Source organism: Paralichthys olivaceus, chromosome 20 (assembly GCF_024713975.1).
Source record: "Paralichthys olivaceus isolate ysfri-2021 chromosome 20, ASM2471397v2, whole genome shotgun sequence".
Lineage (NCBI taxonomy): Eukaryota > Metazoa > Chordata > Actinopteri > Pleuronectiformes > Paralichthyidae > Paralichthys > Paralichthys olivaceus.
In genome coordinates this window covers 169,341-291,236 of record NC_091112.1, presented here as the reverse complement: position 1 = coordinate 291,236, position 121,896 = coordinate 169,341, and the positions used below count along the sequence as shown (strand labels likewise).

The window sequence follows — 121,896 nt, the reverse complement described above, 5'->3', positions numbered from 1 at the left end:
AACATGTTAATATAACATGTAAATATAAATAACATGTAAATATAACATGTAAATATAAATAACATGTAAATATCTATAACATGTAAATATAACATGTAAATATAAATAACATGTTAATATCTATAACATTTAAATAAAACATGTAAATATCTATAACATGTAAATATAACATGTAAATATAAATAAGATGTTAATATCTATAACATGTAAATATAACATGTAAATATAAATAACATTTTAATATCTATAACATGTAAATATAACATTATCACCAACAGAATAATCACCAAAATAAATAAACAAATATAACATATAATTTAAGTAAACTTTATTTTCAAAGTATCTGTGAGTTTAACAGGAAGAGAATCATCTACAATAATATCAATAATAACTTTAATTTCAGGACACTTTTCAAAACAGCCAGTACAAAGTGTTTCACAAAGACAAAACTAAAAGTACAACAAATAAAATATTAGATTAAAATCAGACAAGTGAAATATCTTCTGTGACTTTATGGATAAAAACAAGTTGAGTGAAAAGCTCCAGTTCAGTGATTTGAAATGAGAGTAGAACACGACCTGCATGTTTAAATCAAATCAAAGTGTCTAAACTTCATTTCATGTGAAACAACACAACTGGATCTGTGAGGATTAACATGACCCACTTTATTGTAAATTATTCCTGATGATATCCTCCATGTTTTCTGGAAAACTATATATCTGCAGTAACTTTAGAGAAAACAGAAACTTGTATGTTAATGAGCAGAACGTAAAAAAGAGCTGATTTGAAACTTTTATCCTGGAGTTTAAAGTTTCAACAAAAATGACACAAGGATAATGAAACGGTTTATTTTGTATTCACACAACATTTCATTTATTTACATGGAACATTCTTCTGTCAGTTTCAATGACATCAGAGGTAACTGTCCAATCAGAGAGGAGGAGGGAGGGGCCAACACCAGCTAGTTGTTCTGATGTTCAGTCCATATCGTCCTCTGTCAGTATCGTCCTCTGTCAGTATCGTCCTCTGTCAGTATCATCCTCTGTCAGTATCATCCTCTGTCAGTATCGTCCTCTGTCAGTATCGTCCTCTGTCAGTATCGTCCTCTGTCAGTATCATCCTCTGTCAGTTGTCGTCCCCTGTCAGTATCATCCTCTGTCAGTTGTCGTCCCCTGTCAGTTGTCGTCCTCTGTCAGTATTGTCCTCGGTCAGTTGTCGTCCCCTGTCAGTTGTCGTCCTCTGTCAGTGTTGTCCTCTGTCAGTGTTGTCCTCTGTCAGTATCGTCCTCTGTCAGTTGTCGTCCTCTGTCAGTATTGTCCTCGGTCAGTTGTCGCCCCCTGTCAGTTGTCGTCCTCTGTCAGTGTTGTCCTCTGTCAGTATTGTCCTCAGTCAGTTGTCGTCCTCTGTCAGTATTGTACTCTATCAGTATCGTCCTCTGTCAGTATCGTCCTCTCTCAGTATCGTCCTCTGTCAGTATCGTCCTCTCTCAGTATCGTCCTCTGTCAGTATCGTCCTCTCTCAGTAGCCTCCTCTGTCAGTATCGTCCTCTGTCAGTTGTCGTCCTCTGTCAGTATTGTCCTCTATCAGTATCGTCTTCTGTCAGTATCGTCCTCTGTCAGTTGTCGTCCCCTCCCAGCAGCCAGTACGTCCTCATTGGTCCTTTCCCCTTCACCTGGATTTCTCCTCTGAGCTCTAATGTGAAGCAGCTGAATTCCTGCAGAACCTGACGAGTTGCTTCTGACACATGAATCTTCAGAGCTGCGGAGAACAGACATCATGTCAGTGAACCAGTGTGTACTTGTACATATAATACTAATAATAAATATGTACATATGTCTTCGTGAGGATCATTCTAAGCCTACAACTGTGTGAAGGTCAGACTTGGTGTCAGGGTTTGAATTAGGGTTAGGCATTTAGTTTGGAGGGCTAGGCGTGTGTGTGTGCGTGTGTGCGTGTGTGTGTGCGTGTGTGTGTGTGTGTGCATGTGTGTGTTACCCTCTCCATTTGACTCCATGCGTGAAGTTGTGTTGACCGTGTCTCCGAACAGACAATACCTGGGCATCTTCAGTCCGACCACACCGGCACAAACTGGACCTGAACACAACAACAACATAAATCATGTAGTGTAGGAATCACATGACACACACACACACTCTCTCTCACACACACACACACACACACACACACACACACACACCACTGTGTATGCCAATGCGGAGCAGCAGCTGCTGATTCGCTCGATGTCGGATCCTGAAGCTCTTCACAGCGTCCAGCAGGGCGAGAGACATCCGGGCCACCTCCCGAGCGTGGAGTTTACCGTTCCTCACCGGCAGACCAGACACCACCATGTAGGCGTCGCCAATAGTCTCCACCTGGGGGCAGTGTTCACAAATGTTTTGGATTTCCTATTCACAGAGTTTAAGACCACCAGCAGCCAACGTGTAACTGGGATTTTAACCAGGAAGAACCCGAGAGCGGATGTTCCTCACGTGACAAGGGGTCACATGCTAATGTAGCCTAGCACAGACTGAAGCGGTGAAAGTGGTTCTACCTTGTAAACATCGAAGTTATCGATGATGGCGTCAAAGCAGGTGTAGAGGTCGTTCAACAAAGTCACGACCTGCAGGTAGAAAAACAAGAGTGAAACATTAGAACCTCCTGCTGCAGATTCACAGAACGTTTCATCAGAGATGGAGTCTTGTTGTTTCAGTGTTTACTGATGTTTACATGAAAGAACTGAACTACTGAGTTCTACTCAGATTTATTTATGTTATACAACACACGTTATTGTGAAATTTAAACACATAGATATTTAAATCATTTATCATAGCTAACGTTAGAGTTTTAAAAATACAAATAAATAAAAAATAAATAAAACACTCTCCACAGGGAGGGCGGTGCCCTAGCGCCCTCTATTGACCAACCTCCACTGTACAGATGTGTTGTACTGAGTTCTGAGCGGTACCGACCTGCAGCGGCGTGCTCTCAGCAGACAGCGCGGTGAAGCCGACGATGTCGCTGAAGTAAATGGTCACAGAGTTGAAGGCTTCAGCCTGAACTGTCTCACCTCGTTTCAGCTGCTCGGCGACTGAACTGTCAGACAAAACTGACATCATCAGAACATGTAGTATCTAGTAACTGTAGTAGAGTTTGTAGTGGTATCTGATGCAGTATTACTGCAGTATATGTACTGTATAGTATTTGATGCAGTATTACTGTGGTAGTATCTGGTAGAGCAGTGCTTCAGCTTTGCGTTTCTCCTCGTGATACGCCTGCGTTCTCTCCTCCACCAGCTCCTCCAGGTTGTTGGCGTACTGCTCCATCCGAGACAGAAGATTGTCCAGGATGTTTGAACCATAACCTCTACAGACGAGACAGGTGTGTTTGAATACACACACACACAGTCACACTGACACACACACACAGACACACACACACACACACACACAGACATACACTCATACACACACACACAGACATACACACATACACACACACACACAGACATACACTCATACACACACACACACTCCACAAGTAATTACTCTAAATACCAAGTGTTGCTGGCGGCTACAGATGGCCTCACTTAGATCAAGACAGGAGCAGTGTGTGTGTTTGTGTGTGTGTGTGTGTGTGTGTGTGTGTGTGTGTGTGTGTGTGTGTTTGGTCTACAGAGAAGAACATGAATTAGTTGTTTGCACATGTGAATCAGTCAGTTTATTAGGGACACCTGAGGGGAGTGGTTTGTCTTTGCTCTCTCAAGAGGAGGGTTCATGTGTTTCATCTCTCTGCTGAATGTTGGAGGAGAGCAGGATGTTTAAAACTCTTCCTCATTCATCTAACACACACACACCTGTGTTGTTTCCTCAGCAGGATCTTGATGGTGCTGAAGTCGGGCCGCTCGCTCACGTCTTCGCTCCAGCAGCGCTGCATCAGGACTCCGAGCTCCTCACTGTGACTGTGGAAGCAGAGGGAGGGGCGGAGGGGGGCACCACCCCTCATCACTGCCTGGATGATTTCTGTAATGTATAATAGTAATAATTCATATATATATATATATATATATGGAGTGTTTTAGGATACAGTATTTAGTAAGAGGTACTAGTTGGCGCTGATCAGTTTACAGCCTCTGTTCTTCTTCTTCAGTTAAACACTTCTGCTTCATCCTCTGATCTGTAATAAACATAGTGTCCACTGGAGGATGCTATCCATCTATTTATCTATCTATCTATCTATCTATTTATCTATCTATCTGTTTATCTATCTGTTTATCTATCTATCTATTTATCTATCTATTTATCTATCTATCTGTTTATCTATCTGTTTATCTATCTATCTATTTATCTGTCTATCTATCTATCTGTTTATCTATCTATCTATTTATATCTGTCTCCTGACGACCTCTGACCTTTAGGAGTCAGGGTTTGAGTGTCGAGGTAGAAAACTCCTCTCAGCAGAGCCACTTCCTGCAGGATGATCCCGAAGCTGTAGACGTCTCCCTTCTGAGTCCCCCGGGGGAGGGGGCAGTCGGACCTCAGCACTTCTGGAGCAGTCCACAGTTTACCTGCAGGGGAGGGGGGGGGGGTCCATGTAGATGACAGGACTGATCACTCATTACTCCAGTAAAAGTACAGGCTCTGGAATTTCTACTGACTGTATCAGTTCTAATTAAACTGAGATGAGATTCTTTCACTGAAACACCTCTGACTTCAAACCACATCTAAAACAATCAACAGGTTAAAAGAAGAAAAGATGTGAGAGTGAAAAATATTCCAGGAGGATGAACTGTGTTGAGTGAAGTTCTCCTCAGGATTCTGTCGAAGATTCACTTCTGATGAAAAACAGAAGATTCATCTCAACAGATCAGAAAAGAGGATACATGTAGATATTGTGTGCTCTTATTTTGAAATGTGATCATGAACACGCTAAAACCTGCAGTAAAACTCACCTGATGTTTCAATTTTAAACCACACCCCTATGATGATGTCACACAGGCAGAGGTGACTGCTGATTGACAGGTAGGCAAACATAAATAGCATATATGTGTGTGTGTGTTTGTGTGTTTGTCATACGTGCGTAATAAGCGTGTGTGTCCTCGGGGCAGCAGCAGGTGCGGAGACTCTGCAGTCCGTAGTCCGTGATCTTCAGGACGAAGCGACTGTCGACCACACAGTTTGAAGACTTCAGGTTGCCGTGGGAGACGATGACGCTGTTGTGGAGGAAGGCCATCCCCTTCACAAAGAAAAATCTTTAACACTGACTCGACTTCACAGCAGCTGAGCAAATGTTGGTCATCAGTATAACGAGTGAACACACACTGAACTCAGTTAGTTGTAATCTGCAACTTTACCACTAGACGTCACTAAATCCCATCGACTGAACCTTTAAATGCTGGTGGTGAACTTTACTTTTACTTTTCTTTCATTTGTCTCAAAGTCGATTATGAGGGAGTTCTGTGAAATCCTTCGGTTCGCTCACGTTCAGCAGCTGGATGAAATAACTTCCTGTCTACAGCTGAAAAACATCAGAAAGGATTTGAGACCATTTTGAAATTTGGACTCTGAATGTGATCTGTGCACGTGTTCGTCATCTGTTGATATTTTGTCTCTCTGAAAGACTTGACTTATCATAGAGACCCTCACTCTTTGATTGACAGGGGAACACGCTGTAGCTTTAGAACCCCCGGGTGTCCAAATGAAAAGGTGAAGTCAGTGTCACTGCTTCCATGGAAACAATGGTAGTGTCTGTTAACTCTGCCCACCACAGCTCGGCCCTACCGTGGTGACGGGGTCGTTACCTTGACGATGTCAGTGATGAGAGAGTATCTGAACATCCAGTCCAACGTGATGCTGTCACTCTCCATCAGGTCCTGGAGGGAAAACACACACACACACACACATCTGTCTTTCTACACATGTGAGGACCATCACTCACCTAAAGCATTAGCTGGACCTCAACATGAACCTGGTTCCAAACTAACCCTGACATCCAGTCTGAACCTCGTCATAGAAATAATACAATGAGTTAATTGTTCCCACAAGTGACAGAGACAACAATCCTCCACCAGCTACACCAGGACAATGTTGCTCATATGTTCATGTTGAGGCACAAACCATAATATACTGAACATAGTGATAGAACGCTGACAGTTGTACTGCAGGACGTTTTCAAGTAAAACGACCAACGCAGCACTACGCTCTTCAGTCTTATGATCTAAATGTTCTTTTATGACATTGTGCACTGAAAGGTGTCACTGAGACACAGTCACTCATTTTATATTTTATTACCTGAGACATGTCAAAATATCTGTTGGGAAACCGGATAATAGTTTTCTTTGAATGCAGACACATTAGTTGTGTGTTTTTATAATTAAGCTGTATCTTTCTTCTGGTGTTCTGTAGTATAATCTTTTTTATATCACACATATCATATATTATGTCCTGAAGACTTCGACAGATTTTGCTTTGTCAAGCTTATTTCTATTAAACTCTATGTGTCTGAAAGGTTTTAGCTGGTAGTGACATGTTGTCTTTAGATAATCACACATTGAGTTTAAATGAGAAAACACTGTCTGTGGAGATATAACTGACTCTGCTGCTGTGAAAACATCTTCCTCCACTCAGAGCACAAAATAACTCAAAGCGCCTGAGCTGCTCTTTGTTGAAATCACCCTGTGAGATCCAGCGGTCATCTGGCAACAACCCAACCCACACCGCCCACATCCACCTACAGCAGGCTGACATGTTGCTAGGTTACAGTACCAGGAGGTTGCTAAGCTACAGTACTGACAGATAGGTATAACTGGGAGGTGGAGAGAACATCTGTCTGAAGGAACGTAAGGCGACTCCAGCAAAAACACATGGAGCTGACTGACGGCTGATAAAGTCAATGTGATAATGGATAGAGAGTGCTGTCGCTCGATGAGTTAATGAGAGGGTTGATAGAGGGGTATACAAATGAATGGGTAGAGAGAGGGGTATACAGTAAATGGGATGATCGAGGGTATAAAGTGGTCTAGAGGGGTATAAAGGGCTGATGGAGGGGTATACAGATTAATGAAGGGTTGACGGAGGGGTAGTGAGGGGCACCTGCTGGTTGATAGAGGGATACAGAGGGTTAACGGGTATAGAGGAGTACAGATGGACTGATAGTCAGGTATACAGGGTTCATGGGGAGTATGGAGTTGGGTTGTTGCAGTACCTGTAGACTGCCTCTGGGACAGTATTCTGAGATGATGCACATGTTCGGTGCGTCAATGCAGGCGCCGATGAAGTGGGTCAGGTGCTCATTCTGGACATCACGCATCTGCAGGAACAGAGACTGCATGTTCAAAACCATCAAAATCCCAAATTCAAAGCATTGAGCATCAATGTCAGTTGTTTGATAGGCTGGTTGGGTCGTCAGGTAGACAAGTGGGTAAGTAAGAAGCTACAACTTCCACCGAGTCCATTAGCATCTTACAAAGAAAGTACTGATGCCCCCAAAAGTATGGTTAGCAGGTAGTTCATTAAAAGTAGGTGGGTTCACTGGTAGAAACAGATGTGTCATTCAGTAGGTGAGTGGTAGATATAAAGATGGACAGTAGATGATCAGGTCAGTAGGTAGAGGGAGCAGTACATCACTAGTTAGGAAAGTAAGCACCTAGGTTGGTCAGTGGTCATGGTTACGGAGGTCCATGGTTATGCAGGTTAGTCGATCGTGAGATTGATTTCTTACGTGTTTCAGTTCAAACAGAACCTTCCTGGTCAGTTCAATACGTTTCTTGTTGATATATTTGATGGCAGCTAGATTTCCCTGCAGAAGACAAAATCAGCAAGATTATCACATCACTCAATCCGCCATGACATTATACTTTGTGTTGGATGTAAGAGGAGGGGGTGGTGTAAGGCAGTGTCACACCTTGTAGTATCCAGTTTTGGTGTAGATCTGGAAGTTTCCCTCCATGGTCATGAGAGAGCCACAGTTGGATCCTTTCTACAGAGAAAGAATGAGTCAATAGATAATAAATCAACAGTGTTTCACTTTAAAGAAACAGTTTCATTAAACTGAGTTTGATGGTTCCATGAAAAGAGAATCGTCACAAACCCACAGACCTGAAATAACCAAGCAGTAGTTTCTAGTGATTTCAAGATTGAGTGCCATGAAATGTAAAAAGGGTGTCCCACTAGGCTCTATCCTTGGTCCTCTTCCCTTCGATAAAGAAGAAACTGAAACTTTCTGATCTAAAATCAGCAGCTTGATTAATGTGAGTTTGATGTTCGCGTGTGAAAATGGAGAACGTTTTAAACTTGTGTTTAATCTTGTTACCAGAGACATGGTGAGTCGGCTGCAGGCTCTCTTCAGGACTTTATCCAGGTTGCTCATCTGGACATTGTCCCAGGAAACTCTCCACAGCTGAGCTGCCAGCTCACTCTCCAGCTTCAACTTCCTGTTCAAATAACAAGAAGACAGGTGTGTTTGAGTTGAACAGTGAGACAGAGAAAGAGACAGACAAAAGGTCCGGTTCTTCTTCTGTACTTCACTGATCTTATTAGATTTTATTTCGTTGAGGAGGTTATGTTAATTGTCCATTTGTCTGTCTGCAGGATTATGCAAAAAAACGGTCTCGTTTCATAAAGTGAGGACTTGTTTTCAATTGTGGGACTGAGCTCCTTCAAAAAGACGTCAATAAGGGTCCTCATCAGTACGGAACAAACATGAGTGTGTGTTTCACCTGTAGATGAAGACGGTCACCGTAACGATGATGATAAAGACGAAGCACATCACTATGGCAACCATCTGATGCATCGAAACTGTACCTGAAGAGGAGATGGGAGGCGAATCAGAGATTGAGGTAGTAGCGGGGTGGGGGTGTTATTGTGGATCTCTGTGGAGGCGTGTGCTCGTACGTGCGAGGCAGGATGGTTTGTCGTTCTTGAAGCCACACTCCGGGACATTTGGAGGAGGAGCTCCACCTGGCCACTGGAAGCTCCGCCCACTCTGCATGAGCAGCTGTTTCATACTGCTGTTGTACACACACACCACCTGAACACACACACACACACACACACACACACTCACACAGGAGTGAAAGTGGTTTAACTTCTTGTCTGGTCGTGGTGACATCACAGTATTCTTTCCAGGTGTGATCAGGTATTTTTACCTGAAACTCTCCAGAGTCGACGTCCGTCATGTCCCAAACGGCAAAGTCAATCTCTCTGTCCCCAACCTCGTCCATCTCCACCAAACCAGTCACTCCTACAGACACACACACACATCATCTTCTTCACTAAACACATTCAATTAGTGTGAGGAGTCGTCACCGTGACTGTGACGTTAGAGTTTCCTCAAATGAAAACAAGAAGCCTATTAAAAGTCTGGGGGCGTGGCCAACACAATCAAAGAAAAAGTGTGTGTGTGTGGATCTAGAATTCTGCCTCTCTCTCTTTTCATCTCATCTTCTGTAATAAACTCGTTTCTCCACTCAGAAGCATATGTGATGGGGGCTGGGCGGGGGCGGGGGGGGTCAAGAGGTCAAACTGGAGAAACAATCAACATATTGGAGAAGTCATTGATTAGGAGATTGATCAGGAGTCGAGTCGTTCAGAAGATCAATACGACTGTGAACCAGTGAATCTGCTTCATTTCATTTCACTTGAATTCAGTTTTTCTTCAAACTCAGGTTTGCTGACTCACTTTGACCTTTGACCCCGATGTCAGAATGGTGACATTAGTTTCCTGTAGCAGGAACAAAGTATGAAGCTGGTTGTACCCAGCTCCCTCTGGAGGCTGGGGGTGGGCTGCTCGTAAAAACAGACTGTCAGCTTTAAGTAAATGACGAGAGTCCGCTGAGAGCCGTCAGGGTCGGAGGTCACATCCTGGAGAATGATTTCAGATTTATTTTACTACTGAACTCACAACAAACTGATTTTATTCTTTGTCACAAACACGAAACGTTTCATTAAGAACCAGTAGGTTTAAAATGTGCAATATGTTGATCACCATCATACAGACGTCTAACTTAGCTTAGCATAACAACTGTGTACATGGGAAATAGCTGACCTAGCTAACGCTGGAAACAGGTGGGAACATCTAACTAAGCTTAGTAACAACTGTATACAGTGGAAATAGTTTAGCATAAGAACTGGAAACAGGGGATACATTTAAGATCAATGTGAAGAACGACTGTTTCTTTTACACCTTGTTGTGCAATGCTGGGTAACAGCTATGTTAGCTTAGCATAACAACTGACACGGAAACATTTTGATAAGAACTCTTGTTTATTGTGATGATATCGCTGGTTTGTCTAGTTTCAACAGTCAAGAAACAAATCCTGATATTATATATATATATATTCCCTGTGTCAGTTGTTATGCTAATATATATATTTCTGAATAATAAACACAAAGGATGAACATTCAAATGATTTGAATATGTATAGTTTCTGTCGTCTCTTTGACGTGAATATAAAACATCACAGTCGTTTGTGTCACTTTGTTGTGCAGTAAATCTCAGCTGTGGCTCTGATCTCATTAGTCGGTCTTCTCCAGCTGAGCTCAGCAGTCAGCCTGTCACTTCCTGTGATGGACGTTTGTTTTCCACACCTGGAGCCTATGAAGACCATGTGCAGCTAACTGAGAGTGACACCTTTAGTCTGTTGACTCCCAACTGTCCTCTTGTCATATCAGGTCTTCTTCTGTCTTGTTTTCTGCTGTGAGTCTTTTGTTGTTTGATTCAGTCCTGTCGTGTCTTTTTTGTGTCAAATATCTTTATTTGAAAGAACAAAGAGCAGCTGGACCTTTACACAACAAACCCAGGACCAACATCCCAGACTACCAAGACCATCAGGACATCCTGTCTCGTCCCTCCTGTCCAGTTTCCTTTTGTCCTGTTAGTCTCACCCCGTCTGGTATTTGTTGTTCTGCTTCAGTCTGTGTTTGTGGAAGCTCAGTGATCTGTCTCTAACAGTTTTACTGCCTCAGTCTGTTCTGTATTTTTCCGTCCACATGATGAAATGTCTCATCTGTTTTTCTTCAAAACGTTTCACAAACTCAAGCAACGAAAAGTTATTTTCTTAAAAACCAAATGACTGATTTCATGTTTAAAACAACACGTGTGTCTGATGGATGGAGACGTTTTTACAGTCGATAAACTTTGGGTCAGGATAAACGTCTCCGCTGAAGAATCACAGGCTGTTTTTCTTTCTTTCTCTTTTTCTGGCTTTTAAAGTCGGTGGTGAAACAGACTGACCCGACTCGAACCTGAGTGGACAAACATCAGCTGCTCTTCAGGTCAGTGATTGTTGGAGACAGAGACGAGCTTGAGAGCAGCAGAGATCCTCCATCGTCTGCTGAAGCTCAGGTTTAAATTTCATTTGAGCTCAAATGACCTGACGCAAAAATAGAAAACACGTTTCCTAAAATGATGTGGAAAATGATGAGCAGTTGGACGGAGACGTGCACTCCAACGTCCTGTAGGGGGCACAGTTATAGTGGGGGGGGGGGGTTGTTGTTTCCAGTAAGAAACCAGCTTCTCTCTTCACTTCAACAATCAATCAATCGCCTCTTAACTAACCAACCTACCAATCAGGAATCTCCGTGCTCTGTGAGGTCACCATGAGAAAGAAAGACTGGCATTTCCTTTCTGGTAATTTTCTACACACACACACACACACACACACATGCACGCGTAGTGCTGCAGTGTAAATGTGCACCAGCTGGATGTGATGATGGGAACATGGAGACCGGACGTTTGAGACCAAAACCACCAACCAGGACAGTAAACCCACAGGGGGCGCTCTATTCTCAGACATGACATCTTAAAGACAAGGACCAAACTCTGAGACACGACTGTAGCCGTTTAGGTACCGAGGTGATTACACGTGAACGAGCTTCACAGGACTGAAAACCATGAAGTTACCTGAACAACTGCAAATCCTGCTTCACACTTCAGGCCTCTGGTCTCTCTCTCTTGAGCTAATGTGTATTATGATTTGTTGCTCTGTGGTTTTATTTTTCTGCACTGTGAGATATTTATGTTCTGTGGTTTTGTATCATTTTTTATCTTGACTTTTCTCATCCAGCTCTGTGCTTTGATTGGCCGACAGCTGAGCTCAAGGTTCCCATGCGGCTCTGAAACGTTTCCAGAACAGACGCATGAGAAACATCACGAACATCTGTTCTCACCTTGGAATGTTCTGTTCCACATCCTCCTGGTCACCAAGTCTTGTTTCGGCCTCAGGACAACCCCCGGTCCTCTGTGCTCGCTCAGAGTCTCATTCAGAGCGTGAGAGTAGAGCATCACTCCATCATGGAAGCCTCCAGCAATCAGGTTGTACTGAAAGAGAACCACATTAGATTCAGAAATACTTTACTGATCCCAGAGGGAAATCATGTAAATATTCATATTGACATGTTTAAACTCTCGTTCTGATGTGATGCCATGTTATGATTTGAAGGCATGTACCATCCAAAAAATGTGTTCTTCTGTTCATTTAGAAATTCTTACATTTTAGGTCAATCAATCAGGAAACACTTTCTTCAAGTTTTTTTCCCTCACATGCAAACCATGAAGTGAAGAAGCAGGAACCATCAGATGTTTGAGATTATTCTTGATTTACCTCTGCTTCACATAAAAAAACTCAGAACACAAAGAACAAGTCTCGGATCTCATGTTAGCGCTAACGTTGCTAACGACAGCATCACTGTGTGTTTGGTACCAGAGAGTCTTCGATGGTGAAGTTGAATAATTTCTTTGCGTCGCTCTTCAGAGTTTCAACAAACTGCAGATATTCTGGATTCTGAGGCTCCAGGTACGTCAACACCTTCACACTCTGACAACAACAACAGGCAGAAGATAAGTGACAATAAACAACAACCTCACACTTGTTTATATCAACACTGTCTCACCCTGAAGGCGAGTCGGGCCGTGAAGTCGTCCTGGTCGCCTCTGTACCAGGGTCTGACAGGGCCCCGCCCCCCCAAACCCTCAGCAAACAGATCAATGAAGAAGAAGGCATATTCCTTCAAATCCCCCCCGTCCTTCCAGAACTGCACCAGCAGACTCCTCAAGATGTCCCAGGAACAGCACAGGTACACCACTGAAGAAGAAACAGGACAGGAGCTCAGACCACACTTCGTTCTGTCTTCACCTCCTTTACCTTTCTCGTCTTTCATCTTCTTGTTTCTCCAGCATCAAGGTCACAATCAAACAATGTGACAGACCAACAACTTCCTACACAGGTCTGTGGTTGTTTTGTGTCTTTGTGTTGCTTTGTGTTTGTTTTGTGTCTTTGTGTCTTTGTGTTTGTTTGGTGAATCTTTGTGTGTTTGTGTTTGTTTTGTGAATCTTTGTGTGGTTGTTTTGTGTCTTTGTGTTGCTTTGTGTTTGTTTTGTGTCTTTGTGTTTGTTTTGTGAATCTTTGTGTGTTTGTGTTTGTTTTGTGAATCTTTGTGTGTTTGTGTTTGTTTTGTGAATCTTTGTGTGTTTGTTTTGTGTCTTTGTGTTTGTTTTGTGAATCTTTGTGTCTTTGTGTTTGTTTTGTGAATCTTTGTGTGTTTGTGTTTGTTTTGTGAATCTTTGTGTGGTTGTTTTGTGTCTTTGTGTTGCTTTGTGTTTGTTTTGTGTCTTTGTGTTTGTTTTGTGAATCTTTGTGTGTTTGTGTTTGTTTTGTGAATCTTTGTGTGTTTGTGTTTGTTTTGTGAATCTTTGTGTGTTTGTTTTGTGTCTTTGTGTTTGTTTTGTGAATCTTTGTGGTTGTTTTGTGTCTTTGTGTTTGTTTTGTGAATCTTTGTGTGTTTGTTTTGTGTCTTTGTGTTTGTTTTGTGAATCTTTGTGTTTGTTTTGTGAATCTTTGTGTGTTTGTTTTGTGTCTTTGTGTTTGTTTTGTGAATCTTTGTGTGTTTGTTTTGTGTCTTTGTGTTTGTTTTGTGAATCTTTGTGTTTTGTGTCTTTGTGTTTGTTTTGTGAATCTTTGTGTTTGTTTTGTGAATCTTTGTGTCTTTGTGTCTTTGTGTTTGTTTTGTGTGTTTGTTTTGTGTCTTTGTGGTTGTTGGATTGTTCACATGTTCAGTCAGGTCGGAGAGGAATAACACACGCTTCAGATTCAGTGTCTGGTTTCCTCCTCTGAGGTAAACTGTCCCTGACTGATGACCTCACTGCTCGGCTCGTCAGTTACCATGGTGATTATCAGTGCCTCCACCCCCCCTCTAACGAGAACTGTCTGGCAGGAAACACTCATTAACGCTCATTATCAGTCACAGATCACCGGTGGTGTGATCTCCACTCAAAACACACTGAGTTTGACATGTGATTATTAATATGAACAACTTTCACCACAATTACTCACAAATTATTTTCCTTTCTTTTTCAGGTGAGTTCATTTTTTAGATAATTATCAAAGGCAACGATTTCAGTTTTTATCAATCTTGGCTTTTGATTTGTCATCGAATAGAAATAACTTTGTATCTAAAAATGAAAACTCTGAACCTTGACAACAGCCATTAAATAAATCTTTAATGTTTTTCTGTCAATTATAAATCTGGGATGACAAAGATTCATAAACCTCCTCCCTGAACATCCAGCATCACCTTCACAGGGAGACTCATGAACTCTCCCTGCTCCGCCAGACACCCTCCCCCAGGTGTCCCTAATGAAGTCGCACACACACACACACACTCACACACACAGACACACACAAAGACACACACACACACACAGACACACACACAGACACACACAAAGACACACACACACACACAGACACACACAAAGACACACGCACACACACAAAGACACACACACACACACACTCACACACACAGACACACACAAAGACACATTCACACACACTCACACACACACACACACTCACACACACAGACACACACAAAGACACACACACACACACACTCACACACACAGACACACACAAAGACACATTCATACACACTCACACACACACACACACACACACACACAGACACACACAAAGACACACACACACACACAGACACACACACACACACACACACAGACACACACACACGCACACACACACACAGACACACACACACAAACAGACACACACACACACAAAGACACACGCACACACAAAGACACACGCACACACACACACACACACAGACACACACAGACACACACACACACACACAGTAACCATAAAGTGTTGCCAGCGGCTACAGTTGGCCTCAGATCATGATCAGAGCAGTTAGTGTGTGTGTGTGTGTGTGTGTGTGAGTGTATGTATGTGTGTGTGTGTGTGTGTATGTGTGTGTGTGTGTGTGTGTGTCTTTGTTGTGAAGTCGACTCTCTGGTTCAAGCTTCAACACAGAAAAGTTTCAATATTGAGTACACAGCTCCCATGGTACATTTCACTAACAGCTCTGCACTTATTTTACTAAACGAATCCAACCAAACCAAATGCTTCCTGTTCACACTGGCACGTGCACTGGGCGTGCACGTGAGTAGCGACAGAGATTCAAACTCTGTGCCTGCACCGACGCGTCACAAGTGTTTCTGATCAATGAGTGAATGTGATGAAAAAGACGGTAAATAAACCGCCACACTTACGTTTAATCCTTGGAACCGTGGTTACATCCATAACTTCCACCTTTGTTCATCGTCACAATGCCCTCTGTGGTGAGTGAGTTAATGTTTGTGTTACAGAGTGTTTCTATCAGCAGCAGACAAATCTGTATCAGTGTGTATTTACACTGGTTTCTATCAGAGTAACAGACCGAAACAGAGAAGAAAATACAGGATGGAAGAACTTTGCTGCCCTAAATTCCTTTTCCTGATTATTTACAGGTGTGTACAGCACACACACACACACACACACACACACACACCTTACTGACAAAATCTATTCCTTAACCTCTAATCCTGAAATAAATCCCAACCTGTGTCTGACCTGAACCCTTTAGAAAATGACCCGACAATGAAGGAATGTCACTGAGTCGACCGAACAAAGAGTCCGAACACACGGCGAGTCAGAAACTACTGAAGCAACAAAATCTAATAATAATTAACCATCATGTAACAAGGAGAAATGACGGGAGGAGAAAAACAACATGGAGGAGGAGAGAGGGAAATAAAGAAGTGAACAGGAGGAAGAAGAGCAGAGCGGCAAACCAGAAGGTTGGTGGTTCGATTCCCAGGTTTCCCCACCTGCATGCCGAAGTTTCCTTGGGTAAGACGCAGAACCCCTCATAGATATTGAAATCACAAGTTGTAAGTCGCTTTGGATGAAAGCCTCCAAATGACATGAAACAGTGAGGTCATTTGTGTCAGGAAGCAAGGAAAGATGGAAGGAGAGAAGGAAAGAAGATAGCAAGGAAAGATGGAAGGAGAGAAGGAAGGAGAGAAGGAAAGAAGGTGGCTGACCTCTGCCGTTCTCTCTGATCTCCTGGACCAAAGACTTGAAGTTGACGTCGGCCTCGATCTGGCGGTCTCGGATGGTGATGTTGCGGTTGCGTAGCTCCGTGTACAATCCCTCGACTGCGAAGTAGCATTGCCGGTCGTCGTTGGTGTCCTTGTTGTCACTGAATATGAGCATGGCGTGCTCCCGCCAGCCAAACGTCTCCTGGATCCTGCCTCCAAATTCACCCAGCTTCTTGTGGGTGGGGCCAGTGTTGGTGACCGCTGTGTATATTGCAAAGCCAATAGCGCGGGCACCAGCTGTCACCATGGGAACCCCCCAGTGGGTTGTGAAGCGGGCGACAGGCGAGGAGGAATAGTCGCACCCGGGTCCGATAAAGGCCCAGGGGTCATGGGACATCTTGAGGTCAACAGCAACTAGTGGTGCCATAGAGTCCGAGCAGAAGCCGTCACGGTTTTCTGAGCTGCCGTTAACCAGCCGGAGCTTCAGGCCCGGCAGCAGTGAGGGGTCAGAGTTCACCCGCTGCACCGCCTGGTGGAGTGCCGGCGCCACGCGAGGCCACGCCCACGCATAGTCTGTATTAGTGAGAGGCAAGATGGCTGCCAGGATCACCTCCTGAAGATCCTCTGTGGTGTTGTCAACTGAGAGGGAGGACTCACCTGAGGGGGCGAGGAGGAGGAGGAGGAGGAGGAAGGACGGATAGGGCCACCTAGACGGCATCATGACGAGGAGCCCAACAACCTGTGAGACGTGCTGCAGGGAAAACAGAACACAACTGTAATTATGAATGAAACTTTACTGGAGTTAAAGTTAAAGTATCCCTGAGGTCTTAACAGAATCTGAATTCAAAAAGTAAAACTCCCCTCAGGTAGCTGCTGGGAATTCTGGGAATCAAACCCTCAATTAGTTTATTGTTAAAAACGCATAAATCATAGATGAATAAAAACATCATTATGAAATTAATATTTTACACACTGGACGTTTAGAGAACAAACGAACACACACAGTTAATAAACACATAAAACATCAGGATTCTATGAAACGAACTGAAGAACAGATGAAAACAGAAAGAACGTGAGCGGAGGTCAAAGTGTTCAGACGAAGAGTCGTCAGATCAACATTCATCCGTTAAAAATGAAACTGAAGCAGTTTTATCTCAGACAAGATGTAACTGAGAGATACTGTGTGTGTGTGTGTGTGTGTGTGTGTGTGTGTGTGTGTGTGTGTGTGTGTGAGTGAGTGTGTGTGTGTGTGTGTGTGTGTGAGTGTGTGTGTGTGTGTGTGTGTGTGTGTGAGTGAGTGTGTGTGTGTCTGTGTGTGTGTGTGTGTGTGTGTGTGTGAGTGTGTGTGTGTGTGTGTGTGAGTGAGTGTGTGTGTGTGTGTGTGAGTGTGTGTGTGTGAGTGTGTGTATGTGTGTGTGTGAGCCATTGTTCTCCAGCAGTCCTCAGTCTTATGTAAGTTTGTTGCGAAACAGCAGCAGAGACGAGTGAAGAACACACAAACATACAGAGTGGATCAGGAACACGTCAAGAACACGTCAGGAACATGACAGGAACACGTCAAGAACACATGAGGAACACGACAGGAACACATCAGGAACACATCAGGAACACGTCAGGAACACGAGAGGAACACGTCAGGAACAAGTCAGGAACACGACAGGAACACGTCAAGAACACATGAGGAACACGACAGGAACACATCAGGAACACATCAGGAACACGTCAGGAACACGTCAGGAACACGAGAGGAACACGTCAGGAACAAGTCAGGAACACGACAGGAACACGTCAGGAACACGTCAGGAACACGTCAGGAACATGACAGGAACACGTCAGGAACATGACAGGAACACGTCAGGAACACGACAGGAACACGTCAGGAACACGTCAGGAACACGACAGGAACACGTCAGGAACACGTCAGGAACACGTCAGGAACATGACAGGAACACGTCAGGAACATGACAGGAACACGACAGGAACACGTCGGTCACAAGTCAGGAACACGTCAGGAACACGTCAGGAACACGACAGGAACACGTCAGGAACACGTCAGGAACACGTCAGGAACACGACAGGAACACGTCAGGAACACGACAGGAACATGACAGGAACACGTCAGGAACACGACAGGAACACGTCAGTCACAAGTCAGGAACACGTCAGGAACACGACAGGAACATGACAGGAACACAACAGGAACACGTCAGGAACACGTCAGGAACACGACAGGAACACGTCAGGAACACGTCAGGAGAATAAGATGCAGTGGCGGTGATGCACCTTGATGTTGATGACACCCTCCAATAAACAGAACAGAGAAGAAGCAGCAGCCATGTTATGGGGCGTGGAGCTATGGTATAGACGTCCCGCCCATATCCGTGCTCGACAAATCGTAAATCTGATCAACATGACATCTTGTTCTGTCCGGCCCACTAAGGGGGCGGTCTTCGTGAAGGCTGAACTCTAACGAGACAGTTTGGTCCACAGAGGACTGCTGTGATTGGATTTGCCACTTTGTCCCGCCCTTATAGCTGTTGCCTAGCAACAGAGCTGCAAATGGACCGAACGTTTGAATGCCCTTGGGTTTTTATCACCACGAGCTGCTCGGTTGAGTTGACGCAGTATGTTCAAGTATCAGACGTCTCAAAGTTCGGCTGAGTATTCGATCGGATCCACCTGAGTCTTGGAAATGGTTCTGGTCTAGTTGTGCTGATTTGAACCCTGTCAGTCAAATCTGTGTCTCTGCAATCCTCTTCACGCTGTTTATTTTATTACCAGGACGCAGGAGCTCCGTCCACAGAGACCTGGTTTGGGAACCGGAGGGTGGCCGGTTCAAGTCCAGACCTAAGTATGAAAGGTGGACTGGTAGTTGGAGAGGTGCCAGTTCACCTCCTGGGCACTGCCGAGGTGCCCTTGAGCAAGGCACCGAACCCTCAATTGCTCCCCGGGCGCCTTCATGGCTGCCCACTGTTCCGTGTGGTCACTGTGTGGATTGTGTTCCGTGTGTGGATGGGTTAAACGCAGAGGTCAAATTTGCATCAACATGTTGCATGTTAATCGTACCATATGAATTACTTGTATTTGATATTTCCTCATTTGTATATTGCATGTTTGAAGCTGAAACACAGTAACACGGGCCGACAAAGACAAAGACCTGAAGAAGACAAGCGGGGGACCAGCTCCGATATGGAGGAGATGGATGTGGGTTCAAACTGATCCAAGACATCTGAGCGCAAAGGAGGGATTGGGGGGGCACAGTCAGTGGGCGTAGTTAGAGATGATCTTAGATCAGAAATGGAGGACTGACGTAGAAGAAGAGGAGCAGAAGTATTCTTGTTCTGAGAAGAACCGGAGGACAGACGGATCTGTAGGATGACAGTGTGTTTGTTCTTCAAAGGAGCAGGTTGAGTTAAAAAGACAGAGAATCTCATCATCACTTCTTTCCAAGTTATAGAGCACGTTAGTAAATGATAAAGGAGGAGGAGGAGGAGGAGGAGGAGGAGGACCACGGAGCAACACTATACACCCTCCTGTTTATTAAGAATATTCAAATTGAATGTATCTTATATATAGATCATTCATATCTATCTATCTATATATAGATAGGTAGATATCTTAATAACATATATATACACATCATTTACACTTTATTTTGAATTAAAGGTTGAATCTGTTGATCATCTCAGAGACTCCAGGAGAAGTTTGTTTCAGGTTTTACCTGCTCAGGTCACTTTGATGCTTCCTGCAGCTTCATGTGTCCAGGAGGAGGAGGAGGAGCAGGAGGAGGAGGAGAAGAAGAAGAAAGAGGAGGAGAAGAAGAAGAAGAAGAAGAAAGAGGAGGAGAAAGAGGAGAAGACGAATCAGGATCTGTCCGGGTTCATACCGGTGAAGCTCGTGCCCGCTGCTCTCTGTCGGTCCGTAACGTTTCCGGTTCTGTCTCGCGCTGACCGTAGATTGAAGAACGCGTCCGTCCCCGGTTGTTCCCGGTTCACTGTCGGTGTTTCGCTCCGGTCTGTCCGTGCATACACCGAGGCGCACCAGCGAGCACGCGCGCACGGGCACACACTTTTGGTGGTGAAGTTGGGGGGCGGGGCGGAGAGGGGGGTGGGGGGGGGCTGATGACGAGTTCCAGGGGGCGCACGTGTGCATGTGGTTGTGCACGCGCCTCTAAATGAATCAGTTTGAGTTTAATGCATATAACGACTCGGACTAGTTTTGTTAATGGCGCTCCCTGGTGGAGGCTTCACTCAATAATCTGTTTACACACATGGTTCTATTTCAATCCGGATTAATCACTGTATACAAACATGATGAAGAATGATGACGTCAGAGCTGTGGTACCGAGGTCCCACCCACACAACCAATCCTGAGTCAGTCTCAGTTGATAATCATGACATCTCAGCCTGTTATATATTATATATATATATATATATAATATATATATATAATATATATATAATATATATAACTAATTAAAATCAAACTGATCAGAAACTTGGAGGGAAATCTGATGGTTTTATAAGATATTTATTTATTATGGAACAAAACAAACTACGACATTAACAGTTGTTTATTGATTAAACGTCTTTATTGAACGTATTGATTCACATTTATCAACATTCTGATGAAACCACTGTCAAGTTCAGAGCAGTTAGTGTGTGTGTGTGTGTGTGTGTGTGTGTGTGTGTGTGTGAGAGTGTGTGTGTGTTCATAAAGTAACTGGACAACACACAATGACCCACTGAGTGTGTGTGTTTTAACAGGAAACACCCGGTTGACCAGGAAATCACTTTGTAACACACAAACACTCTTTGTACCTCTTCCTGGAAATGACACACACACACACACACACACACACACACACACACACACACACACACACACACACACACACACACATTTGTCGTCTATGGTTCAAAGTGCTGCTGATCTGAGGACGTTTGAATGTTTTCAACTAAAATGAAATAATATTGAAATATTTTCCAGGTTTGTCACATTAGAGAAAACTCTGTTGTCATGGAGATGCAACTGAATCATGTGACATCAGGATACTGTGGATGTTTCTCCATCATGTCCCACAATACACTGCTGCTTCCTGTACGTGAATGACATGTTTTTGCTAAACCAACTGTAAAAACTTTTTTCATTACTTATACAAACATTTTTAAAAGGTTCCGTTGTACTTGTGTATTTGTACAATGACCTGTTTTCATTCGGTTTGTTTGTTTGCTGGATTTTGCTAAAAGTCCAGAATGCATCTGAAGAACTTCGAGAATCCGACATGATATTTCTGAGTGTGTGGTTCAGATCCGGATCAACTTTGTGGATCTCGTGAATTGAAATGTTCTATAATGAGACTGTTGAAGGTCTGAACTCTGTGTAACTTAGCAACACGAAGTTAACACACAGAACAAAGATTTAACTAAATCTGTTCCTGTTAATGAATCAAATGAATTTTTTATCAAAGCCGTTTTCTTTCCTGATGTTTAACAGTTACAAACATTAAGTCCTTTCACATGAGTCAGTGAATGTCTCGTCTCTACATCACGTTTCTGTCCAGTTTCACAGCATCAGACTGATCTGCTCCGTCCACTCCGTCCCTGCAGATGGACTCTCTGTGTGACCGGTCTTCAGGTGGTGGACCAGGTACTCCCTCCTGGTGAACGTCCTCCTGCAGAGTCCACATCGGTGTGGTCTGTCCCCGGTATGGATCTTTAGGTGTCTCTCCAGACTCTCCTTCCTGCTGAAGTCTCGGCTGCAGAACCTGCAGCTGTACGGCTTCTCTCCGGTGTGGACCCGTTTGTGGATCTCCATCCTCCTGATGGAGCTGCACTTCTTCCCACACACATCGCAGGTGCTGCCCAGTTCTTTGTGGGACCTCAGGTGGTCTCTGAGGTTCTCTGTCGAATCCAGACAGTCCCCACAGGCCCCACACCGGTTCTCAGGTTCCTTGCAGTGGTTTTCAGCGTGCCGCACCAGAATCCCCCGTGTGTAGAAGGAGTTTCCACAGACCCTGCAGCTGAAGGACTTGGCAGGACTCTGGAAGGTTGCCCTCTGTCTGCGGAGGCTGCAGGACATCTGGTCTTGGTCCTGAGCTGTGTTTTGCCTGATGTGTTTCCTCAAAGTTCGTCTTGAACTGAACTGTCGACCGCAGCTGCCGCAGACCAGCAGCTTCTGTTCTACAGGAGTCTCAGATGTCTGGAGACCTGGTTCAGATGGAGTGTCTCCGCTGTCCTCAGCAGGCGATTGGACATCAGAGTCCCCATGATGGTGTGATCGACACCCAGATTCTGATCTCATGAGGTCTGACGGGATCCAGAGAAACTCCTTCTGTATGTGGGACGGGATCTGAGTGGACAAGGAACTTCCCTCTGCATCGTTGCTTCCCATCAGCCAATCAGGACTCGATGTGAACTCCTCAGAACCTGAAGCTCCACCCTCTTCCTGTTTGATGTGCAGACTGTAGCTCCGCCCCCTCAGCTGCTGCTCTTCCTCTGTGGTGGAAACAAACAGAAAACCTGGAGGATAAAAACAAACATGCTCAAGAAAACACACGAAGAAGAAATCAGACATCCAACATTGAACTGCACTGTAAAAAACTAGAAACTATGATTTTATCTACTTCATTTGAAAACAACAAAACTTTACCAACCTTCCTGCTGAGAGCTGAACTCCTCTCTACTCGCAGCCTCCAGCATCATGTGACCCTCATCCACTTCCTGTTTGACAGTGAATGCCTCCGGAGGATCTTCAGTATGTTGAGGCCCCTCCTCCTCCAGGTATGACTGAATCTGATTGGGGAGATGACTCAGGTCTGTTTCAGGTCGCTCCCTCAGGCAATTAGGACTGATGATGATGTTGCTGTCCTCAGGTCCTGAGGCTCCGCCCTCCTCCTGTTTGATGTACAGACTGAAGCTCCGCCTCCTGACCTGCTGTTCTTCTTCTGTGGTGGAAACCAGCAGAACACCTGGAGGATAAAAGAAGCTGTTACAGTTTATAATGTCAATATGCGTGAACGGTGATGTGGTCTCGCTCTGCGTGAACGGTGACGTGATCTCGCTCTGCGTGAACGGTGATGTGGTCTCGCTCTGCGTGAACGGTGACGTGATCTCGCTCTGCGTGAACGGTGATGTGGTCTCGCTCTGCGTGAACGGTGACGTGATCTCGCTCTGCGTGAACGGTGACGTGATCTCGCTCTGCGTGAACGGTGATGTGGTCTCGCTCTGCGTGAACGGTGACGTGGTCTCACTCTACGTGACGTGGTCTCGCTCTGCATGAACGGTGACGTGATCTCGCTCTGCGTGAACGGTGACGTGGTCTCGCTCTGCGTGAACGGTGACGTGGTCTCGCTCTACGTGAACGGTGACGTGGTCTCGCTCTACGTGACGTGATCTCGCTCTGCGTGAACGGTGACGTGGTCTCGCTCTGCGTGAACGGTGATGTGGTCTCGCTCTACGTGAACGGTGACGTGGTCTCGCTCTACGTGACGTGGTCTCGCTCTGCGTGAACGGTGACGTGGTCTCGCTCTACGTGAACGGTGACGTGGTCTCGCTCTACGTGACGTGGTCTCGCTCTGCGTGAACGGTGACGTGGTCTCAAACAGAAATAAAAGATATTTAAGATTAAATCACGTGTTTGTACTTTATAACTATGAACTGCAGCAGTGACTCCTGGTGGAAAAACCCGCACGTCACAGTCGGCGGACATTTTCTTTATGAAAGCAAATAACAGCAGAAGTTTGTCCACCGACCTGCCGGTGTGTCCTCCGGTGTGTCCCCCGGTGTGTCCTCCAGTGTGTCCTCCGGTGTGTGTCCCGGTCGTCCTGCGGTCTCCAGCAGTTTCCGCTGTCTCTCTATCTCCTGCTTCAACCGGAAAACGTCATGTTCGTATTCGCTTATCGTTCTGGTCAAACAGCGGAAAATGTCGTCGGTGACCGCGGACAGACGCTGATCCACAAACAGCCGCAACGCGTCGAGCTTCAACATGTCGGAACAGAAACGATCCAACACCGGGACCCGGAGCAACCGGAGGGTTCGAACACCGACAGTTCGACACTGAGAGGACGAGGCAGACCGGAAGTCTTCAACATAAGAGCCGCGGTTATTTTACTACAGATGTTTGAGTTCAAAACATCTGCGTGAAGTTCCTGAGTCTCATCATTACTCATCAAATAATATGTTTGTACTCAAATAATAAATATTCTTATTTTAACAGCGACTTAAAAAATGCACCGTAGTTTTATTCTGGAGGTTTAGATGTTTCAATTCAGAGGACTTCCGCGGTTACACACCAGTCACGTGACTCGTGACTGACACGTGACTTAACAGGTCGTGTGGCTGTGAACTCGTCCACCAGGAGGCGTCAGGGAGCATGTTTATATTTACACCTCAGACCTGACGAACCCTTTGAAAATTCCTAAAATCAAAGGATCCTAAAAAAAAAGAATTCAAATATTTATACCAGATCTACATCAAAGGACACATGTGTCTTCAATCACTTATGATTCTTCTTCTTATCGACTTTAATCCCTCAACATTGAGTGACTTGGTTTGGTCTCAGGTGGGATGTTCCATTTGCACATAGGGGGGGGGGGGGGGGGGGTATGGATTTCTGGTACCTGTGTGAATATATTTAATACTTAATGTTAAATCAGTTCTAATATAAGATTGTTTTCACTGACAGATGAATATGTTGAGTATTTGGGTCTCTGAACCCCCCCCCCCCCCCCCCCCCCCCCCCCCTTATGGTGGTTTGGTACAGGAATCTCAGTCTGTGTTTGGAGCAGAGTCTGAGGAGAGGATGTAAACATCATGTTATATTTATACAAACTAAATGGGTGAGGTGTCTGTTGTCTTAGTTTTTGTCCTGAACTCACAACAGAGTCTTTTTCACTCTGGACCGAGGTTTTTACGGACAGAGGAAACTTGAAACTGAAAGTTCCTTGTTGAAGCCTTAATTTCATCGACCCGACAACTCGATCCTTTTGTTTGAATTAGAAACAAACTTTCTTTTGAAACAATATTTTTTGGAGCATGTGAATCACTCGGCCTGAAAACACTGAAGACAATTATTTTTAAATAATCTGAAAGTAAAGTAAATAAATAAATGTAATTTCTTTGTGAAATAGTAAAATGTCTAATTCACTTAATGTTGGTTTGTGATTCTGGAACTTATTTTATAAAAAGTTTTACGTGACGCACCATCAGTCTGATGATTCAATAACAATCTGTGTGAAGACTACAGCTGCATAAACTCAGGCTGAGGGCCGTCTTCCCTCCTGATTGGCTCTTTGCTGATCTGGACATCCAGGTGGACCTTCATATGGACGTCTCTGGAGCGTTTCTCCTGGTAGCTCTTCCCACAGACCCTGCAGCTGTAGGGTTTCTCTCCTGTGTGGGTCAACTGGTGTTTCTTCAGGTCGTTCTTGGTGACGAAGGACTTCCAGCACAGGTGGCAGCTGAACACACGCTCCTTCCTGTGGAAGCGGATGTGGGTTTCCAGGTATCCTTTTGTGCTGAAGCTCTTGTTGCAGAGGATGCACCTGAACGGCTTCTCCCCTGTGTGGGTCAGCATATGGGCATTCAGCCCTCCCACCTGCCTGAAGGCTTTCCCACAGACGCGGCACTGAAACGGCTTCTCGCCTGTGTGGATCCTCTTGTGAACCTCCAGGACCTGAACGGATGCCAGGCTCTTACCACAGGTCTTGCATGAGACGCGTTGTGATGGTTTGTCTCCGGTGTGTTTCCTGATGTGCATCGTCAGAGCGCTGTTATCGATGAATGTCTTCCCACAGAACTCGCAGATGTACGGTCTCTCTCCACTGTGGATCCTCTTGTGGCGCCGCAGAGCACCGGGCCGTGGGAAGGATTTACCACAGACGCTGCAGCAAAACGGTTTGAAACCGGTGTGACTCCGCATGTGGGTCTCGATGTTCTGGTAGGCTTTACCGCAGATGTGACAAATTTTACCTGCGTCTCTGTGAGACTGCAGATGGTCTATCAGCAGCTCTGATGGCGGGACACTTTCACCACAGACACCACAGACAGACTCTGCTGAGTGACTCGCTGCGTGTTTCCTCAAACTGTCTTTACTCTGAAACGTTTCACAGCAGACTTTACAGCAGTGAGACGCTGGAAGCGCAATTTTAGCGCTTTCTTGGACAGTCATCTCAGACTTCAGGTTCTGGGACTCCGCCGGAGGCTCAGGGTTCTCGTCATCGAGGATCTCCCCTGAGTGACTCCTGCTGTGAGTCTTTAAGGTGCTGCTCTCGGTGAAGGTCTTCCCGCAGAGCTGGCAGGTGTAAGGTCGCTCCCCAGTATGAATCTTTTTGTGGCGCCTCAGGGCTCCAGGTCGAGGGAAGCGCTTGTTACAGATGCTGCAGCTGTAGGGTTTGATCCCTGTGTGGCTCCGCATGTGTGTCTCCATGTTCTGGAAAATCTTTCCACAGACGCTGCAGGTCCCACTAGTTTCTCTGTGAGACTGTAGGTGGGTCAGCAGACTGTCAGGTGAGTTCACCTGCTGTCCGCAGACGCCACAGACACCCTGAGACTCCCTGCAGTGTATCTCTGCATGTTTCCTCAGGAACCCTTGGCTGTGGAAGGAATCCCCACAGACTCTGCAGCAGAGTGAGGACGACTGAGAGGACTTCAGTCCTGAGGTTTGGCTTTTGTCCCTCTTTGGTTTCAGAGTCTCAGTCTGACTGTCCTGGTTGTCCTCACTCTGATTTCTGTCCGTTTCCTCGGTTGTCCGATGCTTCTGAAACATGCGGTTTTGGGTGTCGGGGGTCCTCCGGCTGTGGATCTTTTTGTGCCTCCTCAGCGCTCCAGGGCGGGGGAAGCTCTTGCTGCAGATTTCACAGCTGAATGGTTTGACTCCTGTGTGACTCCTCATGTGCGTCTCCATGTTTTGAAAAGCTCTGCCACAGATCTGACACGTCCTGCTGCCGCCTAATTCTCTGTGAGATCTGATATGATCCAACAAACTGTTCGAGGACTCGAAACCTTCTCCACAGACGCCGCAGAGAAGCTCGGGATTGTCTGTATGAGATTCTACGTGTTTCACCAGATTTCCTTTGTGCTGGAAACTTTTTCTACAGACAACACAACTGTGAGTCGCCGGCCAGTCTAATGGCGCCATCCACTGTCTCCTGCTGCAGGATCGCTCTCCTCCATTGCTCTCCGTCTTGTTTGTGTCTTCATTAGTGGTGGATTTGTCGCTGGTCTTCCAGTTGTTGTCACTTTCAGGTGCAGAGATGTCAGAGGAGGCGGAGCTGGACGGGGCAGTGGGGAGGAGGATGGTGTCGACCTCTGACAGGAGGGTCTGCTCTTCGTTGGAGTCGGTCAACCTGAGAGTGGATGAAATGATGGTGTCTGAAAGGAAAATAAAAGAGGACTCAGTTGGTCCAGTGTCACTGTCACCTCAACCTCCGACATCTCATCACTTCATGTTTCCACTCATTTTAGCACTAGCATTTTTTTAGCTGTCAATCATGACGTCTCCCCCCGTTTTTATTTCATAAATAACTGATTAAACCGAACTGATGAGAAACACTTGAACAAACATCACAGAGATGAGAACGAGCTGAAACCACAGAAACATCTTTGACAAACTTTTATTTCACGTTTACTTTGATTCTTTAGTTTGGTTTATGTCCCATCTGCTAACATGGAGGAGGTTTAAGACCTTTACTGCAGCCAGACACCAGGGGGCGATGGAGAAGATTTGGCTTCACTTTAGGATCCCTCATGTCGGACTCACCGACCCGCTTCAGTCGGACCACCGGGCTCAGCAGCGCCTCCAGCAGGCGGCTCTGACGCTCCAGCTGCCGCCGACACTCCTCCAGCTCCCGCTCCAACAGCCCCGCGATCCGCCCCGCGGCCGCCGCCAGCTGCTCGGTGAGGAGCCGCCGCAGCAGGTGGAGCAGGCCCCCCGACCACCTGGCGCCGCCCCTGCGCTTCTGCAACAGCCCCAACACCTCCCCCCCCACCCGCTGCAGCTGCTCCGACACACGCTCCGTCAGGGCCCGGGGCCCGGGGCCCGCCGGGGCTCCGCCGAGAGACATCCCGGGGCAGAGCTCCATTCACCGGCAACAGGAAGGAAAACAACCCGCAGCTGTTCCGGGTCACCGGGTCCTCTCTGACAGCGCAGTGTGACCCCTGGTGGACAAGAGGAACACTGCACATCCTGTCACCAAGTTCCACCTGAAGTTCTAGATTTAGTCCTTTTACCTGAAGGGTACTCTGTTACTCTATGTAAGGATATGTAAAGATATGTAAAGATATACAAGGATATGTAAAGATATATAAAGATATGTAAAGATATACAAGGATATGTAAAGATATGTAAAGATATACAAGGATATGTAAAGATATATAAAGATATACAAGGATATGTAAAGATATGTAAAGATATGTAAAGATATATAAAGATACACAAAGATATGTAAAGATATATAAAGATATGTAAAGATATACAAGGATATGTAAAGATATATAAGTTCATAATATTAACAGAACAGTTCTACACATGTGATGGTAGAAAGTATATATTTATTTTTATATTATGACTGTTTCTCTTTAAATTACAACTTTACTCTTTTGCTCTTCAAAGTGATCCTGATACTTGCGAAATGTTTTTTTAAATTTTTGGGTAAAATCTTTATATTTTAAAAAAACAGGATTATTTTTGTGTCAGTGTTAAAAAGCTTAAAATAAATTTCACAGTTTTAATCAAAAAAACTAACAAAAAACCCAGAAACCAAACACATGGCACAAACATTACAACCATCAAACTCTGTAACCACGGCGACAGGTTTAATCTCTGACCCGCTTCTTGTCCAGCAGCAGCTGAGGCTTGTGGGTAATGTCATATCTAGAACCAGAGACCTATTGACTCAGTTTATGATTTTTTAAACATTTGAAATCGGCTTCACATTCACGCAACTCACGGTCGCTGTCGTGATTTCAGCAACAACTCAAACTGATTTTAAAATCCTGCTGTTGGTTTCGATCAGTTCGAAGACCAGATCTCCAGAAGCTCCTGGTTCTGTGTCGAGTCCAGACAGAAGGAGAGCCGGGGCGGTTTCCTGCACAATAATCTGAGGCGAACATCACATGTTCCGTCACGAGACATGTGGTGAACACACCCCCATGTATCTGAACTGAAAATATTTCACTGTGTTAGGGTCACTCCTGGTCCATGTGCGGGGACGTGTTTCACCCCGATGAAGATGTCCGTCCTGCTGCGGAAGTTCCAGTCAGTTGTCTGAAGGAGCAAATGTCTGCACAACATCTGAGAGACGCTGGAGCCGAAAGCTGAAAACACACAAGTGAGAAACAAACAAAGTTACAACTCCTGAAACGATTGGTTTACAGCCGGTTCGTCTCTGTGGGCAAAAAAGAATCTGATTCATCAATACAGAAAATAATCGCAACAGTCACTCGACTGCTTCCTGATGCGGAGGATTGAGATTTATTTACAGATTCAGGTTGTTTTCTGTAAATATTACAGAAAATATGACCGTCTGTGATGATCAAAGTTACTGACTCAACATTCAAACCTTTGAGAAAGTTGTCAGAGGAAAATAAAGTTTCACTTCTTTTTTATTCTTATTTTATATTCTATTTATTTTTTATATTTTATATTCTATTTTTATTTTCGTAAATTCAGAGCATGTCTAGAGGGGAGCCTGGGACTCAAGCATTTCATTGTAATAGTTGTGCATATGACAATGAACCCTTGAACTACACACACACACACGAGAGAGAGGCAGAGTCACGTGATCTCGAAACCGCCGCCCCCACGTCACGATCTATTGTACAGACTCAGAATGATGTCACCAGCACAAGATGGCAGCGTTCATATCTTCATGATTCTGAACCTTTAATTGTATTAAATGTTACTGAACAGACGAAAGGAACAAACTTTGAGGTAAAAGACAAATTGTCAAGAACTAAAAAAAGCAAATGTTTCATGTTTTTCTCGATCGATAATCGCTGCATTTTACTGTGAGTATGAAGACAACACGTTTCAGTCGGTGCCCAGATTTGAGATCTAGCACTGACAGGAAGCAGAGTTTTAAATGCAAGACCTGAGTGAAGTCTTGGACTCTACAGTTGGAGGAATCCTGAGTAGAAGCTGTTCATCCTCTGCTGCTCTGAGTCCTGGTCCAGCTCCAGTCCAGTCTCAGTGCCCCCTGCTGTGTGGACTTTGAGGTGTCCGTTGAGTGATCGTTTGGCCTGGAAACTCTTCCCACAGACCCTGCAGGTGTACGGCTTCTCTCCAGTGTGGATCAGCAGGTGTCTTTTCAGGTCCACGTCCTGCATGAAGCCTTTCCCACAGACCTGACACAGGAAGCGTCTCTCCTTGTTGTGGAACCGGACATGAGTGTCCAAAGTCTGTTTCTGGGTGAAACCCTTCCCGCAGATGCTGCAGGAGAACGCCCGCTCACCAGTGTGTATCTTCAGGTGCATCTTCAGGTTGCCGCTCTGATTGAAAGCCTTCCCACATAAGTGGCAGGCATACGGTTTTTCTCCGGTATGAATCCTCATGTGCATCAGCAGCGCCGCGTGAGCTGTGAAGCACTTCCCGCAGATGTCGCAGGTGTTACTGACATCGCGGTGGGAGTTAAAGTGATCGGCGAGGCTGGCAGCGGACTCATACTGCTGACCACAGAGTCCACAGCAGCAGTCTGGCTCCTGCAGGTGAGTCTCCACATGTTTCACTAAGAAGGACTTCCTGCCAAAGGTGTCGCCGCAGACTTTGCAGATGTAGGAGGGAACAGAGCTGCGGAATCTCTTTGGTTTGTGGGCGGCATCTTTATGATGAGTCTCCATGTGCCGTTGTAGGCTGTGCGGCTTCCTGAACTCCTGAGTGCAGACGCTGCAGGTGTGAACCACCTTCTCCTTGTGCTGCTGCATGTGTCGGTCTAAAGATGTCAAGTGACAGAAGGCCCGGCCACACTCTTGACACTGGAAGGGTTTCTCTGTTGCATGGACGCGCAGGTGTGACGTCAAGTTTCCCTTTTGGCTGAACATCTTGCCGCAGACGTTGCAGCTGTATGGTTTCTCTCCAGTGTGGAGTCGCACGTGCAGCTCCTGGGCCAGAATAGACTGGAAGCGCTTCCCACAGTAGGAGCAGGTTTTACATGTGTCTTGGTGTGTTTGCAGATGAGCTTTCAGCGCGTTGGCCGAGTCTAAACGCTCGCCACAGTAGCCACAGCGGTGTTGTCTGTCTGTGGCACAGACCTGCAAAACGTGTTTGAGCAGGAAGCCTTTCCCCAGCAGAGCTCGTCCACAAACCAGACAGTTGAACGACTGAGATGGAGTCGACCGTTTCCGCTTGTTTTTGACACCAAGCGAAGGTCTGCCTCTTTTTTTTTTACTCTGAGATCTGAGAGTCTGATGCTGTTGGGCCCAGTCGCTGTCTGGATCACTGTCGCTGTGGACGACTGAGCTGCTCGGAGACTCGGGGGGCTTGTAAGCTGGAGAGGAGGAGCGAGGGGATGGCGATGACGGGCAGGAAACATCGCTGTCAGTGAGTTCAGGCTGAGGCTGGTTCCGGTCTGCAGAGTCTGGAGGCTGAAGGTTCGTCTGCTCCAGGTTCACTGACGGCAGCAGCTCTGAGGAGACAGAAGATCAACAGACGTTTGTCCCTGTGTCTGAAAACCTCACATCACAGGAAACAAAAATGTGTTTTTAACACTTGATCTATTTTCTGTTCACAGCTGAGATCAAAGACACACGTGCTCTGTGATCTGTGACTTCACTTTCTTCTCTAATAAGCAAAAAAACACAGACTGAAGTCTGACAGTGTGTGTGTGTGTACAGTGTGTGTGTGTGTGTGTGACAGACCTGATAACTCAGTTAAATCATCTGATCTTCACGAACACAATGACGTAGGTGGTGCTTTGCCTACAGAGCAGGAAGTGAGGTCACGTTTTAACGTGACGAACTAAACTTGATCATCAGTGAACTCAGGAGCTTTAGTTCAGCGGCTCCTCCAGGGACTGACCTGCTCTGTACAGCCGGACTTCGGGCTTCATCACGGCATCGAGCAGCCTCCTCTGGCGGCAGATCTCCCGCTCTGACCGCTCCACTCTGTCTTCGTACTCCGCCACGGTTTCCTCAAACACAGCGACGATCTCCTCCGCCGCCGCCGTTAGCCGCTCGGTGAGCAGCGCTCTCAGCGCCGGGACTTGAGCCGTTTCTTCTCCTTCCTCCACCTGCAGCAGAAAGTCTTCAGCGGCGGCGCTGATCCGCTCATGTACCGACACCCGCAGCAGCTGCACGGCGCACATTTTCCTCCTTTCTGCGCACTTTGAGTCTCGGAGCGAACAAAGAGAGCCAGCGGCAGGTAAACAGAGACACCGAGCTCAGAGCCAACAGCGACCCCTGCTGGACTGGAGGACGACGAGGACACCACAGTGCTCATACTGCACGGTAGAACTACTCTGTCAAGAGTACACGTTACACAAGTACTAAAGTATTAGCAACAAAATATTCTTAACCAGTGGTGGGAGAAGAATTCAAATCATTTACTGAAGTAAAAGTACCACGACAGTAAAGTACAAATACTTCATTACAAGTGAAAGTACTAATGCTTTCGGGGGGGCCCTCATTTCCAGGTCACATGCATTTGTGTAAATTCTCTGTTTTATTCCAGTGAATCATCACAATCAACTCATTTAATGAACAGAGACAAAAGTAGGAAACAGTTTCTGATACAACACATCAGCTGAGCAGTTTGAAACTACATGATAAACCTTGTCTGTCCCTCTGTCTCTGTCTCCCTCTGTGTCTCTGTCTGAGTCTCTGTCTCAGACCCAGGTTGGGCGTTCGGGGGGGCAGCTGTCGTCACTGAGGTCATCACTGGTTCTCAGGTTTGTTTCATGGATCCAAATGATCCGACGCTTGTTTGTTTACGTTGTGATCCATAAACCAACATAGTGAATGAAAGACTGTTTGAAATATCACAGACCAACTCAGTGATGAGACGTTCAAGTGAAGACAGATATTCAGGAAATTTAAATATGCATAAATATATATATATATATATATATATATATGCTTCACCATATCGTTCACCTACTTATAAATTGTCCTTTTGTGTAAGTGAAGGTGAGCACAACTACATGTTTACAGGACGTTCTAGTAAAAATACTCCATTACAAGTAAAAGTACCAGGGTTCCATTTGGAAAGTCAAATTTAATCCTTTAAGACTTTGTTAAACTCAATAACTGAGATGTGAGAAGAGGATTTATTTGAAAAGTAACTGTGTGAGAGTAACACTTCCTCTCATCACATAAATATAAACAAGTTGTTTTGGTTTTTACCATTGTTGTAAAATGGTAAAATACTCAGTATTTCAATGTTTTTCTAGTCTTGATAAAAACTTAAAGCTCTTTGACTTGTTCTTTCTTTTATTATTGGTCTGTTTGTTGTTATGGTCCTGTTTGTCAATAAAGCTCCACATGAGTACTGTCTCCCTCTCTTTTCATTGACATCATCTCACAACCACACGACAATGTCCTGACTCACCACAGCGGGCGGGACAGAGAAACACGGCTAACGACCAGAAGAGCCAACGTAACATCAGTGTCCATTAAATCTTACCAGCAGCACTTGCTAACTTTAGCATCTGTGCGCTGCCTTTAAATGTAATACTTCAGATTCACTCGTAGCTGGATTCGAAAACTCCAGAGTTAACTGACAGTTGAAAACCAGCTTCCATGTTCATCAGGACGATGTTAGGTTGAGTGAAGCCAGACAACGAAAACATATCCTGGCTATGTTGATCTCACAACGTAGAACAGGTGTGAGCTGACAAACTCAGACGTGTCCCCAGATCATCTGAGACAGATGTGTGGACAGGGCCTGAATGTCCCTCTGCTACAGTAACTAATGAGGTTACAGATTCACAATGTGTTTGTTTTACTCATGAACGTCCTGTTAAATAACTGAACACAGACAAATCTTTGAGACTCAGCGGAGCAGAACTTCTCGTTGTTTTCTCACGACACTGGACGGAGCGCGAGAGAACAGCAAAGTTTACAGCTGCTGAAGTCGCTGCAGCTCTTCTGGCGAGTAGCACCAAAGACATTGTTATTAAGCTCGTTCCTCATTTGCCCACATACGATGAGGCTTCATATAACAGAACACAATCATTTTTCAGTCCCAACGTCTAAGTGGCTCTGACATTTGGTGCAAGTAGAGTGACAAGGCTTCAATTCAGTGTTTTTTATAAAATTTAATTTAAATAGAAATGTATACATATTTTTCATTTTGTTTAAGATCCAAAGACTTCAAGCATCAAAACAATTCATCAACACAAGTTGAGATGTATTTTCACAAGAGATATAAAGAAATTCAAAAACCACAGTGCAATATTTCTCTCTGTACACGATGCTCTGGGTCAGATTTAAACCTCAGTGTAGACAAAGCTAAGATTGTTGTGAAAACCAAAACACAAAGCTATCATGCTAGTAAATGTCTGTAAGAGGCTAATTTAAGAAGACATGGAAAATTCGAGACAATGACCCAGAAGGTGAATATTGCACAACAGCAAACAGGTATCAACCGTATCCAGCCTCACACAGGGCACCACTTTGTTGTGTTGATACATTTTGTAGGACGAAGAATCTCTTAACACTTTCAGGAAGTTTGTAAGTGTCTGTGTTTAAACCAGACTGTGGTTCCATTGTCTACTTCTAACCAACTTCACTTTCTTAAGCCTAGTTTATGCTTCGTTTATGCAGTCGTTGAGCATTCGAAGTTCTGCGTCAAGGGAACGCGTTGCTCTGCAATTCACCGCCATGCCGCTAGGGGGGTGTGGCTGTGTGTTTGTGTGGTTATAGCCGAATCCTCGCTTTTTCTTCCGTAAAGTAAACAACAGTAAACAATGGCGACCGAGGTGGAGCAGCTGTATTTGTTGTTTGAGCTCATTAATATTGAAGAACAAATGCTTATATTGCAAATGTTGAAGCGCGGGCGACAGAGAAGACGTTTGCAGAGGTAGTTTTTACGACGAGGAAGAAAGACCGGAAAAAGACACTGCGGGAACTTACGTTCTGAGCGGACCAATCACAGCGCTTGCGGTCCGCGTCAACGCGACGCATAGTTAGGATTTTTTGCCGTAGCTACGGCGTCGACGCGACGCAGAAGCATAAACTAGGCTTTAGTCTCAGCTACAGAAGAGTCATCAGTCTTGTACACAGTAAAGCCAATCTGGACCTGAGTTCCTGGCTGGTTCTGGTCCTCCACAGTCCTCTCTGTTCTCCTCAGTCTGACTCGGAGGAAGCTGTGAAGTCTCACCAACACAATGATGATTCTTTTGCTGATAAATCCAACTAAATCTTTTGTTGCATATGTTGCAACTGAACGGTTTCTCTCCTGTATGAAGTCTTACGTGTATCTGCAGACTATCCTTTCGGCTAAAACTTTGACCACACTCAGAGCAACTAAATGGTTTCTCTCCTGTATGACTTCTCAGATGTGCCACCAGATTGGCCTGGTAACTAAATCTCTGACCACACTCAGAGCAAGTAAATGGTTGATCTCGTGTGTGAATCCTTTCGTGTATCTGCAGACGGCTCTTATGATTAAATCTTTTACCACAGTCAGAGCAAATGAATGGTTTCTCTCCCGTGTGATTCCTCATATGTGCCTGCAATCCAGCCTGATGATGATATCTTTTCCCACACTCAGAGCAGGTGAAAGGTTTCTCTCCTGTATGAATCCTCATGTGGGACCTTAGATATTCCTTTTGACCAAATCTTTTACCACACTCAGAGCAACTAAATGGTTTCTCACCTGTATGAATTGTCCTATGTTTTTGCAGTTGGCGCTTTAGCCTAAATATTTTACCACACTCAGAGCAACTAAATGGTTTCTCACCTGTATGCACTGACATATGTGTCAGCATTTCTCCCTTTATCCTAAATCTTTTACCACACTCAGAGCAACAAAAGGGTTTCTCTCCTGTATGAATTTTCACGTGTGTCTTCAGATGTTCCTTTCGGGTAAATCTTTTACTACACTCAGAGCAACTAAATGGTTTCTCTCCAGTATGAACTGTCAGATGTGTCTTCAGATAATCCTTTCTGCTAAATCTTTTACCACACTCCGGGCAGTTAAATGGTTTTTGGTCAGTTTTGCATCGCATATCACTTACAGGCTGAGGTTCCCGGGTCTCCATCCAATCATCATCACTGTCTGCAGTCTCAGAAGAGTCTTCAGTCTTGTCCTCAGGACCTGGTTGTAAATGTCCATCAGGACCTGAGTTCCTGGCTGGTTCTGGTCCTCCACAGTCCGCTCTGTTGTCCTCAGTCGGACTCTGATGAAGCTGTGACGACTGAGGTTTCTCTTCATCTTCTTCACTCTTCACAGTGACAGGAGTAAACGCAAACTTGATATCAGCCTCCTCCAGTTCTTGAGGCTGCTCTCCCTCCTGATTGGTCCCCGGTTCCTCCTGTTCCTCTTTAATGTGGGGGGGCTCTGGGTCCTCCTGGTCCACATGGGGGCTCCACTGCTGCTGCTCAGGGGGAGCCTGTTCTTTACTCACCACCAGCTGCTGGACGTCTGCAGGGAGAGTAGAGAGGTTTGGTGTTTTTGGTCTCAAATAGTGTCACAATACCAACATTTTTGTTTCGATGCCGATACTTAATCGATACTTTTCTTGAATAAAGGAATGTCTCTATCTTGTGGCTCCAGACGTCTGTGGTTGCTGAAGAAATTGTTGTTTATCTTTTGAGTGTTTTCTTGTTAGCTTTCATGAATGTAGGTGTTTTTTAGACCATGTACTTATGATGTACTGACATGCACTTGTATTGGCACTGCAGGTCGTTTCACACAGACAATTATGTCAAAGTTGACTTGCAGTCAAAGCAAAATGAACGTCAATCAGTGGACAATCCATGAAAACAGGTTTATTTTCTCACATTGTATTTATATTCATTCATGGTCTCTGTAACTTTCATTTGACACTACTTTTTATTTTCTATTGTCTGAATAAACAAGGATTTTTAATTGAACTGTTTATATTTGTGTCTTTTACACTTTGTCTTAATGCTTCTAAAGATTCAGATCAATTCTTGATGCAGTTGATGACGAACTGCTCGGCTCACAATAAATACATTTTAGAGACACAACTGAAAAATGATTCTTGTGTCTGTCGAAGAAAAGCAAGTCCACTAGCTTAGCTAGCACTGAGCATCTTAGCTAGCACAGAGCATCTTAGCTACCATAGAGCATCTTAGCTCAGCTACCACAGAGTAGCTTAGCTCCACTAGCTTAGCTACCACAGAGCAGCTTAGCTAGCTACCACAGAGAAGCTTAGCTAGCTACCACAGAGCAGCTTAGCTCCACTAGCTTAGCTACTACAGAGCATCTTAGCTCCACTAGCTTAGCTACCATAGAGCATCTTAGCTCCACTAATTTAGCTACCACAGAGCAGCTTAGCTCCAATAGCTTAGCTACCATAGAGCATCTTAGCTCCACTAGCTTAGCTACCATAGAGCATCTTAGCACCACTAGCTTAGCTACCACAGAGCATCTTAGCTACTGCAGAGCATCTTAGCTACTGCAGAGCATCTTAGCTCCACTAGCTTAGCTACCACAGAGCATCTTAGCTCCACTAGCTTAGCTACCATAGAGCATCTTAGCTCCACTAGTTTAGCTATCATAGAGCATCTTAGCTCCAATAGCTTAGCTACCACAGAGCATCTTAGCTCCACTAGCTTAGCTACCACAGAGCATCTTAGCTCCACTAGCTTAGCTACCATAGAGCATCTTAACTCCACTAGCTTAGCTACCACAGAGCATCTTAGCTCCACTAGCTTAGCTACCACAGAGCATCTTAGCTCCACTAGCTCGGCTACCATAGAGCATCTTAACTTCACTAGCTTAGCTACCACAGAGCATCTTAGCTCCACTAGCTTAGCTACCACAGAGCATCTTAGCTCCACCAGCTTAGCTACCATAGAGCATCTTAGCTCCACTAGTTTAGCTACCATAGAGCATCTTAGCTCCAATAGCTTAGCTACCACAGAGCATCTTAGCTCCACTAGCTTAGCTACCACAGAGCATCTTAGCTCCACTAGCTTAGCTACCACAGAGCATCTTAGCTCCACTAGCTTAGCTACCACAGAGCATCTTAGCTCCACTAGCTCGGCTAGCTTTCCGGCTCCAGAGAGCAGGGACTGACCTGCTCTGTACAGCCGGACTTCGGGCTTCATCACGGCATCGAGCAGCCTCCTCTGGCGGCAGATCTCCCGCTCTGACCGCTCCACTCTGTCTTCGTACTCCGCCACGGTTTCCTCAAACACAGCGACGATCTCCTCCGCCGCCGCCGTTAGCCGCTCGGTGAGCAGCGCTCTCAGCGCCGGGACTTGAGCCGTTTCTTCTCCTTCCTCCACCTGCAGCAGAAAGTCTTCAGCGGCGGCGCTGATCCGCTCATGTACCGACACCCGCAGCAGCTGCACGGCGCACATTTTCCTCCTTTCTGCGCACTTTGAGTCTCGGAGCGAACAAAGAGAGCCAGCGGCAGGTAAACAGAGACACCGAGCTCAGAGCCAACAGCGACCCCTGCTGGACTGGAGGACGACGAGGACACCACAGTGCTCATACTGCACGGTAGAAATACTCTGTCAAGAGTACACGTTACACAAGTACTAAAGTATTAGCAACAAAATATTCTTAACCAGTGGTGGGAGAAGAATTCAAATCATTTACTGAAGTAAAAGTACCACGACAGTAAAGTACAAATACTTCGTTACAAGTGAAAGTATGAACAGAACATAGTACAAATACTTCATTACAAGTGAAAGTATGAAGATGGGAAAATAAAAAAATATAAAATCAAGCTTTTATCATCAAATAACCGATTCAAAACATTTATTTAATGTTTACTTTACGTTTTTTGTTTGGTTCATGTCCCGTCTGCTAACATGGAGGAGGAGGATTTGTGGCCGATACTGCAGCCAGACACTAGGGGGCGATCAAGATGATTTGGCCTCGGTTTTGGGAGCCGTCAGCTGATGACAGAGAACGTGTTTTGACTCTGTTACTAAGGAACTCGATATTCATCAGTTCAGCTGCAGTCGAACCTTTAACTTCACCTGGAAATGTTACAAAAATAAAAACCTTTCATTTCATTTCCATCCACACTGACTGTGAAAATACATTTACAGTGAAACTCTGGATTCAGGATTACTTAAAGCTTTACATGCGTCAGTGCCGCCGCCTGAGAGGAAAGTTCACGATCGAACCTGTGACCAACAAACATCAGTTCCACAGATAAACACAGATTCATGAAGCAGACTCCAGGAACTCACGGGAAACACCTGCGACATGTTCCGTTCCATTTTGTTCTCACAGTAGAAATTAGATTGAGAGAACCACAGGAACTAAACTGGAGATTCTGAGGAACCATGAAAACCATTGAGCTCAAAAGCGTCTCCGTCCACATGATCAGGATCAGGCTGAGGTCTTTCCAGTGACATGTTCTAAACTGCAGCCTCCAACGACCGCGCACCATGATTCCGTTCCCTGGTTCTTGTTAGTGGAACAGACCAGGAAACAAAAGTACCTGGTCTTCAGAAAATGTTAATTCAGCTGCTTGTGAGACCAACTTAGTGGAAGAAGATGTTCATAGATGAGTGTGTATTTTCCACTCGGAGCACTTTACAGAACAGTTTTACATTCACATTGTATTTATGTGCAGCACTCCCGCAATGTGGGGTTCAGTGTCTTGCCCACACTTTGCGGAATGGGAACAATCGAACCGCCAAGATATTATTATCAATAATCCCCTGGTTAGGGGATGCCCACTCACACCCCTGAGCCGCAGCCGCTCCCAATGACTGTTGTGATAAAACTGGTGTTGCCTTCAGGCTCATCAGAGCTGGATAAATTCGGCATGAACTACTTCCTGTCGTTTCAGGCTCTGTGTCACAGGTGAATCTTTGGCGGCTCGTTCTCCAGTGTGAACCTTCATGTGTGTGTCGACAGAGCGCTTCTCCTGGTAGCTCTTCCCGCAGACTCTGCAGCTGTAGGGTTTCTCCCCAGTATGTGTCAGCATGTGTCTCTTCAGGTCAATCTTCTGGACGAAGCCTTTGCTGCAGACCTGACAGCTGAATAGTTTCTCCTTCTTGTGGAACCTCTCGTGCGTCTCCAGTGAGATCTTCTGGCGAAACCTCTTCCCACAGAGGCTGCAGATGAACGGCTTTTCACCCGTATGAATCCTCATGTGGGAGTCCAGGTTGCCAATCTGACGGAAGTTCTTTCCGCAGACCCTACAGGTATATGGTTTCTCCCCGGTGTGGATCCTCTTGTGCACATCTAGATGCTGGCTCATAGTGAACTTCTTGCCGCAGACGTCGCAGGAGTAAATCCTTGGCTTCCCGCCCGTGTGGCTCTTGATGTGTCTCTTCAAAACTGTGTTTTCAATGAATGTCTTCCCACAGAACTCGCAAATGAAAGGCCTCTCACCGGCGTGCAACTTCATGTGTCGCTCCAGAGAACCTTTCCTGGGAAAGTCCTTCCCACAGTCTTTGCACTGGAAGGGTTTTTGCCCAGTGTGCGTCCTCATGTGGATCTCCATGTCCCTGAAGCTGATGCCGCAGATGTCGCAGATCCTTCTGGTTTCTCGGTGGCTCTGGATGTGGATCTGCAGACTCTCTGAAGACTCCGACTGCTCTCCACAGACCCCGCAGCGATATTCAGGACTGTTTAAATGAGTCTCAGCATGCCGCACAAAGTTACCTTTATTGTGAAAGGCGTTCCCACAGACTTTGCAGCAATGGGAGGGAGTCAGACTCGGTTTCCTGCGTCTGCTCCTCACGGCAGACTTTTCATTGGACTTATGGCTCCGAATGTGTCGCCTCAACTCAGCGCTCTTATCAAATGCTTTCCTGCAAATATTGCAGCTGAATGGCATCTCTCCGTCATGGGCCTTCATGTGTCGTTCTAGAGAGGCGGCATGGCTGAACTCTTTACGGCACACAGTGCACCTGAATGGCTTCTCTGCCGTGTGGATCCTCATGTGCGTCACCATGTTGCCCTTCTGGTTGAAGCCTTTTCCACAGATGTGGCAGCTGAATGGTTTCTCTCCTGTGTGCAGCCTCAGATGTGTCTCCTGCGCTCGGATCGATGGGAACTTCTTTCCGCAGACGTTGCAGGTCCGGCTGCTATCGCGGTGAGTTTGAAGGTGAAGCTTTAGACCGCCACTGGAGTCCAAAAGTTCTCCGCAGAGACCGCAGAGACATTCAGACTCCTTTGAGTGTTTCTCCACATGTTTCATCAAAAAGCCTTTCCTATCGAAGGCCTTTCCACACACTCTGCAGCAGTGACACGTCGCCTCTTCATCCTCCTCCTCCTCTTCACCAGCCAGGTCCTCTGGAGACACTGGTGGGTGTTCAGGTTCAGAGACAGTCTCTGGTCTTGACGATGTGCTGGGCTGAGGCTCCTTCAGTCCTTGTTTTTCATCAGAGAGACTCTGGACACCGAGCGATAAACACAACTCTGCAGAGAAAACGCTGAAATCAGTTCAATCACATCTGAGGATGTTAAAATTACTGTAAATATCAATACATTCCTTGATCAGCTGATTATATTCCTGATTCCTGTCTTTATATACAGTCACTGATCATCTTTATACATTTTGAATGGACCCTGTGGGTCCTGTGTCTGTCTCCGGACTCGAACCTGTCCAGTCTGCTGCGGGTCCCGGTTCCGAACTGACCCCTGGTCCCTGTGGTTCTCTGCCGGCCCTGGAGGCTCTGAACGCGGTGTAGATCTCCGCCACGGCCGCGGTGATCCGCTCCGCCACCAGCTGCTTCAGCCGCTCCGGGTCGGCGGGTCCTCGCTCCTTCAGCAGGCGGAGGATGTGATCCACGGCCGCCGCGAGCTGCTGCTCGATCACGGTCCTCAGGCTCCGGCTCTCGGAGCTTTTCGACCGTTTCTTTGACATTTTGTCGGAACAAAGACACGAATGTAAACAATACGAAGACACTTCCGGGAACCCCCAACCTCGGGTCTGTGCCTGATGACGTTGACGCTGCGTACTTTCTACGTCATCTCATGCGTCAGTGGGAACGTGTCTCCAGCAGGGGGCGGAGTAGGTAAAAGTAAAACTTCAAAACAACTCAGATTAGAAGAAAAGTTTCAGTCCAACTGTGAGAAACGTTTTTTATTAGAAATCATAATTTGATCACAGGACGTAGAACAAAGACCTGAACATTTCTCAGGAAACAAAAAGTCTGTAGAATAAATTCTGAGATTACAAACTGAAACGCTACCTGTTATCAGACGTTACCATAGCCACGGGAACAAACTCCCTCTAATCCCGAGGGCGTGAGATCACAACACTGTTGGTTTCATCTCTTTGATCTCGTCCTCGTGTCTTCTGGAAATCTTTTCCCGTGAAACGTTTCCTCGTTGGATCAAACAAAATTCAGTCTCTGAATATTTCAAAGAGGTGAAACCTTTCAAGTCATCATTCACTTCATGTTTATATCAAGTTTCTGTTCGTCGTTCACTTCTTGTTCTTCACAGACGTCTTTCTCCTGAAACACAGAATCCTTCATATATTTAATCGTCAGTTCACTGTTTAATATCTGACAACCTGAGGAGTTCATGTTCCACAAACCAACTGCACCTGATGGTTCTGAGGCTGAATTTTAAAATTTCACTTTTAGAATTTGAAATCATAAAAGTAAAGGAGGTTTGTTGCTCCACATGAGTAGAATGTTCCTGATGGTGTGAAAATATGTTTTGAATGTTTTATATGTTATCTGTGTTTTGGTTTTTTTGGTGGATTAGTCTTAACCTAAAGTGTCTACAGTCCTTCAACTGGAAATAGAGGACAAAGGAGGACAAAGGAAAGACATGAGCAAAGGAGGAGATGAATAAAAAGCACCTGGTTTGATTCCTGCTCCCTCTCCCTCCTCCTCCTCTGCTCCATCTCCACCATGCTGGAAAAGTCATTCTCGGCTCTGAGGATCAGCTGATCAGGACTCTCCTCTCCCTCCTCCTGACCTCCTTCCTCCTCTTTGCTCTGCTCTGATCGACTCCTCTCCTTCAGACGAATCTCTCTCTGTCGAGCCTCCAGAATCTTCTCTCGCTTTGTCTCGCGCTCAAACATCTGGAAATAAAGAAACACCGTGATGCCTGAGATATTTCAGCTTGATTCTTCTTCACAGGTTTGCTTGGAGAAAAGCCACAGAGAGCTTTAAATTTAAAATCAGTGAAATCTTTCTATAAATACTCAAACATACAGGGAGCCAGTGTAAAGACACTAGAACAGTCTGGAGTCCATCAATAGATTTGGGGGTTAGGTCGAGGTGTGATGAAATAAAATGTCAAATCGTCTTTACAGTTAAATGTTGTGACTTTTAGAAAATGTTCTTTTAGCTTTGCTGTGCTGCTCAAACGTTAAACTGCTGCGAAACACACAAGGTTTTTTGCAACAGGTTTCATGTGATCCAATAACAGACCAGCAGGTGGCAGTGTTTGTTTTTTCATGTACTCAGGTCCAATGAAAACCATCTCAGTTTGGTCTAACAGACACAACTGTGTGTCATCTGCATAAAAATGGAATGAACCACCATGCTTATTTATGATGTGACCCAGGGGGAGCACGTGTAATATATAATAATAACATATAATAACAATAAAATTTGATCTTATCTTATAAGGAAAATAAAATTGGACCTAAAACTGACCCCTGGGGAACGCCACTAAAGAGCCTCACGCAGGAGCACACTGTGACACCACAGGCCAGAACCTCAGTGTTCCCTCTATACACGACAACACTGACATCAGGTTTCTGAACATCTTCAGCCTGGACAAAAGCTAAGATGAGGGAATGAAACATGTCTCTGCAGGGTTTCAGTGTTTCTCACAGCAGCCAGCAGATTCTTCTCATTCTTCTGGAGCGTCGACAGTCCAGAGCAGATTTCCAGCAACGTGGCCTCACCATGCTGAGAACCACACGCTACCAAACGCCCGTTATCCTGAATGCAAAGGCTGTTCAGAGCCTGGTCACACACCTGAGGATGACCACGGACAACAAGAGCGACAACATCAACAACATTAACATCACACAACAATGACATTTACTTCTTTATGGGGGAGATAAGAGCACCTTGAGACTGAGCGTGGGGTCGTTCTGTTTGAATAGGATGTCCCAGACATCCAAGACACCGTCCATCTTTACTGTGAAGAAGACAGAGGGTCTGACTGGACTCCAGCAGGCGTCTGTCAGGAATGACATCTGATATCTGAGGAAAAAAAACTGATGTTAAAATCTGGGCTAGGTTTGTCCCAAACTGAGCAGGATGTAAAGTGGAGCGTCTGAGCCCTACTTGGTCCACATGATTGATGATTCCTTGATGTCCTCAGACCAGATTCGGGCCGTCCAGTCCCCCACGGTGAGGAAGTTTTTGGGAAAGAAAGGATTCCTCTGGAGGGCATAGATGGGTCCGTGGTGACCATCGTACGTACAAACAATTTTCTCAGCCGGTGTCTTTGCCTTCCTGTTACAGGAGACGACAACGCCCTGCTCTGTCCCCACCATGAACTTAGTCGGCTGCAGAGACATCGAGGACAGAGACACAGGGTCTGAGATTAAACTGCCGGGGCCTCACAACCATTCACTCTCATGTTCTCACCGAACCCTGTTCTCTATGTCTTTGGACTTTGGGAGAAACTCCACACAGAAGGATTCAGGCCGAACCAGGACTTGAACCAAGAACCTTCTTGCTGTGAAGCAACAGTGCTAAAGGACATGGGGACCTTGTTGCATCTTGGGCTCCATGCTGGGTGGAATAACAGAAACTCACCATGGTGGCTTCAAACTCCAGTGAGATGGCTCCTAAAGCCCGATTTAGGTTCCCTTCCCTGCCGAGGTCCAGAACCAGACGCTCTGTTGGCTCGCTCAACTTGCGAACATCCCACCACAGAACCTGATGGAGAGAGTCAATAGTAGAGACTTGTTGGTCAAAGTTTTTTTTAAAATTAGTTCCCTGGTCCTATGTAGGCCTCTTCAGCCTGATATGCTAATTCAAACACTCATCAGTCGACCTGTCCATCCGTGGAGGCAGAGAATGCGTCAGTTCCGGTCTTGGACTGCAGCCAGACGATTTTATAGACTGGGTCCCTGTGACTCTGCTCCACAGAGGAAAACTCCACCGGCTGGCCACCTCTCCGGGTGTCCCAGTACACTAAAACAAACACAGTCACGTCTTTATAAACCACAGACAGAAAATCTCCATCTGTCAGTCTGGACCTGAACGTACCGATCTGCCCATTGAAGCTGCCGCCCAGCAGAGTGTGTGAATCTTTGGGATTATAGTCCAGACAGATGAGGGGCGATGTTGGCTTGAGTGTCATCTCTGGTCTGTTTGGATTCTCTGAAACATACAACGTCCATCTGTGAACAGACTGGAATCTGTGGTGCTATTAAAGTCAGCTGCTTTCTGACCCACCAATGTCCCAGATGTAGGAGTCCAGGCTCATGTCTTTGGAGGTTTTCTGGAACTCGAGGCAGGAATAGGCAGCCGCCAGCTTTCTGCCGCTGTCTGGATGCCAAGACAGACCAGTGATGGTACGTTTCACCTCATTAGGATCTCTGGAGACACAAAGGACAGTGAGGACAATGAACAAAACAACGTCAGCGATCAATCAGTCACCGTCTGTCCATCAATTTGTTGACAGCTGCACCTAAAAACATTGATGGTCTTGGCGGATGGCGGCTCCTGACTTCCCCCCACCTCCTCCTCCTCCTCCAGGTACTCCTGGTAGATGTCCACAGCATTGTTCTGTCTGATGCAGTGCTCCATTACCTGGACCAAACCATGACATCATATGATGACATCATACAGTGAGATCACAGCGTTAGACACATTCCTCTTATCTGCTGACAAACACTCACCTGATGTGGACTGATGTACTGATGGACTGATGTAAACTGATGTGGACTGATGTGGACTGATGTGAACTGATGTAAACTGATGTGGACTGATGTGAACTGATGTAAACTGATGTGGACTGATGTGGACTAATGTGGACTGATGTACTGATGTGGACTGATGTAAACTGATGTGGACTGATGTGAACTGATGTAAACTGATGTGGACTGATGTGAACTGATGTAAACTGATGTGGACTGATGTAAACTGATGTGGACTGATGTGGACTAATGTGGACTGATGTACTGATGTGGACTGATGTGAACTGATGTGAACTGATGTAAACTGATGTGGACTGGGTGGATGTGGATCTTACACTGGCCAGCTGCAGGACGCTGTTGATGTAGCTCTCGTCTTTTTCCACCTTCTTCCTGAAACGGATGGTTTGTTCCATCTCCTCAGGGTTGACGTCTTTGGGCCACCCCCCTTCCACATGGTTGATCCCACAGCTGCTGGACTGGAATCGCTCCGTGTTCACCTTTTTAATACAGAAGTCATCTGTCACGTGTCATTTCAAGGACATTCATTTCTTTCTCCGGTGGTGTTGACCATGTCCATGTCCATGACTGTGTCTGTGACCAGGTTTACACAGGTAAACAAACAGACACACAGACAGACAGACAGACACACAGACAGACACACAGACACACAGACACACAGACAGGTACGAGATGACGTTCGACTCCACACGGTTGACGACAGGTGAGCAGGTGAGTCTCACCTGGTGCTCGGACATGTCGTGGCCCACCCGCTGGGCCTGTTCTCTGGGGGTTTTCAGGATGAACTCCAGACCCAGACTCGGCTCCGGGAGCACGTCCACCACCAGCTCAGCGGGCCGGTCCGAGAACAGACACTGGCGGCCGAGCTCCCCGCGGAGCTTCGTGTAGACGTGGACGATCTCCATGGAACCGCCTGTCACACTGTTCTACTGTCACACTGTTCTACTGTTCTACTGTCACACTGTTCTACTGTCACACTGTTCTACTGTCACACTGTTCTACTGTCACACTGTTCTACTGTTCTACTGTCACACTGTTCTACTGTCACACTGTTCTACTGTCACACTGTTCTACTGTTCTACTGTCACACTGTTCTACTGTCACACTGTTCTACTGTCACACTGTTCTACTGTTCTACTGTCACACTGTTCTACTGTCACACTGTTCTACTGTTCTACTGTCACACTGTTCTACTGTTCTACTGTCACACTGTTCTACTGTCACACTGTTCTATTACTGTGACCCTCGGGAATGGCTGCGCTTTGACTTAGCAACAGTGTTTACCGTATCCTAGCAACAGTGGACATGTTCAAACACAACTTTATTAACCAATGATGCAGGACAAAGTGACATTAACAGTCAGTTTACTTATTTTTACATATTATTATATTATATATTTTAATGCAATAACATGTTAACATGGTTATAATATTTAATTCAATATCTAATTTTAAAAGTATTTAATACTTTCACTTGTAACGAAGTATTTGTACTTTACTGTCGTGGTACTTTTACTTCAGTAAATGATTTGAATTCTTCTCCCACCACTGGTTAAGAATATTTTGTTGCTGATACTTTAGTACTTGTGTAACGTGTACTCTTGACAGAGTAGTTCTACCGTGCAGTATGAGCACTGTGGTGTCCTCGTCGTCCTCCAGTCCAGCAGGGGTCGCTGTTGGCTCTGAGCTCGGTGTCTCTGTTTACCTGCCGCTGGCTCTCTTTGTTCGCTCCGAGACTCAAAGTGCGCAGAAAGGAGGAAAATGTGCGCCGTGCAGCTGCTGCGGGTGTCGGTACATGAGCGGATCAGCGCCGCCGCTGAAGACTTTCTGCTGCAGGTGGAGGAAGGAGAAGAAACGGCTCAAGTCCCGGCGCTGAGAGCGCTGCTCACCGAGCGGCTAACGGCGGCGGCGGAGGAGATCGTCGCTGTGTTTGAGGAAACCGTGGCGGAGTACGAAGACAGAGTGGAGCGGTCAGAGCGGGAGATCTGCCGCCAGAGGAGGCTGCTCGATGCCGTGATGAAGCCCGAAGTCCGGCTGTACAGAGCAGGTCAGTCCCTGGAGGAGCCGCTCACAGGCTAACGTTAGCTAGCATCAGCTCTGCTAACATGAGTTGATCAAACGGAATATCTGAACTACGAAGCAGGATTTGTGGTTATCAGGTTTAATTCAAGTTAACTTCAGGTTAAATTCAGGTTAACTTCAAGTTTAATTCAGAGTTTTCAGTCCCATGAAGCTCGTTCCCTTGTTATCAGGTAAATCACCATGGTAACATGCTGATCAGCTGACCGGCTCCAGGTTAAGTCGGAGATAAGAGATCAAACAGTACAAAGCTCCGCCCACTGACCACTCCCCTCCTTTGAACCATGACATCATGTTCTTATCGTGGAGCTGCTGTGGATCTGGATTTGGCTTGGGAACCGGAGGGTGGCCGGTTCAAGTCCAGCATGGACCATAAGCATGGAAGGTGGACTGGTAGCTGGAGAGGTGTCAGTTCACCTCCTGGGCACTGCTGAGGTGCCCTTGAGCAAGGCACCGTACCCCCCAATTGCTCATAGGGCGCTTTTCCTGGGGGCTGCCCATCTCTCTCCAAAATGTGCATGTCTTTGAGCCCTGTGTGTGTGTGTGTGGGATTGTGGGTTAATGCATGTATAAAATGAAAAACATGAGTGTAAAAAGAATTTCCCCTTGTGGGATCAATAAAGGGAGTTTAAGTTTCCTCTGAGATCCTCTGAGGAGTTTCTGAAAGATCTAGATTCTCCTCAGAGGATGAACCTTTGTCAGCTGCTTGAGCTTCAACAGAACCCAACTGACCCATAGGAGCAAAGTACTCACAGTACCACAGACTGTCTACATGTACTTCACTTACTGATACTGATGGGTATGGGGTTACTGTTACTGTGTAAGCGGAGGAGAACCATACTGTAATACTTTGACCCCCTCTCTAGGACTCGAACACTCTACACTGTAAATGTCTCTGTGTTCAGGTGTGAAACACAAACTCTCAAATATTTTTCTCTGTGAACAACGTCAACATCTCTGCTTCCTGAATGTGGTCGACATTTAAACATGTGTATTTGTGTGTCCTGCAGACGTCCAGCAGCTGGTGGTGAGTAAAGAACAGGCTCCCCCTGAGCAGCAGCAGTGGAGCCCCCATGTGGACCAGCAGGACCCAGAGCCCCCCCACATTAAAGAGGAACAGGAAGAACCGTGGACCAGTCAGGAGGGAGAGCAGCTTCAAGGACTGGAGGAGGCTGATATCAAGTTCACATTGACTCCTGTCGCTGTGAAGAGTGAAGAAGATGAAGAGAAACCTATGTTGTTACAGCTTCATCAGAGTCAGGACAACAGAGCGGACTGTGGAGGACCAGAACCAGCCAGGAACTCAGGTCCTGATGGACATTTACAACCTGTTAGTGAAGATAATTCTTTAGTTTCTACTGAAACTGATGAAAGTGAGTGTGATTGGACACAATCCAATGAAGATCAGTCAGGTAACGAGGTTGATAAAAACTGTGAAGCTCCTGAAACAGGGACTTCAGTGAAGGAGAGACCCTTCCCCTGCTCGTACTGCGGTAAAAGATTCAGCCTTAAAGGAAACTTGAACAGACACATCAGAGACCATACGGGCGAGAGACCGTTTCCCTGCACAGGTTGTGACAAATCATTTAAGGACAGTGGCTCGTTGACGGCACATATGAGGTGCCACACAGGAGAGCAACCGTACAGCTGCTTATTCTGTGGGAAGAATTTTAGCGGAAGGGGAAACATGACCAGACACATGAGAATCCACACAGGAGAGAAACCGTTTACCTGCTCGGTGTGTAACAAAAGTTTTCATGTGAAAGAACACCTCAACAGACATATGAAGTATCACACAGGGGAGAAACCGTTCAATTGCTCCATCTGTGGTAAAGGTTGTGCTCAGAAAACTGACCTGAAGAAACACATGAGAGTTCACACGGGAGAGAAACCATTTAGTTGTCCCTTCTGCGGAAAGTGCTGTGCTGAAAAAGGAGACCTGACCAAACACATGAGAGTTCACACAGGAGAGAAACCGTTCAGCTGCAACGTTTGCGGTAAAAGTTGCGCTCAAAAGGGAAGCCTGAAGATTCACATGAGAATCCACACAGGAGAGAAACCTTTCAGCTGCTCAGTCTGCGGCAAATGTTTCACTGTCACAGGACATCTGAAGAGACACATGAAGCTACATGCTGCAGACAGTCAGGTGAACAAGGCTGAAGATATCCATTCAGACAAAGCACAGCAGCAGGTGGATGGAGTGAACACGTCGTGACGTTCCCTCGGTGCAGAGGAAAGATGTTAGAGATACAGCTCACGTTTATCAAACATCTCACGTCCAGTTGATTCCTCCACCAAGACCTAATGGTCCCTCAAACTCAGTCAAGCTGCAGCAAATCACACAAACTCCTAGAAAAATCAGTCCACTAAATATTTCTCATTTTATTCATCTTCCATGAATTGTTTTCTGAGATATCAACAAAAGTGTTACAAGAAGTTTTGTCTCTGTTAAAGTTAAGATGCTTCAGACTGAACTCAGGTCTCTGGATCTTCTCTGGAGGACGAACTCAAATGTCAGAGTGAGACTCAGTTTGTCTGTCTCCTCCTTCACTCCTGTATAAAGTCTAAATCCAGGAGAAGTGAGGACACAGCAGAGCGTCCTCCACTGAGTTATTGAGTGAGTGGGGGGGTGATGAGCTTCTAACACGTGACACAAACATGAAGATGTGAAGACAGTTTGTGGTGATAAGAGCTGACGACGGTGTCAGGTGATGTAAACATGATCACATGATCACTTCCTGTCTGTCTGCTCCACCTCTCACCTGAAGGTCGAGGAGGATCTGATGCTGAACGAGTCTGAGCAGAAAACCTGCTGCTGAGTTGTTCAGCTGTGAAACATGAACTCTGGAGACGAGTCTCTGGATTCTACCTGGAGCTCACATCTGAAAACGGTTTAAAAAACGGGAGAAGGAAATCTGATGTGACTCCGCCTCCTGATCTGATCTGGAAAGTGTAACGACTTCATCTTTGAGGTTTGCTGGAGATCTGTCCGTCCTGCTGACAAACCAACAAACGGGGGGGGGGGGGGGGGGGGGGGGGGGGGGGGGGGGTATTGGAATGAATTTGGGGAGTTGACTCTAAAATTCAACAGACGTCAATTCAGGAACTTTTTCTTTTAGCGTCAGAGATATATATAAATATATATATTTAATTATGAGGTAAGAGGTTGATACTAATGCTGTATATGACCAGAGGGTTCAGTTTTTAACACCGTCAACTAATGGATTAAAGAAAACATCTGGATTCTTAGAATAAAAACAAGCGTCACCGCAGCCAATCAGATCAGTGCTGTGACATCACAGAGGTGCTGCAGCAGCCGATGATGATGATTCATTAAAGATGAAGATCATTTGAATTTTAAAAATAAAAAGGAATTAAATTTGGGACAATAGAGGACGAGTGACAGCCTCAGTGAAAACAACCTACATGAATGTTTAGTGTAGAATATGAGACATGGGGGTGCTATGGGGGAGGGGCCTTCATAGACAGAGCTCAGAGTCACCGCCCCCTGACTCCGAAGTTGCAACTGGAACTCGACTTCAAAGTCCATGATGGCTGCTTTGTTCTTAAGAAGTTTTCTAAGAAAACGTTCCGTCAGATCCATGTCACGTTCTTACAATTGTTTGTATCCGTGTTCTTTTAATGATGAATGACGTGTTCGTAAGCCTGCGTCACTTTATGCCAAATATTCTGCGTGTTCTCTTCAACATGTTCACGTGTTTACAACAATTACAACATGCGCTGAAACATGTCTTTTAAGTATTAAAAATATTATTTAAATATAAAACAAATGTATATTTAAAGTGAAAAACACAATAACTGATTATTTATTTCAGTTGTCAGAGTTAGTGTGAAAAGATTCTGAGCAATAAGAACAAATCCCAGAAAAGAAAACTATTATATATAAATAAGTGAAAATCAGAATCTTCATAAAAATGGCTCAAGTGTGATTTAAGGAGAAATTTCTTCTTAAGAATAGTTGGTGAATGAGGCTAAGTGTTGTGAGGTGACTGAGGTGTGACATCATTCCGAGCTCATTGAAGTTTAATGGATTTTATATTTAATGGTTCATGTGGATCACACGTCTGATTCCCTCTAATGACACGTCCTCCATATTAAGGCTCTTTGTACCTGACCGTCAACATTTAGTGAAGAAAGGAGAATATGTGGAGTTACACACAAAGCAGAAGAAAATGATAAAAGCAAACATATGATTCCAAATCATAAAGTCTCCCAAAAGATCAGAATCTTATAAACTTCCAACTTTAAAGTTTAATAACTGAGATAAAACAACAAAAATCAAGTTTTTCATTAAACAACTGAATCTAAAGAGTTTCTCTGAACTCACTGTTCTCACAAACACAGTTCTCCATGTTTGAATGTTTAGTGAGAATTATTACACCCTATGTAGTGGACTCATTGTATCCCATCATGCATCGTGATAAGCGGTGTATGGCAGAGTGATATATCCCATCATGCATTGCTTGACTTGAGAGAACTGTACTTTGCCAGTATGAACCTGATCTGACCAGAAGGATCTGACTCAACAGATGTTTTCAGACGAACTTGGTGAAATAGTCCAAACATTTTCTGGAGTGAAGGAGAAACGAGATCTGCTGAAGAACGGGTCGAATCCAAATATACACAGAAGTTTTATTAAAACGTGACTTTGATATATTCAAACTTCTTGTGACATTTTCTGCTTTTCATCAACAAGTTACTGGAAACTCATAGAAACAGAACTTTAACCCACATTGGAACAATCGATGCATTTTAAGAAGAAAAATCATCTTTTCTTTACAAAACCCTGTTTGGAACAGTTCATATAATTCCACTGATTATTCAGGCTTCACCACGAGCAATAATCCTTTGAATCAAACACTAACTTCTGTGGCTGCTCCACAAGAAAAACATTTATGGACATAAACGTTCAAATAAAAACATAAAACACATTTTTAAGGACGACCCTCACGTCCCTTCACCCTCCAAATAGAAACATCTTCTGAAACACAACAGCAGTTTTTTAGATGAGAAACATTTCACCTGAGTGATGTTTTATCCATCTAATGACTTTTGATCGTTTTGACTTCAACACTGAAACGACAGAACATCTTTTCTTACAGTTTCAATCAAACTTCTCAGAATGTTTCAGGAACTGATGAACTTCTATCGACCAGAATAATCCAACACATGAAAGTCTGGAATCTGAATGAAGGACAAAAAGGCAGTTTGGGAAAAATAATTTAATCGTCATAGCAAAGAATTTCTGACACAAAAGCCGTTTTCTAAAAACCTTTTCACCGGCGTATTTGAACGAGATAATACTGTAGAAACAGTCTGTGAAATCTTGTCAACTGAAGAGCGCTGGGGGGAGGGGCCTGTGAAACGAACATAAACACGTCTCACTAGAAACATGTTCTTTGTCCTCTGCACAGCGTCTGTGTCTAAGACTGAAAGAAAGAAATCCTGAATATTTGAATCACATCCGTCTGCTCCAGTCTTTGATCCAGTCTTTGATCCAGTCTTTGATCCAGGCTGAAATATTTATACAGATATTAGACGTGAAGCTCGACTCATCTCTAGCGCCACAGTGAGGTTAGCAGAGTGAAATACAACTATAACTATAACACGGAGGGACATTAGCTTCATAACATTCCACGTCCCCTGATGAGTCGGTCCAAGTGAAGCTCAGACTCAGTGGAACACAGCAGGTTCTTCTGTTTTAAATATATTCACAACCTTTGACTGTCAAACTTTGTTCACACAAATCATGGATCCCACAGAAACAACCTTTAAAACTGATTCCTCATGTTTCATCCAGTGAAACTTTCAAATCCCTGCAAAACTCATGTTGGAATTCAATTAAATTTCATTTCAATGATACAGAGGGGGTGGGGGTTGTGTTGACATTAATGTACGGCCTACTGTCCTCCAGCTGGTTTACCCTGTGGGGGGGGGATCCAAAGTGTCCTGTGGACGGTTCACGGTGCATCGAGTGTTCCTGGACAAGTGAAGACACGGATCGGTTCACTCAGGCTTCAAAAACATGTTTTCACAAGTAGATGCTGATTCTCAAACTTAAGTCACAAGTTTTGAGTGTTTGTTATTTAGCAGGTTCACACACAAAATAGAGGACGGATCATTCTGTTCAGGGGACGGAGCCACAATGATCCCTCATGTTTAGAGGATGTGTGATATTTATTTGATTTGAGATCCAAACTTTTTATTTAAAAAAAAAGATTTCAGATAAAGACAAAACTTTTGAACCTCATTGTTTTGTTGGTTTCATATTTAATTATGATTGATTAAACAATTACTGAATGATTTTCATATTAAAAGTTAAATGGACACACACACAGCTGTACCTTCAGTCATGGTAAGACCCTTCCTCCTGATCCTCCTCCTCTTTTTGCCCTACACAAAAACATCAGTTGATGAAAACCTGTCTTGCGTCGTTTAGTGTGATGCTGTGAACATGTGTAAGTTGAGTGTGTGCATAGTGAACATACGTAGTTGTCACTCGAGGACCAGTTGGGGAAGCGCTGACTGTGGATCTGCCTCTCCTTCTCAGCTTCTTCGTAGTATTTGGCCTGCACCTCTCTGGGCAGCGCTTTCCACTGAGGACACACAACACACCGTCAGTGCACAAACACACAACTACAACATCACTCAGAGTGCACCCCTCATGAAAATGTACATTTTTATTTGGATCAAATCAAACACGTTTGATTTTTCCCTCGAAACCCTGAATTTTTCTCTCAATGTCAAAGAGATCAAATAAATATAATAATACAATTGTATCACGTGCTACAAACATCTGTATGAACGTCTCGACCCCTTCATCTCATCCACGGTTTTCTTGACGTGCGTATTTGAGTTTGGACACGTTCAATATTAATAAAAATGGATTGACGGGGGCAGTGTGTCTTCAGTCTGGGGAAAAGTTGACCGTGTCTCCTTCTAGGTCCTCAGATAAACAGCAGTGGTCGACAACTGGGTCAAACCTCAGGTCAAAATCACCACCAGGTCATGTTAAGAATTAGATTATGTTTAATTCAACATATTCGACCAAGAGAATCTCTTTAGGTTTGCTTGTCTTAAAAGTAAAAGCACAACATTCGTTTTGTTGCTGCCATGCTTTGAACCAAGCTAAATTACAGAGCTTTTATTTTGAAACATGTAGAACTTGGATCTGAAGATTATATATATATATAAATAAATAAATAAACCACACGTGAATAGTAAAGACAATTCTGTTTCATTAGATGAAAAACATTGGGATAAAAAACTGGGACCATCATCATCACAGAACATCATCACAGGACAAACACTTCAAACAGGTTGGAACAAACACTGAGTCAGTTCCACAGATGATGATTTATTATCAGGACGGACGATGATTATTCAGCAGCAGTAACGAGATACAGTCAAACTAACAATTAGAAACAGTGAGACTTTCAAACAAAAACCCACAAAACAACCAGAGGCTAAAATCGTCCTAGATTGTTTGGACCTTCGGTAAAATCTGGACCTTAGACAGGCGATGAAATTCGTTGAAGGTCAGTGGAGGTTGTGCACACACCATGCAGCCGTTTCTTTGAGGGCGTGACCCGACATCAGGTAGAACACACCAACATGACGGCCGACATCATCTGAACTCACAACTACTTTCTCCTTTGTCGTTTTGAACACACACACGATCCTGCTCATAGCACTTAAATGTCTTTGTTCCTTTTTTTGAACTCATACATCATGTTGTGTCTTCTCTTGGAGCCTCTGGTTGAAAAAATAAGAGTACGTTTGTGGACGTGATTCTCAGAATGTGGACATTTTTCAGGACTTGCTCTGAGGTTTGACTTGAATGCTCTCCAACATCATCCCTGGTCCTGCTCCAGGTCCATTCAATTACCTGCAAATAGAACAAATATATCACTGTCGTACTTAAGATTCGAGAGAAGCTCCAACATAAACAGTGTCTGCGTCTCTCACGTGATGAGCATCCTTATCCAAATTTGTGAAGAGGACAACAAGATAAATGTTCGACTCACAACAGCATGGCCACTTTGAGTTCTGCACTTCTCCTCACCACCTCCTCTGAATCTCTCAGGTTTCTGAGATCTGTGGAAAAACAAGGACTCAAGATTCTAGTCGACAGCTCTTCTTGTGTGGTTATTAATTAAAACATTTATAATGAGGTTATTTAACCATGCAGAGAAACAGTGTGATGTGTTGGTACGACTTCTCCACCGTCTGAGTTCCAGAGCGAACTCTGATCCTGGAACCCTGATTATCTTTTTACTATCAGGATCGAGCAGAACGTTCATTTTTTGTTCTGCAGCTTTCAACAATTCCTCTGCATCTGCCCCTGGACGCACTACGAGGGGTAGAACCATTCATCTGCATGACACCCACTGAAATCTACAGAGAAACATGTTTCATTAGAACAGTAAAAATATATGACAGAAATCACCACCAGGAAAATGAGAAGTCGACATCATCAAAGAGAAATTACCGTCCCAAGGTTCGTACTTTTTCTTTTGAACTCTGAAATGAAGCCAGGGCACATTTACTGTACTTCCTGCTTTAAACAATCCAATCAAATCTCACGACGACATAATGTACAGATCACTGCGTAGTCATAGAGTTCTATTCTTCCATCCTCAGAGGGGGGCTTGACAATTGTTTCTATATTTCAGTGAAATGTTGTGGTTTCTCTCTTGTGACAAATGTACTTATTGTAAGTCGCTTTGGACAAAAGCGTTTGCTAAATGCCCTAAATGTAAATGTATTCTCATCCAGTATGTACAGATCAGCAGTAAACTCTGAAACGATACCGTGACTTGTGGCATCCAACAAGAATCTGTTTTCGTTGCCACAGCGACTGCAGAATATTTTTCAGAGTTCAGGTTGGATCCACAAAAAGGATGATGCATTATCATCTGCAACAAAACAAATGAAGTATCGTTAGGCTAGCACCCAGAATGTGAACATGAATTTAATTAGCTGTTCACTGAACACGTACAATAACGAGTTGACAAATCTGGCTAATATCAGGCTGTTGAACTTCACCGGACTGAACCAAATTCATTTTCATGTCATCTCCATGGGAATAAAATCAACATCTGTTGATTCATTGATTTCATTTTCAAGACTAATTTGTCAACTGATCAACCAATGTTAGAAACACAGCGGGACATCCGTGTGATTTAAAAAACTATGTGCCGAATAACGACTTGTCTCTGTGCACCAGTACAACTTAGTTCATCCGTTTGACTAAAGTTAGCTAACTGACCTAGCATCAATGTTAACATCACTGCACAGCTAGCTTCATATATCATGATAACGTTAGATGTCGAAGTGCATAAATATGAATCGAGTAAATATAGTCAACGTTAACTAGAAAACAACATTTCACTTACTTCTCAAACAGGCAGGACACGGGAAAGTTTGTCCACATTCTCCAAACCGGCTCTGCATGTTACATTTTCAACATTTGTTGACGTTCACCTCTATTGAGGTTGTGTGTCTGTGTGACATTTGCAGTCGTGTTGTCCATTGATGCGACGGATCATTCACAATGATTCCTTCACTATTCAAATAATTATGTTCAGTCTTTGGCCCTTTTTAAATTTTCCGACATTTCTTTGGGTCGGATTCAAATGTTTTATGTTCACAATTAATTTCGCAGCTGGTCGACCTGGTTCCAGGGTTAAAAATCTTTTAGAGAAAATCTTCATTCTAAAGTTAGACGCTCGCTTTTGTGTAATTCTTTGAACTAACAGACAAATAAACGCAGAGGAAACATCATTTCTAGGTGTCGGTAAAAATTACTGTCAAGAATTTTTTCATGGTGTTGTCCATTCGCAGGAAACTCGTAAATCTTTTACAAACTGTGGAGAAGTTTGTGTGACGCAGACTCTAACAGACATACCCTCTGTCCAATGATGGTGTTAACAGTTGCACTGTTGGCGTTGTTGAGCTCAGCCACGACTTTCAGCCTCTCTTCCTTTCTGAAAAGCATGAAAGCGTTTGGCGGCTTCTTAATGTACGGCCTACTGTCGTCCAGCTGGTTTACCCGCCTTCTCTTTCTGTGGGAAAAAGATAGAATGAGAGCAACTGTGTAAAACTGTGAAGGAAGAAAAGAATAGTGAGCTGGAAATATGGTACACAAATAAATAAATAAAATATTAGGCGACAGTAAGTTTGTTATGTTTTTCAGTTGGTGACCACAGATTCTGAGCCAGTCAGGGTGACCTACTGTGGAATCAGGGGTTTGGCTTGAGGAGCAGGAGCAACAAGAGGAGGAGCTGCTGGAACCCTGTAAAGCAACTCTCCGTTCCTACAGAAACACAGTCAGACACGTTAGATGAAAGAAAACGTGGCTTTGATGATAAAATAAGAGTCATAGTGCGTTTGTTTGCTTTTGTGTGTTTTACTTACACATATCCAACATTAGCCAGGATCTTCTCCAGGCCTTGAGGGAGCCTCACGATCGGCAGTGTGTTGCACTGGAGACACGAACACACACAAAACAGGTGATTAGACAAAACTGCTTCATGTGTTATCCGTCCACCTGGTGGACAACAGCGGAGTAACAACACAGACTGAGCTCTGAACAGTTACAGTTCACAGCCTCACACAGGGCACCACTGTGAGGCTGTGTGCAGAACACTGTCACTGCCAAACACTCGGAGCAGTGAAATAGTTTTTATCAAGTTTAAATATATGACTTACGGGATGTTTGTTAATTCTTGTGTTTAAATAAGAGGGAGATTCCATGGTCTTCCTCCAATCACCACCTCTGTTTTCAGCCACAGGCTCAGAGCAGTTTGAAAGCTTGTCCCTGGGACCTGGTTGTAAATGTCCATCAGGACCTGAGTTCCTGGCTGGTACTGGTCTTCCACAGTCCGCTCTGTTTTCCTCAGCCAGACTCTGATGAAGCTGTGACGACTGAGGTTTCTCTTCATCTTCTTCCCTCTTCACAGCGACAGGAGTAAATGTGAACTTTATGATGTCAGCCTCCTCCAGTCCTTGAAGCTGCTCTCCCTCCTGACTGATCCTCAGTTCCTTCTGTTCCTCTTTAATCTGGGGGAGCACTGGGATCTCCTGGTCCACATGGGGGCTCCACTGCTGCTGCTCAGGAGGAACAGCAGCTTTACTCACCGTCACCTGCTGGACGTCTGCAGGGAGAGTAGAGAGAGCTTAAAGAACAACTGTATTTTACACATCAAGATCTGTTTCCATGAGGCAAAGCCTCAACCCGCAGGGACCTGGGTTCAATCCGACCTGCGGCCATTTATACATGTCCTCCCCCACTCACTCTCTAATACTGGACTCAGTTTAGCATGAGGATCCTAGATCTCTAGAATCTCACTGTGGATCCGAACCTCCACTCTGGGATCGTATATGAAAATAGAAGTTTGAATAGTTTTTCTTTATTTTCAGTGCACATTCACTGCAACGATTTTACACACACTTGTCTCGCTGATACACGCAGCGTTAGAAGATATTAAAAACTATTATAGGTCCAGGGTGTAAGATTCAGGTGAAATTACATAATAATCATAATGGTGTTTTCAGTTGAAGCTTCTTAAGGAACATTTATGTCACTACAGCTACTAACTAACGCTGTTGGTTCGAATGTAAATGATGAAGTGGATCAATAATCTGCTTCAGTTCATCTCTTCACGTCTGCATCATCAGTTTCCTGTCTCCTAAATGTTCATCCACTTTCAGGCCCTGTTTTGTGCGGTTATAAACAAGGCCCAGGTCATTAATATCTATCATCATAGAAGGTCAAGAACTTAACTACAAAACGAGTCACCAATAACCTGAAGCTTCAACCACGTACAATGGCTCCAACACACATAGAAGACGCAAACAAAGATGTCAGGAGAGTTTGTGGTGATTATACGTTACATCCAGCCTGCTGCTCCGCCTCTCACCTGAATCCTGCAGAGGACCTCCTGCTGTGTTGTGAGAAAGACAAACTCTGGGGAAGGTCCAGACCCGACTCTCCAGAGATCCTCTATGGGCCTTTTCTGTAAATGGATCAATGGAGTCTGAGAGTGATTTATCTTAAATACCAAACATCAAACATGTCCAGACCGAATCAAGCTCGTGTCTCCGACTAAATAATAATTATGTTCCTACTGAGAGTAAGAGCTCAGGAGCAGTTTGGTCATGTGACACACTGATGAAAACATTTTTAATCACACACACAAGATGGCAGTGCTGCACCTTCACCATCCTTAAATTAACAAAAGAAAATTAACAGGTCAAAGTCTGTTTCAGCTTCATTGTGTCTGTAGCTGCAAACAAACAACTTTTAAAGTCTCGTAGGTTTGAAGACAGTTGAGTTTAAACTTCATCCAATAAACATAAAAATACTAGTATTATAATCAATAATCAAAGACTTCATCAATAACAGTCACAGCTCTCGTTAGTTCTCAGTTCTGCTTCAGAAACCTGTTTGTAGAACTAGCAACAAGTAACACATAGCAGCAGTTAGCTCCACTAGCTTAGCTAGCACAGAGCATCTTAGCTACAGCAGAGCATCTTAGCTCCACTAGCTTAGCTACCACAGAGCATCTTAATTCCACTAATTTAGCTACCACAGAGCATCTTAGCTCCACTAGCGTAGCTACAACAGAGCAGCTTAGCTCCACTAGCTTAGCTACCGCAGAACAGCTTACCTCCACTAATTTAGCTACCACAGAGCAGCTTAGCTCCACTGGCTAAGCTACAACAGAGCAGCTTAGCTCCACTAGCTTAGCTACCACAGAGCATCTTAGCTCCACTAACTTAGCTACCGCAGAGCATCTTAGCTACCGCAGAGCATCTTAGCTACCACAGAGCATCTTAGCTACCACAGAGCATCTTAGCTCCACTAGCTTAGCTACCACAGAGCATCTTAGCTACAGCAGAGCATCTTAGCTCCACTAGCTTAGCTACCACAGAGCAGCTTAGCTCCACTGGCTAAGCTACAACAGAGCAGCTTAGCTCCACTAGCTTAGCTACCACAGAGCATCTTAGCTCCACTAACTTAGCTACCGCAGAGCATCTTAGCTCCACTAGCTTAGCTACAATAGAGCAGCTTAGCTCCACTAGCTTAGCTACCACAGAGCATCTTAGCTCCACTAGCTTAGCTACCGCAGAGCATCTTAGCTCCACTAGCTTAGCTACCACAGAGCAGCTTAGCTCCACTAGCTTAGCTACCGCAGAGCATCTTAGCTCCACTAGCTTAGCTACCACAGAGCATCTTAGCTCCACTAGCTTAGCTACCATAGAGCATCTTAGATCCACTAGTTTAGCTACCATAGAGCATCTTAGCTCCAATAGCTTAGCTACCACAGAGCATCTTAGCTCCACTAGCTTAGCTACCACAGAGCATCTTAGCTCCACTAGCTTAGCTACCATAGAGCATCTTAACTCCACTAGCTTAGCTACCACAGAGCATCTTAGCTCCACTAGCTTAGCTACCACAGAGCATCTTAGCTCCACTAGCTTAGCTACCACAGAGCATCTTAGCTCCACTAGCTCGGCTAGCTTTCCGGCTCCAGAGAGCAGGGACTGACCTGCTCTGTACAGCCGGACTTCGGGCTTCATCACGGCATCGAGCAGCCTCCTCTGGCGGCAGATCTCCCGCTCTGACCGCTCCACTCTGTCTTCGTACTCCGCCACGGTTTCCTCAAACACAGCGACGATCTCCTCCGCCGCCGCCGTTAGCCGCTCGGTGAGCAGCGCTCTCAGCGCCGGGACTTGAGCCGTTTCTTCTCCTTCCTCCACCTGCAGCAGAAAGTCTTCAGCGGCGGCGCTGATCCGCTCATGTACCGACACCCGCAGCAGCTGCACGGCGCACATTTTCCTCCTTTCTGCGCACTTTGAGTCTCGGAGCGAACAAAGAGAGCCAGCGGCAGGTAAACAGAGACACCGAGCTCAGAGCCAACAGCGACCCCTGCTGGACTGGAGGACGACGAGGACACCACAGTGCTCATACTGCACGGTAGAAATACTCTGTCAAGAGTACACGTTACACAAGTACTAAAGTATCAGCAACAAAATATTCTTAACCAGTGGTGGGAGAAGAATTCAAATCATTTACTGAAGTAAAAGTACCAGACAGTAAAGTACAAATACTTCATTACAAGTGAAAGTATGAACAGAACAAAGTAAATATAAATAGGAAAACATCATAATCCCAGAGAACGTCTTCTGGGGACATGGAATGTTATGAAGCTAATGTCCCTCCGTGTTATAGTTATAGTTGTATTTCACTCTGCTAACCTCACTGTGGCGCTAGAGATGAGTCAAGCTTCACGTCTAATATCTGTATAAATATTTCAGCCTGGATCAAAGACTGGATCAAAGACTGGATCAAAGACTGGAGCAGACGGATGTGGTTCAAATATTCAGGATTTCTTTCTTTCAGTCTTAGACACAGACGCTGTGCAGAGGACAAAGAACATGTTTCTAGTGAGACGTGTTTATGTTCGTTTCACAGGCTCCTCCCCCCAGCGCTCTTCAGTTGACAAGATTTCACAGATTTTTTCTACAGTATTATCTCGTTCAAATACGCCGGTGAAAAGGTTTTTAGAAAACGGCTTTTGTGTCAGAAATTCTTTGCTATGACGATTAAATTATTTTTCCCAAACTGCCTTTTTGTCCTTCATTCAGATTCCAGACTTTCATGTGTTGGATTATTCTGGTCGATAGAAGTTCATCAGTTCCTGAAACATTCTGAGAAGTTTGATTGAAACTGTAAGAAAAGATGTTCTGTCGTTTCAGTGTTGAAGTCAAAACGATCAAAAGTCATTAGATGGATAAAACATCACTCAGGTGAAATGTTTCTCATCTAAAAAACTGCTGTTGTGTTTCAGAAGATGTTTCTATTTGGAGGGTGAAGGGACGTGAGGGTCGTCCTTAAAAATGTGTTTTATGTTTTTATTTGAACGTTTATGTCCATAAATGTTTTTCTTGTGGAGCAGCCACAGAAGTTAGTGTTTGATTCAAAGGATGATTGCTCGTGGTGAAGCCTGAATAATCAGTGGAATTATATGAACTGTTCCAAACAGGGTTTTGTAAAGAAAAGATGATTTTTCTTCTTAAAATGCATCGATTGTTCCAATGTGGGTTAAAGTTCTGTTTCTATGAGTTTCCAGTAACTTGTTGATGAAAAGCAGAAAATGTCACAAGAAGTTTGAATATATCAAAGTCACGTTTTAATAAAACTTCTGTGTATATTTGGATTCGACCCGTTCTTCAGCAGATCTCGTTTCTCCTTCACTCCAGAAAATGTTTGGACTATTTCACCAAGTTCGTCTGAAAACATCTGTTGAGTCAGATCCTTCTGGTCAGATCAGGTTCATACTGGCAAAGTACAGTTCTCTCAAGTCAAGCAATGCATGATGGGATATATCACTCTGCCATACACCGCTTATCACGATGCATGATGGGATACAATGAGTCCACTACATAGGGTGTAATAATTCTCACTAAACATTCAAACATGGAGAACTGTGTTTGTGAGAACAGTGAGTTCAGAGAAACTCTTTAGATTCAGTTGTTTAATGAAAAACTTGATTTTTGTTGTTTTATCTCAGTTATTAAACTTTAAAGTTGGAAGTTTATAAGATTCTGATCTTTTGGGAGACTTTATGATTTGGAATCATATGTTTGCTTTTATCATTTTCTTCTGCTTTGTGTGTAACTCCACATATTCTCCTTTCTTCACTAAATGTTGACGGTCAGGTACAAAGAGCCTTAATATGGAGGACGTGTCATTAGAGGGAATCAGACGTGTGATCCACATGAACCATTAAATATAAAATCCATTAAACTTCAATGAGCTCGGAATGATGTCACACCTCAGTCACCTCACAACACTTAGCCTCATTCACCAACTATTCTTAAGAAGAAATTTCTCCTTAAATCACACTTGAGCCATTTTTATGAAGATTCTGATTTTCACTTATTTATATATAATAGTTTTCTTTTCTGGGATTTGTTCTTATTGCTCAGAATCTTTTCACACTAACTCTGACAACTGAAATAAATAATCAGTTATTGTGTTTTTCACTTTAAATATACATTTGTTTTATATTTAAATAATATTTTTAATACTTAAAAGACATGTTTCAGCGCATGTTGTAATTGTTGTAAACACGTGAACATGTTGAAGAGAACACGCAGAATATTTGGCATAAAGTGACGCAGGCTTACGAACACGTCATTCATCATTAAAAGAACACGGATACAAACAATTGTAAGAACGTGACATGGATCTGACGGAACGTTTTCTTAGAAAACTTCTTAAGAACAAAGCAGCCATCATGGACTTTGAAGTCGAGTTCCAGTTGCAACTTCGGAGTCAGGGGGCGGTGACTCTGAGCTCTGTCTATGAAGGCCCCTCCCCCATAGCACCCCCATGTCTCATATTCTACACTAAACATTCATGTAGGTTGTTTTCACTGAGGCTGTCACTCGTCCTCTATTGTCCCAAATTTAATTTCTCTTCATTCTAAGAATCCAGATGTTTTCTTTAATCCATTAATTTAAGTCGTTAAAAACTGAACCCTCTGGTCATATACAGCATTAGTATCAACCTAGTATCAATTTTTGTTGTTTTGTCTCAGTTATTAAACTTTAAGTTGGAAGTTTATAAGATTTTGATCTTTTGGGCATTTTCATCTTCACTGCTGAAACATGATGAACAATTTGTCTTCATGCCAAATGTAAATCCATGAAGTCTGAACGTGTTTAAACACACGTGTGTTTTTTCACCAGTAACTTCTTGTTGAATCCTTTTCCACAGACGTCACACTTATAAAGTTTTTCACCTGTGTGAATGGTCATGTGCTCGGTCAGATGAACGTTTTGTTTAAAACTTTTGCCGCAGACTGAGCAGCTGAACGGTTTCTCTCCTGTGTGGATCCTCATGTGCGTCTTCAGATTTCCTTTCAGGCTGAATAGTTTCCCACACTCGCTGCAGCTGAACGCCTCCTTGGCTGAAACTTTTTTCTCAGTTTGGTTATGTCGACTTTGCGTGGACGCACCGACACACTTGTGTGTTTTGAGTTGTGTGTACCATGTGAATCTTTTGTCGCAGACAGTGCAGCTGAAGCGTTTCTCCTCAGTGTGGACGGACATGTGCAGCGTCATACGTCTTTTATGTGCAAATCCTTTAGCACAAAAAGGGCAGCTGAATGGTTTCTCTCCAGTGTGAATCCTCTCGTGCAGCTGCAGAGTTCCTTTCTGGCTGAAACCTTTGCCACAGAATGAGCATTTAAATGGTTTCTCTCTGGTGTGAATCCTCATGTGTGCCAAAATGTTCCCGCTGCAGCTAAAACGTTTGTGACAAACTGAGCAGCTGAACGGTTTCTCTCCCGTGTGTGTTCTCATGTGGCTCATCAGATGATCCTTACGACAGAATGTTCTGCCACACTCGGAGCAGCTGAACGGCTCCTTGTCAGTATAACATCTTGTATCACTCTCAGAGATGTTGTCATTTCTCTGGCAATTTAAATCTGAATCCACTTCCCTGATTTCCTTCGAACCAGCCTCACCGGTGCAGACGTCGGTTCTGTCGTCAGTCACCGGTGGTTTGAGTCTGTCTGGGTCGAAGCTGCGGGTCAGTTGTGATCCTGTGTGAGCGCTGCAGTCGACCTCGACCACGTTCCGATCACCGCGGCAGTTTTTCTTCTTTCCTGTGTGGATCCTCATGTGTCTGCTCACGTCTCCACTGTACCTGAAGCTTTTCTTACAGACGGAGCAGCTGAAAGGTTTCTCTCCCGTATGAAGCCTCATGTGACTGATCGAGTTTCCTTTCTGAGAAAATCTTTTGCCACAGAAGGGGCAGCTGAACGGTTTCTCTCCAGTGTGAATTCTCATGTGTGCATTCAAATGTGGTTTACGGCCGAATCTCTGTCCACACTTAGAGCAGCTGAACGATCTCTCTGAAGTGTTACAGTTCAAATGAACCCCTTTATTTTTCAAACCAGGCTGAGGTTCCCTGGTCTCCATCCGTTCATCTTCACTGTCTTCAGTCTCAGAAGAGTCTTCAGTCTTGTCCTCAGGACCTGGTTGTAAATGTCCATCAGGACCTGAGTTCCTGGCTGGTTCTGGTCCTCCACAGTCCGCTCTGTTGTCCTCAGTCGGACTCTGATGAAGCTGTGACGACTGAGGTTTCTCTTCATCTTCTTCACTCTTCACAGCGACAGGAGTAAACGTGAACTTGATATCAGCCTCCTCCAGTCGTTGAAGCTGCTCTCCCTCCTGATTGGTCCACGGTTCCTCCTGTTCCTCTTTAATGTTGGGGGGCTCTGGGTCCTCCTGGTCCACAAGGGGGCTCCACTGCTGCTGCTCGTCCTCACCAACGATCACTTGTCGGACGTCTGAAGGTAAAGAAGCTGAAACACAGAACGACACAGACGTTCGTCAACTGTCACATCTTGAGTGTCGATTAAACACATGGCTGTGTTTTAAATGAAGATGGACAACGTGACGGCTCATCAACATCATCTTTATTTACAGTCTCTGATCTTTATTTCTACAGTCTCTGATCTTTATTTTTACAGTCTCTGATCTTTATTTTTACAGTCTCTGATCTTTATTTACAGTCTCTGATCTTTATTTCTACAGTCTCTGATCTTTATTTCTACAGTCTTTGATCTTTATTTTTACAGTCTCTGATCTTTATTTTTACAGTCTCTGATCTTTATTTACAGTTGATAGTTAAAGCTCGTTACTGTTGCTATGGTAATGCCCGGCGTCCTCACTTGGACCTCTAATACTGAGACGATGATAAACAATGATGCAGACACTTATGTTCTCTTCCTGTTCTCGTCGTATTAGTCACATGACTCCACGACCAGCGGTAAATGAAAAGTGTTGCTTGGTATCGACATCCGACATCACGTGTGTGTGAACACACTCAACACTTCCTGAGATCTAACATCTGGTCTGGAACATGTGGCCTGTTGGTTTAAACACTTTTTAATTTAAACTTGTTTTAATGAAACTGGTTTAAATAAAACTGGTTTTAATGAAACTGGTTTAAATAAAACTGGTTTTAATGAAACTGGTTTTAATAAAACTGGTTTTAATGAAACTGGTTTAGCAATGACAATAATAATTTCATAATAACTTAAATAAAACTTCTCTCTTCTCTACAGTTTTTTCTTCCTCCGACTGAAAACATCGTTTTCTTCAGTATCAGCTGTTTAGCTAACAGTAGCTTAGCATCATTAGCATTACCCCTGGATGTTTCCGGATGTAGAACTAGAACAAACCTTCTCGAAGCTTCGTCTCCACCTTGAAATCGTCGTCCATGAGCTTCCGGTCTCGCTTCATCAATCATTAAAACAAACAATCGACGCGTTTTCTCGGTATTTTCACCGGTTCACGGTTCAACTGCGCATCGTTAAAGCAGCGAAAATATGAACTATCACTTCCGGGTCTGCATTTCAAAATAAAATCCTCTTTGACGACGTCTTGGTTTCTGTTCCACTGTTTCTCTCCCGTCGCAAATTAAATGGATTCTTTTGACCATTTTAACTGTTTATATAAAGTGTTCATATTAAACCTGCTGTGGTGAAATACATACATTAATATGATCGATAATCATAATCATCACAACTAACATTCGATTGTGACTGTATCACCATGACAACGACCCCTCCATGATGCATGGACTCGGGCAACAGTATATATATATATATATATATATATATATAAATAAGATTTTACCTACCGGTTGTCCATGGTAGGTAAAACCTGTAAAACCTGTCCAGCTGCGTTTTGGACAGAAATAATTGTATTGTTATTATTGATAATATATTTTATGATATATATCTTTTCATTCGGTTTATTTTCTTTAGTGGTTATTTATTAAATGTTGAAGTTAATTTAAAAGTAAGAGGAAAAACCCTAGTTTTATTGTGAAGGAGATGATAGCGGAAGTAGAATATTGTTTCCGGGTCATGTGGTTCCGGGTGGATTCCCGTGTTTTGTTTGAGTTTGTCAACAAAAAGACAAACACGTGACTCTGTTGTTTTTCTGATCGAATCACAGAAGCGTCTCCATGGTGACGTAGCTCTCTGTGACGTTGTGTTGACGTCTCCCAGCAGCGGAAACACGTCATCAAGTCGTTGTGACCTTCTGTTTACGGCTGACGTCAGGAAGTGTCCGTCACAGACAAACCCGCTGTTAAAGAGCAGAGGTTCAGAAGCTGACTCATTTGAAAAGTTTTGTTCTGTGAAGTTCTCAGATGTTTGAATGATCCAGTGACTCGTCACAAATCAATATTTCTAATGAACATAAAACTGTGAATCACGCCTGCTTCAGTGTAAATGATCTAATGATGTCATGGAGCTTAATAAAATAACATATCTATCAAATATCTTTTATGTATAACTTGAACCACAGTATATATATATATATATATATAAAATCAAATTACAATATGTATATATATGTATATAATTCGTATATAATTCAGTGACAGATCCAGTGTTTCGTCTCAGTCTTCAAACAGAAAGATAAAAGTCTATAACAATTCAAATATGTTTTGAAAATTAGGATAATAAAGTTATTATATTATAGTTATATTATTATAATCAGTTCCCGATTAAATGTTCTGAGGTTTTCAGCCGTTAAATGAGATTTGATTGGATGAAGAAGATGTTTCCTGTGTGATGTCAGAGCGTCTCTGGCCTTTTCTCTGTTGTAATTACTGAGTCTTATCTCCGCTCAGATAAAAACCATCCTGTCTCTGATGCTCGCTCATAATCTGCTCCTGTCTGACAGACACGGGAATTAAAGGTCCCCCACATCAGACGCAGCTCATCTCTGATTGGACTCTCTGAGCACCGCTGGGCGTCGGCCTTTGGAAAAATCTCAGAGAGAAGTCAATGTCAGTCAAATAAAATCATCTCACATTGTTTTACTTTGAAAGAGAATAAGCAGGTTCTGCTCTCAGACCGGCCACGCTGCCACCTTCTGGTTTGAGTCATGAAGCTGAAGGTGAATAAAGATCAGAGCCTTTGGTGATGAAAGAAACACTCTCAGCCAATCACATCACTAGACTACTGCAACTCCCTCCTGGCTTGCCATCAACAACTCCGTGGTAGCCCTCACCCAGACCTCTAGGAACCTGGGTGTGACACTGGACAGTCAACTCTCCCTTACTGTCAACATCCAGACTACTGGACTTTCCTCCTGCTAGTGCTTTCTGACCGCTGCAGCTCATCCAGAACGCAGCAGCTCGACTGGTCTTCAACCTAAGTTCACTCAGACTCCTCCACTCCCTTCACTGGTTACCAGTGGCTGCCAGCATCCGGTAAAGACACTAGTACTTGTACCGTGCTGTTAACGGATCGGGTCCAGTCTACATCCAGGACACGGTAAAACCTTACACCCAAGCACTTCCACTACGCTCGGCATCTGCCAATCAGCAGCTCCCTCTCCGAGCGCTAACACTCAACAAAATCACGACTGTTTTCTGTCCTGGCTCTTAAACGATGGAACGAGCTCCACATTGACACCCGGACAGAAAGTCTCCACATCTTCCATCAGACTAAAGACACGTGTCTTCAGACTACACCTTGGTTAAATAAAGAAACTTACATGTAGCACTTTGTAGTTTGGCCTTTTTGAAGTAAGTTGTTAACCAGAGGTGGGAAGTAACGAAGTACAAATATTTTGTTACTATACTTATGTAGATTTTTCAGGTATCTGTACTTTACTTGAGTATTTATTTTCCTGACGACTTTTTACTTTTACTCGCTTCATTTGAACAAAAACATCTGTACTTTCTACTCCTTACATTTTAAGATCTGGATTGTTTTTTTTATGCTTTTACGCACGGAGCACCTCTCGCTCACTCGCTCACTCGCTTGCCCCCCTGCCTCGGGAGACGCGCAGGCCCTGGTGGTGTGTGTGCCACTGGGGGGCAGCATGAGACCCTAGGCGTCTGGAGGTTGGTGGAGCTGCTGTACTGGTAATGATCCTTCCTCAGGTTCACCTACAGAGACCTTGCTCATGCTGGACCTCGGTTCAGTTCAGTCGTCATTATTCTGTCTGAAATTTGGCAGCAAAACTAAACTGTGTCCCGTGATTCTCTCTCTGTGTACCAGCTCTGTGCAGGTTGTTAACAAAAGAGTCAAATTATCCTTTTTTATTTGCCTACAACTTTTTTCATTTTGCCAAGTTATCAAAAGAGGCATCATGTATCATTGAAGTTAAAAATTCATTTTTACTTTTGTACTTAAGTACTTTTCAGAGCCTGTACTTTCTTACTTTACTTGAGTAAATGAGTTGAATCAAGTATCTGTACTTTTACTTAAATACAGGATGTGAGTACTTTTGCCACCTCTGCATTTAACACAAAAATACAAATAGATCAGACAATTTGTGTGCAGCGCAGCTGGCGCCCTCTTGAGGCTCAGACTCTAAACCAACACGTCAACACGATTCACTTTTATGTCACGTTGCCCGAATCACATGAAGGGAGTTGAACCTTTGACGCTGCTGCTGTCGGGTCTTTTTAAGGGACGTGTCAGCTGTTGCGTGACGAGGCCTCGGGGACGATCAGCTTCACTGGGGGTCTGATCAGGGACGATTCATCTTCAGAGTGAAATCTGGTGTTTAAACGTCTCTGTGAAAATGTATTTATGTATGTTTCAAAGTCACTACAGGAAACTCCTCCTGATGGTGTTTATAAACAGTCACTGATCATCTTTATATGTATGTATATTATATGTTCACATATAGACGACTCAGTGGAGATTAGCAGCTTTATGAAGAAACTTTATTTAATAAAAATACATGAATCTGAGACGAACACTAAAACAGACAGAGACATGCAGTCACATGTGAGGACCAGGGATAGGATGTGTGTGTGTGTGTGTGTGTGTGTGTGTTTGTGTGTTTGTGTGTTTGTGTGTGTCAGTAGCAGCGCAGGAAGAAGGTGTTACAGGCGGTTCCTCTCAGACAGTCGCACAGTCGACCGATTCGAGGTCCATGTTTCATTGCACATCGTTCACCAATGTCGCACTGAGAGAGAGACAGAGTTTCAGGTTATAGTACTCTATGTATATATAGAGTATATATATATATATAAGTATATAAGTGATGTGTGTGGACAGTGTATATATATGTACGTTGCATGCGATTCCATAAATTCACACATTCTTGACTAACCACTGTTGCTATGGTTACACCCGGTGGAGACTCGTGTTAACTGATCTGGTTTCAGTTTGAAAACACAAACTGAGACTTTAGTAAACGGTGACGCCCACGTTCTCTTCTGATTGGTTCTCATCAGTCACATGACTCGACTACCAGCGGTGACTTCCTGTCAGTAACAGTTCCACCGCGTCCTGAACGTTTTATTTCTAAGAAAAGAAATCTCTGCTCTGACTTTTCACCATCACTGCTCCTCCTTCAGACGAGTTTCTGTTACTAAGCAACCAACTGCAGAGATCCTCTACTTCCTGTTTACATCACATGACCAGTGTAGGTGAACGGTCATGTGACGTGTGTTTACAGGTTGTCAATTTGAATCGTCTCGATGTGTTGTTTTGTTTTGTAAAGAGAGAAACAAACTCGTGTTGCATCCTGAATCATGAGTCACTGTCCAGACTGCAGCTGTGTTGTCATGGAGACGGTCGGAAGTCTATTGTTCTGACTTATTTGTTGCGTTTAACTTCTAGATGCCCTCTGGTGGCTGTAGTAATTATGACGGAGCATGCAGCGACAGCAGCTAGTTGCAGTGGACAGACCAGAGCCCCGCCCTCGTTCCCATTTTAAGATCGTCAGTCGACGTTTCTCGTAGCCACAACTGTGTTACTCTGTAACCATGATAACCAAAGGTCTTGTAACTTTAACGACATACTTATTTTAACTTGGGGATTGACCTCTGACCAAAGCTTCACCTCAGTCAGCTGATCACTCATTATAAACATGCAACAGTTTGATTGACAGCTGTCAGTCATGTTCTCACTCGAGGGATGACGCTGGCTTTCTTCTCCACAGAGAGTGCGACCCTGGTGTCCGCCTCGTCCAGGAAACCCTGTAGAGCCTCAGCCTGGACACACACACAGACACACACACACACACACACACACACACACACACACACACACACACACACACACACACATTAATGGCCAACAGCACCACCATTCTCGTTCACACCAGGGTTACATCAGTAACTCTCTTCTTGTTCACAAATTCCTTCATAAACGTCTTTGTTTCCAGAAGCTCCTCCTTTGATCCATCGCTCCAGCTGCTTCATTAAGGTTCTCACTGCTCTTTACCGCTCACATCTTCTTCCATCCACCTCACTGTACCACCTGCCCACTTGACCACTATGACCGCTCTAAAATGATGATGTCACCACTTTAATCAGTTCATTAATTTCATCACCTGAATTATTTCCATTCTCTTACTTTATTTAACTTGAAATAACTTTATTTAAATCTTAGGATTCAACAAGACACATCAACACATCTTTTAAACACAACATCATTTGATACTATTATTATATTATTAATATATATTCTCACTGTAATCTTAATGAAAACTAATGTCAAGTATTTCTACATTATTTTCTCCTAATATGACAAATATAATGAAAACCTAGATTTGACAGTTTTAAGATGTGAAATGTTTTATTTATTATTATGACTTTAATTAGATATAAATTCACCATTTAACCACTTTAATTACTCATCATTTCAATATTAGATTTAAAGCTCATAATATAAACAATATTTAAATCAATTCGTTTTCATTTACAAACAATACACATAATGAAATCTTTTATTTTGTTAGAGTTGAATCAGTTTGGTCAGATGAACTTTAATTCAACATTTTAATACCTGAACCAAAGTTTAAAACTCACCAGCTCTCTGGTCGTGAGTCCGAGTGTCGGCTCGTCTGCTGCAGGCGGCAGCTGCCCGTCAGTCGACCTTTGACCCTGACACAGTGATGTCAGCATGGACAGACAGACGGACAGGTAGACCAGCACTCGCACACCCTCCATCACCAGAGATTTGTATGAAACCTAAAACGACAAGCACAGAAAGTTATTATTTAATTTAACATGAAATCAAAAGTTCTGATGACGGACGTGAACTCACAGAGAAATGAGATGATTAAAGATCCTGTTTCTTCTTCGGTGGTGTCTATTTCAGCTCCTTGTCTTTTCTTCTTTTGTGGTTTGTCTTCCGTCTTCTCGCTGTGACTCTGAGCGTCTCCTCCTCCTCCTGTTTTTATACGTCTCCTCCTCCTCTGTCACGTCTCCTCTCACATTATTCATGTATTCAGCTCGTCACATGAACGCGTGCAGACGTCGTTCTGTGATTGATGATGCGTCTGAGTAGTTAATATTAAACAGGATGTTGTTGTTCAGAGATCAAAGGTCAGAACCTGAGAGGACGCAGTTCATCATGTTTTTATTTTAAATCATCGAGTGGAATCTTCACACTGGATCTTTGTGTCTCTTTGTCCTTAGTTTATGTTTCTGTCGTTGATTTATGTCTTTGTTGTTAGTTTGTGTCTTTGTTGTTGTTAGTTTGTGTCTTTGTTGTTGTTAGTTTGTGTTTTTGTTGTTGTTAGTTTGTGTCTCTTTGTTGTTAGTTTGTGTCTCTTTGTTGTTAGTTTGTGTTTTTGTTGTTGTTAGTTTGTGTCTCTTTGTTGTTAGTTTGTGTCTTTGTTGTTGTTAGTTTGTGTCTCTTTGTTGTTAGTTTGTGTCTTTGTTGTTGTTAGTTTGTGTCTTTGTTGTTGTTAGTTTGTGTCTCTTTGTTGTTAGTTTGTGTCTTTGTTGTTGTTAGTTTGTGTCTCTTTGTTGTTAGTTTGTGTCTCTTTGTTGTTAGTTTGTGTCTTTGTTGTTGTTAGTTTGTGTCTCTTTGTTGTTAGTTTGTGTCTTTGTTGTTGTTAGTTTGTGTCTTTGTTGTTGTTAGTTTGTGTCTTTGTTGTTGTTAGTTTGTGTCTCTTTGTTGTTAGTTTGTGTCTCTTTGTTGTTAGTTTGTCTTTGTTGTTGTTAGTTTGTGTCTCTTTGTTGTTAGTTTGTGTCTTTGTTGTTGTTAGTTTGTGTCTCTTTGTTGTTAGTTTGTGTCTCTTTGTTCTTAGTTTGTGTCTTTGTTGTTTGTAGTTTGTGTCTTTGTTGTTGTTAGTTTCTGTCTTTGTCGTTGTTAGTTTGTGTCTCTTTGTTGTTAGTTTGTGTCTCTTTGTTGTTAGTTTGTCTTTGTTGTTGTTAGTTTGTGTCTTTGTTGTTTGTAGTTTGTGTCTCTTTGTTGTTAGTTTGTGTCTCTTTGTTGTTGTTAGTTTGTGTTTGTTGTTGTTAGTTTGTGTCTCTTTGTCGACATGTTGTGTGTTTTTGTTGTGAGAATTAAAATGATTTCCGATAAACGGAGACACAGTGTCTTGAAACTTCCAGAAACAGTTTCATTAACAGCTTCCTGTTCGGAGGTCAGAGGTCACAGGTCACAGGTCCGGGTCCTTTGGATTCACTGCCTCTGTTTCATTTGAATGTTGTTTGTCGATAAATCTCCCATCATGCTCGTCACCTGGAGGCAGCAGCAGTGTGTAATGATGCCACAGAAGGAATCAGTTCTGCCCTTTTCTTTGTCTCACAACGTTGTGGGGACCTTTCGTCTCCTCATTAACGGCCAAATGTCAAACTGCTGCTTCGCTGACCAGTGAAAACCTCATATCTCCAGACGAGCTGCACTCACAGGAAGTGAGAGAGGCTTCCAAGGTTTTTCACTTTGTTTGTTGATCATCAAGTTAAATCAAATATTATTTATCAGTTTGTTTCATGTTGAGTAAAATCATGTTTTACAGCGTGTGAATAAACAGCTGAAGATAAATGACGCTGTTTATTCAGAGAAGAAGTCGACAAGAGACGACATCACGACCTTCAGAAGAAAAATGAGCTCAAAGTTAGAAAAGATCACACAGAGCGTCCAATGATATGTCTGCTCAGCTGTGACATCACTGACAGGGGGCGTGGTCACACAATCTAAAATATTCCCACATTAATTCATTATTACTGACGTTGTGGGGACCTGAACCTGCTTACATATACAGCCCCCACAGAGTGTGTGTGTGTGTGTGTGTGTGTGTGTGTGTGTGCGTGTTTGTTATCAGCTAACAGCAGAGTTTCACTGAAGGTCACAGACGAAGACGAAACACACAGAGGATCCATCAAACACCTTTCATCCTGCAGGTGTGTGTGTGCTCTTGTACAGATGTCTTTGTGAGGAACTTATAATATTATATATATATATTATATATTAATTCATATCTATAGTAATTGATTAGTAACAGTTTCACTCACAGGTCATGTATTTTGACTCCATTATAAAGGTACTGTTACTTCAGTAAAGCTGCTGTTATTTTGACTTTACAGGTGAATCCAGTTCTTTTGTTTCATAGTAATTATGAATGTGAAGTTTATTCAGTGAGACACATGAACTGAATAACAATGTGTGTTAATGGAAGGTTTCATATGAAAATCCGTCAAAGATTTTGAAATTCAACTGATAAAAGTAAAAAAATGTTTTAGTCCTGATGATAAAAAGTAAATGATGAACAGAATGTGGAGTTTGTTGTCGTGCAGATTAGTCCTGGACTGAAATAACCGTGGCGCCTGAGGCGTCGCCTCCCCGCTGTTCCACCGTGACACTGATGGACTCGATCCTCATTAACAGACACATCAGATCTTAATCAAACCGCTGTCACCACCAACCACAAATAAACTGTAAAGTGTGACGCCTCCGGGCTCCTGTAGATTTACTCTGATTCTAACAGATATAATTAAAGTCCCAACTTCTTTATTCTGACAGAAACTCAGATTTACACTGATTTAAACTAAAAATGTGATAATATGTAAAACAGATCAATGAAACTTTACTTCAGTTCCACGCGTCAGTAAAGCAAAAATTCAAATCTCGTAGCCCCGACTTTATTTTCGCATTCCCAAATGTTATTATGTGGCTGTGGCTGATTGGGTAAAGCAGCTGCCCTCCAAGGTCGGCGGCTCGAATCCCAGGCCGTGCCGAAGTGTCCTTGGGCAAGATGCTGAACCCCCAAAATGGCCCGTCATAGATGATGAATGCATCGATTGTATTTTTAAACAACTAAACGACTTATTATGAATTTTTGTTGTGACCACGTAACATATTTATTCCTAAATGCCACCAGGGGACGCTGTAACTGTACACATTGACACACTCCCAGATGTTTCACCAGCTGTTCTTCCTGCATTAAGCAGCTGGAACTGTTTCTATTAATCGGATCATGTGTTTGTTCTCCTGTCTGTTCAACAGTTTGATCCTCAGCTCTGCTGTCAGTCAAACTGTCCATGTCTGTGATTCGGCATATGCAGTAAACCCCGCCCCTTTCATGTGCATTTAGGAAAACCTACATCTTAATATTAAATTGAAATGTTAAATCTAAATATGAAATTGAAATCTAAATTGTAAATTGAAATCTAAATTGTAAATTGAAATCTAAATTGTAAATTGAAATGTGTTGTATCCTAAGTTTAAATATAAAGTTTAAAACTTCCACAGTATAAACATGTAATAATTGTTTTTCTTTTGAAATCTGTCTCAGAATATACAGATGTTGTAGCTGTTGTGTGTTTTTAAGTGTTGATGAACATTGTTATAGTTCAGTGTTTATTCTGAGCATTAAACAGTTTATTGAATCATCAAGGTTTATATATTTTATTGAAAAAACATAAACAATCAATAAAAATCATTCAATCGTTTTTTTATTTTCTATCTTTTAAAAACATTTCCTCATATTTACTGTCAAATTTTTAAACTTTCCCCCAAACACATTTTTGTTTTCCTGGATTTGTTCTGTAACACGTGACACGAGGTGTCGCAGGATGTGACTCTCTGGACTTTTATTCAGAAGCAACAGATGCTTCAGTTTAAATGATGATCACGTGAACAAACAGATTAAACATCATGATAAAATAAACTGGGAAGTGCTGCTTGTTTCCAAAGTGCTGCTGTTTCATCACAGTGAAACTGATTCGATGCCTCGTCTCCTCGTCAGGTTTATTAGTTATTTATCCTCAGAAAATCCTCCCATGACTTTAAACATGAGGCTCAAACATATGATGTAAAAATATGAATAATTAAATCTGTTCTGCTTCAAATAAAAAGATGATAAACTGTGAAAAAATGTGATTAAGTTTTCAAATTTATCAGAAAAGTTCTGAAGGAAGGTGCTGATAAAGGTCTGTGATTGGCTGAGCCCCTCCAGGTCCCACCGGTGTGGGTCACCAAGTGACAGACGGGAGGTCACGGAGATGAGCCCTCCCACCAGATCAGGTGACCAGTGCAGGATGAGACGCACCTGAAGGTGACAACTGAAAACAAGAAGAAACATTCAGCTGCTCCAGAATCTCAATTCAAGGTCCAACAGATCTGACAGCATGAGGACATGTGGAGATGTGAAAGACAAAGAGGTGATGTGTGGGTGTAAAGATAAAGTGTTTGGGTGTAAAGATAAAGTGTGTGGGTGTAAAGATAAAGTGTGTGTGTAAAGATAAAGTGTGTGGGTGTAAAGATAAAGTGTTTGGGTGTAAAGATAAAGTGTTTGGGTGTAAAGATAAAGTGTTTGGGTGTAAAGATAAAGTTTTTGGGTGTAAAGATAAAGTGTGTGGGTGTAAAGATAAAGTGTTTAGGTGTAAAGATAAAGTGTTTGGGTGTAAAGATAAAGTGTTTGGGTGTAAAGATAAAGTGTGTGTGTGTAAAGATAAAGTGTTTGGGTGTAAAGATAAAGTGTGTGGGTGTAAAGATAAAGTTTTTGGGTGTAAAGATAAAGTGTGTGGGTGTAAAGATAAAGTGTTTGGGTGTAAAGATAAAGTGTTTGGGTGTAAAGATAAAGTGTGTGGGTGTAAAGATAAAGTGTAAAGAAGTAAATCCCCAGTTTTCTGTTGTTTCATTTAAATTTGAATAAACTGTTCTGCACATTAAGTTAAATTCTGTGTTAGTCTGTGTGTAATTTAATTACAATTTAAATGTACTTCTTTTTATTAAACTTTCAACTGTGTGAATTCATTTCTCTTTTTTACAGTTTTATAAATGATTTTAACATCACTGTTTATCAAGTGTGTGTGTGTGTGTGTGTGTGTGTCTGAACTGCTGAGTGTGTGTGTGTGTGTGTTTGTGTGTGTCTGACCTGCTGAGTGTGTGTCTGCTCTCATAGTGTGTGTGTGTGTGTGTGTGTGTTTGTGTGTGTCTGACCTGCTGAGTGTGTGTCTGCTCTCATAGTGTGTGTTGAAGCTGCTGCAGATTCACACTAATCATGAACATCAGGGTCCAGACGAGTGTCCTGATTTCCTGCAGAGACACACACAGAGACACACACACACACACACACACACACACACACACACACACACACACACACACACACGCACACACTTGAAATAAAAGACAAAAGTTTCTTCACTTTGATTTTGTGAAAATGAAGACGTGAGTTTTTTCTCTGTGAGACTGAGGCTCTTCTTCTTCTTCTTCTTCTTCTGAAAGTTCATATCTGACTGTAAGAGAATTTATTTTTCTTTATAAATAAATCTGTGGTTACTTACTAGAGTAACAGGAAGTGATGTGCTGTTATGAGCGTCAACGCCCTCTGTGCTTCCTGTGGTGGTTGTCTCCTCCTCCTCCTCCTCCAGGTCGATGAATGGACCACTGAACTTCTCCAGGTCCTCCATGCTGCTGTTACCTGAGAACACGTGGAGAGAAACACCTGTAAAACCTTTACATCTGAGGAACCTGGAAACAGAAAATCACCTGAATCCAGATGTTTATTTTTGTTCGACAATGATTCTTTTTGAAAAGTTCATTTTATTCGCTGTCGTCTGCGATGTAACAGTGTGTAGTTACGTTAGAATAAATGTCAGGCCGCAGATAGACGCAGATGAAGAAATTGAACTTCACATTTAACTGGGTTGAGTCATAACGAGGTTCTTACTGTAGAAACTGTACTCGAAGGTGGCGTTGTAGTCGGAGTCGTAGTCTGGAGCAGGAGTGAAGTCATAGTCCTGAGCCTGAGACACTGAGAACACAACACACCTTCATGTTCCATGCAGCTAAGCTAATGTAGTTTCCCACTGCTTCCAGTCATTATGTTCAGCTAGGCTAACTGTAGCTTAGCACTTTGAACTCTGAAAGTTCCTTAAAGCTCCAGTGAGTAAGATTCAGGTGAAAGGATCTATTGGCAGAAAGTCACTGATCAATAGGTTTTTGTGATTGTGGTTGAAATATATAATGATAGTTAGCACGCTAACATGACTATGACCTGTTATATATATATAAATAAATATATAATAAATATATATATATATACACATATATATAGGGTTAGGGTTATATATAAATGTATTTATATAACTGAACCTGTAACTTTGCCGGTGAGATTCTGTGGGACAGTGTGGAGACTCAGTCTGCAGGAGTGTAAACGAGTGTAAACGATCGTAAACGAGTGTAAAAAAACAGTGAATGAAATCAGAGTGTGACTGTTCTGTTATTATTAGAATAACAAACTAATGGAAAACAGACTGGGACAAACTCCACCTACAGACATTTGATACGGACACACACACACACAATATGGGAACTGAGGGGGTGTGATTTTAATTGTGACCAAACAGGAAGTGTCATCACTAACAACCTGTCAATCACATCTGTGGAGAAAATGAAAACCAGGTGACCCCCCCCCCCCCCCCCCCCCCCACACAGATCAGCAGTCATTCAAACGGGGTGGGCGGGACTGTGATCTCTCCGGAGGCAGAAAGTGAAGGAGACAAAGGTGGAGAGGAAAAGAATAGAGGAGAGGAGGAGAAGAAAAGATGGATGGGAAGAGGAAGAGAGGAAAGAAGGGAAGTGAAAAAAATAAAAGCTGTAGGGGGTCAGTTACAGTGTGTGTGTGGGGGGGAGGGGGGAGGGGGGAGGGTTATTGGCAAAGTCACATGATGCAGAAAAACTTTACAAAAACCAGCTGTTCCACACACACATGTTTGTACTTCTGTCTAAGTGAGGACACTCATTGACATAATAATACATTAACTAGCCCCTCCCCCTAACCGTAACCACCCAAACTAAATACCTAAACTAACCTAAACTAACCTAAACTAACCTAAACTAACCCTAACACCAAGTCTTACCCCTGGAACAGTCCCTTACAGTGGGGACCAGACAGATTCTCTTCTTACAAAGGTCCTCACAAAGGATAAATACAGGAACACAGAGAGGAATGAAGAAGTGCTGAGTTCAGGGTCCGTTCGTAGTTTCACCTCTGAGCTCTGGAGAACTCGTCAGAACACATGAACATGAACACATACATAAAACTTCAGAGGAGGAGAACCAATCAGAGAGAGGATAAGAACCAGGGCCACCCACTGACCAATCAGAGAAGAGCGCTGTGTGAGCATCAGACGATTAAATCTGTGGCTGCAGCGAAGTTTCCAACAGGAACTGAAGGCATCACAGAGTGTGTAGTTTCTGAACATGTGTATTTGTTGTTAAATCTGTTAATGACTTCATCTACAAACTAATGAATGTTATTATGACACAAAGAACAGGAAGTTAAACAGCTGCAACACACACACACACACACACACACACACACACACACACACACACACACACTCAGACTCTCTCACACACTCAGACTCTCTCACACACAACACACACACACACACACACACACACACACACACACACACACACACACACACACACACACACACACACACACTTGAGACTCACCAGCCGTCAGCAGCAGGATCATTGAGGCTCCACTCAAATAAATAGAAAGAAAACTGGACATGACTCAATGTTGAAAGAAAGTTAGTGAGCGAGAGACAGAGACGAGGACAGACATGTGATGTCCTCATCAACTGAGTTCTGAATGAACAGAGAGGAGAGAGAGAGAGAGAGAGAGAGAGAGGAGTGAGAGAGAGGTGGGAGGGAGTGAGAGAGAGGTGGGAGGGAGTGAGGGGATCGTTCTGCTTTTCCTGCCAAGTTTGTTCCCATTGAAGAGAGAGAGAGAGAGAGAGAGAGAGAGAGGGTGGGAGAGAGAGAGAGAGAGAACAGGAGAGAGTTACAGAGAGAGAGAGAGAATGATAGAGAGAGAGAGAGTTACAGTTACTATAATCTATAATTGATAATCAATAAACAGAGACTGACCACAGTCTGAGCTCCGCCCTTCAATCATTAACCAATCATGTGAGGGCTACAGGGTTATTAGCTTCAGGTGTGACTCAGTTCAGTTCTCACAGTCTGAAACATCTGCAGCTTCCTGTGTCACAGCTGGACGTCAAACAATAGAGTCTCCGTTCTATTTTCAGTTTCTACCGTTCACAATGGAGTCCACAGGGAGACACGCCCCCTGCTGACATCACTGCTGATGTCACATGTATATTCTGAGGAAACGAGAATAAAGGTTAAAGCAAAGCTTCATCCACACATTACAAAATAAAACGTTTCCAAATAAAAACATTACAAAATAAAACGTTCTCAGATAAAAACATTGAAAGTAGTTAGTGTGTGTGGGTAAAGTTCTCCTGCAGCTGCAGATGTGTCATCACAGCTGGAGACGTCGCCCATAACAACAACCATTAGCATCTCTTCTGACTAGCATTAGCATAGTGATGGCATCCCCCCCATGCTGCCTTTTAGTGGAATCAGGGAAATTGACAAAGTAAATGCTGTATTACTAAGTCGCCTCCTGCTTTTATTCTGAAAGGACTTTTCTATGAATATATTTACACACTGATTATAATTTTCTATTTGGAACCAAAACAATAAGTCATCATCGTTGTTCCAGTTAAAAAAGTGAACAACGTGAACCATGAGAAACTCAAATATTAAGTAATAACTTACCAAACGAACCCTACTTTCACTTTGGATACTCTGAGTACTATAAGTGATGTTACTGTAACTAGTACTCAGTTACAGTAACATCACTGTGAAATGCAGTTTTTATTTTCCCCTAATCTGTGGATGTGACTGTGGGAGATAAAACCTCTGATAATCTTCTATAATCACATGTGACAACATAAAACACACTTTTCACTGAGGATTTAATCTGAACAGACCTCTGATCTCCGAGCTGCTGCTGCTGTAATCTGATGGAATCCTCACGTCCGTCTCAGCAGATTTAACGTCTGTGATTTCAGCAACAGAAGAAAACACTGAGTGAGAAGCTCAGGAAGACTCGTCCTCCGAAACGTGTCATTTGTGTTTATGCTCAAACCTGCTTCGGATTCTGATGAAGATGATTTAACCTTGAGTTCATCACAGTCGCCAGAGGACGACTCCACACTGAAGAGAAAAGACACAAAATCAAACGAGACAAAAAGACAAATACACATGTTGAAATGCATCGTGGGAAACAGACACAGACATTCATCAGATAAATCCTCAGATTAGAATCAAGTTCAGACACGAAGACACTGAATGTTCAAACACACACACTAACACACTAACACACAGACACACACTAACAGACGTCTCTGTACTTGTGAGGACCCTCATTGACATCATACAACTCTAACCTTAAACTGAGGATGTGGAGGTCAAATCGTCCTGAAATCTTTCCCATCATGCAACTCCCAGCTGATTGACACTGTCCTCAGGGGGGTTGCTGCCTTGCTCCAGGGCATGCTGGGAAAGTTGTGGCGTTCTCATGGACTCTAAATTTAACTGTGACAGTGGCTGGACTGTGTGAGGGACACCTGCTGGTTTAATGAGCGTGTGAGACTCTTGTTTCTGTGTCGTCGCAGACTGAAACAAAATAAAGTGATTCAAATGTGACACTGAACAAGATGTCACCGTGACCTTTGACCCCTCAACACATCTGTTCATCTTTCAGTTTGTGAATGTGAAGAATTTCTCTTCATAAGACTTCGTGTTCATAAGAATAGGACGACGACCAGAAAAGTATAAAACAAAACCTTTATTGGTCAAAGGACACGACGGAAAAATATATTCAAGTTAAACGAAAACTAAATTAAAATGTTTTTATCAATTTTTTATCCCACATCAGTTCAATACATCCAAATCTATTTTCTCTCAGGATGAAGCATAGATAATATTAAACTGAAGCCAAATCATGGCTGCAGTACAGCTCATAAACCTCCTCCACGTTAGCAGATGGGACATGAACCAAACTAAAAAAAAAAAGGTTTAAAGATGTTTCTGTCGTTTCAACTCGTTCTTCTCTCTCGGATGTTTGTTCAAGTGTTTCTCATCAGTTTGGTTTGAATCAGTTATTTATGAAATAAAAACAGACGGAGATGATTGACAGCTGACACTGACTCAGGATTGGTTGAGTGTGTGTGGGCGGGACCTTCATCAGTACTACACAGACTCTGACTGTACATGATGTCATCACCACAAGAAGGCAGCGTTTATAGATATTTATTTTACTGGTGTAGTGGAGACGTCGTCTTTCTTTTTTTTTACAGTCTGAATACGTAATCCATGTTCCAGTATAAAAGTAACTAAGTAATCTGATTACAAACTAACGGATGTAACTGACTCCTGCAGGAGTAACTTTACACATGTGATGAATTATCTGATTCAAACTCATTTCTTTATTTTCACCGATCAGAACTGTAACTCTTTCACAATAAAAGCTTTGCACAGATGAACCACAGACTTTTACTGTGAAGCCACGCAGCGGGAAGTTTCTCTTCATGAGATTTTCACCTTCTCGTTAATGAGCGTTGTTTTCACTGAACATCGTTACTTCCTGCGGACTTTAGGATTCCGCAGAATCAACCGTTGATCAATATCTGATCAGCTGATCAATCATGTGGTAAATGTTCTCAGCCGTTGATCAGCTGACACATCTCTGGTTGGGGGGGGGGGGGGGGGGGGGGTCAGCAGCAGCTTGTATTAATGGTGCAGAAGAAGAAGAAGCACGAGGACCAGTGGTCCTAAAGTCGAACCTCAGATATAAACTCTGCTCTTAGTTCTCCACTTCCTCTCTCTCCATCTTCTCCTCCTGTTTCTCCTCCTCCATCACCAGCAACAGCTCCAGCTCTGGTCCCGATCCAGGTCCCGATCCAGGTCCCGATCCAGGTCCTGATCCAGGTCCCGATCCAGGTCCCGATCCAGGTCCTGATCCAGGTCCCGATCCAGGACCTGATCCAGGACCTGATCCAAGTCCCGATCCAGGACCTGATCCAGGTCCCGATGTCTCCAGGGGCTGGATGAGAGCCTCATTAAGGACTTTAATCATCCTCGCTGCCTCACATCGATCCTCCACCTGCTGCAGGTCACACACCGAGCTGAACGACCTGAGGAGTTTCCATGGCAACACAGACAATTATTATTACCACAGAAGAAGAAAGAGTCAAATCACTGTACTGTGTTCACAATGAAAAATTCTAGACAAGCTAAAACGAGTTTAGTTTAGCCGTTACCATAGCAACAGTGATGTTATAAAGTAACGCATGTCAGTCTGCACAGACAAGAAGAAGAAGAAGAAGAAAATCCAGATGTTCAGACCTGCGGAGGACGTTTGTCTCCGAGTTCAGAGTCGTACAAACTTCACTGAGCCAACAAGTGAGAGTGAGAGCCAGCTGATCCAGACCGAGACCGTCCAGACCCCCCTGAGACACCAGCTGGGTCCACCGCACCTGGAGGACGACCAGCGCAACATCAGAGGGACATCATCGATAACTGAGTCAGAGGAGTCAGGGGAGTCAGGGGAGTCAGGGGAGTCAGGGGAGTCAGGGGAGTCAGGGGAGTCAGGGGAGTCAGGGGAGTCAGAGGAGTCAGAGGAGTCAGAGGAGTCAGGGGAGTCAGAGGAGTCAGAGGAGTCAGGGGAGTCAGGGGAGTCAGAGGAGTCAGAGGAGTCAGGGGAGTCAGAGGAGTCAGAGGAGTCAGAGGAGTCAGGGGAGTCAGGGGAGTCAGGGGAGTCAGGGGAGTCAGAGGAGTCAGAGGAGTCAGAGGACAGTACCTGCAGAAAGTCCCTGAGTACCGGCGTCACGCAGACGTCGAGCGGCTGCAGACGACAGCAGCATCCTGATGGGATGACGATGGAATCTGTAGAGATGGAGGACAGGTCATCTCTGAACTGGTTGGTCAGGTGACCTCGATGGACGTCCACCATGAGGACAGACTGACTGTCACACCCTAAGGCTGCCAAATGAGGGCGCCACACCTGCACAGTTACAGAAAGGAGAAGGTTGAGCAGACCAGAGTGTGGAGGAAGTTTGGATGAACATAACAACAAAAAGATGTGACTGAAGACAAAACCTTTGAAAAAGACAGATAATTGCATCATAATAGTTGTAAATTACTGATTTATATTACTATTGTAGTAAAGGTTTATGTGTAAAGGCTCAGTATGAGCTCATTTCTTGCACCTTGTTGATCCAGATGTGCAGACGCTCCTGGTCAGTGAATCCTTCCTGTCGAGCCTCCAGCAGAACATTATCAGGGAACCCTTCAGGAACATGTGATGTAGTTCCCCTGAAGAACACCAGGGGGGTCAAGATGGTCCCATCGGACAGAGCAGAGAGGACAATGTCAAAAAGAGGTGTGTCTCCAGGGGAACCAAACAGCTGGAAGGCCAACTGGTTCTGGTCGTTGAAGGAGTCCGAGTCGATGAAGATGGAGAACTCGTCCATGCAGCCGACGGAGCGAAGAGGAAGAGCTTTACTGTGAATCTTCAGAATAAAGAGACATGGTCACAACCGTTAAATGTCACGGACACCAGAAGTGTCACCAAAACATGTAACGTTAGGTTAAGTTCAGTGTGAAGGAGTTAGTGACCTCATCAGGTGAAGTATAGTGGACCTACATAAAATGTCATGCAGGATATTTAGAGACATCTCGTGGTGAAGGTACATTACAACAACTGAACCCTGAGGACACAGAGGAGGCTGCAGGACAATGTCAGAGAATGACTCAGACATTTGTGTTCAAACAGAACGTCCAGAACATTTCAGGAGAACACGTCTGAAAACATCTCCACTCTTTTGTTGACATGAATGAAAACTGACCTGTGATCGTAGCGATTGTATGAACGCGTGGATTTTCTTCGTGATTTTCCTCGGCAGCTCGGTTTGGCGGCCGGTCTGTCGACCTGCATCGTGTCTCAACATGAAGTCCACAGTCCAGTTGTAACAGTCGATCAGCGGACTGTCCTCTCCCAGAATTCCCCTGGCCCTCTGCAGCAAGACTTCTTCACTCACGACTAACTGTTGCTCTCGCCAAAGCAACAACCTCTCTGCCAACTTCTCTGTCTTCCAGCACCACTTCCTGCCCCACAGCCCTCGCTCCAGCTGCCGAGTCCAGGAGCAGATCAGTGGCGCAGACGTCTTACAGCGTCGCGATGCCTGAGCGACGCTGTGACAGAGAGAGGAGAGGACTGCCGCCAGCTGGGAGACGGACAGAGGAGCGGCTGGAGGCTGAGGCACAAACAGGGAGAGATTGGAGATAAAGCTGGAGGTTATGTCAGCAGAGAACATGCATCTCTCACATCTGCAGCCTCAGTGGCGTCCTCCTCACCTGCTCAGGTTGTGGGCAGGACCCCAGGAATGTGACGGTCATGGCAGGCTGAGAGGACAGAGGTGAGGGGGAGGTGAGGGGTTTGACGGCCAGCTGGGTGGAGGTCTTACTGACAGGCAGGAGGTGGATGGGGATAAACCCCCCATGGCGCTGACCCCCTGGTGATGTCACACCGTGAGGAGAGGAGGGGCAGTTGTGCGCCTGCTGAGCTCCGTCAACGTTCTGATCTGAAACAGAGGATTTTAACACTCAACTGTTTCCTGTGTGTTACTCTGGTGCCACCTGGTGGATGTTCTTTTTATTTGGGATTTTTCGATGGTGTGCTGAAGCTTAAGTTTTGATTTAACTGACATTAATTTGAATATTGCAGGAATATAAAATTATAGAAATAAACTAGTCAATGAAATAATGTAAATGAAAGGAATCTACTTGTGTAGCCACAGTCACCTGTGTGTGTGTGTTCGCCTGTGTGTACTTTGCAGTCATGGTCAGGTCTCTCTATCAGGTGATTGGCCATCACGTCTCCTCTGTAGGAACAAAGTGAACATGACACACACTCCAACCTGTGAGACAACCTGAAACACACAGAAACACGTTACAATGTTTATTTTTTATTTGTTGTCATTTCGCAGACAACAGACAGAAACATTTCTGTTCATCACAAACAGGAAGTGAAGTGTAATTAAACGGTGGCGGCTCGTTACCGTGGGCCTGACTGGAAGATGCTCCTGTACTTGACGTTCCTCCTGGAGGTCGAATGTTTACTGTGAAAACATCACGTCAACACAAACACACAACAGTTTATTCAAGCTCAGACACACAAAATATCACGTTACATGTGTGAACTGGTTTGATTCCTTCATAAGAACGACATGTGAAATACATGTATATTACATATGAAAGGAGCTAAGTCAGTTATGGATGTGCTGAAACAATAAAGACATCAAGTTGAATCAAAAACAAAGGTAACGTTCAGATAAGCTAAAGCTAACGAGCAGACGCAGACGTACTTGATCATGTGGTTGGCGTACGATGTTGAGCAGCAGGTGAGGAACCTGCAGAGGGAGCAGTGGACCACAGACGGGAAGTGAGAGTTGAAGTCCTGAACGATAGACAGACACTCGACACAGAGCTGCAGAGGCCAAGAGACACCGGCTGCCTTACTGGAACAGAGAAGGGACGCAGATTTAAAAACTGACAAGGGAACAGTTTAATAGTGTAAATCTGAGAGTGAGCTCAGGACAGAACAACAGACAGAATCTGTTCACATGACTCTATGTGTGAGGTTTGCAAACTCATCACTGTTGCTATGGTTACACCTGGTGGAGACTTGTGTAAACTGCTCGTTTTATTTTGAAAACTCTGTTTTTGGGATTTAGTCTGAACAGAAACTGAGACTTTAGTTACTGATGACGCCCACGTCCTCTTCCTCATTGGTTCTTATCAGTCACATGACTCGACTACCAGCGGTAGCTTCTGACTGATCCATAGACTCAAACATGATGGAGACTCCAAGCTATGACACGATCATGTGAACACAAACTGTGTGTGTGTGTCGCAGTACCTGAGGTTGGACAGTAGAGGGCCCAGACTCTCCACTGGCTTCCTCTTCGGAACATCCTGTGGCGGTGGCGGTTCAACATTTACCACCTGAAACACAAAGACTTCAGTTCTCTGATGGTTTCACACATGCAAATAAGCTCTGACACAAAGCTACGACTGGTCCTAGTCTCCACAGCAACAGCAGCTGAGGCTTATTGGTAATGTTGTCCTCCACAATGTCAGCTCTAAGACCTGATCTCTCAAGACAGAACCCTGCAGCATTTTCTGAGGTGATGAAATGTGTTGAAATGTGAGAACAGTTTGAATCGTCCGCCACATGACCTCTGACCTTATGAAGTAATATGTTGACCGTCTGAACTGACTTGCCTTGCATGGAACGACAGCTTTCTTTATCGCTTCTTCACTGTCAGCCCCTCCAGCCACCGAGTATGCCCTCACAGTCACCTGCAGACACACACACACGCACACGCACACAGTTCAGCTCTGAGACAAACAGCAACGTCAGATAAAACCATGTGACCTTGAGGTGATGTATACCTTGGTTCCAGGTTTGAGTCCAGTTAGTTGAGGAGGTCTGACGTGGGTTTTGTGATGCAACAGTTTGTGTTCCATCCTTTCTTTAATGTACAGGAAGTTAAGACGGCACTTGTCACAGCTGAACATGTGTTTCTTCTGAAACACACACAGTTCTAGAAAATTGAGTTTTTGCAGAAAACATGTTTTAAAACCAACACAAGAGGAGCAAACAAATAAAATAGTTTTTTACAGTTTACAGAGTAGAAAACTTGTGAAATAGAAAAAATGTCGAAGGATTTGTCTTCATGATACTTGAATCACTTCAAAAAGAGAAAATCGAAAAGAAAAAAATGTACATATGTTTATTCCAGACTTCCAGGTCACTGTGACCTCTGATCAGTTCATCTTTGAGTCCAAGTGACAACTGGTCAAAATGTGAAGAAATTCCCGTAAGACAGACTTGAGATGTCACGTTCACAAGAACAGGATGTGTGTGTGTGTGTGTGTGTGTGTGTGTGTGTGTGTGTGTGTGTGAGAGTGCGTGTGCGTGCGAGTGTACCTGGTGTCGGGCAAAGTGCTGCTGGTAGCAGGTGTCACTGCGCAGGACTCGCAGACAGTACTGACAGAGCAGGTGTTTGGTGTCAGCGTGAGCTTCCTGAAAGTGCGACCACACGTCCGAGTAGAACGACGACCTGAAGTCACACACCTGCAGCACAGGTGAGCAGACGGAGGTCAGACTCAGATACTCCCTTGTCTCTCGAAGCAGTACCCAAGGTCAGGTTATATAGATAAAAGACCAACAGAACATTGTAGTGTCCACGCTTAGAGACTTATATATATATATATATATATATATCTAACTCAGATGCCCCAGACAGAGAGGCACCAACTTCAACTCTTTTGCGTATTACACCAGTATCCAATAGGATGCAGACACCTACATGTAACATAGAGAGTGACAGCAGTTCATCATTCATTGATGCTGTTAGAATGGGTGACACAAGTAGAGGAAGATATATGTGGAGGCTGTCGGAGACATCTTGAGACCTGGGGGTGACAATTGCTCATGTTTGTATATTGTTCCACCTTCTGGTCTCTCTGATGCATCTACATTAAAATCTTCTGCATAAGACCTCAGCTGCTGCCTGAGTTCTCCTTTCACCAGCTTTCAGAAAACTTCCATAACAACAGTTGAAACGTGTGAGCAGCTGCTGTTGTCGTCGTCTCACCTGGCAGACGTACGGCATCTCTCCTGGTTTGTGAGTGTTCTTCATGTGCCGGAGGAAAACTGGTTCACTGCCGAACTCTAGCTCACAGATTCTACATGTCACTGCACAACAGACACACAGCATTAGGAAACAACACACTGACATAATATAATGTGACAAATACATCACACAGTAACAACACTACTGGGCTGTCAACTCCAAGTGTCATGTGTAGGTCACGTGTGTGTGTGTGTGTGTTACAGACCTGTGGACTCAGACGGACTGTGAACAGCCTCCTTGTGGCACTGCAGTATGAACGGAGACGGAAAGTGACGGAAACAGTGAGGACACAGGGACACAGAGTTCCTGTCCTCCTGAGACATCATGTGTTGCTGCATGTGACTCATCAACCTGAGAAAGACAACAACACTCACTTCTTAATTCTTTCCTGAAGAACTGGATGGAGATTTTTATTAAAACTGAGTGAAAATATCAGTTTGACGTGAAGCAAATTAATATCTTTATATGGTTTTGTCCATAAAGTGAAAAATGTATTTCGATGAACATGAATTACTGAATAAATGTTTGGCATCATGTTGACAGGTGAGAGTCTGGAAGCAGCTGATATTTCTACAACACTGTTGAGCGAGTGTGAGCGTGTGCACGAGTCTCACTCCAGGTTGTTGCGCAGCGTCATAGGACAGTGGATGCATCGGTACGGTCCAGTGAACTTTCTGCTATGCTGGTCGGGTTCGGCAGAGTTTGGTCCTCGGGCTGAGCCGTAATAAAAATCCTCCACCAGTATCACCAGTTTACCCTGAATGGGGGTGGCTTCAGATATGTCCTGCTGGTGGCTGCTGAGGTCAGAGGGGTGGGTGGGGCTGGTGAACTGGTCTGACAGGAAGTCATCAGACGATCTGCGAGTCCTCTGCATAGGAGAGATGACTTTAGACTGAAGGAGACAAACAGGAAGTAGACGAAGAGTGTCAGCAGCTCGAACTCACAGCAGGAGGTCCTGATCCCGTCCTGGAAACTTTACTGCTGCTCTGAGACTCTCTGGACACTCGTGACGATGTCTTCTTCTCTCTGCTCCAGCTGCGAGATTTATTCTTCCTCTTCAAGTTCCTCCAGAGGAGGAGACTCTGAGCAATCTCAGGACTGCACAGCTGGAAACAAAGAGGAGGATGAAGAAAAGCAGAAGGAGGAAGATGAGGAGGAAGAAGATAAGGTTATTCTGGTCAACACTTTATTCTCCTTCTATAGAAACTGATTAAAGCTCTCAGAGCTCTTGTGCTGAACGTCTTTGATGTGGTCGAACACTTACACACATGAATCCCCTGAGCTCCGGGATGAATCTGTACTGAGAGAAACAAAGAGTACAGGCGGGAGGAGTCTTTGGCTCCAGCTGACCTGAGGAAACAAACACACCTGGTTCATCTCAGAAATAAAAGACAACGAGAAACTTCCAACTGTTCCTCCAAACTTTTTTCAATATCTCAAAACTTTATTCTAAATTCTAGTGGAGATCCCAAAGTTTACAAGTATTCTGAAACTGAACTGTGTTTGTATAAAATGAAGCAGCCGACATGATGGTGATAATTCTCTGTGGTTTGAATACTTAATAAAAATAATATCCAAGGATTCATATCAGACTCTGGCATTTTAACACGTCATTAAACCTGAGAGCGATTACATGTCTGACCTGGAGAAGGACGGGTTGTCAATAATCAAGCAATAATTAAAGTCCTCTGGTTTGTTTTATAATCATTTTTTCTGAAAGTGATATTAGACACAGACACAATACTGTGTCTATTTTAAATACCATCACATGAGTGTATTCATTATTTATTGTTTAGGTTGTTTCTGTTTTTATGTTGTATATATGTTTGTGTGTTTGTTCTGCTGGCTGTACAACAAACAAGAGACCTTGACATTAACTGAAGCACAAGTGCTGACGAAAATATCTCATCAGACAACACTGTTCCGTCTTTTAAGTATTCATGTTTCTTTTACCAGAATTCACTACTTCTTTGCCACAACATTTTGAGACTTCGACATATGTCACACTCTGCTCTGTAACAGATTTAGAGATTATGTATTAAATAATCTATTGTCAACTCGTGAGAAAATCATTAAGAATATAATGTCCTACTTATCTATTCATATCTTATTATCTCCTGTCAGGACAGATAATAAATGTTTCCTGTTAGTTTTTGTCCATAGCTGGTTTTAAAATCACTGCAGGAGCATTTATAGGTGTAGCTGTGTCAGAGATAAAACAACTGTCCACATCTGTAGAGGTCATGTGACCATGTGACGGTCATAAGCAGTCAAGTGTGTTCTGGTGGTGGATGAGCGAAACAGTTCAGATATAGTCAAACCTTTGTGTCGCAGCCTCAGAGGAGCTGCAGGTCTGCTGCAGCTGGGAGGAGGATTTTTCTTCTTTGACGCTGGGGGTGTGGTCTGTGTTGAGGTGAGTGACAGGATGGGTGGGGTCTTCAGGTTTGTCAGAGGCGAGCTGGATTTGAAGTTCACGTTGTGGTTGTTTAAAACCTTCTGGGCTGCTTCACCAGAGACCACACCTGCACCACAGACGCTTGGAGGTTAGAAAACTATCAGGTTGTGTTTAAACTGTATTTTGCTGATGAGAGGTGTACCTGTGATGATCGGGGTGGAGCCTGCCTTAGGTTCAGGTGGAGCAGCAGCAGCTTTTGGAACTGTACGTGGGTTTGAGGTGGCAGAGGAGAACAGGGAGATGGTAGTGTTGATGTGGCGACTTCCTGCAGGACTGAGGACTGTCACAGTGATGGGGATCTCGACTGAAGTGAAAGCGATGGCTGATCCTTTGGGCTGAGAATATTGCTTCAGCTCTGCACCGCTACCTGAAGGATCAACATGAAGATAAAATAAATTAATTTAATAAAATAGACTCTGCTCCGACCCACTGGTTTAACTGGTTCAGAATCTGTAGACCTTCCCTGTCATGATACAGATAGAACTGAACTGTACTGACCTCCAGGAAGCAGAGGAACCATCTGACAGTTCACCGTTAAGTCCAGAGGACCATCTGAAGGCTGAACACACACACACACACACACACACACACACACACACACACACACACACACACACTGAATCACAGACTACAGCAGTGATAAAGAACTGAATCTGAATCGTCAGTAGCTTCGTTACCGTCTCTGTGTGGTTGAGTGTGGCGGGGCTGCAGCTGTTCACTGGTTGGACTGTGATGGGAATGATCCTGACTGGTGGGGGGTCCTTTGACTGCTGCTCCATGGGACGGACAACAGTCCCCAGACCTGCAGAGACAGTTGTGTTTGAGGCCCCGTTCACACCTGGTGTTCAGCCCTGGTGTTCATAATTTCTGCTACAGATACATCTGACATCCACACTACTGTGGTGCGGTCATGAGTCACTAAAACAGAAATGTTTGTTACTGCTGTTGGTCCCGTTTGACGGGCAGAAATCAAAATGTTTGGAAACGACAAAGCAGACACTCACAACCACTCGCTGATCGAGTCTTTTCAGCCATAAAGTAACCAGTGCTGATTTGCTATGCTCCTATCACATGACCTTTTTCCTGAAGAACCAGCACTAGCCTGAACTTCCAGGGTAGAATGCATCATGGATAATCGATAACAAAAGTTCCTGACCATTTTGTTTTGCTAGCAGCTGATGTTCAGTTAAATTCTGTAATTTACAAGGATACAACTGTTTACATGTGGAGGAGACGAGATATTGTTGAATAAAGTTTTTTTACTTTGTTCATGTCCTGATTTTGAAACATTCCCCCTTGTTCAGTGATACAATCAAGTTTGTGGCTCAAGTATTAAAGTAAATGTAGTAAATATGTTAAACAATATCAATAAATATGGTTAAATATCTGATCCCTTCACTCACTATTCAACCTCAACCCATTTCAACTCTTCACCTTCATCCTTCTCTTTTACTGTCTCTTGCATCTGAGGCCAGACCTCCTGCTCCTCCTCATCACACTCCATCAGCAGGTCCCCACCTGCAGCTCGCTCCACCTCCATAGTCCCCTCCTCACCTGCAGAGGCAGACACAACTGATGTGAACACATCAACGTGTGACAATTCAATGAAGTTGTAACGTGTGATATCCATTACTGGGTCCAAGGTTTTTTAAAGATGCCCCAGTGTCTCTTGCTGTATTTGTGGATGTCGGATGGTAGAAATGATTTAATACCATGTGAACAAAGTTAGTCTTTCTCCAGTGAAGTGAAGCATCAATATCTAAGCAAGTCTATTTAATGTTAATCTGTGATGGAGTTTACATGAAGTTATTTTCTGTAGAGTTTTCTGCGCTTAATTTAATTTTTCTAAATATGGGAAACCACACATACATTTGATACTCTGATTTTAGGTGTGGTGGATAAAAAACACACCAGCTAAGATGTGAAAAACAACAAAAACAGATGTAATGACAGAACCACAAATTACTTAATACATGAATTTAAATCAATTTACTTTCACTGGTTTCCAGTTGCACTTAATTCTCTTCATCACTGTCAGATAATATGTGAAAGTGTATTGTCATTGACAAACATCATACAACTGACATTACTGAATATAAAGAACCATAATGTACAGTCACAAGCAAGAATGAATTATTTGATGGATAGACTTCATGTTTGTTTTGATGTTAGCTCTCAGTTAGCCTAGCTGCTGTGTGAACACTGAGACTCTGTTTTCTCTTTGTGTTAATGAAGATTAAATTAAATAAAAGTTGAAAACTTAAGAGTTTGAAAGTTTTACATTTGAATTATTAATCTATGATCTGACCAAAAACCGAACAAGCAACTGGCTTTAAAAGGTTTTCAGTCTCAGCTAGCATGCTAATGAAAGCACAGACAGGCTAACAATGTTAGCATGAGCAATATTTACATTTAGTGTACTGATGTAAACATGTTGTAAACATGATGTAAACATGTTGTAAACATGATGTAAACAAACTGTGAGAGATTCATTTCATGATGCTGAGCTACCCCCCCCCCTCCAGCACTTTAACATACAGCTACCAATGCTAGCAGGCTAGCCCAGCAGCTAACTAAGAGACTTAAATAACTCTGCATGTTATCTGAATAAAAAGTGAGGCGGGTGCTCGCTTACCTTGTCCGGAGACTTGAAATGTTAAATGAGAACTTATTCCACAGTTAAATCTATTTTTAAAAGAGTTAGTCAGTGACTGAGTGCAGACAGGAGCATTAGCTGTTAGCTGTTAGCACCGGGCACACCGTTTGTGGCTGCTCGGACTGAGCACGGCTCTAACCTCGTATTCCTCCGCCACGTCTCCGCCTCCGGTGAGGACACATGTGCCACAGCAAGGCGGATGGATATCTCACCGTGCTGGCCCTAAAGTCACTATTAATAAACTGCAATAAAACAGAAACTGGATTTAATTCAAAGTGTGAACAGGTCGAACCCTGACGCGAGACGTTCTGCAGCGTCATCACGACGTCACGTCAGTTCTACCGCGTTCAGCAGCGTTTGATCCCCGGGTCGAGCCGAACCACAGCTGCGTGTCAACCACGGTCCCAACAAATAGATCCGAAACAAACCGAAGTCAGACTTTCACAAACAGTTAACGTGACACGTGACACCGCTGGTCCCGGGTCGGTGCCGCTGGTCCCGGGTCGGTGCCGCTGGTCCCGGGTCGGTGCCGCTGGTCCCGGGTCGGTGCCGCTGGTCCCGGGTCGGTGCCGCTGGTCCCGGGTCGGTGCCGCTGGTCCCGGGTCGGACACTGACGGGACCCACGGTCGTTCATGTCACAACGCGGTGTAGCATGAACTAGGCTAAGCTAACGATAACCAACGTTAGCTCTGTGACGTCGCTGAAATATAAACATTAAACACTTTCCGGTTAACATCCAGCTACATGATGCTAATTAGCATCTGAACACATGCTAAGAGCTGCTGCTCAGTGAAACACTAGTTACTGATGTTCAGCTAGCTAGCTGCCTGTGGCTAAGTATATAAAGACATAGATAAAGATATAGATAGTAATGTTTAGCTCTAGTACTGATTCAAGTGTCTTCATCACATCTATAGCATGTGTTAGCTAATGTTGCTCAGCTAACACTGAATCCCATTGCAAATATAAAGTTTAATACAAGGAAGAGATGTGATATGGATTTTAAAGAATGTTTTAAAATTAATGTGCGAAATTTCCACTGATGGTAAAAACTGAAGCTAGCCGATGAGCTAACATCTAAAACGAGCTGGTGATAAGTTAGCTGAACAGGCCTGTATTTCTTCCATTCAACAAAAAGTGGATTTTTTTGTTATTATTAAAAACTATGAAATATTCCTTAAAGACATTAAAGCTAAGAACAGAAACACAAATGAGTGAGTGAATTACATCTGAATTAAATGTATCATATCATATTCATAATAAAATTGATGATGATATTACAGCTCGTACAGGACAAACAGAACAAATCCCTCTTGATGTCCAGTCTTTGACACATTATTCATTGAGTGGCTCTGAAAACACTGATGTGTTCATCAGCTCCACGTCCACAAACTAGATGAACTGCTAATCCACAGATGAAAAATAAGCACCAGGGTTTTTAAGTGTTTGCTGTAATCATTTTGAAATCATATTTTTACAATGACATAAATTCCTTACCTGTTTACCATCACTTAATATACCTTGATCAGCTGACCACAACTATCTCATCATGTAAACCCACAACTTGTATCTTAGATCCCATTCCTACAAAGATACTTACATAACTTCTGCCCTGAATAAAAAGTACTTTACGAAATACAATCAATCATTATCAGGATATTTACCACAGTCCTTTAAGATGAAATGAAATGAAATCAAACCCCTTCTCAAAAAAAAAAAACCCTGGACCCGAGGGTTTGAACCAACTACAAACCAATATCCAACCAACCCTTCCTGTCTAAACTCCTCGAGAAGGTTGGAGCCAATCAGCTGTGAGAGCTTCTCCAGAAAAGTCATGTGAAGACTTTCAGTGTTAGAACTCATCACAGCACGGAGACAAAGTCACTAACGACCTTCTCATAGCTCCAGATGTTTGTGTCTGTCCTCGTCCTGTTAGATCTCAGTGCAGCATTCATCACTATTGATCATCGTTTTATTACAGACACTAGAACAGTTCATTAGCGTCAAAGGAACCTCCCTAAACTTATTTAAATCCTATTTATCAGATCCATTTCAATTTGAGTAAATAAATGATGCCATCTGTGCGCACCAAAGTTAACCACGGTGTTCCACAGGGTTCTGTGCTCGGCCCAGTTTTATTCTCATTATATATGCTTCCACTGAGAAACACTATGAGGAAACACTCTACACCAGAAGAGTGTAATGAACTAAACTTCGTGTCTCAAAGACATTAAAACCTGGATGAGCTGTAATTTACTCTTTTTAAACTTAAAACAGAGGTTCTAATACTCGGCCTTAAACACCTCAGAGATACATTATCTAATGATGACGCTGTGCTAGATGACATCATCCACACATCCAGTGAAACGGACAGGAATTTGTCATCTTTGATCCTGATTTGTCCTTCTAACTTAAAACTAATTTCTAGGACTGCCTTCTTTTACGTTATATCTCAAAAATCAGACATGTCCTGTCTCAAGAAGATGCAGACAAACTAGTCCAGGTCTTTGTTCCATCCAGACTTGATTATTGTAATTCCTTGTTATCAGGCTCCAGCAGTGAGTCGTTAAAAACTCTTTGTCCAAAATGCTGCAGCTCATAGTACCATATCACCACTAGAGCCCTGAGCTCCCAGAATTCAGATTGTTGTCCCCAAAGTTTCTAAAGGTAGAGGAGGAGCCAGAGCGTTCAGCATCAAGCTCTTCTCCTGTGGAATCATCTTCCAGTTTCAGACATTACTGACGACTTCTTTCCCGGAGTCCCTCTGCCTTATCATTTGCAGATCCAGGGCCACCATTGTGGCCACATCGTGAACTAGGATGGCGGATCCTGTATCACTGGCATCTGATCGGAGTGGTGGACCATGATCGAGGTGGCAGCTGATGGTGGATCCTGATCATAACAACACTGCTTGAAAAACAATGTGTCTCCTCAGATACTCGACCATTACTGACAATAATTCCATTCATTCACCTTCCATCAAGCTTCAAACTGTTTACTCTAACCAGTGCTGTAATTACTCTTATTTTTCTGACGTTCTCAGTTACATGTGACATCTACTGCACTTCTGTCCATCCTGGGAGACGGATCCTCACGTGCGTCTCTGAGGTTTCTACATTCTTTCCCCTGATAAAAGGTTTTTCTTAGTAGTTTTACTCTGAACAGAGAATGTCCCACCTTGTTAAGATCTATGAGACAAACTGTGATTTGTGAACATGAGCTATACAAATAAAATGTAATTGATTAATTGATTGACATATTGACCTATATGTTAATCATTACATAACTTAGCTGACTCTTTTTTCAAAGTGACTTACAATAATATGTTAAGACTCTATGAAGTTTCATACTGAGGTATTTCTATTTCCATCTCAATTCACTGTAAAGCAGAGGGAAATATTGTTACTACACAGTTTATAACAGAACATTCATCAGTGTTTATAATGTGTTATTCCAGTTTATTAGGAACACCAAGCATTCAACAGTCCTGTAATAAATCATGAGGTTTTAATGTTCACTCTGTGTTCAGACCCTAAACTATAAATAAAGATGGACGACATGAGTACAGTGACTCCGTCACAACCAAGGTCACTTAGGTCGATGAGGCCCACTGCTCCAGCTACAGAGAGCTGGTCACCTGGTTTTAATCAAAGTTTATTATTATCACATGTACCACAATGAGACAACTGGACCCTTAATAACACACATGACAAGTGTGAAGGTGATGAGTTGAATGTTTCTGAGATATGTGAGACAGAGACTTCATTGATTAGTAAATACTTCACAGTACATTAGAAGCGATTAGACTTTAGTTGTGAGTGTTCATGTGCTTTTGAATTCAAAATGTGTTTAAAAACACAGAGGCTGTGAACAACATGAGTTGTCTTAATGTGTTTAAACAACACAGACTCCTCTTCATTATATTGACTTGATAACAAAGAGCAAAATAAAAGTGTTGGGGGTGACAGACAGATCATTTAAATTGTGCTTGTAAGTCATGAAAACGTGTGTAATGGATTAAGAGGGAGTAACAAAAGTATCTGACAAGTTCACACTGAACGCCGATTTTTTACTAGTTGATTTGAATTTGTTGACATCATCAATTCTATCACTTGATAATCAACTTTGTGAGTTGTGGTTCCAACCTGAGGTGAAAGTCTCCAAATCCTTTTTCCAATAGTTCTGTTCGTAGTTTCAGCTGTAAATTGTTAAAGGTTATTTGTATTAGTTATAGAACAAAAATAACGAGCTTTGTTTTATTACCTGGTAGTTCTGCTCTACGTCACACGTACATGTAAAATATATATCAAAATAAAAGAATGAGAAAATACACCAACAAACGCTTACTACGTATTGACGTAGGTGTCCTGCGTGTGACGTCATGACGTGGTGTACCCGGAAACGGCCAGCAGCTTGTTTTCGTTCTGACCGACACGAACAGAACCTCAGACCGGAGCAGACCGACCGGGCTGAATCGGGCTGAACCGGGCTGAACCGGACTGAACCGGACCGTGACTCCGCAGCTGTCGGTGCTTCGTGAAGCCGCCGCCATGAACGTGAGTCTCGCGGTGAAGCAGTACGTCTCTAAGATGGTGGAGAGCAGCGGCCCCGGGATGAAGGTGCTGCTGATGGACCGAGAGACGGTGAGTCACTTCCACACACTTCCTGCTTCACTGCCACGTGACCTGGAACAGGAAGTGTCCACTGGAAGATGAAGCGTGATGATCATCAACACACCATGATAAACCACTAATGAATGAAGAGCCCGAGCATAGCGCCACCTGCAGGCTGGACTGTTGATTCATGTCAACACACAGCTGCTGCAACAATCACGTCACTGCGGAAGTGAAGCTCCTCAGGGATACTGTCACGTGATTGGCTGAGGTGTTCCTAATAAAGTGCCCATGAGTTTATGTGTAGTTGGCTGCCTGTAAGAAAAGACTGGCTGGATATTAATGTGTGTGTGTGTGTGTGTGTGTGTGTGTGTGTGTGTGTGTGTGTGTGTGTGTGTGTCACAGACCAGCATCGTCAGCATGGTGTACACTCAGTCTGAGATCCTGCAGAAGGAGGTTTACCTGTTCGAACGGATCGACTCTCAGAACAGAGACAGTATGAAACACCTGAAGGCCATCTGCTTCCTCAGACCCACCAAGGTACGAGAGCCGCTCCGCCTCCGTGTGATGATGTCATTCATTGTGATGAGTGATGTCATGTCCACTGTGACGATGACTCAATGTTTAACCTGTGTTTTCTGCAGGAGAATGTAGAACATCTGATCCAGGAGCTGAGGAGACCAAAGTACAGCGTGTACTTCATCTGTAAGTAACATATCCTCCTGAGAGTCACTGTGACATCACTTCCTGAGGATGTCATCATCTCTGATGTCATCAATAATAAGTGTGTCAAACTTCATAGAGAATCTTGACGTTTTTAGAAAAGTAGCTCTTGTGTCCGGAGGTTCCTGATGCCAGAGACCATGGGGTCGTTTGAAGTGAGGGACAGGAGAGGACGTCCCTGCTGGAGGTTTACAGGTTTAGTTTCCATATGGATTTGAAAATGACAAGTTTCCAGAATCAAACGACGAGCGGCCGCTGGGGTTGGGGCTCCGCCCACCTTTGATTATAGGCTGTTTATCTTTTCATATGAAAGTGTCCTGACGTAGAGACGTCTCTCAAACTGTTGGCCTGAAGGGACTAAGACAGTTTGAAACACTAGGGGGCGCTATGAGCACGTTCAACACATACATGTAGATTATATATAAATGGGATTACAACACATTGAAGTGTGTGTGTGTGTGTGTGTGTTTCAGACTTCAGTAATGTGATCAGTAAGAGTGAAATCAAAGCTCTGGCTGAAGCAGACGAACAGGAAGTGGTGGCTGAAGTCCAGGTGAGTCACAGGAAGTTTAACATGATGCTATTACACACGGTACTTTCTCGACTTGTTTTTCAAATATTTACTGATCTGCCTTTAATAAACTCCGTTACCCATCAGCCTCAGGGGCTGGGAACAGACGTGTCTTCATAAGTCTCATGTGTCAGTGATGGTTGAACTGAGGTTTGCTGCTGAACAGATGTTTAACTGCAGATGTTGAGTTACAACGATGATTCATCTGTGTCTGCAGGAGTTTTATGGAGATTTCATCGCAGTGAATCCACATCTGTTCTCACTGAACCTGCACGGAGTGTCCAGGGTGAGTGTGTGAGTGAGTGAGTGAGTGTGTGTGTGAGTGTGTGTGTGTGTGTGTGTGTGTGTGTGTGTCTGTTAGAGAAGGTGCAGTAAACGTGTGTATGTGTGTGTGTGTCAGGGTCGGAGCTGGGAGTCGTCCATGTTGTCTCGCTGTACTCAGGGTCTGACGTCCGTCCTCCTCGCTCTAAAGAAATGTCCCATGATCCGCTACCAGCTGTCCTCGGACATGTCCAAACGCCTGGCAGAGAGTGTCAAGGTTTCCATGGCAACACACACACAATCCCAGTTTTTAACGCTGATTCAAAATCACTGATTTAAAGATTCATTTCTAAAGGAAGAGACTTCTTCTTCTTCTTTCACCTCCGACAGCAAATCATCACGAAGGAGTACGAGCTGTTTGACTTCAGGAAGACAGAGGTTCCTCCTCTGCTGCTGATCCTCGACCGGAGCGACGACGCCATCACGCCGCTGCTCAACCAGGTGCGCAATCACAGCGTTCCGCACCACGACATCGGCACATTTCAAAGTCAAAGATCTTCTGTTGACGTGTCTGTGTCTTTGTCCAGTGGACATACCAGGCAATGGTCCACGAGCTGCTCGGCCTCAACAACAACAGGATCGACTTGTCCAGAGTCCCGGGGATCAGCAAGGACCTGAAGGAGGTGGTTCTGTCTGCGGAGAACGACGAGTTCTACGCCAACGTGAGTCCAACCGCACACACTGAGACGCCATTTCGTATGTGGACACGTGTGTCAGGTTGTTAATGAAGTCGTGTCTCTATCAGAACCTCTATCTGAACTTTGGAGAGATCGGCACCAACATCAAGAACCTGATGGAGGATTTTCAGAAGAAGAGACCTAAAGGACACCAGAGGCTGGAGTCCATCTCCGACATGAAGGTCAGACAGAAGGCCCTTCACTGAGAGGGGCCCTTCACAAACAGAGGGGCCCGTCACTGAGAGGGGCCCGTCACTAACAGAGGGGCCCATCACTGAGAGGGGCCCGTCACTAACAGGGGCCCGTCACTAACAGATGGAAATCAAACATTGACTCATGGTCTGAACGTCTCCAGCTGTGATGTTGACCACATGTTTGTCTCCGCAGGCGTTTGTCGATAACTACCCTCAGTTTAAGAAGATGTCGGGCACCGTGTCCAAACACGTGACGGTGGTGGGCGAGTTGTCTCGGCTGGTTTCGGAGCGTCAGCTGATGGAGGTGTCGGAGGTGGAGCAGGAGCTGGCCTGTCAGAACGACCACTCCAACGCTCAGCAGGTACCTGACGCCGTTTCCTGTCTGAGGAGACCGTGGTTACCACGGTTACCACTGTAACCAACAGAGCGGGAACATTAACGCCTCAGTGAACTTCTCTGCTCCTGCGTCTTTCTTTCAGAGCGTTCGCCGCCTGCTGCAGAATCCTCGTTTGTCAGAGCTGGACGCCGTCCGCCTCGTCATGCTCTACGCTCTGAGGTATGAACGCCACAGCAGCAGCATCCTGCCGTCGCTGATGGACGAGCTGAGCAGGAGAGGAGTGTCCGAACGCCACCGCAAGGTAAATATGTTACTGATGCTCAGCCCTGATTGGACGAGTGAAATGTATTTACATTTACAGTCTCAGTCACTGAAGAAAAAAACATTTGGACTTTTCTGGCATCACCCCCCACCCCCATTGACAGATGGTTCAGTCGGTGGTCGAGTACGGAGGGAAACGAGTCAGAGGAAGTGACCTCATCATGCCGACAGATGCCGTCGCCATGACGAAACAGTTCTTCAAAGGACTCAAGGTACAGTCACAGTCCAAAGCATAGTTACCACCTCATCCTCCTTAGCAACCATCGTCAAGTGTGTGTGTGTGTGTGTGTGTGTGTGTGTGTGTGTGTGTGTGTGTGTGTGTGTGTGTGTGTGTGTGTGTGTGTGTGTGTGTGTGTGTGTGTGTGTGTGTGTGTGTGTGTGTGTGTGTGTGTTCAGGGTGTGGAGAACGTCTACTCTCAGCATCAGCCACTGCTTCATGACACTCTGGATCAGCTGATTAAAGGTCGACTAAAAGACAGTCAGTTTCCATACCTGGGAGCCAGCAGCCTGCGAGACAGGTAACACACACACACACGCACACACACACACGCACACACACACACACACACACACACACCTGAGAGTGACACCTGTGTGTGTGTGTGTTGCAGGCCTCAGGACATCATCTTGTTTCTGATTGGTGGAGCCACTTATGAAGAAGCTCTGACTGTTTACAACATGAACCGAAGTTCACCTGGAGTCCGCATCGTCCTCGGAGGAAGCAGCATCCACAACACCAAGAGGTCTCTCACACACACACACACACACACACACCTGAGTCGCAGAGCAGCTGTCTTTACCTCACTCTCTTTCTCTTTCAGTTTCCTAGAGGAAGTGATGTCGTCAACAAGTCATGGTGGCGATGGACCACAAGGAAGTGGTCGCCATGGCAGTAGACGCTGAGAAAACACACACAGTCATATCAGTCTGATTCTTTCAGTGAAAATATTACATGAGATAAGACATTTGATCTTATCATGGAAAAGAAAGAGATAAACAAACCCTGATGTGATTTTGTCTCTGATGTTTCATCCTTTAAGTTTACTGGAAATATGTTCACACACACACATAGACATACATAGACACACACACACACACACACAGACTCACAAACATAGGACGGGGGTCCTTGGCAGATGTAAATACAATTCCTGACAGTCTGTGTTGTTGCTTGTTGTGATTGTTTATTACGGGGGTCAGAATATTAGGAACACCTCTGAATCTATCACAGTGAACCTCGTTAAGAGACACATCACAGGTTCCAGCTCAACTGCTCATGTCTGGAACAACACAAACAGGCTCAGTGTTTAGACTCCGTCAGTCTCTGTTGGTTTTCTGCTTGTATTTGGTGAAATGTCCCTTTAAAGTATCTAAATGTTCAACTTTTAAGTTAAAATCTAAATAAATCACTGCATCCTGTGATTCATTAAACAATTTCTGCAAATTAAATTTGACTCCATTATTTCTTTTTGTCATATTTTAATTTATATCTGAGTTTATTCCTCAGTGACTTTAAAAAAAGTTTGAAATGTTTCTGCTGCTGTGATCAATGCTGTGACATCCACTTCCTGTCCGCCTTCACTTTAAGTGGAAAACAGGAGATTTATAACTTCAGGTCAGAGGTCACCGAGAGGCTTCGTTCTCACATCAGTTATTTTCCTCATTTATTAATTTGTTCATCTTGATGATTTGTCTTGAGTTAATAAACAGAAACATTATTTCAGAGCTGAATTTAAACAAAGTTCACACTGAGAGTTTGAAATGTGAGATGAGAACCAGCAGGGGGAGCTGTTGTCTCATTAGTGACTGAACCATCATGTTAAACTGAAGCTGACCTCTCACCTCTGACCTTGGTCTGTTTGACGCAACAGAGTAAAAGTCTTCGGTTTGTTCTCATCCACACTTTACGATTATTTCAGTTTTCAGCTCCAGAAGGAAACAAACAACTTTACTCACAGTCAGGAAACAGGTCAGAGGTCAAGAAACAGGTCAGAGGTCAAGGTCAGGAAACAGGTCAGAGGTCAAGGTCAGGAAACAGGTCAGAGGTCAGTCCATAGTTTGGCACAGAAGATAAACTTTTGTCCAGGTTTGGTTTTCTTTTATTTAAAGTAAAATATAAATCGGAGCAGGAGGAAATTAAAAAGATTTTTAAACCTCCAGTGAACAAACTTCAGCTTCACTGTTTCTCATAGTTTCATCCTTAACCACCGTTTGGATCAATTATACTAAATGTTATTTTTGTTTGACTGAATAAACATCATTTATGAGTTTCTGTGAATATATATACAAACATATATATATATATTCTGTATAAACACAGAACTGACATTTTAAATCTTAATTATTATAAAGAAGTCAAAATGACTGTTTGACAGCAGGTGGCGCTGTCGGGCTCTTTGTGTTGGAAAATAGGCTACCGTGAGTTTCACAGCGCGTTCACGAGCGAGAGCATCTGCCTCCATGGGCACACGCACACGCACCGGGAGGATGCTGCTTCGGTTTAGAAAACAGAGGAGCTGAAGAAGAAGAGGAAGCGACTCCAGGATCCACCGGGCACCGACTCCAGGATCCACCGGGACCGACTCCAGGATCCACCGGGACCGACTCCAGGATCCACCGGGCACCGACTCCAGGATCCACCGGGACCGACTCCAGGATCCACCGGGCACCGACTCCAGGATCCACCGGGACCGACTCCAGGATTCACCGGGCACCGAGCTACCGTTGGGCGGGCTGCACCTCCTCCCCGTCGGTGTGAGAGAACCGGAGGAAGGATGAAGAAAAGCAGCCAGAGCAGGAGAGTAAGAGACGTTCATGTGTTCCTCATCTTCATCATCAGTCTGTAGCATCTACTCCTCCATCCACTCCTCCATCTACTCCTCCTTCTACTCCTCCATCCACTCCTTCATCTACTCCTCCTTCTACTCCTCCATCCATCCGTTCATTCATCACAGGCCTGAGACTAACACTCATTATTCATCATTTTATGTTTCAACATTTAAACCAGATCTCATCAGTGAATCTGTACAAATAGGATCTGTGTATTATTATTATTATATTATATTATAATTATAACTATTATTGTTATATTGTTATTATTATATTAATATTATTTTATTATTATTATTATTATTATATTATTATTATTATTATTATATTATTATTATATTAATATTATTTTATTATTATTATTATTATATTATTATTATATTATTATCGTTATATTATCATTATTTCATACATATACATTTTTTTACTCTTTTTCTGAATCAGGGTAAATTAAACCAAAGTCAGACTAACGTGAACTTATTTACTGAATGAAACCATTTGATTGGCTGTTTAGACGAGTCACTGAAGTCTATAGAAAACGTCTCCTCGTGTAGTTTGTATAGAAACGTCTCCTCTGGTAGTTTGTATAGAAACGTCTCCTCTGGTAGTTTCTATAGAAGGTGACTCCTCTGGTAGTTTCTACAGAAGGTGACTCCTCTGGTAGTTTCTACAGAAGGTGACTCCTCTGGTAGTTTCTACAGAAGGTGACTCCTCTGGTAGTTTCTATAGAAGGTGACTCCTCTGGTAGTTTGTATAGAAAACGTCTCCTCTGGTAGTTTGTATAGAAACGTCTCCTCTGGTAGTTTCTATAGAAGGTGACTCCTCTGGTAGTTTGTATAGAAAACGTCTCCTCTGGTAGTTTGTATAGAAAACGTCTCCTCTGGTAGTTTGTATAGAAAACGTCTCCTCTGGTAGTTTGTATAGAAAACGTCTCCTCTGGTAGTTTGTATAGAAAACGTCTCCTCTGGTAGTTTCTACAGAAGGTGACTCCTCTGGTAGTTTGTATAGAAGGTGACTCCTCTGGTAGTTTGTATAGAAGGTGACTCCTCTGGTAGTTTCTACAGAAGGTGACTCCTCTGGTAGTTTCTACAGAAGGTGACTCCTCTGGTAGTTTGTATAGAAACGTCTCCTTTGGTAGTTTCTACAGAAGGTGACTCCTCTGGTAGTTTGTATAGAAGGTGACTCCTCTGGTAGTTTCTACAGAAGGTGACTCCTCTGGTAGTTTGTATAGAAGGTGACTCCTCTGGTAGTTTCTACAGAAGGTGACTCCTCTGGTAGTTTCTACAGAAGGTGACTCCTCTGGTAGTTTCTACAGAAGGTGACTCCTCTGGTAGTTTGTATAGAAGGTGACTCCTCTGGTAGTTTCTATAGAAGGTGACTCCTCTGGTAGTTTGTACAGAAGGTGACTCCTCTGGTAGTTTGTATAGAAGGTGACTCCTCTGGTAGTTTCTACAGAAGGTGACTCCTCTGGTAGTTTCTATAGAAGGTGACTCCTCTGGTAGTTTCTACAGAAGGTGACTCCTCTGGTAGTTTCTACAGAAGGTGACTCCTCTGGTAGTTTCTACAGAAGGTGACTCCTCTGGTAGTTTCTACAGAAGGTGACTCCTCTGGTAGTTTGTATAGAAAACGTCTCCTCTGGTAGTTTCTACAGAAGGTGACTCCTCTGGTAGTTTCTACAGAAGGTGACTCCTCTGGTAGTTTGTATAGAAGGTGACTCCTCTGGTAGTTTCTACAGAAGGTGACTCCTCTGGTAGTTTCTACAGAAGGTGACTCCTCTGGTAGTTTCTACAGAAGGTGACTCCTCTGGTAGTTTCTACAGAAGGTGACTCCTCTGGTAGTTTGTATAGAAGGTGACTCCTCTGGTAGTTTGTATAGAAAACGTCTCCTCTGGTAGTTTGTATAGAAACGTCTCCTCTGGTAGTTTCTATAGAAGGTGACTCCTCTGGTAGTTTGTATAGAAAACGTCTCCTCTGGTAGTTTGTATAGAAAACGTCTCCTCTGGTAGTTTGTATAGAAAACGTCTCCTCTGGTAGTTTGTATAGAAAACGTCTCCTCTGGTAGTTTGTATAGAAAACGTCTCCTCTGGTAGTTTCTACAGAAGGTGACTCCTCTGGTAGTTTGTATAGAAGGTGACTCCTCTGGTAGTTTGTATAGAAGGTGACTCCTCTGGTAGTTTCTACAGAAGGTGACTCCTCTGGTAGTTTCTACAGAAGGTGACTCCTCTGGTAGTTTGTATAGAAACGTCTCCTTTGGTAGTTTCTACAGAAGGTGACTCCTCTGGTAGTTTGTATAGAAGGTGACTCCTCTGGTAGTTTCTACAGAAGGTGACTCCTCTGGTAGTTTGTATAGAAGGTGACTCCTCTGGTAGTTTCTACAGAAGGTGACTCCTCTGGTAGTTTCTACAGAAGGTGACTCCTCTGGTAGTTTGTATAGAAGGTGACTCCTCTGGTAGTTTCTACAGAAGGTGACTCCTCTGGTAGTTTCTACAGAAGGTGACTCCTCTGGTAGTTTCTATAGAAGGTGACTCCTCTGGTAGTTTGTACAGAAGGTGACTCCTCTGGTAGTTTGTATAGAAGGTGACTCCTCTGGTAGTTTCTACAGAAGGTGACTCCTCTGGTAGTTTCTATAGAAGGTGACTCCTCTGGTAGTTTCTACAGAAGGTGACTCCTCTGGTAGTTTCTACAGAAGGTGACTCCTCTGGTAGTTTCTACAGAAGGTGACTCCTCTGGTAGTTTCTACAGAAGGTGACTCCTCTGGTAGTTTCTACAGAAGGTGACTCCTCTGGTAGTTTGTATAGAAAACGTCTCCTCTGGTAGTTTCTACAGAAGGTGACTCCTCTGGTAGTTTCTACAGAAGGTGACTCCTCTGGTAGTTTGTATAGAAGGTGACTCCTCTGGTAGTTTCTACAGAAGGTGACTCCTCTGGTAGTTTCTACAGAAGGTGACTCCTCTGGTAGTTTCTACAGAAGGTGACTCCTCTGGTAGTTTGTATAGAAGGTGACTCCTCTGGTAGTTTCTACAGAAGGTGACTCCTCTGGTAGTTTCTACAGAAGGTGACTCCTCTGGTAGTTTCTACAGAAGGTGACTCCTCTGGTAGTTTCTACAGAAGGTGACTCCTCTGGTAGTTTCTACAGAAGGTGACTCCTCTGGTAGTTTCTACAGAAGGTGACTCCTCTGGTAGTTTCTACAGAAGGTGACTCCTCCCTCTGACTCTGTGTTTCAGGGCGTTCAGGACTCGGGTCAGCCGGCGGTTCAGCAGCTGGAGAAGGTCGGCTGGATCAGGAAGTTCTGCGGTCGAGGGATCTTCAGAGAACTGTGGAGGAACCGATTCGTGGTTCTGAGAGGAGACCACCTCTACATCTCTGACAAGGAGGTGAGTCCACGGTTCATCATGAAGTTTGAACCACGTGAACTCTCTGATGAAACTTTCTAACTTCAGGGTAATGAAGTTTGAGAGTTCTGACACATCTGTCAGCATCTGGACGAGCACCACCATTAACTGTTGTTAATCAAGCTTCAGCTGGTTGCCATGGTAACATCATGATCGCTAGCAGCATCAGCACCTCCAGGCAGAGTACTCCACAGTACCACAGTACTCCACAGTACCACAGTACTCTAATCCTCCACAGTACTCCACAGTACCACAGTACTCTAATACTCCACAGTACTCCACAGTACCACAGTACTCTAATACTCCACAGTACCACAGTACTCTAATACTCCACAGTACTCTAATACTCCACAGTACCACGTCAACACGTGTTTCTCTGCTGCTGTTTGTGTTCTCACATCCTATCGATCATATCCTCACTGATATTGATGAATGTTCAACACCAGCATGTACACGTGACACACACACACACACACACACACACACACACACACACACACACACACACACACACACATCAATGTGAGGACATTTTGTCTGACCCTCACAAATTCAATGGACTTGATTTTAGGTTTATGTCTAGGGATAAGGTTAGGGCATGCATTATGCCAATAAGTGTCCTCACAACTATAGAGGTGTGTGTGTGTGTGTGTGTGTGTGTGTGTGTGTGTGTGTGTGTGTGTGTGTGTGTGTGTGTACATTTAAAGGGACAGTGCAGTTTATCAGTTCAGGATATTTTGATGTTTTCTGACGTTCATCATTCGAAACTAAAACTTTTTCTGCTTGAAACTTGTTTTTTAAAATCATGTTGTGTAGTAAACTCAGGTGATGCTGGACGTGGATGCAGATGTTTATGTGTCAGTGTCTGTGAGGAGATCATGGATATAAAGGATCAGCAGCAGTGTGTGTTTTCTTCTGCAGGTGAAAGACGAGCGTAAAGCGCAGGAAGTGATCGATCTGGCTGATTACGAGCGTTCGGAGGAGCTGAGGAAAGCAAAGAGTCGCAGCAAGAAGAACCACAGTCGCTTCACGTTGCTGCGCTGCAGACGGCCGGGGAACACGGTGAGTCAGGAGGATGCTACAGAGACGGAGAAGTTTCTAACCCTTTCGCACTCAAACGTGAGATGAGCTCTACGAGTTTAGACGCTGTCAGATGAACTAGAAAAGATTTTTATTGGGTTTGTGTTTTAAACAAAAACCTGATTTATTAGTTTGTGTGGAAGATGAAGATGTTTGAGCTCAATCACGTTGAGTCATTAAACACAGTCGGAACAACTCAGATCGTCATGGTGACAGTTTGGTGCTTGTTATCGTCATGGTGACAGTTTGGTGTATGTTATCGTCATGGTGACAGTTTGGTGCTTGTTATCGTCATGGTGACAGTTTGGTGTATGTCGTTGTCATGGTGACAGTTTGGTGTATGTTATCGTCATGGTGACAGTTTGGTGCTTGTTATCGTCATGGTGACAGTTTGGTGTATGTTATCGTCATGGTGACAGTTTGGTGTATGTTGTTGTCATGGTGACAGTTTGGTGTATGTTATCGTCATGGTGACAGTTTGGTGCTTGTTATCGTCATGGTGACAGTTTGGTGTATGTTATCGTCATGGTGACAGTTTTATTGTGGCAACAGGAACAAACTTTTGTTCTCTCAGTTTTTCCTTTTTCTGTCTTTATTCCTCTTCATCCTCTCGTCCTGTGCTCGGAGATTACACCCCCCTCCCTCCCCCGACTCTTACTGTCACGCCATTGGTGGATTTCCTCGTACATCCATCTCAGGAATGGTGGATGGGATTTGACATTACCCGCCCACCCTGCCTCGGCTGCAGTGATTGGCTGAGCTGTTATTTTCCTCCTCTGAAAAGGTTTAATCCACAGAATCCCATTAGTCTGTCAGAGGACGAGTTACAGCAGAATAATCCCTTCACATGTCAGCTGCACTTTATTACAGACAAATGTTCCTCACCACGTCTGTGTCCACGTCTACAGACGTGGTGTTCACGAACACATGCTTTTTTGTTTAGTCTAATGTTGCTTTACAATTAGTCATGATGCCTTTTGTTTTTACACTTTTGCGTTGTTGTAGAAGTGTGCTGTACAAATAAACGTACTAAAGTACAGCGGACTCTGTGAATCGGAGACGTTACCGCTTGTTTCTGTGTTTTTGTTTGACTATATTTGTTTAGATGAAGTAACTTTTCTTTTGTCTTTTTGCAGGTTCCTAACCTCGTGTTTTTAGCAGTTAGTCCTGAAGAAAAGGAATCATGGGTCAACGCCCTCAATGTGGCAATAATCAAAGCTAAGAACCGAGTTTTAGACGAGGTAACTTACACAGACTTCAATAAATCACCTTCTCAAGAACTGAACATTGATTTCATTGATTTCATTGTGTCCTGTTAATAAAGCTTAAGTCAATGTCATAAACATGTGATATTATAATATATATATTATAATATCACATGTTTTCACCTTGAGGCAGAAGGTGTTATGTTAACACTATTGATGGATTCTCCCAAAAACCTGGTGTGTTGTGACATTTCAGAGGACACTGATCCGTTTGTGTGTTTGAGTCCAGGTGACCATCGAGGAGAACAGTTCACTGGCTCATCCCACCAGAGACCGAGCAAAGATCCCTCATGGCCGCCGGCTGCCGACCAGAGGACACCTCCTGGCTGTGGTACTGGGATTTCTTATTATCAACATTAATATCTTTATCTTCACTTTAGCCATGTTGTCCTCTAATCTCTCACCCCAGGCATCTACCTCCTCCCATGGCATGCTGACCCTCGATCTGGTTACTGAGGAGGACGGGTTCTCCCCAGACTACGATGGCAACTCTCGGGAATCCTGGCAGAACTTTCAGGTTGACCTGCAGAAGGGGGGACAGGTCGTAGGATCTTGGGGGGTTGGGGGTCGTCAGCGGGCTGGCACCGATGTCTCAAAACTCAGGGTGACCTCCAAGGAGCCCAAGGTCAAGACTGGCAGTCTTCCCAGAGGTAGTGAGTGGTCCTGGGGTAAACAGTCCCACCTGGAGGCCTCCAAGGTTCAGAAGACCCAGCAGGTGCAGGTTGGTAAACTGAACCTCACAGATCACGTTGCTCCAGTCTGAGACCTGAACACCACAAGCATCTGAAACACAAACTCAGCTACAGGTGACAATTCATTCTTTACTGATGGTACCAACTAGTGTAAAACCTCCAAAAACCCTGAGCCGGAATCTTAGCACGCCGCTCTGAGAACGTTGTTGGGAAGCATCAGGGTTCAGTGGACCAAATTCTTTTTTATGCTCAATTTAGGTTTTTACACAAATACACATTTGTGCACCTTTTTTTCTTGTTGGATAATCGGCAGACTTCAACTTACCGTTTCTTTTCAGGCTCAGTCTCGAACTCCACAGCCCGGAAAGAGGTTCAGCGTGCAGGGCCGGAGTCGCTGTGCCTCTATGGATGAAGTCCTTTCCTCCAGGTAATAAAAAAAACACTGGAACAAATCAATTCATTCCACTCAACATTTATTTACTTAATATTTACCGTCCAAGTTTATCTGAATTGCATCGTAATCTTGACACATTTGAGCTGCTTCCTTCCATGTACCATGTCCGAGTCTGGGTGGTGTCCGCAGACTAAGACAGCAGCCTCATCAAATCAAATCAAATCAAATTTCATTTGTATCGCCCAAATTGACAAAACACATTTTGCCTCAGAGGGCTTTACAATCTGTACAGGGAGAGACAGAGGAGGGATCCCTCTCCCAGGATGGACAGACGTGCAATGGATGTCACGTGTACAGAACCAGCCTCTTCTAGTTGTCCCTCTTGTGAGTTGTGGGACTGACACAGCTTCTCCTTCCACTTGGACACGAAGGATTTCTGATCAGATCCCAGCCGTTCTTTCTCCGATCTTCATCTGCACATCAAGTTCTTGTCTTTCCGGGTGAACCCAGACTGCTGCAGGACAAACATTTATTTTCTACTTGTGTCCTGGATTATCTATCAGTTGCACATTTCAAGTATCTGAAAGAAGATGAAGTGAAACTAACGGCTGTGATGGACCTTTCGTAAAATATTAAGTATTGTGATGTTAATGGGTCAAAATGTTCAACCACTGCGCTGACTTCCTAACCTGAACCACTAAAATTTGACTCTATGTTCAGTCTTGGTTATAAAATGAAACTGTCCTCCTCTCCCTCTTCAGACCAGCAATGATTCGTTCAGAGTTGCGGTCTGTTCTTCGTCGCTGTCCCACTGAAGAGGAGGCTGGGGGCGGGGCTTCGGTGCAGCCGGTCGGTCAGCTGCAGAGCCTCATTGCTCAGAGGATGCAAAGAGCTCAGGAGCTGCTGGAGGAGATGAGACTACAGGTTCGACCTCTTCATCTACCAATCGTATCGATTCATCTTTTGTACGATAGAAGCCTCGAGTCACAGTCAAGACTTATACTGAGTGTCTTGATTGACAGGAATTGCAGAAAGCCAAAGCAGAGCGAGAGCGAGGCGGCAGCTCACCGTACCTGAAGGGCATCGACTCCCCTCGACTCCATCACCTCAGGGGCTCTGACTCTCCTCACTCCAGGTCAGTTCATTAACATTTGATAATGATATATTGATGTGTGAACAAAAAGGATCAATGTTTAACTGGCTGTTGATGTCCTCTTCAGCAAGTCATCAGGTTCTCCGAGGAGCAGGAGCAGCGACTCTCCTCGCCTCCGAGGCAAGGATTCTCCACGTCAGAGAGGAAGAGAGTCTCCTCGATCCAAAGCCAAGAAGAACCGCTGTAAAGGGACCGACTCACCTCGCTCAAGAGGATCCCATTCCCCTGCTGCGAAAGCAAATGACTCCCCTCGACTGAAAGATTCACCTCGACTGACGACCACAGAGTCACTACGACCAAAGAGCTCCGACACCGTTTTCTCACCAAATTTCAAGGGCTCCTCCTCCAGCTCCTCTGGTCCCAACAAGGACGACTCTCCTGTTTGGAAACTGCCCGAATCCCCCCCAAGAGGATCAGACTCCTCTGGGGTTAAAGGATCAGATTCACCACAAGGCAGCGAAACAGACTCGCCTTGTCTGGAGAGCAGCAAGGAGTCGCCCTGTCAGAGTCAGAAGAACTCCCCGAGCTTCTCTGGTTGCTGTGAGTCATCTCAGGCCAAAACATCTGACAAACAGTGTTTGTCTCCGCCTTCGCCAGCATCACCTCCCTGCCTGCTGTCGGAAGAGGACCTGGAGGTGGAAAGGAGGCGTGCTGAGGCAGAGCGCCTCCTGGAGGAGGCCATGTCATCGTGGAAAGAGGCTCAGGAGGTGCTGCAGGAGGTGAAGGAGCTGCAGAGCCAGACGCTGCGGCGACAGCGTAGGAGGACCTACGAAAAGATGGCAACAGCGACGGTGGAGGGGTTGCCCTCAGCGAGTTCTGCAGCAGAGGAGGACGACACGCCGGCGTCGCCGACGTCACCTGAGGACGACGACGAGTCCGAGACACCTTGACGAGTGTTTTTTATATTTATTGAAACTTTTCCAGCAAGTTTTTCAGCAAGCGTGTGCACAAATTAAAGGCAGGGTTTTAAAACATTCAGGATGTTTTAATTCTATCCCTTCAATGTTTTTCATCTTTTACTGTGAGGACAGTGGGATTCACAAAAACACTGAAGCAAATGTGGATTATTCCGAAACCAGCAATCTACAGTTCTTCCCAGGAGGTTGAAAGACTTTAACTCTACAATGCACTAGACCGTCACACTCGATTCATTTGAGTAGATTCAGTTTCAGTGGTTCTGCATGTTTTTCTCTCGGTTTGTTGAAAGTGAAGTTTATTTGTTTTCTTCCCTTCGTGGGTTTTTTAAAAAGATGTTTAAGATTTTGAAAATGAAAAAATACGGTTTGTCATGAAAATAATTTTTTTCTAAACAAGGATGTCAACATTTTTACACTGAGTCTTTTTCAATGACGGCACTAAAGAGCACTATGTTTCCTATGGGCACGCGGGGGGGCTGTAAATGTCTTTTTAATAAGGGTCAATAAGAACTCAATTATCTGTCACCTGATTTAATGCTAATTTTGATTATATCTCTTACTGTCTTTGTGTGACATTTCTTTCAAATTCTAAATCTATAATTTCATCGTAGCCTCAAAAATCTTCTTCCAACTCAATGTTGATATTTTAATCTCGAGACATTTTCACAGAGAGTTTTGTCAAACTACAACGAAACTCAGGGAGTGACGAGAGAATAAGCAATAATGTCGATAAGAGACGAAGACGAGTTTACATGTTCATCAGTTCTGAGCTGAAACAGGAAACATGGTTGGAAACTCACTCTGTGAAATACGAGGTTTTATGTGAAAGAAAACTTCTCGGCTTGGGACGAACTGTTAAATGTGTCAATATGCAACATAACTGAAATCCTGATGGTCTGATGGTTGATTCTCACACGGACCTTCATGTGGACGGAGCTGAATAAAGCTGATGGTCGAGTCGTCTGACCGAGCCTGAGAACAATGTTCATTTTAAAAGTTGAAACAAATCCAACATGGAAGGTAACTGCAAACTCAAAAACAGGCCACAGATATAAACCGATCAGCTGATCAGAGAATAAACAATCTAATGAAAGGCTTGATATTTACGGTCAATTAACGAAATGTAGCTGATGTCACGTAAGTGACGACATCTTTGTGTTGTGGGAACGTTACTCACTTCAATACAGTAAGAAATACTTATGATACATAACACTGAAACTATCCGTCATATAGTTGTGTACTCATTTTTAAATGGCCTAAATTAAAATCACTGTGAGTTTAAATATCTAAAACTCTATCAGAAACACGACTGTACACTGCAGTCCGACATGAAATAATCTATCTCTTTATTAAAAAATACACTTTATCACTAAACCTTGGTTTTAGAAAAGAACAAAAAGAGCCACAGAAGAATCAACTCTTTAAATACGTCTCAAACGTCAGCTGATAAGCATCAGTTAAAGAACAATGACTCCATTTACTTGTGTTTGTACGTTAACGTTAAATATTCATATTTATCAGTCACTGAGGTTTTAACAGTTTTTACATAATTTAAAAAGAAAAGCGACAGTCAGAGGTCAAAGGTCATGATTCATTGTTCTGTGTTGTAGTGAAACGACGTCTTTATTTTTCTTCAGTTAAAGGTTCAGTGTGTAAAATTCAGGTGAAGTTTTCATGTCAATCATTGTTCATTGTTTTCTTTACCCTGGAATGGTCCATTTATATTTAAACACCTAATATTTAAATACTTTATATTGAAATACTTATTATATTATTATTTATATTATTATTATTATATTTACATCAGGAGCGGGTCCTCTCTACGGAGGCAGCCATGTTTTTTTTACAGTAACTCAGACTGGACAAACTAAACCTTTTGAGTTTTTATGAAAACTGAAGCTGCCACAGGTTCTCCTTTGTGTTTGGAAGGGGGGGGGTATTCAGCTGCGATGTGAAACTTCACCACTAGATGTCACTACATTCTACACACTGAACCTTTAAAAGTTTGTGCACATTTTACGTAATGAATATCTGAAATGATTTAGCATCACACTGTGTTCACTTTGACAAAGTATGAAATTAAATTGTTTATATGTTTTTATATTTAACTAAAGCTTTGTTGATGTTTCTGAATGATATTGTTTGAATTGCTGCAATGCATTGTGGGTAAATGACCCCAAAAACTCACAAAAACATTTTTCTGTTTTGAGAATCGAGACTTTACACATAAAATAAAAGAGAATGTGAAGAAAGTGACGGAGGGAAGATGTGATTTCATTCTGTAAAATACATTCAGCTCTTGAGTAAAAGTACTTAGTTACTTTTCACAGTCGCTCTTTTACTTCCTGTGACAAAATGACAAAACATGATTCAGAGGTTAGAAATAACAAACTCTGGTCACATGATCAACCGTACGATTGGACGACACGACAGCTTAGAATGAGATTCATTCGTTCACACACACACACACACACACACACACACACACAGAGATCAATGAGCTGTGATGAAGAGCAGATGTAGGACAAACAGCATCGCTCCATCACACAGCTCCACCTCTGCAATGCTCACTGTGTGTGTGTGTGTGTGTGTGTGTGTGAATGTGTACGTGTGTGTGTGTGAATGTGTACATGTGTGCGTACATGAGCGTGTACGTGTATGTTGAGTGTGTGTGAGTGATTATTTATGCATGTGTGAGCATTTCTTGACGACTAATCTGCAGCTGTCGTGCGTTCTGTGTTTGTGTCTGAAAACCACATTTTAAATAAACGCTTCACTGACCCAGTTTCACGTCTCGTTAGCTTAGCTTAGCACAAAGACAGGAGGCAGAGGGACACTGTTAGCATAGTTAGCATAGCATTTGAGCTTGATGTGCATTTTGATTTTTTTGCAGATGGAACCTTCGTCTGACAGTTTGTATGAGATGCTCCCACTCAGGGGCTTGAATAACTTCACGATCTCCAGGGGCCCCGTCACTCAGAGGGGCCCCGTCACTCAGAGGGCCCCGTCACTCAGAGGGCCCCGTCACTCAGAGGGGCCCCGTCACTCACACATTAAATAAATGTTTCTGTCATTTCAGTTCTTCTCTCTCTGATGTTTGTTCAGATGTTTCTCATCAGTTTGGTTTGAATCAGTTATTTATGATATAAAAACAGTTGAGATGATTGACAGCTGACACTGACTCATGGAGGTGGAGACGAGATGATTGACAGCTGACACTGACTCATGGAGGTGGAGACGAGATGATTGACAGCTGACCTGAGTCTTTATTTACGTCTGATTTGACACAAATGATTTCAACTGTTGAGATCAATGTTTCTTTATGAGAACAAACGTTCAGTTTCTATAACACATGAACAGAAGCCACCTGCAGGGGGCGCTGTAACCATTCTCACTGCTTTTGGCTTCACACTGGATTTCACTGATGACTGTTAAACTACAGGAGTGTTTGTCTGAAGGTGGCCGAGCAGCTGCCGTCAGGACCCCTCAGACTCTTTAAATCACTTCTTAAAACCCATTTTCAGTGATGTCATCTTACATGTTTTATGATTTCACTTGTTTTTATTTGAAAACTTTTATGTCGAATCTTTTAGTAACTTCGTTGATAGTTTTTTTCTGAAAACAACATTTTGAAAGGCGCTACAGAAATGATGACGATCGTCTGTTCTCGAGAGTGATGAGATGTAGTTTATTACTCTGATGAAAACAGTGGAGGATGATTCATGTTCACATCAGAGTCTGATCAATTATTTACGCTGACGACGTCTGATGCTTCACTTTTAGTTATTTCCACTGCAGAGTGGGGGGGTGATGCATGTTTTATGAACTCTCTCTCTCTCTCTCTCTCTCTCTCAGAGGTGCAGTGTGTACCAGGTCAGTGTTACAGTTTGTCCTCATTTAAAACAGGAAGGATTATACAGGCGTGTGTAGTAAAGTGTTGGGGGATGGTAAATGTTCATTGTGACTCACGGCCCTGCAGCGTCTGTTCAAAGACTCGACCTCGTTTTTTCCTCCTCTCCTTCTTTCCTTTCCTTGGATCCTCACTTGAGATGGAGAATATAAATATGTTTCCTGACGTGTTCCTCACATGTTCCTGACGTGTTGCTGACGTGTTCTGTATGTGAGAACAAATGTCTGAGTCAGTCTCTGGACATGTTCTGGATCTTCTCCTGCAGCTTCTAGTAAAACATCTGGAACATGTCAGAGTGAGTCCATGAGAGAAAACATCTGGAACCTTCTCAGTGAGTGAGTGGGCGTGTCTCTGAGGTTTCTAACACGTGACGGACGTGAAACTGAAGAACACAAATGTCTCATGATGAAGAAGAGGAGCCGTACACGTAGAAGACGAAGACGTCAACCTGCTGCTCTTCAGGCTCCACCCCTGAATGTTCCCCACATGTTCCTGCTGCTTCACAGGACAAACTCTGCGTCCACCAGGGGGAGCAGTTGTTTATTATGATTTGGTTCTATGAAAAGAGGAGGAGGGTGATGAGGATGAAGAGAAAGATGAGGATGAAGAGGAGGAGGGTGATGAGGATGAAGAGAAAGATGAGGATGAAGAGGAGGAGGGTGATGATGATGAAGAGAAAGATGAGGATGAAGAGTAGGAGGGTGATGATGATGAAGAGCAAGATGAGGATGAAGAGTAGGAGGGTGATGATGATGAAGAGCAAGATGAGGATGAAGAGTAGGAGGGTGATGAGGATGAAGAGGAGGAGGGTGATGAGGATGAAGAGAAAGATGAGGATGAAGAGGAGGAGGGTGATGAGGATGAAGAGAAAGATGAGGATGAAGAGGAGGAGGGTGATGATGATGAAGAGAAAGATGAGGATGATGAAGATGGTGTGTTCAGAGTCATCCTAGTAGCAACAGAACTAAAAATATTTCCTGTTTATTATTGACCTGCTAACATGGAGACGACCGGATAACATCACTGATGACATCACTGATGTCATCAGTGATGTTATCAGTGTCTGTGTGTGTCTCTCTGTGTCTCTCTGTGTGTGTGTGTGTGTGTGTGTGTGTGTGGAACTGGATCAGACTCATTGTGAAATATTTGTAGATTTTTAAATTTTTTTCAATGAAAACATTTCGAAGGTGAAATCAAAGAAGAGTTGTAACTGAAATGAGTCAGTAGAGACGAGGGCGCCACCTGCAGGACAAACTGCTAATTTCAATTTTTAAGATTTAATTCTTTTGTGTACAAACATTTTCTTTTACCCACTTCTCTTCCTCCCTTGTTCTCAACAGTGTTCCCTCCATTCTTCCTCCTCTTTCCTTCTTTCCATCACTCCTTCCTTATCCTCTCTGTCCTTCATTCAGTTCCTCATCTCACCATTTCTGTTATTTTCTTTTTTCTCTCACTTCGCCTCCACTTGTTTTGTTTCTATCTCTTACAACTGAATTTTTTAGTCATTCTTTTTTCCCTCCTTCTCATAACGTCCACCTCTCACACAAGTGTATTTATGAATGGAGATGCCGTCACTCACCTCCTCCATGTTGTTTTGTTACAACAGGAACAAACATACCTGTTCAGACGTTGTTCCTGAACCCTCGTCTTTGTCTGACAGGCTCACACAGCAGCGGCCTGAGGTTGTCTCCAGACCAGAGCCCTGAACCATGAAGCAGGATTTGTGGTTATCAGGGTAACTTCAGGTTTAATTCAGAGTTTTCAGTCCTGCGAAGCTCGTAGGAAAGAAGGAAACAGCGAAACAGTTTCACACGTTTTTCTTTTATATATTTTATTGAAAACCCCTCAGTACTGTTTCTGTTACATCACACAAAAAGTCAAACACAGTTTTTCCCACAGACGGGACGAAGGAGGATGCTAACAGCTGACAGAGGAGCGAGCTGGGGTCAAAGGTCAAAGGCTCAACTATCACCTCGCTGTAGAAACACAAACATCCTTAAAATGATTTAAGTCTTTAACAAAATAAAAACCAACCTGAAACTGAGCTGAGTGTATTTACAATATTGCCTTAAAAACCAGTTAAAACCTGACGTCAGCAGGTCTGACACACGTGTCCCTCAACATCTACACTCTTAAAAACAACACGTTAAAACATCCTCGTGCTCACGTTTGTCTGATTCATGATTTTATTCAAGGTCCCTGGTGCAAAACTCTGACTTGATCCCTCACTGGCGTCGCACCAAGGAGCCAAGAGTCAAACTAATTTCAACATTTGATTTTGAAGCTGATCACTTTTTCAAATAATCAAGTAACACGGAAAATGATTTAGACAATAAAAGTTCAAGAATTTAAAAATGAGAAGTCACCAGTGGAGGACTTGAATACTTTTATGTCACAGATCGAGTGTTCATCGTTTTTCTTCAAACAGAAAACTGTAGAATTTATTAATGTTTGCACATTAAATCAAATTTGATTGAATTCAAAATGTAAAGATACTTAAACAAACTCAGTTCATTTAGTGGCTGATCTGAAGCTCATAGAAAACCATCAGCTTCAATTTGTGTCCACAGAAGATTTACACTCGTATGTTTCTAAGAGATGGAATAAAAAAGATAGAAACAGTTTAAAAGTTATGATTCAAAATTCATCCTGAGTCAAAACTAAAAAAGTGGAGAATGTTAGAACCAGACACGTGGATGTTTTCAAACGATACCATTTTCAAAAGTGTAAAATGAGAGAAAAGCTAAAAGTTTACAGCAGTTTAGATAAAAGCCCGAACTGAGCAGCTTCAGGAACAAACCTGACTCACCTGATAAAAAAACCGCCAGCGCTCGACATCGTGGGAGAACGTTTCCTCTTGAGATTCATTTTTGAGTCTAATTGTTCTGATGATGAGTTTTTCAGTTTGTGAGCAGGTTTGTTTCTGTGACTGAAGCAGGAGAAAGTAGAAAATACACAACAGGTGTGTCACGTTCAAACTCCGCCCCCTGCAACCAGCTCAACCACACTCTGAGAAACATTGGAAGTCAGCTGTCTTCAGTCCTTAATATCCCATAATCCACTG

The 121,896-nt window shown here is 43.8% G+C and overlaps 15 protein-coding genes and 1 long non-coding RNA gene across 36 annotated transcripts in view; 3 read left to right on the top strand and 13 right to left on the bottom strand.

Annotated features, from left to right (window-relative positions):
- Positions 1-833: 833 nt before the first annotated feature.
- On the bottom strand, positions 834-20,468 carry npr1a (natriuretic peptide receptor 1a). 4 transcript variants are annotated; one of them, XM_069516485.1, is made up of 22 exons: positions 20,267-20,468; positions 16,384-17,131; positions 12,888-13,078; positions 12,698-12,811; positions 12,165-12,315; positions 9,143-9,237; positions 8,889-9,024; positions 8,714-8,798; positions 8,308-8,428; positions 7,900-7,974; positions 7,717-7,794; positions 7,201-7,305; positions 5,798-5,869; positions 5,073-5,232; positions 4,409-4,564; positions 3,854-4,019; positions 3,217-3,363; positions 2,970-3,093; positions 2,552-2,620; positions 2,198-2,372; positions 1,996-2,094; positions 834-1,758 (listed from the first exon to the last, which is right to left on the bottom strand). In XM_069516485.1, the coding sequence occupies exons 2-22, from the start codon at positions 17,099-17,101 to the stop codon at positions 1,616-1,618; spliced, it is 3,180 nt and encodes a 1,059-aa protein (XP_069372586.1). In that variant the 5' UTR covers positions 17,102-17,131; positions 20,267-20,468; the 3' UTR covers positions 834-1,615. The 4 variants fall into 4 exon arrangements, with proteins under 4 accessions (XP_069372586.1, XP_069372585.1, XP_069372584.1 ...); XM_069516484.1 differs by having other exon boundaries at positions 2,552-2,626; positions 2,976-3,093; XM_069516483.1 differs by lacking the exon at positions 20,267-20,468 and adding an exon at positions 20,102-20,240 and having other exon boundaries at positions 2,552-2,626; positions 2,976-3,093.
- Positions 20,469-20,949: 481 nt separating this feature from the next.
- Positions 20,950-24,655, bottom strand: LOC109647293 (zinc finger and SCAN domain-containing protein 2-like). 2 transcript variants are annotated; one of them, XM_020113075.2, is made up of 3 exons: positions 24,134-24,655; positions 23,036-23,350; positions 20,950-22,901 (listed from the first exon to the last, which is right to left on the bottom strand). In XM_020113075.2, the coding sequence occupies exons 1-3, from the start codon at positions 24,366-24,368 to the stop codon at positions 21,946-21,948; spliced, it is 1,506 nt and encodes a 501-aa protein (XP_019968634.2). In that variant the 5' UTR covers positions 24,369-24,655; the 3' UTR covers positions 20,950-21,945. The 2 variants fall into 2 exon arrangements, with proteins under 2 accessions (XP_019968634.2, XP_019968635.2); XM_020113076.2 differs by having other exon boundaries at positions 20,950-22,877.
- A 665-nt stretch (positions 24,656-25,320) lies between these two features.
- Positions 25,321-28,580, bottom strand: LOC109647429 (zinc finger protein 709-like). 3 transcript variants are annotated; one of them, XM_069516489.1, is made up of 2 exons: positions 28,145-28,580; positions 25,321-27,752 (listed from the first exon to the last, which is right to left on the bottom strand). In XM_069516489.1, exons 1-2 carry the CDS (start codon positions 28,563-28,565, stop codon positions 25,621-25,623), a joined length of 2,553 nt encoding a protein of 850 aa, XP_069372590.1. In that variant the 5' UTR covers positions 28,566-28,580; the 3' UTR covers positions 25,321-25,620. The 3 variants fall into 3 exon arrangements, with proteins under 3 accessions (XP_069372590.1, XP_019968783.2, XP_019968784.2); XM_020113224.2 differs by having other exon boundaries at positions 28,066-28,503; XM_020113225.2 differs by having other exon boundaries at positions 28,141-28,502.
- A 331-nt stretch (positions 28,581-28,911) lies between these two features.
- Positions 28,912-32,852, bottom strand: LOC109648087 (gastrula zinc finger protein XlCGF57.1-like). Its single transcript, XM_069516499.1, has 3 exons — positions 32,395-32,852; positions 30,473-32,002; positions 28,912-29,696 (listed from the first exon to the last, which is right to left on the bottom strand). Exons 1-2 carry the CDS (start codon positions 32,678-32,680, stop codon positions 30,492-30,494), a joined length of 1,797 nt encoding a protein of 598 aa, XP_069372600.1. The 5' UTR covers positions 32,681-32,852; the 3' UTR covers positions 28,912-29,696; positions 30,473-30,491.
- A 1,763-nt stretch (positions 32,853-34,615) lies between these two features.
- Positions 34,616-42,437, bottom strand: LOC109641794 (zinc finger protein OZF-like). 2 transcript variants are annotated; one of them, XM_069516524.1, is made up of 3 exons: positions 42,085-42,437; positions 40,357-41,901; positions 34,657-36,525 (listed from the first exon to the last, which is right to left on the bottom strand). In XM_069516524.1, exons 1-3 carry the CDS (start codon positions 42,347-42,349, stop codon positions 35,582-35,584), a joined length of 2,754 nt encoding a protein of 917 aa, XP_069372625.1. In that variant the 5' UTR covers positions 42,350-42,437; the 3' UTR covers positions 34,657-35,581. The 2 variants fall into 2 exon arrangements, with proteins under 2 accessions (XP_069372624.1, XP_069372625.1); XM_069516523.1 differs by lacking the exons at positions 40,357-41,901; positions 42,085-42,437 and adding an exon at positions 38,585-39,208 and having other exon boundaries at positions 34,616-36,960.
- A 113-nt stretch (positions 42,438-42,550) lies between these two features.
- LOC109641790 (dynein axonemal intermediate chain 2-like) lies at positions 42,551-48,108 on the bottom strand. 3 transcript variants are annotated; one of them, XM_069516498.1, is made up of 12 exons: positions 47,071-47,397; positions 46,666-46,827; positions 46,102-46,223; positions 45,867-46,009; positions 45,678-45,791; positions 45,463-45,602; positions 45,222-45,344; positions 44,745-44,968; positions 44,525-44,660; positions 44,283-44,429; positions 43,298-43,522; positions 42,551-42,944 (listed from the first exon to the last, which is right to left on the bottom strand). In XM_069516498.1, the coding sequence occupies exons 1-12, from the start codon at positions 47,251-47,253 to the stop codon at positions 42,879-42,881; spliced, it is 1,785 nt and encodes a 594-aa protein (XP_069372599.1). In that variant the 5' UTR covers positions 47,254-47,397; the 3' UTR covers positions 42,551-42,878. The 3 variants fall into 3 exon arrangements, with proteins under 3 accessions (XP_069372599.1, XP_069372598.1, XP_069372597.1); XM_069516497.1 differs by lacking the exon at positions 42,551-42,944 and adding an exon at positions 47,967-48,108 and having other exon boundaries at positions 43,083-43,522; positions 47,071-47,261; XM_069516496.1 differs by lacking the exon at positions 42,551-42,944 and having other exon boundaries at positions 43,084-43,522.
- LOC109647698 (zinc finger protein 2-like) lies at positions 48,098-53,109 on the top strand. The gene is made up of 2 exons (XM_069516529.1): positions 48,098-48,394; positions 49,437-53,109. The coding sequence occupies exons 1-2, from the start codon at positions 48,109-48,111 to the stop codon at positions 50,639-50,641; spliced, it is 1,491 nt and encodes a 496-aa protein (XP_069372630.1). The 5' UTR covers positions 48,098-48,108; the 3' UTR covers positions 50,642-53,109.
- A 545-nt stretch (positions 53,110-53,654) lies between these two features.
- Positions 53,655-62,600, bottom strand: LOC109644674 (uncharacterized). 7 transcript variants are annotated; one of them, XM_069516530.1, is made up of 10 exons: positions 62,004-62,600; positions 60,372-60,467; positions 59,161-59,606; positions 58,867-58,934; positions 58,685-58,765; positions 58,358-58,514; positions 54,936-55,043; positions 54,782-54,840; positions 54,371-54,427; positions 53,655-53,961 (listed from the first exon to the last, which is right to left on the bottom strand). In XM_069516530.1, exons 1-10 carry the CDS (start codon positions 62,287-62,289, stop codon positions 53,871-53,873), a joined length of 1,449 nt encoding a protein of 482 aa, XP_069372631.1. In that variant the 5' UTR covers positions 62,290-62,600; the 3' UTR covers positions 53,655-53,870. The 7 variants fall into 7 exon arrangements, 4 of the variants coding, with proteins under 4 accessions (XP_069372631.1, XP_069372632.1, XP_069372634.1 ...); XM_069516533.1 differs by having other exon boundaries at positions 53,836-53,961; positions 54,792-54,840; XR_011239578.1 differs by lacking the exons at positions 53,655-53,961; positions 54,371-54,427; positions 54,782-54,840; positions 54,936-55,043 and adding exons at positions 55,669-56,335; positions 56,475-56,544; positions 56,632-56,844; positions 57,261-57,365.
- A 1,024-nt stretch (positions 62,601-63,624) lies between these two features.
- Positions 63,625-67,896, bottom strand: LOC109644675 (gastrula zinc finger protein XlCGF57.1-like). Its single transcript, XM_020110109.2, has 2 exons — positions 67,716-67,896; positions 63,625-66,833 (listed from the first exon to the last, which is right to left on the bottom strand). Exons 1-2 carry the CDS (start codon positions 67,774-67,776, stop codon positions 65,185-65,187), a joined length of 1,710 nt encoding a protein of 569 aa, XP_019965668.2. The 5' UTR covers positions 67,777-67,896; the 3' UTR covers positions 63,625-65,184.
- A 3,323-nt stretch (positions 67,897-71,219) lies between these two features.
- Positions 71,220-73,706, bottom strand: cart4 (cocaine- and amphetamine-regulated transcript 4). Its single transcript, XM_069516542.1, has 4 exons — positions 73,569-73,706; positions 73,331-73,492; positions 72,428-72,511; positions 71,220-71,478 (listed from the first exon to the last, which is right to left on the bottom strand). The coding sequence occupies exons 2-4, from the start codon at positions 73,469-73,471 to the stop codon at positions 71,371-71,373; spliced, it is 333 nt and encodes a 110-aa protein (XP_069372643.1). The 5' UTR covers positions 73,472-73,492; positions 73,569-73,706; the 3' UTR covers positions 71,220-71,370.
- Positions 73,707-77,146: 3,440 nt separating this feature from the next.
- Positions 77,147-81,424, bottom strand: LOC138405916 (uncharacterized). Its single transcript, XM_069516541.1, has 5 exons — positions 81,228-81,424; positions 79,432-79,515; positions 79,046-79,182; positions 78,699-78,794; positions 77,147-77,818 (listed from the first exon to the last, which is right to left on the bottom strand). Exons 1-4 carry the CDS (start codon positions 81,286-81,288, stop codon positions 78,720-78,722), a joined length of 357 nt encoding a protein of 118 aa, XP_069372642.1. The 5' UTR covers positions 81,289-81,424; the 3' UTR covers positions 77,147-77,818; positions 78,699-78,719.
- Positions 81,425-82,495: 1,071 nt separating this feature from the next.
- Positions 82,496-83,146, bottom strand: LOC138405920 (uncharacterized). The gene is made up of 3 exons (XR_011239582.1): positions 83,018-83,146; positions 82,717-82,784; positions 82,496-82,627 (listed from the first exon to the last, which is right to left on the bottom strand). It is a non-coding gene; the product is annotated as an uncharacterized lncRNA (long non-coding RNA).
- A 257-nt stretch (positions 83,147-83,403) lies between these two features.
- Positions 83,404-99,997, bottom strand: pogza (pogo transposable element derived with ZNF domain a). Of its 3 annotated transcripts, XM_069516465.1 has the most exons (26): positions 99,793-99,997; positions 99,591-99,643; positions 95,585-95,687; positions 94,224-94,343; positions 93,467-93,591; positions 93,288-93,348; positions 92,932-93,156; positions 92,656-92,856; positions 91,599-91,684; positions 91,279-91,440; positions 90,949-91,202; positions 90,540-90,685; positions 90,296-90,396; positions 89,626-89,772; positions 89,088-89,222; positions 88,917-88,994; positions 88,552-88,637; positions 87,998-88,150; positions 87,692-87,751; positions 87,435-87,562; positions 86,988-87,214; positions 86,480-86,887; positions 85,841-86,143; positions 85,432-85,635; positions 84,978-85,108; positions 83,404-84,766 (listed from the first exon to the last, which is right to left on the bottom strand). In XM_069516465.1, the coding sequence occupies exons 1-26, from the start codon at positions 99,995-99,997 to the stop codon at positions 84,436-84,438; spliced, it is 4,233 nt and encodes a 1,410-aa protein (XP_069372566.1). In that variant the 3' UTR covers positions 83,404-84,435. The 3 variants fall into 3 exon arrangements, with proteins under 3 accessions (XP_069372566.1, XP_069372567.1, XP_069372568.1); XM_069516466.1 differs by lacking the exon at positions 99,591-99,643 and having other exon boundaries at positions 99,793-99,918; XM_069516467.1 differs by lacking the exons at positions 99,591-99,643; positions 99,793-99,997 and having other exon boundaries at positions 95,425-95,997.
- vps45 (vacuolar protein sorting 45 homolog) lies at positions 99,954-104,651 on the top strand. Its single transcript, XM_069516516.1, has 15 exons — positions 99,954-100,088; positions 100,464-100,598; positions 100,703-100,763; positions 101,255-101,334; positions 101,570-101,638; positions 101,753-101,890; positions 102,004-102,114; positions 102,201-102,335; positions 102,419-102,532; positions 102,738-102,905; positions 103,024-103,182; positions 103,307-103,414; positions 103,599-103,720; positions 103,814-103,945; positions 104,024-104,651. The coding sequence occupies exons 1-15, from the start codon at positions 99,996-99,998 to the stop codon at positions 104,103-104,105; spliced, it is 1,707 nt and encodes a 568-aa protein (XP_069372617.1). The 5' UTR covers positions 99,954-99,995; the 3' UTR covers positions 104,106-104,651.
- Positions 104,652-105,709: 1,058 nt separating this feature from the next.
- plekho1a (pleckstrin homology domain containing, family O member 1a) lies at positions 105,710-115,027 on the top strand. 2 transcript variants are annotated; one of them, XM_069516494.1, is made up of 10 exons: positions 105,832-106,003; positions 109,254-109,403; positions 110,343-110,483; positions 111,638-111,742; positions 111,996-112,097; positions 112,176-112,487; positions 112,797-112,885; positions 113,614-113,776; positions 113,875-113,987; positions 114,073-115,027. In XM_069516494.1, the coding sequence occupies exons 1-10, from the start codon at positions 105,977-105,979 to the stop codon at positions 114,893-114,895; spliced, it is 2,025 nt and encodes a 674-aa protein (XP_069372595.1). In that variant the 5' UTR covers positions 105,832-105,976; the 3' UTR covers positions 114,896-115,027. The 2 variants fall into 2 exon arrangements, with proteins under 2 accessions (XP_069372596.1, XP_069372595.1); XM_069516495.1 differs by having other exon boundaries at positions 105,710-106,003; positions 111,996-112,487.
- A 5,619-nt stretch (positions 115,028-120,646) lies between these two features.
- anp32e (acidic (leucine-rich) nuclear phosphoprotein 32 family, member E) overlaps positions 120,647-121,896 on the bottom strand; it is a 9,680-nt gene continuing 8,430 nt past the window's right edge. For all 3 annotated transcript variants that reach the window (XM_069516536.1, XM_069516537.1, XM_069516538.1), the window contains exon 7: positions 120,647-121,896. This exon is cut by the window's right edge and continues 2,177 nt beyond it. The gene's annotated coding sequence lies outside the window, so the exon portion shown is untranslated.

Coding starts and splice junctions, on each gene's coding strand:
- LOC109647293 (XM_020113075.2), bottom strand. CDS start 24,368: ATGTTGAAGCTCGACGCGTTGCGGCTGTTTGTGGATCAGCGTCTGTCC. Junction 23,351..24,133: donor ACCGGAGGACACACCGGCAG/GTCGGTGGACAA, acceptor TTTATCCTCCAG/GTGTTCTGCTGGTTTCCACC. Junction 22,902..23,035: donor GTTCAGCTCTCAGCAGGAAG/GTTGGTAAAGTT, acceptor TTTATCCTCCAG/GTTTTCTGTTTGTTTCCACC.
- LOC109644674 (XM_069516530.1), bottom strand. CDS start 62,289: ATGTGCGCCGTGCAGCTGCTGCGGGTGTCGGTACATGAGCGGATCAGC. Junction 55,044..58,357: donor ACACCATCATTGGACAGAGG/GTATGTCTGTTA, acceptor GTGTGTCCTCAG/TGGAAAGCGCTGCCCAGAGA. Junction 54,428..54,781: donor ATGACTGAAGGTACAGCTGT/GTGTGTGTCCAT, acceptor TCACTTGTCCAG/GAACACTCGATGCACCGTGA.
- vps45 (XM_069516516.1), top strand. CDS start 99,996: ATGAACGTGAGTCTCGCGGTGAAGCAGTACGTCTCTAAGATGGTGGAG. Junction 100,089..100,463: donor TGCTGATGGACCGAGAGACG/GTGAGTCACTTC, acceptor TGTGTGTCACAG/ACCAGCATCGTCAGCATGGT. Junction 102,336..102,418: donor ACGACGAGTTCTACGCCAAC/GTGAGTCCAACC, acceptor TGTCTCTATCAG/AACCTCTATCTGAACTTTGG.
- cart4 (XM_069516542.1), bottom strand. CDS start 73,471: ATGGAGGGTGTGCGAGTGCTGGTCTACCTGTCCGTCTGTCTGTCCATG. Junction 72,512..73,330: donor GACTCACGACCAGAGAGCTG/GTGAGTTTTAAA, acceptor GTGTGTGTCCAG/GCTGAGGCTCTACAGGGTTT. Junction 71,479..72,427: donor AAGCCAGCGTCATCCCTCGA/GTGAGAACATGA, acceptor TCTCTCTCTCAG/TGCGACATTGGTGAACGATG.
- LOC138405916 (XM_069516541.1), bottom strand. CDS start 81,288: ATGTCCAGTTTTCTTTCTATTTATTTGAGTGGAGCCTCAATGATCCTG. Junction 79,516..81,227: donor GATCCTGCTGCTGACGGCTG/GTGAGTCTCAAG, acceptor TTGTGTTCTCAG/TGTCTCAGGCTCAGGACTAT. Junction 78,795..79,045: donor CATCACTTCCTGTTACTCTA/GTAAGTAACCAC, acceptor GTGTCTCTGCAG/GAAATCAGGACACTCGTCTG.
- LOC109648087 (XM_069516499.1), bottom strand. CDS start 32,680: ATGTGCGCCGTGCAGCTGCTGCGGGTGTCGGTACATGAGCGGATCAGC. Junction 32,003..32,394: donor AGTCCGGCTGTACAGAGCAG/GTCAGTCCCTGG, acceptor CTGTCTCCTCAG/AGCTGCTGCCGTCAGTGAAC.
- LOC109641794 (XM_069516524.1), bottom strand. CDS start 42,349: ATGTCAAAGAAACGGTCGAAAAGCTCCGAGAGCCGGAGCCTGAGGACC. Junction 41,902..42,084: donor ACCCGCAGCAGACTGGACAG/GTTCGAGTCCGG, acceptor TTTTCTCTGCAG/AGTTGTGTTTATCGCTCGGT. Junction 36,526..40,356: donor CATGAAGGTTCACACTGGAG/AACGAGCCGCCA, acceptor GCAAAACTGACC/AAAAACCATTTAACTGCCCG.
- plekho1a (XM_069516495.1), top strand. CDS start 105,977: ATGAAGAAAAGCAGCCAGAGCAGGAGA. Junction 111,743..111,995: donor AGAACCGAGTTTTAGACGAG/GTAACTTACACA, acceptor GTTTGAGTCCAG/GTGACCATCGAGGAGAACAG. Junction 113,988..114,072: donor TCTGACTCTCCTCACTCCAG/GTCAGTTCATTA, acceptor TGTCCTCTTCAG/CAAGTCATCAGGTTCTCCGA.
- LOC109647698 (XM_069516529.1), top strand. CDS start 48,109: ATGTGCGCCGTGCAGCTGCTGCGGGTGTCGGTACATGAGCGGATCAGC. Junction 48,395..49,436: donor AGTCCGGCTGTACAGAGCAG/GTCAGTCCCTGG, acceptor TGTGTCCTGCAG/ACGTCCAGCAGCTGGTGGTG.
- LOC109641790 (XM_069516497.1), bottom strand. CDS start 47,253: ATGGAGATCGTCCACGTCTACACGAAGCTCCGCGGGGAGCTCGGCCGC. Junction 45,603..45,677: donor CAGCTTCAATGGGCAGATCG/GTACGTTCAGGT, acceptor TGTTTGTTTTAG/TGTACTGGGACACCCGGAGA. Junction 43,523..44,282: donor AGAAGAATCTGCTGGCTGCT/GTGAGAAACACT, acceptor CTTTATTTCCAG/ATGTTTGAGCGCGAGACAAA.
- LOC109647429 (XM_069516489.1), bottom strand. CDS start 28,565: ATGTGCAGTGTTCCTCTTGTCCACCAGGGGTCACACTGCGCTGTCAGA. Junction 27,753..28,144: donor CGGTGGTCCGACTGAAGCGG/GTCGGTGAGTCC, acceptor TTTTCCTTTCAG/ACACCATCATTTCATCCACT.
- npr1a (XM_069516485.1), bottom strand. CDS start 17,101: ATGATGCCGTCTAGGTGGCCCTATCCGTCCTTCCTCCTCCTCCTCCTC. Junction 13,079..16,383: donor GATCAGAGAGAACGGCAGAG/GTCAGCCACCTT, acceptor TTTCTTCTTCAG/TGGTGTACCTGTGCTGTTCC. Junction 1,759..1,995: donor CATGGAGTCAAATGGAGAGG/GTAACACACACA, acceptor TGTTCTCCGCAG/CTCTGAAGATTCATGTGTCA.
- LOC109644675 (XM_020110109.2), bottom strand. CDS start 67,776: ATGAAGCGAGACCGGAAGCTCATGGACGACGATTTCAAGGTGGAGACG. Junction 66,834..67,715: donor GGAGACGAAGCTTCGAGAAG/GTTTGTTCTAGT, acceptor TCTGTGTTTCAG/CTTCTTTACCTTCAGACGTC.
- pogza (XM_069516465.1), bottom strand. CDS start 99,997: ATGGCGGCGGCTTCACGAAGCACCGACAGCTGCGGAGTCACGGTCCGG. Junction 88,995..89,087: donor GACTCAAACCTGGAACCAAG/GTATACATCACC, acceptor GTGTGTCTGCAG/GTGACTGTGAGGGCATACTC. Junction 86,888..86,987: donor CCTGCCCACAACCTGAGCAG/GTGAGGAGGACG, acceptor TTTGTGCCTCAG/CCTCCAGCCGCTCCTCTGTC.